The sequence below is a fragment of the Melanotaenia boesemani genome, chromosome 17 (genome assembly GCF_017639745.1).
Source record: "Melanotaenia boesemani isolate fMelBoe1 chromosome 17, fMelBoe1.pri, whole genome shotgun sequence".
Taxonomy (NCBI): Eukaryota; Metazoa; Chordata; class Actinopteri; order Atheriniformes; family Melanotaeniidae; genus Melanotaenia; species Melanotaenia boesemani.
In genome coordinates this window covers 17942270-18083887 of record NC_055698.1, presented here as the reverse complement: position 1 = coordinate 18083887, position 141618 = coordinate 17942270, and the positions used below count along the sequence as shown (strand labels likewise).

Sequence of the window (141618 nt, the reverse complement as noted above, 5' to 3'; positions counted from 1 at the left end):
CACTGAACACAGAGCACCAGGAGGCTACACGGGAGCAGTTCAGCACCTCAACAGAAGCAGGTTCAGTAGACGGCTCTCCTGCTGTGGCCGTGGTGAAGGCTGAAGTGTATGCCCCTGTCTTCATGGCAGGAGCTGGGCTCCACTACAGGGTGGAAGGAGAGGAATCGGCTCGTGTGGTCTACGAACAGAGCCCATATGAGGTGACCAACGTCAGTCACAGCTCATACATGAAAGAAGACCAACAGAGTCCACCCGACAGCCCTTATGAGGAGGAGACAGACAGGGTAAGAAAGGAAAGAATATGGACATGAAATGTACCGTTGTTTTAAAGGCACAGCTGTACCATGAAGATGGTTAAACTAGGTAAACATAGAGCTATGCAGACAAAAATGTGGCTTACTACGTGTAATTCTGGTGTAGTAAAAACAACAACTTCGATGTCAAAAAAGTCTATTGATTTCCACTAAAAAAAAAACTTAATAGACCAGCTTGTAGTGCGGCACACAGGAGCAAGCTTTCCTACAAACCACAGATTATCACAAACTGTGCACTATGAGGAGACACTTTGACAATCCCATCATACGTAGTGATGAATCAGATATTAAAAAAAGGAAATAAAGCAGAGCAAATCTGAATGTGAAGAATGATAAAGACCGTTAAAAGCTTCCTAACCTGACAAACACCCTTTGAATGGTCATTTTGTCTGTTCATTGTTGGTTCTGAACTCTATTCATTAAAAATGGCTGCTGCTTTTTGTGTTTTTGCTCATTTGCTGCATTGTTTTACCAGTTCCTCTCAATTGGAATAAACTTTCATAATTTCCTCTTTCTCTTTGTTTTTTGGCTTTTTTCAACAGAAGTACCTCTCACCTTCCTCCCTAGCCACAGATGACTTCTTATTTCAACAGGATGGAGTGTAAGTCACTGCAATGAGTCAGCCCTTGTGTATCACAGTACAGTATAAGCAAAGTGTTTACGTTTAGCTACAGCCTGCACTATTAGATGTAAACAGAGTGGAAGTGATCTATCAAGGAATGCAAAAGTGAGCTTTTGCAAAGGAATTTGTCCTCTGTGGTGATGTTATCTCATGGTACTTTGTTTTTTGTGATCACATCTATCTCTTGTGTGTGTGCAGTGACAGCTTCCAGTATACGCTGGACGCCACTCGCTCGCTCCGTCAGAAGCAAGGCGAGGGACCAATGACCTACCTGAACAAAGGCCAGTTCTATGCCGTCACGCTCAACGAGCTTAGCGCCAACAAACGCCTCCGTCACCCCATTAGTAAAGTCCGGGTGAGCTGGTCATTTCCATCTTCATTTGATTATTTTACCACTATTTAAAAACAACAGATCTTTCATATCTGAATATTGCACACTGTCATATTGCCTGTTTAAAGAGTACAGAAAGCATATTTAAACAACCTCAGTACGGATTCTACGTACTGTTAAAAGGAACTAATCTTGGGAGCAGAAATACTAGCTTCCTGTATTGTTTCTTTCAAGGACATGGGTCTGTTGGTAGGATGGGGATGAAAATAAGGATAGTATGGAAACAAGTATGTGCAAGTGTTTGAGTTTATAGAAGGGTAAGACAAACCATAAAACCTGAGATACAATATATACAGCGAATAAGGACATTAAGGCTTGTAATGAACCTCAATGCTTCAGAGTAGACCAAGTCCAGAGCATGAAGGTATTACAAAGCATGTGTGTAAATGGAATCACCAAAATGCAGCACAGACATATAAAAGACAACTGCAAAATCTCTTTTTGGCCTTGAAATCTTGATTCTAAAGAAAAAGTTTCAGCTTAGTTTTAATACTACAATTATTAGCAGTTTTATTTATCCAAATGATGGATGTGAAAATGAGTAATGTGACAGGCATAGTTGGTGCTTGCTCTCTTGAGCCATGTGGGGCTTTTAAACAACCTTCTGTGAAAATAGGTTTCATTTTGGCTGGTCAACTGTGTTGTTTTAAAAGTGCTATATAAATAAAGTGGAGTTGGAATTGACTCTAATATATACTGTAACAGATATGCTTGTAACCGTATATCTGTGATAACTGGTTGGTTGATCGGCCTGGCTCTACTTACTGTACAAAGTGTGTTGCAACATTTTAAGACCATTATCTTAATAATAAGATAATATATTAGTATTTAATGCTTTTTTTTTCTTTTGCATCCTAAAATTCTGCCAAAATGAACACTAAACTGGCAGACAGACTGATTTAGTTAAGTGTTTCTTAATTAGGAACAACAAACACAGCAAGACCCATGGCCCATGGAGCAAAACACATCAGATAACCATCCAATCAGACAGTCTAAATTAACTCTGATAGAGTGCACCTTGAATGTTGATCCCTAAGCACACAACAAGATGTACAAGAAACAGTGGCAAAAATGGCAGGTCAGAGCTTTTAAGCTAAGGTAAAAAACTGACATTTTGCATTTAATTATCATCCATAGATACAGGATAATACACCTTCCCTGCCTTCAGGACCAGAGCTTTTAACCTTGTACTCTCGCCAGATTCAGATTTTCTGGCCCACATTCCAAATATGAACATCTGGCAGTCTTTATATATTTAATATGTATTGACTAATTATCTTATTTATAGATGCTGTCAAATCGAGTAGAACTATCTTCACTTGTCACAAGCAGAGTAAAATAATTAATGTGGCCAGCTGAAGTGAAACAAGTGCCAATATAGATACATTTTAATCTTTCAGCCCATATTCATTTTGACAGTATTCCTGCCTTGTTCCCTTCACAGAGCGTGATCATGGTTGTGTTCAGTGAGGATAAGAACCGCGACGAGCAACTTAAATATTGGAAGTACTGGCACTCTCGGCAGCACACAGCAAAACAGCGAGTCTTGGACATTGGTAAGACTTTTGTTGCCCATCTTTTGTAAAAAAATGCTAGATTTATGCGGTTGCAAAAGTTGGAAGTTGCTTTGTGAATAAACAAAGCATTACCAAATGGAGAGCAAACAGGCCTCCACCCAACTGTCTGCCTGTGGCTCAGCTGGCCACCATCATCCTACATCAAAAAGGAGGCTGGTCTGTCAAACACACACACACCTGAGTCTCTTAATGTCAAGGTGTTACTGGGACATGCAACGTAAATCCTCTAATCCCCCCATCATTCCCTGAGAGACTGAGCAAAATACAGATTTGTTAAAAACATGACAAGCTAAACCAGCCAGCCGTTATGTCTTAAAGTATTTCCCACGGGTATACATGTACCGATATGGAGCTGTGCAGACTTCACGTGTTGACTTTTTATCTGCCTTCAGTTTTCAGTTGATGCATTTGAATTTGAACCGACTTTCTACGCCTTGTTGACTGTATGTATGTGAGAAGCTTGTTGGCGGTTTGTATTTGACAGGCTCGGGCCTGCAGAGCAGGCAGACATTCAGAGGTATGTGGGAGATTTGTGGAAGAAGGTAGATACACACAAACATACACACACCTCTATGTAGCTTGTTGGGACAAGGAGAGGAATGTTAGCCAGAGTGTTACAGCAACTTGTGTTGGTCTATTATTTTAATCTGAATTCCTATGTTTACGTCAACCAAACCCAATCAGCCTACAATTCACATGCATCTTTATATCTGTTAGAACAGCCGAACGCGTCATGAGATAAATTTTAAAGAAAAGAAAGAGTCAATGGATGGATGGATGGATGCACTTTTTTCTTTTCTCTGAGGGGATTTACAGTGACAATGTTTAGTCAGCTTTAAACGAACTCTGGTCCGATAGGACGGTAATTTTGGAACAGTTCGAATTTGCATTAGTTGCAGAACAAAGAAGCAAAGTCTGGTCTGCTTGAAAACTGGAAGTTCACTCTGGTCTTATGCACTGACGGTGTGAATGCAAACAGTCCATCCAGTGGACAAAAAATAGGAAGTTACATTGGACAGTCAGATAACTCTGTCTCTCTTGCTCACACTGGACGTATTCTGGTAAATTTTAGAGTTTAACGCCAAACTAAAAACAGAAAACAACGTTGGTGTTGCAGTGAACGAGCTGTTTTTCTGTGTGGCCAATCAATGAGCCAGATTTTCTCCTTCTTTCTTGTTGTTAAATGTTGTTACTGCATGACATTGTTCAGGCAGTTTGGTTCACTTGAGTAAAGTGCAGTGTGAAAGCAAACCAAACCAAATGGAGGTACAAAATCTTTTAAATTTCCTGGGACAATCAAACCGAGTCCCCCAGATTTTCCTGATTTCAGTCTGTCTTTAAGGTAGTGTTGGTTGGTCCACCATATCGTTCCAGGGAGAAATATATCTCAGCTACTGGATGCAGCCAATTATTGGACCAAAATTATCAATCCTGATGTTTTTTTTTTATTATTATCTGACTCTACTGTTGTAAGAGGACGTTTATGAACCTGTTGGAATTACAACAGTTTCTGCTTTAATAAGTCAGAAATTTTGTTTTGATCTTTCTCTAACTCACAATCACAGACAAAAATTTAGATGGATGAAGATAAAAGACCAATTTAAGGATCTGATGGAATAAAGATCTAACAGATCAAAAATGAAACTGTGGAGAAAGTCATGCAGACTTATATGTGACCAAATGGATCTTGTTGTTTATTCCAAACTTTACAGGAAGCAAATTGAGGAATGCAAAGAGGGGTTAATGTTGGATCAACAGATTTTTCTGGTGAAGCTGCATTTTTAACCATTTTTACTCTGATTGGGGCAGCTTGTCTATGTCTGGTGAAAAAAAGATCACCATTACCTATGCTTGAGTCATGGCTGACAGACAGTATTAGATTTGTGAGGGACAACATGCTTCTCAATAAAGTGAACATGAAGCTTAAAAGTCATATTCTATACCAAGACTATTGGGATGTCTTACATTATTTCATTTTCACGTGTGACTAAAGTGATAACCTGAAAAGTTGCTATCTTTATTGAAATGCAAAAAGTACTTATAGTTCAGGCTGGGAAAAGTGTGTGCAAATTTGGTGTTCTTCGAATCTTTTGCTGGTAGTCAGGTGCTTCTGTTGCTTCACACACAAGCTTAAAAGTGTGGGATGTCTGGAACAGTTTTGTTGGAACATTCCTCCTCTTATCATTGTGTAAGTCTCATAAATATCTTCAGGAAATTTGCGATGTAGGTTTTTGTGGTTGAAAGAGTTTTTACAACTAATAAAATTCAAGATGGCACCTTCTTTTCTCAGGAAGGTCTGAGTGATTACTCATCGTGTTCAGTAAAGACATATGAAGTACAACTGTGTGTCATAATGTTGATTGCATTTGTTGACAATAGTGACTCAGATGTAGATCAGACCACAATTTTTAAGTAATCAAGTAGATTACTTGGTTCCACAGAAATCACAGACTCTTGCAACAGTTCCTCTTATATATAAATTATCACCTGGTTCTATATAGTCATCAGTGCGTGTGTCATGAGGAAGAGTGATATCCTTTTGAGGACGAACCACCATGCTGAGAAACCGAGTCCAGTGATGGAGGATGGCTCTCTGGGTCGAATGACATACTATCTGCCATCCTGTTAAGCTTCGTCAGCCTATAGCTGGATGTAACTCAAAGATGTCCAAATATCTGGTTTGAATAGCAGTGAAGGATGAGGGGGTGAGGCCAATGGATCGTGCCCCTGGGCTGTGTCGTTGAATGGATCATTTGAATGGGGCCATTTAATGGGGGATGTTAGCAGGGAGGCGTGTTGAAGCCTGCCCTGCAGCTTTGTGCACCTGCTGAGGAAGCAGGAAGTGTTGATGCAACAACGGTCAGGATGATGGAGGACATCACTAAAGGACCTGGGGGCTGTTCTGAGATGTGACCTGCAAATCTATAAAACTGTAGACAATGATTTGCAGACAAGTAAACATAAGGTTAGCATCTTTCAACTTCCAGTGTACGCATTTTATATCATTGACATTCAGTCCCACAACACATTTGAAACTGAGCGAAATTGTCATTGTTTGTAAACTGTTATGCTTGTAATTGGCACATTTCTGTTTTTTCTTTTGCACATTGTAAATTTTGAACATGAGCATTTGAATAGTATACCAGTGAGCGCCATGGAGTCTCTCCTACTTGTTGTCACAGGTCAGCGATAGGTAACCGATGCGGTCAGTTGGCCTATAATTCGACCCTCAGAGTGGAATTAGCCTCCTGTGTTTCCGCTTACTGCCTTTGAAGCCCAAGTTTGTTTGTTCAAGCAGATAAGGCTTTATCTTCTGAAATTGAAGTGTGCCATTTGAGTGCTTATCTTAACAAACAATAGCTACCAGCTTTTGTCTTTTATTGAGCTGCTCATTGTGTGTTTTCATGAAGGGAGGTCTGATGCTTGAGGCACATTTGTTCTACATGTGAAGTTGTGCAGGAATTAACCATGTGCTTGTTTTTTTTTTTTGTTTTGTTTTGTTTTTTTTCTAACAGCTGATTACAAGGAGAGCTTCAACACAATCGGCAATATTGAAGAAATAGCCTACAACGCTATTTCCTTCACCTGGGATGTCAATGAGGAAGCCAAGGTACAGAATGCTAATGTTACAACCTGTTTTGGTTTTTTGTTTTTTTTGTGTGTGTATGTGTGTGTGTGCAGGAGTTAAATGTCATTCTAAATTTTCCCAGAAACCAGTCTACTATGTTCACTCTCACTGAAGGTGTGTTATAATTGTGAAAAAGCAGAAGGACAGGTTTTTTTTTTTTGCGCTGATTCAGGTGCAAGCAAACAATTGCACTCACTTGACAAATGAACCGGTTTTCAGATGTGATGCAAGCATCTGATCTGTATTCACTACAAACACTCAGAAGTTCACTTTAATATTGATAATAAAAGTCTCTGATGTTGCGATCAGTGCAAAACTCAGTCCTAAAAGCCGTTCCTTCTCTTCTACTATGTGTTATAAAACTAATGGGCAGTGTTGTGTACTTTTTCCATGTTTGCTCTTTGTCTCTGTGAAGCCCACTCCTTTGTGGCCACTCCTTAAATGGAGCCCCGTCAGTGTTTGAACTCCAGAGTGCCCCCAAGGGCCAACACACACTAGTCCCTGTCCCCACCCTCCGTTGTTTGTTTTGCCCTCATTTCTGTGTGAACATAAGTGACTATGTGTTTGTTTGGTGTGTGGGTTGTGTCTAACAGTGTTTATATTGCAATAGCTGCCTTTAGACAAAGACACTCTTTTGCCAGTATTTACCTTCTCTTTCTCACTATCTCACTAATTTGTCTTAATATTATAACAGTTAAGTGTGAATAAGCCTCTTGAAGCACTTAAACTACTTTTTTTTTCTTCTTTTTTTACTTTAAAACATTTTTGAATGCATCAGAACTATGCAACTACTGAAAAAGTGAAGTTTACATGTCAAATGAGGAAAATATATTGAATATCAGAACATTTCTGAAGATATGGGTGTCAGTGCAGCTACTGCATGGTGAGCAATACATATGGTTGAACAATTGTTGCCATAATACTGTACACGTATTATGAAGGTAGCCATGATGAAATCTGTTACTTGCTTGCTCGGTTGCTATGGTGATGGAGCAGGTCCTAATGAGTGTGACAGAGGGGCTGTGCACAGGAATGCTATCTGACACCCAAAGTTGCATAGACAAAAAACTCAAAAATTACCCCTCAAACTGATATTCGAAAGCTATAAGTCATATAGCAGACATTGTCCTCACTGTATGATCTAAAGGCTCGATCATGAACTGCCAAGAACCTGCTACTACTGTATGCAGCTAAATCATTCAGCTACAACTCATATACAATCAGAAAGTTATTTTAACAACCGTAAAGTAGCATATGTGGTCCCTGTTTAAGCAGCTCATGCACACAGCTAACAAACAATGCTGCTGTCCACGATAATGAAGGAAATGGAGCGGATCGCCTGCTGCGTGGTTTGGAAAGTTTCATTAATTAATTTAATCAGATAAATAAATAAATGCACAATGCTGACAAATGAATGCTATTCTTTTATGAGAAACATCAGGAACCTTATGGAAAATTTTAATGTAACCTGAAAGTGGACTTGTTTAGGGCTCCACCTTAGAATATCAACTGAGTGTCTGGTTTTATGGTGAGTCTAAACAAAGGAAGGGTAATTGGAGCACTGTTATCATACCTGTGTAAGGCTTTTGATAGAGTCAGTCATTTGATATTTCTTACAAAGCTTTTGAACTACAATTTATCAGTCAATTTAAGTGACTGTATTTAGCTTATACATCTGTTAAGTATGACGATGCAGGGATTTTAATGTATGCAGATGACTCAGTTGTATATACTGTAGATATGACTAATAGACTTAACAAGTAGTAGAACACATCTCAGACTGGCTTAAAGCTTAATGTTTTACCCCAAATATTGAGAAGACTGTCACAATGTATTTCACAAGGAAATGTAACTAAAGATTTGTGTCATTCAATAAAATGTAATAATAATAATGGTAAAATGCAATGTAAAGTCAAATACTTTGATCCAGTTAATTGTATACAGATATTTTTAAACATATACTGCACTTATATAGTTTTCCTATAATCCCTTCAATACATGAAAAAAATCTATACCTTAATTTGATTTTGAGTATCTGTTGAGCTTTAGTGCTATGTGTGTATGTTTACCTGCCATGTGTGGTTGAATTTAACTAGTGGTTACATCTGGTACAAAGCATCTCTTTGTGCATGGTCCCTAAAAGTAAACATGATTTCTAGATACACAGAAATACACAGACATTTCTGTTCAAACTGTGTACAGAAATACACAGAGAGAGAGAAATTATGCTCAAACTACATTATACAAATTAAGCTCTCTATAACATTGAGCTTTACTATCAAGTGCATTAATTCAAGAGATTTTTAAAATTTCAAGTTTAGAGATTTAAATTAAGCTTTCCCCTTAACTGCTGTAGCTCACAGTTTTTATGGTTTGAGTTAATGACCAACCACCATGGCTTTTGTTGTAGATGTAATTAACAACAAAAGCCCAAGATTGATGGTGAGTTGTGTTCTGATTCAAAGAGCAAGAAATGCAACACTTTTGTTACATATTTTCTTTTGCAAATGATGACACCAGTCAAATCAGGAAGAAAATTGCAACTTTTCCTTTATCTGTTGCTCTGCAGTTAGCTGAGTTTAATCTACTGAGATATCTGCCAAGCAGAAAGCAAACAAGTTGAAATGAATTTTGTTTGTGTTGCTTAGAAGTCTGAAAAAATTACACTTGTTAAATTTTTCTCCTAAACTGATCTTCAGTTATGGCTAGTTCGTAGTAGCTCAAAATAGTTTTTACAGACTTGCTGTAAAAGCAGACACAGTGTTGACTCAACATACGTTTCAATGGCAGCAAAGTGTAATCCCAACTGATATTTACCCAAATATACAGCAATTTGGAGAATATTCTCTATACCTAAAGAGAAAGTAGGTTTTTAGATAGATATGTTTACTTATAGTTTAAATAAAGTATGTAAATTTCTCCTCTCATTCCTTGTGCTGCATCCCTGGAAGATCTTCATCACAGTCAACTGTCTGAGTACAGACTTCTCCTCTCAGAAGGGCGTGAAGGGTCTTCCTCTGATGATCCAGATCGACACGTACAGCTATAACAACCGCAGCAACAAGCCACTCCACAGGGCCTACTCACAGATCAAGGTTTTCTGTGACAAGGTGACAAATCGCTTTTTCTTTAAAAGTCTTGCAGAGTTATCAGTGCATTACTTGTAGTTTATGTACTGCTACTGGAAAAGGTCACTCAGTCCCCTTGACTAGGAAGGCTATGACCTTTAAAGAAAAATCTATGAATTCACTCAGTAAGCAGCACCTCTCAAAATATAGCAGTAGATTTTTTATATTGTTCACATGTGGACTAGGAAATGGAAATGGAGAGATTAAACAAATAAAATCTAAACATCAACAATTAATATATAGCAAATTTGAACATTAATATGCTACTAACAGCTTTCTGGATTAGCCTCAGTTCAGTCATCTCTTGTGGTCCTTCCTGTTTAAGCTGCTGAGTGTTACTAATGGAAAGGGCTTACCTTTTATACAAAACATGTGCTAAAGAGTAAACTGCATTTTACTGCAAAATATTGAGACCTTCAGCCGCAGTGTGCACTTTAACTCCTGACATCAGCCCTCCCTCTAGTGGTCAGAGTGCAGTGATCCTCAAAGCTCACCTGAGCATACTGAACAAACACCATGAGCTCTTAGCATATTGTTTGGCTTGTAACATTTTCACAAACCAATGTCTCCTTTTTTTACTTTATTCAGGGAGCAGAGAGGAAGATAAGGGATGAGGAGAGAAAATTACTCCGTAAGAAGTCAAAAGGTTTGAGCCACAAAATAAAATTTAGCTCTTAGGTGCATGTAGCTGTTATAACTTTATCATTTCTACTGCAAACAGCTTCCCATCCAGTAAATATAAGATAAAGAGTTAATTGATAAGTTGTCTTCTTTGTTGCTTTCTGATCAGGAAAAGATGGTAGTGTTGGGGTGATAACTATTCCCAAAAAGTCAGACACCACCTACTTCAAGATCATGACAGACTTGGAGGCCCAGCCGGTACTTTTTATCCCTGATGTTCACTTTGGCAACCTGCAGAGGGCTGGACAGGTAGACCTTCTTTATATTTATATTTATATTTATCTTTATCTATATGAAGGGACTTTAAATATATATATACATATCATTTTAACATGACCAAATTTTGATTTAGGTGTTTTAATTCATGTCATTTTTATGCATTTAGTTCGACACTTCTATTGATACATACTACTTTCTTTCTAGGTGTTTACCTTCAATACAGAGGAGATTGAGAGAGAAGGGTGAGTGCATAAACAGGAAACATGAATTTACATTAGCTCATACAAATATATGGCATGCAAATAAAAGTAGATACACATACCCACCTCACACAGACGAAAGTGCATGATGACATGAAGTAAAAAAGTGCATACATTGTGGGTGTAGCAGAAAACATGTTTATATGTTTTCAGTAGCGTGCTGGTGAAGAGGATGTTCAGGCCATCAGATGAAGACCTGTGTCCGTCACCTCACAAACAGATCAAAGAGGAGACGCACAAGAGAGGTACATAATGGCGGCTCCCTCCGTTTTTTCTTTTTTTTTTTTTTATCTTGCGTATGCATGAAGAAATGATCCAGTCCAGGGACCGGAGCTGTGAAACTTCCAGAAAAGATCGTTTGACTTTTCTGGTGATTTAGTTCACTGTTTACATAAAATCAGACCTGAACAAGAGACACTTTCTTCCCAGGTCAACTCATCCTCTTACATCCAGTAATTTTCCATCATGTTTGAACGTCATTACCAAGATTTTTTTTTTTAGTATTTATAAAAGTTATATTTAAAAAGGCAATTTATCTAATAAAATCCACAAATCCACTGTGCATACTAAGATGTGACGACTACGTTTTATAATGAATCACCACCAATCGCTGTAGCATCTCTCCTAAAGAGGCACAGAGTAGTTTTTCATGAGCCTTGTAGATGCTTAAATTTCCATTTTTCTTAGCTGCATGGGCATAAAATGAGATAATCTGAGCTCATCCTTATCGAAGTGGAGAAAATTACTTTTGAGACAAGGTCCACTGATTCATACAACCTTCCACAGCTGTCATCTTTTTGTTATAGAAACATCTTATTATTCTTAATTATTACCTATGTAGGCAACGTATATAAATAAATAAAAAATAACGCCACAAGGTTTTCTACATGTTTGTTTTGCCCAAATAGAAACCCTTAATGTGACATGCTTGAAGATTCTTGAAAATCATAGCCTAACATGACAAACAGTACAAGTGATCTAAAATTGTCAGTGCTACAAGCCGAAATCAGTGAGTCACACAGACATATATCTCAGTGTTTTATTCCATAGGCATATCTTCTCCCTCTTGTCTGCAGTGCTGCTGTACGTCAGAAAGGAAACAGATGAGGTGTTCGACGCTCTGATGCTGAAGTCTCCAACACTCAGAGGCCTGATGGAGGCTGTGAGTGCTGCCTTTCTGTCCACATGTGTCAAAGGCACAGTTTACAGAGCGCATGTTCACAGGTTATTTTTGTCATTGACAGATATCTGAGAAGTATGGTGTTCCCACGGAAAGTATAGCCAAAGTGTACAAGAAAAGTAAAAAAGGGTGAGTGAGGATTCATGTTAAACATAAAGGGCTACTTTTTAGCTTTCTCAATGTGTAATGAGTGTTTTGTGTTTTATGACAGAATCCTAGTGAATATGGATGATAACATCATTGAGCATTACTCCAACGAAGACACCTTCATTCTCAGCATTGAGAGCTACGCAGACGCCTACAAGATCATACTGACAGAGATTTGACAGCTTGTCAGCAGACCTGAGAGACTGCAAGATAAGTCAAAGGAGAAGCTGTGACTACTGATAAACTGACATACGTTATTGGAGATACAACATTGGTGGAGCTTCGCCAATGTTTTAAGGTCAAAGTGGACTCCACTGATTCATCTCCAACATTTACACTATGAAGCAAGTCATATTTCCTGTGCAGGAAGATGATTTAAATAAAAAAAAGGGGCATTTTTGTGAACTGGTAGTGAACAACAGATCCATGTCCTCCAGTTTTATTGAATATTTTTTATTGTATTAAAAAAACCTTGTATGTTTTTTCTCATTCTGTACAGACATATTGTTTTCTTTTTGTTTGTTTGTTTTTGCCAAATAACAAATCAGGAGCAGCCTCATGAAGTGCCTGATGTATTTTAAGTAGCTACAACTTCAATTATTTGATCCCAAGTAACTTAGCAGCTTATTTGCATGCCAGATTTATGTTTTAATAGATGTGTTATTATTTATTAAGTTTTGCATTTCTAGAGCAACTTATCTAAGAATTTCAAGTACTTTAGTGCATTTCAGCGACTTCCCCTAAAGTCACCATACTCAAGGAGTCTTTTTTCAGCCATTAAATATTTACATGTCAACAAATAGCTTTGGTGTAACTTAGTAGAGCCTTACATGAAATGATAATGATTAATGAACATTATAAACATCTCATGGGGGAGAATTCGTACATAGCTGTAATTTACTGTGTCATATGCTTGGATGTGTTGAAAAGTTAATAAATATAAGTTTAGAAAAACTAGCATTATAATTTCCTATTGGGATTAATAAAGTATTTTTATTCATTTCATTTTCTAAGTCACGTTTTATTTTTGTTTACTTTGTTTTATTATTTTTGGGTGGTTGTGCGTGTACTACATTAGTAAATGGGAGATAACTGATTGTAGTTTTTGTGCTGCAATCGTTAAAACCTAATGCACAATGTTTGCTAGTATGAAGTACCACTTGGCTGCTAGTCAACTAAGAAGAAATATGGCACAAGCCAGTTGATGTACTTCAGAACATTTGAGAACTTTATACACTACATTACATTTGTTTTTTTCTCTGTAGAAAGAGGAGCTCAGAAAGAGTTTAATAAAATGTAGCCTTAACTGGCTAGCTTTTAGCATTAGTTGCTCTTTTAGCATTTATAAATTTTCACTTTAACATGTTGTTGTCAGTAAACTTCTACATTTTTAAAAGTATAACTTACAGAGTAACATAAATCTAAATAAGATTCTAGTTGCTGGTATAAAATTTGACACTTTTATTTTGTTTTTTATTGGGTTTATTTCCATGTGTTAGCATGTTAGCTAATAACAAACTAAAGATAATGGAAGACATTAAACTTTTACCATGAAAATCACATACTTGATTATTATCTTTAAGAATCTTTTCAATCTAATTGGAACATGTGCTTAAACTTTTGAAATTAACTACATTTTACCATGAAAATGACAAAACTGATTACTTTTTCTTTACTGTGACAATTTTACATTCTAAAAATACAGGTTTATGTGTAAATGTTGCATGACTGACTGGATAGAGGTAGTAAAAACTAAACTAATTGTAAGGTTCCCACTTGTCTGAGAGAGGACACAGATGGGAAAAAATTAAACAAAAGTGTTAAAATCTCAAAATGAACCATTATTTTTGATAAAAAAAAAAAGAAAAAGTTAACTTAAATTTTGACACAAGTCAGGCTTCCATAATTTCTAGTCCAGCAAAATTATATAAATTCCACAATTCAAAATGAATAAGATTTAAAAATAATAATAATCATTTTAAAAAAAAGTAAAAAAATCTGATTATCAAGAGGAGCCTTATACCCATGCAGCTCCATCACCCTGCAGTTTAATTTATTTTATTTTATTTTTTTTTAATCACACTCAGAGAAAAGTCAGGGAATCAAAATGATTCTAATTATTCTTTGAAAATATACAGTCATGGTCATTAAAGGTGTTTCCCCCCAGAACAACTGTTTACAATAAGTATTTCTGTCAAGACAAAAATCATTTTCTGAGCTATATTATTAAGTATTTACTAAAAGAAATAAAAATAAACTGATCATTTTCCCATTCTGTCTTTATTTTAATAACAAAATGGACATACTACACAGAACACATAATGCAAGTTAATACAAAATCTACAAAATGATAGTGACAAATTTTTTTTTTTTTTTTGTTCGACAGGTTACAACTGTACAGTATAAATGGCTACAATACTGTTTTTCTTTCATTTATCTATATTTGGCACTTGACCACAAGATGCTATTGAAATGAAATAAGGGTCGAAGTACCTGATCGCCTCACTGACGTGCAGAAGCCCAGAGAATTCATCACAACTATATATTATCATTATTATTTCCCATTTTTCACCCAAAAGTTACATTTAATCAGATGTGAAAACTACGGCATCTCATGATCTTCTCAGACTAGCATGACCAGACATTTGTAAAAGATCCAGGATGGAAGCAGTGAAGAACTTTCTGGAATTTACAGTGAGGCCTGTAATTTTTATTCACAATGAACAGCAGTTCATTATTCAGTCAGTTAAGCATCTCTTACTGTGTATCATATTCTCAAAAAACCTGTTAACCATTCCAGTAGCATTAACTCGGATGAAAGAAAAAAAGTTGCACATTGAAGAAACATTATTCCACATCTTCCCGAACCTTTTTAGATTGTTCTTGCACTTGCAATCTCTAACTGAATGTTTGCAATTTCCTTCAAAATATTTACTGGAAGAGATCAGGAGCAACTCAAATGTATTGACATTTCTTATGCAAAAAAAAAAGGGGGGAGAAAGCCTCATCAGCTAAATGTAGCAAATTATTTTCTAATCCAAATGCATAGCAATGCGTGGTCCTCTCCTTTTCTTTAAAAACATGTTTAGCATAAATATGAGTGAATATACTGTACAACTTTCTTTTATACTTATCAAGTAAAAGAAATTCAAATGTTTGTCATCACATTCCAATAATTTGTCAGTTTTAAAGTGAATCTCTTACAATGCAGTAAATCACCACAATGTTGTCACATAGTAAAAGAATATATAAGCACATACTATATTTTCATATAACATCTATTTTTTCTTATACACTTGTTAAACCATAGGTGATGAAAGAAAATCACAGCTCAGTTTACATGCCTGTCAAGTTCATGTATTTAAATATGTGTGAATGTGTGTACTTGTGGGATGTGTATGTATACATGTACATACACATACAGAACTTGGCATAAAAAGTCACTTTAAAAAGTGGTTTTAGTCTAGTCAGCATGATTCCCCTTCATTTAGTCAGTTGTGGTTCGTCTGTAACATTCTTCCAAAAATATACATAAAAAATTATATACTGGTTAAAAACTACAATTCGCCGTTCTTCTTTCTGAATAAATCTCTGAATCACACCGTAGACCGAGAACACTTGTAGCCCCAGACTCACATACTTCATTTCTTCCAGTGTTGACAAGTTACATTGCAATACTTTGTAAAGATCTGTCCATCATCACTGAACAACCCAAGTCAGTCACAAAGATAAAATAAGCACGATTCTCTTTGAACCAGGAATTATGCTTTTTTTTTTTACAAATAAAAGAAATAAAAACAGCGAACTTGGATTCGTCTGGATTATCCTCGCTGGCCGTCCTCTCAAACAGAGCAGGAACAGCTTTGATTTTAACGGGATTCAGTCCTTTTGAGTCTCATTTTTTTTAACACATGTGAGACCCATGTTTGTGTGGAACCTTTGACCAGGCATAGAGGCGCATGAAAAAATTGAACATTTGCATGCTTGCATGATTAAATTTGCACCAGGCTTCACTATTTGTCATATGTACAGCTGAAGGTCTGTGTTCATGTGCCTCTAAGGGTCAAGTTAGAGAATTAATAATTAAAAAAAAACATCTCAGGTGGGTCAGATGGGGGAGATTTTGAAAATGTGTTAATTTATCAGTGGGAAGAGTCCAGTTTCCTACTGCCCAGCACTGCTGGGATCACACTGCAGCAGTCGTACAATGGAGGGGTCGTTCTTTGCTCCTTCCACAAACTCCTCCAGGGACAGTTTACCTGAAAGATAGAGAGATAAGAGCTTTATGGACGACTGCCTTGTTTATTAGTTGCAGCAAAGTTATTTTATTAGGTCTTCCAAATACAGAGGACTTGTAGTTTTATCTTAAATCACAGTTTTGGCAATAAAGGAAGAAACTGCAATAAATTTTACCATCTCTATTTGTGTCCATCTGCCTGAAGATCTTATCTGTGCGTTTTTCAGGTGTGGACTCGTCCTCAGGCATCTTCATCACAGAAGAAACCATTTTGTAAATAGCCTGAAAAAGAAAAGGAACAACATTCACAATTTTACCAAACAACTGCAAACGCTGCACACTGCGAGGAAAAAGAGACGTCCTTGTGATCTCATCAATCAACTTGTTTCTACTGAAAGAAAAATAAAGGACTCCATTCATTTATTCTTGGCTCAGCTGTCTGATTTAACTGCAGACAAACTGGAAAAGTTCATGCCGAAATAGTGTGGATAAAAACGTTTTATAAGACTAAACAGAAGAGGGTCCCCTTTTTATATTTAATTACATTTTCAGATACTACCTTTGAATTAGTTGAAAACTGGGTGCAAGCTCTGGGTTAGTGCTAGTACCAATTTGAGATTCTCCTCTTTGTAACCATGTAGTAACAGGATTAGGTCTCAGTGAGTTTAAGAAGAACCACATCATTACGTCAGAATTGAATTCTTTTCAAATGGTGGTTTCATTTAGTTTGAACCTCGTCCTAATTGATTCTATTTACTGACCACATTTGTTGTGTCATTTTTCTGCTATACAGTGAATCTGCCTGTTGTTAAATGGTGGTCAAGCTGTTTTTTTTAAACAGAATAGTCCTCTTATATGTTGATATTTGCTTCTAGATTAGATGCTTCTCTAGAACGAATTTCAATGACAAAGACTCATTTATTTGGCTACTAAAACACAAGTAGCTAGCAAAAAAATTCTACTCTGGCTCGAAAAATCGAAATTGTTGCAGTTGAAGTTAAGACATTGCAGAAATGATTGGAAACTTTAGTCCTAAACAGCAACTGATTCCATAAAAATATTTAAATACATAGAATTGGAATTTCAAATATGAAAAGACAATCGAAAGATGAACAAAACGTAATCCTGATATCTGGTGATAAAAACAAAACATTGTTAGTTATTGTTGCACCATCTTACTTCACTATCTTAATTTTTTTTCTTACTATTCATTCAATTGACTGTCTTCATGAGACAGTTTCCTGTGCAACATGAAATACCTATAAAAGTACTTTTGGATTATCTGCACAAATAGCAGAGAATCTCATTAAATGGAGATGCGGATGAGTCTCAGTAACGCCACCTTAAATCAGTGGGGACAACTTCATTTATGCATCAATTCAAATATAAAAACAAGCAGCAAATAGTTTGGACCACAGCTTAACAAAATGAATAAAACATTTAAAAAAAATCTACTATAATACAAACTAATAGTTTAAGCTTCTAGGTGTAAGAATTTACTTATTTACATCACTTTAAAATCGGATTTGTTTTGGTCTGTTAGTCAGACAAAAAATTACCAACAGATCATTCAACAGTGAAAATAATCTTTTAGACATTGCCCTGTATTTAAGTGTTGTTGCTTGTCCAAGAATCTGTACATACAAACACCAGCTCACTTTTCACACACACTATAAATAAAGAAGTAAAACTTGGGAGAATGGGATAACACATTCTTTGGTGCTCTGCTCAATTTAGCACCATGATGTGTGACGTAACAACACGTGTGCAGGATTGCCGGGTGGCGTGTGCGTCCCTATGTGATTAACACAAGTCGGAAGGATTCATCCAATAGCGCGAGGAGTTTGAGTTAGCTGTAAGTGAAGAAGTGCACAGCTGTTAGAGGTAGTGCAGAGTCCATATGAGGTTCAAGGGATGACCGCTCCCTTCTAGACATCCACTATGTCTTTTTTAGAGACGCCTGAGAACCAGAGAGGAACTGCTGATTTCTAAAGTTACACAGTGGCTGGATTTCCTGCTGCAGGCTGCCAAATGGTGCAGAACAGAGAACCAGATGGATATATGATGTAGCAGCTGGTATGGATGGCTGAGCAAAATGTTGCATCACTGCAGGAGTAGTTTTAGGGCTAAGGAACATGATGATACCATGATGCCATGTAACTTCCAAGGGAAGACAAGGATTACATTAAGTACTCTAAAGTCTATAAGATAGAAAAGAATATAAAAGGAAGAGAAGCAAAACTAAAACAGATCACTACAGTAAACTCACCGTTACAATCTCCAACATCTCTGCCTTGCTAATGTATCCATTCCCATCCAGGTCGTACATACTGAATGCCCACTTCAGCTTCTGGTCCAGCCGGCCACGTGAGGTGACGCTGAGGGCAATGATGAACTCCCTGAAGTCTATAGTCCCGTCTCCATTGGCGTCAAATGTGCGGAACACGTGTTCAGCGAACTTGGAGGCATCACCATAGGGAAAGAAGTTGGCGTAGATCTTCTTGAACTCCTCCATGGAAAGAGCGCCGCTGGGGCAGTCTCGCAAGAAGCCCTTGTACCACTCGGTGATCTCGTGCTCGGTGAAGTCCGTGTTCTCCACCAGGTCCTGCATGACGTCGGGACGGAGCTTGCTGTTCTGCTTGCCCATGTTGGCTGTTTATGTTGAGGATGTGGCTGATGTGAGGACAGCGGTGCGTCAGACTGCTGATAAGGACAGAAAAAAGTTGTCAGTCACCTGATGAAGATGAAGAGATGGAGGGATGAAAAGGACAAAAAAGCTGCAGTTATTGTAAAAATCCTATGTTGGTTTTGAAGGCAGCTGAAAATGTTGTGGCTGATGAGACTAAGTTTGGCTGTTTATGAAGTTATTGGAGGTCAGAGTACCTCAACATTATTTGTGTTTGAGATGGTAATAATGGTGCTTTCCTCATTGAGATATTTATATACTGATATTTAAGTGCAATACAAAATGTAAACACATTTAGTTTAGTTATGTTCATCAATACTTCAGTTATCACAGAAGGAAAGTAGGATTTTCTGCTCAATTTTCCAACTTTTTTCTTTTTGGAAGATAAATTAGTTGGCTCTTAAAAGTGTTTACAAGATCTATTTTTATCTAGTTTGTTTCTATTTCATGATAAAAAAAAAGCAAGCTAGCTGAGTGAAAAACAAAGACCACCAAACCAAACCGTGTGCAGAGTGTAGAACTATTCCTGAAACACAACCACACCTGCTATTGCATGCTGATATGCCAATGCATGCATCTCTGCAGATGTAACTTCCATTTCCTGCAGGAGCTTTGAGGCTCATTTGTTCATGCACAATTTACATCCTGTGTAGTCATTTTCTAAAAACCTTTTGTGTCACTTCTGAACAGGATTATGGCCAAAACATAAGCATAGTTACAAAATGTCATTAAACAGTTTTGCCATTGTTACTAAGACTGTCTGTTGCTGCAAAGTGCATGCAGTTTTAATGATGCCATCAATTGTAAAAACCTTCTTCTATATCTTCTTTTATTTCACTCGCTTACTGACATATGTTCCATAAACAGCCAGCTATAATCCTTTAATTAACTAGAGTAAACAACAAGCTCTAGCAATATGGCAGCTACCTTCAAAGACTTCCCTGCGGCTACCAATAGCTCACTTCAATGTTGCAACAGCAGATTAGCGCCTGCTTACACACATTAAACTTTCCTGGAACAAAAGAAGTGTCATCAGGAGTTCAACGAGAGTGTAAAATAAACAAACTGGAAGTGAATCTGCCTTTAAATTACACAGAAGCAAAAGTTTGGACACCAGAAGCTATCCATTGATAAACCCGTTAAAGGGACATACTGATCTGATGCTCGGCATAAACGTAACATCAAAGCATCAGGCTTCTTCTCGAGGACCAAAACTATGAAGTTGATCTAACATATGTCCAGGATATGTTGCACAGTATCAACTTTATAGGCTGATCCAAGTTTTCAAACTCTCACTCATATTTCTAATGAAAAGCAATGCAGATGGTGCAGCCAAAGCAGGAAGGAAAGCTCTGAAAAAGGAAAACGTGGTATGAGAATATTAATCTGATCAATCCTGCTGCTACATCAATACAACATGATAATCTAGATCTGATGATGTTTGACTGTGTATTTATTAAATGAACGTGCCGCAGGTCTATTTCTGAAGCATGTGAGAAAGTTTCAGTCTTATGTTGGAAGCAGTTCTGTTATAGATGCTCCCTGTACCAAATAAAGAACAAACTAAAAGCAGTCCATGAGATTACTATAAATGCCTTGATTCAGTTTTCATCATCCATACTCTACGTTTATATGATTAAAAAAAGTTTTAATCATCCAATGATTTTAATTTGCGCAGTTTTAAAGCATTTTAAAGGATTTGTGGATATGAACTTACAGACATCTGTTTATGTAATCTACTAAGTTTGACACACTGCAAAGTCATTTTAGGAGAATACAGCAAGCAAATTATTTGTAGTTTGGGACAATTTTAATAAATAAATTAATGTTAGTTTCAAATCTTTAAAACGTTGGGAAACACACTTTTTAGATTAACCAGTCTACGTATTAGGGCTGCAACGATTAGTCGACGTTGTCGACAATAGTCATAAAAATAAATATAGTCGACAACAAATTTAGCCGTCGACTATTATCAGCAAAAAAAAAAAAAAAAAAAAAAAAAAAAACACCTTGTGTACCACGGAAGTACGTCTGCAATGCTCGAACATTTAAAGAGGAGGCCCGTCGGACTTACTTAACAACCTTATGCAAAATTTCAAAGCTGAAAGTGAAATAAGATCCATTTATAATAATTATGAGATACATAATCCGATTGGTCGACTAGTCGTTTTAATAGTCTGCGACTAATCGACCATCAGAATAGTCATTAGTTGCAACCCTACTACATATTATCGTCTGCTGACAGATGTCAGGAAATGGTAAATGCTCTGTACTTATATTGCACTTTTATCAAAAGTGCTTAACATATACGTCACATTCACCTATTCACACACACACATTCACACACTGATGGCGGAAGCTGCCATGCAAGGCGCTCAACCACGACCCATCAAGAGCAATGAGGTGGTGTCTTGCTCAGGGACACCTCGACATGAGCTCTCTGGGCCAGGATCGAACCGGCAACCCTTGGGCTACAGGATGAGCACGGCCGCCCCCTTAGATGTTTCTAACAAATGGTGCAGATGATGTTTAACTTGAGTCACACAAAGCTGTCATGGTATTGATGTTTTTTTTTTTTTTTCTTAAGAGTACTGATTCTTCAGGAGTTGGTGCTTTAAGATTTCTTATCTCAAAATCCAACCTTTGCCAAAGTATAAGTTGCCATGGCGATACAGCCCAACATGAAGTGAAGCAACTTTAAGGTTGTGTAAATCCAGACCTGAAGTTACCTGATAAGCCAATAATCCTGCTTCATCGTACAAGCCCCAGGACTGCTTAAGGATGTGCACATTAAGCTGCATTTTGCTAATTATGTTGCTAATATTAATAATGCATGTGCACCTGTTTATATCTTCACAAGCAGGATTTTTATGTGGAGTTTGGTTGAGTTTCTCATGAGAAATATCTCTGCCTAAAAGGCCTTTTCACACGAGGAAGGTTTGACATAGCAGGAATGATTATCTGTGACATTATATACAATGGTGATCTGCCTGCTATAAAAAGGCAAAATATATGGTCTAATTAGCAGGCATACTAGCCCAATTAAAAAATGTGAATAAGAAATCGCTTTTAAGAAAAGAAACATCAGAGTTTCAATTGAAAATGGGAGTTTTTGTTTTCAGGTATTAGTTATCCTGTTTTGGTTTAACTAAAAATATTACTATAACCAGGTTCACAACTTAATTCTCATTACCAAAACTCAGGTTTTTATGCAGCAGGACTTTTGCTAACAATCTGACAAGAGGTTATTCTTTCAAGCATGCACTATTTTTCAATAATGTACCGTAACATGTTTTTATGTCCTAATGAGCATTTGGTCTGGGTGGTTTATTGGTTTTGCTAGAGCAGACCAAGTAACCCTGTCAATACAGTCTGAATTGTTTTAGTTCTAATTGATTTATTTACAAAATTATATCGGCTTTTTAGAAGAATCATCTCATTATACAAATAAGCCTGGTGTCCAAACCTTCCTACTCCATGGTTTTCCTGACTATATTTACAGGAGCTGAGATATTTTACCAAGCCAAACAACCTGAGACAAAACAAACCGTTCACTTTTTCCTCCTCGTTGTTGGACACCCTGGATAGCAAATACAAACACGAACATAACAGTTTTTGAAAAGTATTTGTAGATTACTGTTACAGTGATAAAACCTTTGGGAATAAGACTGGGAACTCTGTGGTAACCAGCTGGGACCTTGCACACACGTGATTCCATTCAAACTAGAGGTGTGTATAACAAGCGTTTGCACGTATAACTTGCATACTCAGTCTGCGCAATTAAAAATGTTTCGAGTAGCAAATGCAAACAGTGGACCTTTGTGGACTTGTGAGGATGCTCAAATTTATGCTACACAAGCCACGAGGAAACCTTGTGTTAAAGAAGCCATAAGCCAACTATGTTGTTGTTGACATTTTGTTAAAAAGAAGACTAATTTTCTTCATTATATCACTTGGCATATGGCGGAATTGAGCAAAAATGCTTAAAATAACATGCATATCATTAGCTAAATGAGGTAGTGAGGACCTCAAGTCTATTTAATCTCTATAACAACTTTCAAACAGAAGTGAAACAGAGTGCTTCAAAAACATAAGATTAAAAATCAAAGAGCAGTAATATAATTTAAATTCCAATAGAAAGAAAATATCAATTTAATCTAAAAGGGACCCAAATGACTGAACAGAGACTGATTAGGTCACTTTTACAGATCCATGCCTGAAAAGAGCTTATTTACACAAGAAGTGAATAGAAGAAGTTCACTTTGTTTTACCTGTGTTGGCACACGATGAGTTAAGTAAGTTATGAATCTGACAACCACCGGAGATTGGCGAATCTCTTAATATACAAGGCTTAATAAGATAATTAGACTAAATTAGCAAATTACTTCAAAGTAATGTGGCAGCCTGAAAAATGACAATGCATTATCTTGACTTGATGGGTGAGTTACAATAAAAACATTTTTATTCTGCAAGTGGACAATACAAAATTATATTTCTATCTCATGAATGAATAAGTAATAAGAATAACCATGTGACACTGCTGTTTACCCCATAAACATGTTTACAAGAGACCAATCTTTATTGTGGTTTATTCATGTTTTTAGTCTTTTTAGGGCCTCTTCTTCTTTTGCAGAAAATCCCATTTTTTACCTTCTTTGCTCATGAAGTAGTTTTCTGTCTTCTCAGACAATGTGGTGGTCAGCTTAAATTAGCATTTTAATTGTTTGATGAATTGCAGAGGGTAACCAGGATTATTGGGACAGAGTAGCCATGACAACTGACATCTAATCACTGTTTATCATAGCGAGTGGGCCAGAGGAAAACACATTACTTTACACAGAGGTTTTTGACTTACAACGAGGTTTAATGGTTTCCTCCAAAGACTGACAGCATATTTAATTGTTTGCTTTTGGCTCCAGTTATAATCAATATTTCTCCAGCCACATTGTTTTCACATTAATAAGGAACTCAGCTCACTAAATTGTTTTGTCCAAATTATTACAAACAAGAGAGAGAAGATTAATTAGTCTTTGTCTTAAGAGCTTTCCAAACAGCAACTGGAATTAAAGGATTAATCTGCATGTTGACAGTTTAAATGTGTGTGTTTGGTTAAGATTATTTCCAATCTCAAACAAAAGACAAAATACCTATTTTTTCTTATGGAAAAACAATCAAATCTGAGGATGTCTAATATTCAATTAATTGGAAAATATATATATATATTTTTTTTTAAAACAGCAAATACTCATTTCGATTCAAATAAAACTAATTGATACTTCTAGACAACTTTAAACTCAACATTAATTATATAAATACAGATGCAGGTTTTCAAATCTGATTGTCTTGCAGTATGTTAGTAAATTAAATACACACATACACAGAATAACAGAAGGAAAATGGCTTATTGACAATTAATGCAAGTGTCTCAACCCTACAATGTACTGATATTTATATTTTCCGTATCCAGTACAAGGCAAAAAGGTTTGGATACTCTTGTTGTGGGGGTTTCAGGAGATTTAATTTCCTTCTGCAGTCTGCAGATATAAATATGATGTAAATTTATTTTCCACTCAAGAAACCTCTTCTACATCCGGAGACCTATTACAACAAACATTTCCCCCATCACATCTTTTTCTTTTGCGTTCCTGTTCTTTAGATTTATACACTCTACACTATAAAACTATATTTGTAAGCAGGGCTTACAATTTGCCTGCAATTAAAGTTAAATTTATTATTCTAATATACAATTGTTTAATGTATTGCTTCCATAAAATGAGGAGTTTTATGTCCTTTTACTTTTCCCTTTATGTCCCATTTAAATCAAATCTAATTAAAATCGAACCCAATTAAATGCTTAATTCAATTCACTTTAATTTTCATAACAACAGTTTGAGAGAATCATGTAAGGACAAACCTCATGAGGGAAACCCAGAAAATTCCCTTTGTGCCATCACTGGGCACCATGAACGCTACCCTTGCAAAAGGTTGACCATTAATCATATGTTTTGCTTCCTCTGCAGAACGTCCTAAATTAATGTAATTTAATTAAGTGTCTGCAGTCACATCAACAATCCAACATTTATCTCGGCTGTGTGTCGGGATGTACTTAAAAAGAAGATGGAATGATGGGGTAAGAGCTCAGACCTGCACTGAACATCCCATCAGCCAGTCACCCTAAACAACTTCACTATTTCTGGACCTGCAGGATCACTGTCCACAATTAACCGTTAAGGCTCTTACCTGCAGCTCCTGGCAGACTAGAGGTGGCACTGTTACATAATCGAGCCTTTGACAAGTAGAAAGGTCACATGGTTGAGACAAATTCCCTACCTGATGAGGTCAAGACAAGGCAGGGAACACTAGTTTAACCTTCTGAGCAGAGAACAGGCCCGTAGATAGAGCTTGTGTAGACAGAGTGAACCTAAGCAGTCTACTTTGTTTAGAAACCTGACCACAAGATGGGATCTATCTGCAAGGTTTTCTGACAAATTCAGATTTGGAAACATCAAACCAAACAGTACACTGCATTGAACGGCACAGGAATAACTACAAGTAATCTGAAAAGGACAAAAGTATACAAACCCAACCGCAAATTGGATCAAATCATTAAGTTTAGGCAGGTTTTTTTTGTTGTTTTTTATATTGATCAAAACTGACAAATTGTCCTGAAAACATCATTTAAATAAACAAATATAATCAAGCACTCAATGGGAGCAGGGTATGGTGTGAAGGTTTTTATCTTCTTGGCCTAAATTGTATGTATTCTGGCTTGACTTACATTACAGTACATTTCCTCAACCCGGTTTCTTAATTGTGTAAGCTGCAAGGAAATTTAATTAGTAATCAAATCAGACTATAACAAAATTTTAAGTCCAAAAGTTTCAATTCCTGTTTCTATTAAAAGTTATTTTATTGTTGTTTTTCTTTCTTACTGGGAAAATTCAGGGATAATTAAGAGTAACATTAAAAACTTAATATTGGCACAATTAAAACAATCAGCTAATTAAAATTGTGTTTTAAATTAAATTGTGTTTCAACTACAGCCTAAAAAATATTCTACAATCAGGTAAAGGAGATAAAAGTAAAATGTATAAGGTTAAAAAATAATAAAAACAAGATTTATCCAATTATCTCAACTCACAGTTCACGTCACACAGAAACAAACAGCTACTGTGTGCAGTCAATCTCTGTATTGTACTGAAGTTGCCTTGTTCTTGCTGTTTAAATTTAAGGCCCTGCACACGGCATTCATCCCAGAACATCTTGTAGTCCACTTATGTAACAGGCGCAAGTCTCCATTTATATCCTTCAGGTAAATCTTAACGCAAACAGATACAGAGTCCAACAGATAATCCAACAACAGTGGGAGTTGAAGGAGGCCGTCTGAGAGACTGAATGACTGAAAGAGATCTGACAACAGATAAGGAGTTTATGAATGATGCATTCACTATGAAATATGATGCATCTGTGACCAGGCTGCAGAGCTGAGGGCAGCCATTCTTGACCACACAGGCAAGCAGTTATTACACCTCCACGATCTGCAACCTGATATATAAGCCTGCATCAAGATTATGTCCGCTGTGATAAAATAGAAAAGAAAGCAACAAGAGAAAGCCAAATATGAGCAGCCCCAGAAGCTGCAGCTCACATCAAAATTTAATTTCAGGCAACACTAAGCAGACATATTATTGAGAGTTCTGCAATATAACCAAGCTTGTTCTTTTTGCCATTTAATTGATCTATCAGTAATTTAGTTTTGCCTCATTTATGGTCATTGGTGCAGAATAAATGTAGCCCAGCAACAAACATTTGATGGGGTTTAATTGTCCTGAAGATGCTGTTCTCTGGTGTGAAAGGAGACCATTTCTTGTACAATCCCTGAGGCGTACCACAAGATTAAGCTGACTCCTCACCCTGCTAGAGTGTTTTTTGTTTTATTTTATTGTCAACTTAAACTGCTTTCATTTTGCAAAGTGCCTCATTCCATTTGAATTGTGCATGTAGCCCGATCCCTTTAGTCCATAAATCTTAACATATTTTTCCATATAGAATAAACTGATGAAATTTAACTGAACGTTTTCTTTTTAATACATATTTTGAGACACAAAACATAATTCTAGATATGCAAAAGAATGCAGATTAGCTTTAAATACATTAAAAATACTGTCATAAAATGTCTCATTTCTGTGGCAACCTTGCAAAAATGATGGAGCAGCTTATATTTCAAAGTGACAGGAAAGCTCTGGTTAAGGTTTAAGCAGCTGGCAGGGCTGATCTTATTCATTTCACATCCTTTCTGTCTTATTTTAAATTAATTTCTTCTCTCAGAGTTGAATTTGTTGGAGAAGATTGATATTTGGTGCAACACAGCTTTGCAAACCTTATTTAACAAGCACATCCTTTGACGTTTCAATCATGACATAAGCATCAGTGGTATTTATATGCAGTTAAGTGTAATGTCGAAAGATACAGACTAGTGCACGTGCAAGTCTTTTATCTCACAACCACTTGTTTCACCTCATTTGTGATGTTTTACCTAAAGGTGCATGTGAGAAACGGAGTACACTGAAGCGGCTTTAACCCAAATTACAATTAGTCTTGTTCAGCTAGACAAGGAAAGCTCACACAGTACGTAAGAAAAAACAAACAGGATACAGATAGATTAAATGTTCATTCATGTTAAAGCCCAACACATATTTGGCTCAGATTTTACCAGCTCTAAAACTAATGACCTGCATCTGTGTCAGATCATCTATAAACAAGTCCCGGCTACCAACTATTTGCAATGAAATCACCATTAAACACAGCTGCAGCCCAACATAGCTTTGGGAGCAAACATGCTCACATTACAAGTACCATGACAAGTTGTGTTCGCTGTGGCAAGCTTTAGTAGCTTCTTGAATGTCTGGTTGCAATTCTATCCGCCATGTTATTTGGTGTAAGGTCAGAGCTGGACTACTGTTGGTCCGATGTGTACCAGAGACGGAACAGTCCTCTACAAGAGGCTCCTGTTGATGAAACAGGAATTAAAAAATTTAGGTTGGAGGAATCCCAAAAGTTTTAGAAGTTAGTAAGAGGTGAAAAAAGAAAAACTACATATATCTGACTGACTTAAATTACTACCAGCTATGCTAAAACAAACAAACAAAAAAAAACACTTCACACACCTTCACAATTCTCAATTAATTTTAACATGTGATTAAAAATAACATTTTATTTATACCTTTATATGTCATTTCAGTGAGCATTTGTGTGGAAATTTGGCAGTATTTTGTTTGCTTTCCAATATTCCACATATGATTTGCATGATTTACAGACTCATGGCACATTTTCCTCAATGATGCTCCAGACCAATAAGTTCCTTTCTCAAATGCTATCATTAAAAATAAATAAACAAATAACAGAGATAAAATGATTCCATCCTGTATTTGAGAAATCTGAGGCACCAACTTCATCATAATGCAGTACACATGAGCTCCTATTGTGAACTGGAGAGCTTTGTGCGTCAAAGCACTGCAAAAAAAAAAAAAAAAAAACCCACAATGATGACACTGAAGCCATTATAAGGCAGCAAATGAGAACAAGATTAAAAAAAAAAAGCGTCACTGATGACATCTGCAAAAGGAACAGCAGAGAGGCGAAACAGATGCAGGATTGGACAAACACTAACAGCAAATTGCTTCTGATTACATATGGAGAGTGTGTTTATGTTGCACTGAATATCTAAATCTGTTTCCCTAGAGCAGCCAGTTGGAGAGACAAATGGCTGCAGAGATGGAAATGTCAATCTGATGACTGAACACCACCCATCTCTGTCAGAGTTATGTGCTGCACAGCATGAGAGAAAAGCAACAGACCATAATCTTCTTTTTGTCTCATTTTTTTTTATCTCAATGTCTCCATTGCTTTGTTCTTCCTCAGTTTATTTTTTAACTCATACTTGCTCTTAGCCAATCACTCTCCCCATTCCCTTTCTTAAAAGTAAAAGGTCTAATTCAGTTCGAAAGAGTACTGACTGCTGCCTGGACGAGCCTAACTACAGGCCATGCTGCCATTGCGGTCGGTCTGGCCCAAAACAAACCCACGGCAACAAAAATAGAACATCTGTTCAAATTTAGCAAATGTTTGTGAGAGTTCAGCATCTTGAAATGTTTAGAGATGCTTTTAACGCCAAGGTGGCTATTATCTTGACTCCACCCTTGTGTCAACACCTCTACAGGTCTTTCAATTTTCTCGCTGTTTTATTATTAGCTTGAGATGTTAAATTGCTAAAATCAAATCAGAAGTTTGGTTTAGTTGTAGTTTTCTGTTTCATTTTTGAGACGAAGCCTCTTTTTTTCCCCTCATTACCTGCATCTTAATATTTCACCTGGTCAGTAAACCTTATATTTTTGTGGCAGCAACATTTATTTGCCCAGTCTTGTTGTCCATTCATTTTAATGCCACTACGCTCTCTGATTCCTTCATAAACATCTCAGTGGGTCGCAGAGAGGAAATTTGGCCATGATCTGTTTCCATTTACACACCACATCAAGCTAAAGACATTAAAAAAACCACAAACCACCAACCAAAAAGAAGCTAATTTGCACAGGGCCAAGTGGTACTTTTTTACAAGCAACTTTCAGAAGCAGGCTTCGGCCCGTTTAATCCTCAGACCAACTTCAGCCGCCTCATAGTCTGGTGAAAAACGAAACATGATCAAATGCTGTTAATTACTCTTGGTTTGATCTCTTGTATAAAAGGTACCTTAACTAAAGAAACAAATCACAGAAAGGTTCATCCTTAAATGCTTTGTATCATGTGCAAATCTTTTACCTTTGTGAAACAGAAAGGAACAATTTAGAGGGCGTCTTCTGTTTGTGTTTGTTTTAATTCTGCTTTCACATTATACTTTTTACACTTAAAATCCTGGTCATTTAATGTCTGTGTGTGTATATATATATATATATATATATATATATACACACACACACACACACATATAATCTTGTTAAAAATGTCCAAATTTTAAATTACATCTAACTTACTTGCAATTTATGTTGTTATTGCATCTCAACCAACCTGGGGCTAAGCATATATAGTTTACAATTGTCTTACATTTTAGAGTCAGATATTGTAGGCGTGAAATTTGCAAAGCCTCAAATCACATTAGCTGCAACTTATAATGTCTGAGGTGATACGAATATTATAAAGGCAAGATCTGGTCATAATATTTGAAAAGTCAAGCAAATGACAGCATGTATTAAAATATAATTGCACAAAAACCAGTCGACTTAGTATATGAAAACAAAGTGACTGCTGCAGCACTACTGAAAAAGAAATCACACTGTACAAAGGCATTGTCAGAAAAACAAATATTTCCACTCATTTGTCAGGGAAAAGTCCGTCTAAAGAGCTGTCTCCTCTCCTGCTTTAATCTACTGACTGACTGATGTGTATTTGCTGAAATTAGATACTCTGCCTCACTCACCCTTGTGTGGTCGCAGGACTTCTTTTTTCCACTTCCTGTTCTCACTCATTTTCAGTTTAATGTGACAACAAGCCCATCTCCTGTCTCTCTCGAGGTTTATTAAGGATAAAAAGGAGCAGCTTCATCCGATTACAAATGCAGGCAAAGCCTTATCCGCTGCTAGCATCGTGTCATGCTGCTACACAGCAAAGTTATGGAAGAAAATGTGTAAGTACTTAATAATTTTCCACGAACAGACGTGACGGCAACAGGTTAACTCCACAAGGTGACTTGTTCAACCTGTAAACTCATCTCACCTGAGCTCCCATAAAATGAAAAAGGAAAAAAAAAGTATCAGGAAGCGTGTAAACTAAGAGGGAGGGACACATTAGCCACAACTTACCTCGCTTTTAAGTTGTTGCTGAGGAATTGTTAAAAGTCTCCTTAATAGTCCATTACTTCGTGTCAAAGGGGGAGGACGGTGAAAGTTTCAGAGAAACTAACGTGATATAGCAGGAGGCACACAAGAGCTCAGTTCCCGGCTGCTCGCAGTCCAAACTCCAGCAAGCAGTTCCTGAGCCGCTGTTCAGACTCCGCTTAGCCCCGCAGCTTCTCACGGTGACGTCAAGACCGCGCGTCACGTGGTAAGATAGGAACCAATGAGAAGCAGCGTTGTCCTGGCAACAGGAGCCCAGCACATAAATGGCGATTAGTATGTAAAAATGTAGACAGAAGTTGTTGGCTTTCTGTCAAATACATCGAAATTTCTTTCTGTACTAATATGAACATTAAGCAGTGACAATATCGTGAAATAAACCTGCATTCATTCATCTTAAGAACATTAAGAAACTACTTAATTTTGACAAGATTTCCTGGCAAATACATCACTGCACACAGAAACTATTTGAAACTACTGAACTTACATTTTTTTAAAGTAAATTTTTATTTTGAAAGTAAATAACAAAAAATTATTTGCTGAGGCTTTTACATTTTTTGTCATAAAAAATGTCTTGAAGTATTATTTTAAAAATAAAAATAAAAACTGAACATATTTATTTATTGCTTTTCTGTAAGCAGAGCTGCAAAAAACAGCAAAACTGTGTGTGCATGCATGCTTCTATTTATATGTTTTTTTTTCTCTATATAGTTTTGCATCCCATCTGTGTGTCAATTTTTGAATTTTTTTCCTCCAAGACATGTATTTGCAGCCATGATCTTTGAAGGGATTCAAAATATTTACAACTGACTTTATGACTTTATTTTACATCATTTGCATTAAAAAGCTCATTCACCTTGCATGCAGGTGATGCATTTTGTTTAAGCGACTCTGTAATGAGCTTACTTATTTCTGAGTATTGCACAATGATGATGATAATGATGAGAGCTTACAGCGATAACCACCATGCATTTGCTGTGGCCCAGTACAGGTGTTCCCATGCAAGCACATTGGGAGGCATGCTTTGCCTAAGATGATTAGTGGAAGTCAAAGCCACAGGGCTTATTCAGCCACTGTTCTAAGGTGCGTTTTCTTAATGGCCTTATAAAGTACACTGAGAGCCCCTCCTTGCAGCTGACTCAGCAAAATCCAGATCACAGAGTTCACAATGATCCATTACATGCAAAAAACAAACATATAAACAATATATGCAAAGAAGAGGCATCTTTTGAGCTTCTGTGAGTTTAAATTTTATAGTTTTGCCAAAGTCTATATATTATTGTAGTATTTAACGTGTCCTTCTCTTTATCTTTCCTTCTCCTTTTCCCTTTCAAATATGGCTGTTGGTTGGAAACAGATATAAAATTAATTTATACAGATCCTGCATCTCAGTGGGAGTCCATTCAGGAGAATTGACTTGAGTCCCCTTGCAACCCCCCTGGATTACGTGGATTTAAAAGATGGATGGATGGATGGATGGATGGATGGACATTGTTGTATGTAATGTGTTAAAAGTAACCGAGCATCTGCAGCTTAGAGCCTTTAAAGATAATCTAGTACTGCATGATCATTGTTTTTGATCAAAACCCAACAAAATATGAAAAAAAATATTTACCAAGAAATCAGAAAAAGCAGTGAAAGTACCAATAAATATTTTTATTTAGCCTTTGATGTAGATTCCAAAAACCACTTCAAACTCTGGTACTTCCATTAAAGATTCAGGAGCCCCTGCAACTAATGTATGAAAAATAATGCTATAACAATATACAGCAGATCTCTGTCAGGGGCATTTTATCAACACATAACATTATTGTTCACATTTAACAGAGGTGAGAGCTCATCAGTGAGTTTGACCCTGAGGGTGAGTAGTACTGCAACCTCTGACTAATAGGTTTGCATAACATTGATCTGACTGGCTGTCAACTGAAGAGCAATCCCTAACTCAGCACTCAGCCTGACATATGCATACACACGCACTCACACTCACACAACAGTAAGACCTGGTGTGACAGGTCACAGGCCAAGTCTTTGAACTGGACAGCCACCCTTTAAATCAGCAGGCCCATGGCCCTACACGGGCTCTGTCATTAGGTAACAGCTTTAGAAGTGAAGTTAAGCAGCAGGTGCTGGTTGGAGAAGCCAATGAGGTGCAGAGTGAAGGACCAACAACCTTTCCTTGCTGATTATCTCTTACCTAACCAGACAGAGCTGACCTTGTGCTGTGCTGAACCTGTTGAGGAAGAAACATAAGTTTTGAGGTGACCTAAGCTCTTGGGCAGCTTTCCCTGGCAGAGTGTGGCGATATTGAGAAAAAAAAAGAATTAAAGATGCACTGTGAGAAACTTACACATTTAAAACATATATTCACACATGAGGGTGCATCATGTAGGTGTCTAGTAAATTCTCACATTTTCTAACTGTTTCAACTCAAGGCCAAACTGCTGATTAATATTACAATCTTATGCAAAAAAACTTTCATTTGTTCTCACCGGTGCCTCCTGAATGAACAAATAAAGCATGGTTCAGAAGACACTAGAGAGAATCAGATGATCCCCAGCAGACAAAAACCAAAACAAAACAAGCTGTGCGTCATAAACGGCAGACTAATTCTCAGGCTGACTGGATTACCCAGCAGGTGAATTTATTCTCAACCAGAACATGCTGAGTGCTGCGTGTTGAGCTACTTCAGAAGCATCAGAGTAGCACAGGTGTCAAATCTGTGTGTATTTTCTGTTGGATTTTGGCAACACAGCAGCACCTGCAGGAGGGGAAATACTCTGAAGCAATCCAAGGACAACTGAGGAGGAAAAACCCAAGGAGATCCTGAGAGACTGAAGAGAGGTGTTATCAAGTGTAACTTTTTATTGATTAGTGCACCAGGTGTCTTCTACATGCAAGCATACAAATGAATGTTCATCCCAAAGAATTTGATTCAATTAGTTGCTTAAAGGCATATATCTTTGCTAGGGCTGTGACACATTTTATTTTATTAATTTACCTCAAAAATTTTAAGTTTCAACTATATCATGAATATCACATTTAAGATTTAATTCAGAGGGTCATCCCATTCAAATTTAAATAAAGCATTCAATTACAGCCCTTCAATATGAGGAGTCATCTGGTTAATGTTCTGTTGGCCGATATGGCGAATGTATGGCGAATATAATATGTTTTACACAGCTCAGCTCGGCGATGCATGACTTCCATGCTGTTAACTTGGTGCTTAGAATATGTTCAAATGCAATATTACATTTTCTTCATTGAATGTGAGGAGGCTTAAAGACTTAACAAAGAGAAAGGCATTATTTCTGTTTTGTAAATGGCACAAGTATCAGTGTTTATTATTCCAAGAAATGCATTCATCCAGAATGGATGAGAACTTTTGGATCAATCAATGAGGTGATCAGATTTTTTTTAGTCATGGAAACAATAGTTCTGCTGGTGTTGCTATCTGGTGATATTATAAGGCACAAATCATATGTAAATGGTCATTGGTTAATGGTGGTTTTGAAAGTGGAAAACAGCTTCCTCATTTTAACAAACACATATAGTTATAGAACCAATAGTCAAAATAAACAAATGCTAGAAGAGATAACAAACACAGTGATCGAATTCAGAACTCTACCCAATAGATTTAATCCTAACGGGAGGCGACTAGAACGTCACTCCTGATGAATGGGAAGATAGAAGGCCCTCTAAATTTGACAGTCATTATTATTATTATTATTATTATTATTATTATTATTATTATTATTATTATTACTATTATTATTATTATTATTATTATTGTGTCTTATAGACATTTGGAGAAACAAGAATCCAGGGATAAAAAACACCACTTGGTTTAAACCTAATTTACCAACAAATCAAGAATCAACTATTGGTTTACCACTAATACACTTGAAGAGGTGGTTTCTGATATTCTGATTTCTACAGCTTCTTTGACTGACCATGCTTTCATTGGTATTAAAATACTATTATTTTTAAAATAAATCCTTCTCCCAAGACTGAAAGGAACAAGGATAATTCAGATCTACTGAAAAACCAGTAATATTGTACCAAGATAAGCGTAAGAAAAAAGGAGGATCTGTAACAAACAGCAGATCTCTGTAACAAATGGGAATTTTTAAAATATGAAATTAGGAAATTTTCAGTTCAGTAAAGATTTAAATACTGAAAAAGAATAGAAGAATATGAATTGTTTATTGAAACTGATCAATATTGTAAGAAGGATTATTTAAACAGTGATGATGGACAATGTTTATCATTCTTATAATACAAACTAGACGACATGTATCTTAATAAAGCTCAAGGTGCGTTTATCAGGTCGAAAGGAAAATGGATAGAGGAAGAAGAAATAAATACTAACTATTTTAGTAAATTAGAAAAATGAAGACAAGAAAACAAAGCAGTATCAAGTTTATTGATTAACAATGTTGAGTGTAAAGCTGACAAACTCATTAGTAGAGAAGTTTTTAATTTATACAGTTGTCTTTACACTTCAGCTTATTCTAATGTGGAATCATTCTTTGACAAAATACACAATTACATACTGAAAATTAATCAACCATTTAGAAAAATTTGTGAACTGGATTCAGAAATAATTGGATGCTATATTTCAACGGCTACCATCCATCAAGTCCCCAGGTTTCGGACGGGCTCACATCTGAAGTTTTTTGGAATGACCTCAGGGGGCTGCTGTTTCAGACCATTTCAAAATGCATAAAAAATCTGAACTATTACCCCCCCATGAAACAAGCATTAAAAACCCTCATCCCTAAAGATGGAAAAGATAAGCGACTGCTTGACAGTCTGTGCCCTATTACACTGCTCAGTACAGATTATAAGTTGTTATCTGGAGCTATTGCAGCAAGATTAAAAAAAAAAGCATAAATCAAATAATAGATGAAACGCAATCCGGCTTTCTATAAGGTAGATCAATCCATAATAATATGAGATTAATTTTGGACCTCGTTGATTACAGCCATGTCCTTGTAGAGAAAGGTTAAATTCTGCTCCTTAATTTTTTCAAGGCCTTCGATTCTGTAGAACACCTCTTTATATTTAAAACTTTGAGCACTTTGGTTTTGGAAACAAATTTATAAACTTGATTTATATGTTGTACAATAATATCAACAGTTATGTGGGACTTAAATATAATACTTGTCCAAGGTTCTGTGTAAAGAGGGACATAAGACAAGTCTGTAATACGACACCTTTACTTTTCGTATTGGTCGCAGAGAGGTCTGAATGCCATTGATTTTTCTATTTTGAACAGTGTTATAAAACTGAAATGGCTCCACTACTATATTTCACACAAAGATTCTCTGGTTTGTTATTTCTGATCTTTCAGCCACTTAGTGGCATTGATCTATTGCTGCGATGTTAAATTAACGAAACTCACAGGTTCATCCCAGTTCCATCAAAACAATGATTTATCAGCATGTAAACTGTTCTAATGCAGTCTTGGAGCTCTGTATTGGGGGTACCAGTTTACACAGTAAACAGTTTTATAATAAATTAACAAGAAAACACTTATTGATGCAATACTTCCAACGTCAACCTCAAAGAAACTACATTTTACAGGATTATAAGAAAAAAGAAACAATAAAGATAAAAAAAAAGGTTTCTTTTCCTACCCAATTTTACCCAAGTCAAAGGAAGTGAATTTTAAACATTTAAATGGGATTAATCCATCTAACCACTTACTGCATAATAAAATTCAACTGGGAAAACATTTCATGTACATTCTGCACTGAAACAACAGAACACATCTTCCTTCAATGTGAACCAGAGTGGATCCAGAGTTAGTTTCAGCAAAAAAAATATTCAAATACAATCAATGAACCAGTCTTTTGTGAGAGATTGAAGGTTTATAAAAGATAATAATTTTGAATTTCTGATTAATAACTTGGTTATTTTAGCTAAACATTACAGACACAGATGCAGCCTCAGATCCATAGTAGTATAAATGACATGACTGCATATGCAGATTGCATATTTCTATATTTATCAAACAAACTGATTTCTTAAAACAAGTACATGTTCTTTGATATAAAGTTTCAGTCATTGATTCAGTATATTTAATTATATAACAACCCCTCCACCATGCAACCCTCTTACTATTTCAATTACTAGTTCAATTAAAAACACTTTATTTGTCCCTAAGGGGCAGTTAGTGGCACACAAAGTAGTTATCTGTTTCACAGTATGTAGAAGAAACAACAAGAGGGCAGAAAAAACAAGTAACTGTGTAAAAAGGGCATAGAAAATTATATAAAATAAAATAAAGTAAAATAAAACAAGTATAGTAATAATAAAAATAAGTATCATACACTAAACACTGTAACAATAACATAACACACCACAATAATATAATATAATATAATATAATATAATATAATATAATATAATATAATATAATATAATATAATATAATATAATATAATATAATATAATATACATTATAGAGAGTCTGAAAATATAATCAGACAATAATAAAGTGATTTTATCAACTGTGATCAAATCAAAATATCATTGTGTGTTTTATTAATAAAATATCAATACTACCTTTTTGATGTCACAATAATCATCAGTTATGTATATTTAAGACCCTTAGTTAAAGATAAAATGACTCATCGGAATATCAAAGATGATTCAGTTAATTTCGCATTATCTCAAAATGTCAGCTCAAGTTATTTTAAAGGTACAGTCCAATTTAATCAAATCAAATCATAATCCAGTTCAGTTTAATGTACTGTAATACAGTTAGAATCAAATTAGTCCTCAGTAAATTCATTATAAATATATTTATGTAAGGCCAGTTCATAAAAAGTTCCCAAGGGAAAACAGCTTGCACTCAATTTGAGCTTTTATTCAATCCCCCACCCCAAGCATGCACAAAGTGACAGTAAATAGGAAAACTCCCTTTTAACAAGAAAAACCTCCACCAGAACCTGACTAGGGAAGGGTGGCCATCGGCCTCGACTGGCTAGGGGCTGTGAGGACAGGAAAGAGATTCAACAAGTACCATGACTTTAGGGCCAGGGATTCCTGCTAAGAAAGGAGAATAAAGATGAACAAACATTTAATAATAGACATAAACCTGAGAAACTATCAAATATCTGGTGCAAACAAACACAAAGGCAGGTTAGTATCAATCTTGTTTTATTAAATTAAAAAAGTATAAAGAACATAAGGAATTATTTTTATGACGTGTAGAAAAGAACTTAATCAAAAAAAATGAAGAATTCAAGTAAAATAGGACATAAATTCTTTGAAATAACACATTCACATATTCTAACTCTAATGATGACTACCACTACCTTAAATACAAATACATGATCTATTGTATAATGTACAAATCTCTAAAATCTCCACAAATTTTTTGGCATTTTTAAATTGTTTTATTTTTTGTCCCATGAGAAGGAACATGGAAACTAAGCTCTGCTGTGCCGACAAGCTGAGTCAGGATGGGTTAGCGGACTCACGTCAGCACTCTATAATAGTTTGCTTAAGGACTTTCACTCTCAGTATCTCTCTGCTCTGTACCATGACAACTGTGACACCAGAGGTCAGGTTTAAAACTACCTGCAGACACAGGACTGTGTGAGATGCAACATACTCTATCTTCAAAGCTTGTGTTTAAAGCCTTTTTCTTGGCCCTCCTGATGTGACACGATGAGTCATACTTCCACGACATGTGAGGAGCACTAACGACATGATCCAAAATGCTGTGTAACGAAGCAGAGAGATAATAGCCGTGCCTACCAAATGAGTCAGCACTTTACTAAAAGGCCACCTGCCATTGGATGTGGTGGCAGATGAAGGGGAGCTTGGCTGGAAGTCTGAACTGGCTTAGTGAAAGCCTAAATGACTCCTGGCCAAGTTAAGATTACAATGCTATGGACATCGTGAGCGCAAAGAAGGAGGAAGAGGACAGCTAAGGTGAAGGAATAAAAGGCAGGGAGGTATATGGAAGAGGATTGATAGAGACAGGTGATGAGAAAGAGTGAACGGACAGGGGAAAAGGAGGATGAGACACCCTTACATTAAAGGTGGAGAGATTATGCAACAGTGAAGCAGGTAAACTGCTGATCTGCAGCTGCACATGGCCATCCCCAATGCTCTGATATAGGATCACACACACAAGTACATTCAGGTAATTACATAAAGACCAGCTCCTCGTTCTTGCTGAGTGTGACCTTAACAAGTCTCTCAACTACAAATTTACATGATCAACTTCTAAGTTTTTAGATAAGTGTATGAGAATAGACAATGTTGTTACAGTGCAGTGCAAACATTTTACAGTTACACCTTTCTATCACGAGATTAGGTGCAGGCCAGTCACAGAAGTTTAATTTGCATCTGACTCGCACCTAATTTATAGACAGACATCTCAGAATGTAAGATCCAATAGCCAGTGAGAATCTCCAGAATCTGGGACTTAACTCCATCCTCCAGGACGCTCTCCCCAAAAGAGCCAAGATCATCAGGGTACCTCCAAAATTTGGGAGTGGAGAGTATGGAATAGCCTGAGTATGGAATGAGACCAGACCTCAGCCCAGTTGAACGCTTGTGAGATCAGCTTATATCAGCTTATTATTTGTGCTAGTGTGACCAACACAGCCTTGCTGGTTGACTTCCAACAAGACCCAGTTGAGGAATGGGATACCATCCAGCAAAATGTTACCAGGGCGGTGGCCAATATGTGGAGAAGGTGCTAAGCTGGTGTGGCTGTGTATTTAATAAAGTGTAAAAATGTCTTCTTTTGCTTTTCTTGTTACTGTGGGAGAGCACAATCATCCAATCCACCAAGCAACTTGAACCAAGAGTGAATAAAGACAGGAGACTATTGCAGGGGATTGTGGTAGCTTTTTGGGGGGATGCGTTACACACACGTTTAACTGTGTTGTTCATTTCACAAAAGCATGATCCTTACATGGTGAGGGATATTGGTAAAATGATGCTGAGGCTGGAACTACCAGAAATAAAGGCCCAGAGGAAGACCAAGAAGTACGTGAAGTTAGTTGGTGTAAGAGGAGAGAGTGCAGAGGACTGGGTTAGATGGCAGCAGATGATTCACTATGGTGACCCCTGCAGGGAACAGCCAAAAACATAAAGAAGAAGAAGGATATTCACTTTTAAATAAATTGTCTGATGAACACGACAACAATAACTAACAACTAAGTGAAGGGTTTGTCAGGTTTACTGTTATCAAGGTTGTTATTTCAATGAGATTTACATGAATTTATTCAACAAGACTGACATCAGAAACATAAGAGTTCTGGTTCATATAAGATTAAATTTTGTTTTGTTAAAGATGATGTTGACCAAACCTATATACAGCTGACATGGCAGATTTGTTTAAAACTAAAAGAAAGTCATATAATGGAATAGAAATTCATTTCATGTTATTCTTTATGTTAATCAGGCAAGAAGATTAAGTACCATCATATAGTTTTGCCTCATTAGGCATTTATACAACCTTTTAATGAACTAAATCTGAACTCCATGTGTGCACCTCAACTTCCTAATTTTAAATCACAAGTCAAATTGGGCATAAATAGGCTTTTTGACACAATATTTCTGTTGTCTAAAGGTTGCAAAGAGAAAACATAAGCTTACAAAAGCAGAATCAGGTGCCACATAGTTGCTGGCTTATATCTCAATGCCACCTAGTGGAGGTTTGAATATTGAGAGTGCAAAAAGAAGCTTTGTAGCTCATCCAGATTCAGTTTGCATGCTGACTAAATCGTAAATGTTTCCATTAGTGGAGTTTGTTTCTGTCAATAGCAACTGGGAATAAGTAATTTTTTAATACTAATGAACAACTTGACTCGCTCACAGTGTTTCTTGTGATCAGCTGCCTGCTTCGCTTTGCAGGTGTCACAAGCGGTTTCCTTTTATCATGTCAACTGCTTGTTTTGTGGTTTCTGCAACATTTTCCTCCCTTCCTGTTCTGCTGTCTTCTCTTTTTTTTACAACAATTTGTTATTGTTTAGATTTGCATATTGGGATGCATGTGATAAGCGTATTTTTCTTTTCTTTTGTATCTTTTCAGGATTGATTAAATATTTTATATGTTTCTTTTTTACATTTTTCTTACTAGTTTGCAACAGTTACGAATATAAGTTACATTTACCCCATCTTTCAAATCATACTGCTCTTCCAATTATTATTTTCTGCTACAGTGTGCTTATTTTCCCCTTCTGGGATTAGTAGTTTTATATACCCAACGCTGAAATTCCGGCTGAATTTGAAGGAAAGATGATGAAGTATGAGAAGAAGTGACTGGAAAAATAACTGAACCAAGTATAATCAGTGACATGTACTGTCTCTTTATGGACACTGGGGTAGTTCACGACCTTTGATCGCTCAGTTTTTTGCTCCAATCACCACCCCAGAGCTTAGCCTGTCCGGTCATTGCGCTTAATGAATTCTTTCCCTCCTCCCTACTCTATGCCTGAAGGAGTAGATGGCCCACTGTGCAGCTTTAAGACCAACTTCAAGTTAAGTTTAGTCTGTTTAATGCTCATCTAGATTCAGTGTTTCTTTAGCTCTTTTCTTGCTTGTTTGTAGTCCAGGCTCAGGAAACAACAGGACTGAGATTAAGTGTAACTGAAAAGGTGAGAGTTGCTCTGTCTTACCATGATGTAAAATGTTGATCCAGCTTAAAGTATTTATTACTTTGCCATTTGTTTATGAATTTTTTTTCTGAGTATCCATACTTTTATTCTGTATAGTTGACCTTTACGTGTGTGGTAATCATTTATTCACTAAAATCCAACAAGTGGACTTTCAAGAAATTTTTAAACAAATATATGCACATGTAGCTAAAATATAACAAATATTTTATCCCTTTTGGGTACTGTCTCTTGTACATCCAACCAACATCAGCTGCTGATTATTTACTCAATTCTGCCCACACTTTTCATGTGTTTTAATACATTTTTTAGAGAGTTAGAATATATAACAATAAATAACTATATAACTTACAGTATCAGTGACTTGTCAGCTAGAATGCGATGCCTTGGCTTTGTCCGCTGCTTGAGAAAACGGTGGGCCCCAGCACAAACATCCCGGCTTGTTAATGAGAGAAATCTGCATAGATCTGTGCATCGTCTGGAACAGAAGAAGGTATTTTATGGTTTGAATTTAAATGATAAATAGACTGGATTGAGCTTTTCTAGCTGTTTGGCCACTCACTACATGCCACATTCATCCAGTCATGCACACAGCATTCCTTGGTATACATATTTTTTGCTTTTTCTGTATACTAATACATACTATTGGCGGCAATGTGGGGTTCAGTGTCTTTCCCAGGGATAAAGTTGGGATAGCCAAGAATTCAACCACAACCTTCCATTTGGTTGACCACTGCACTTCTTCCTGCTGCTTTGTGGATGGAGAGGATGAGGAACAGTTAAATGGAAGCAAAATTCTCTTACACAAAAACTTCACAGGAAAAATTTAGTCAGAAAACAAACAAACATATGACCCCTCGATTTAAGAAATGTTGCCCTTAGAATTCAGTTTTTATGTGCATATAGGGTAATATTTTTGCAACATACAGTATGTGATCTGTATATACTGTATTTGTATATATACTTGTGTGATATATAGAAAAATGTACCTGGATGAAAGTAACAATAATGGCTGCCTGTTAAAATTTATTCTAGCATTGGAGAAAAAATGTCTTGATCAAAGTCCACTTCCACCTGTAGCTGTAGATTAATATGTTCAACCTGTGACCAGATCTGCACACATTTCACTGTTTAAAAGATCATTTTATGTATGAATAATAATCTTTGTTTTCCATCTTCATTACTGTAATAATTATTACTGGAGGTGAAAACAGTTAAAAGTATGTCTGGAGACCTGTTTGTTTAAAAGCTCTTATTCTGAAGCCTTCTAAACTCTTTAAGTACTTCCTGTTTCACGAACGGCAGGAAGTCAAAACAACAAGCACTTGTAAGTAGACTCAAGTCAGTTTCCAGGTTTTGTAGATTTTTATGCTTATTCCTCATGACTCACATGCAACCTTCAGATGTGTTCCTGGTTAATATTTAAAGAACAACCAGTAAAGATGAGCTGCTGTGATGAAATGATGTGATGAAAGGCATTCTATTCTATTCTATTCTATTCTATTCTATTCTATTCTATTCTGTGATGAAATGAGGTGTTATCAGTTAGTACATGTTCACAGAGGGATTATAAATAAATACTACAAGAAGATTTTTGGTCTTTGATGACATGTCTCTCCCTCTATGCACGTTTGCTTGTGTATTACTAGTAAATAATCAATCGTAGCTTAATTACAGTTTGGATTATATGCACACTTAAGGCCGAATATATATATATATATAGATATATATATATATATATATATATATATATATAGAGAGAGAGAGAGAGAGAGAGAGAGAGAGAGAGATCAACCAAAGCATTAAAACCACCTACTATATATTGTACAGGTCCCCTTCCTGCTACCCAAACAGTCTGACCTGTCAAGGTATGGACTTCATAAGAGTCTGTCCTGTAAAATTCATAGGTAGCCTCCATATGTTTTCCATATACATGGTCCAGTTTTGAGGCCTATATGTTCATTATAATTGCTCCAATGTATCCTGAGTCTCCATAAGATGCTCTGACCCAGCTTCTCATATCTGGTCCATGTCAAAGTTGTCCCATTCTTGTATTCTTGCTGCATATTTTTCCCGCTTCCAACACATCAACTTCAAGAACTAACCATTGACTTGCTGTCTTGTAATTGACACCCTTTGACAGATGCCTTTTTTTGAAAATAATTAGTTATTCCAGGTAACTTTCATTGGTTTTATTGTTAGCAACTTGGCAGAAGGTGAATAATTTTGTAAAGTAAAAATAAAAAGAAAGATTGATACATTTCCAGTAGGCCTGTCAGTAATTCCTGTACCTAACTCCACCAGATGATGGCAGAGAACACACCATGGGCTCTGATCTCAGAGGTGGGCGGGGAGGGTTACCTTGAAGATTGCACCAATATTATGAAACAACACTTCAACATCATCTCCAACAAAGACTTTCTACAAAACCCCGTCCTGCATGGCCCAAAAATCCAGGCCCTGTTTGTCTGGAACTGCTGTCCTGCAGCTGAGCCTTCGCTGCTGAGTTCCCTGCCATCGCTGAAAGTGGTCGCCAACGGGGGAGTGGGTATCGACCACCTGGATGTGCCGTACATCAACAGTCTTGGTGTGAAGGTGACCAACACGCCCGGCGTGGTGAGTGATGCAACTGCAGATATCGCCATGGGTTTGCTTCTGGCATCAGCACGGAAGATTGTTGAGGGTGAGATAAGATGAGCCTAAACTATAATTAACTAACTCAAGATTTTTATTTGTCATAATAAATAATCTCACAAGTAATTTTCATACTGCTTTATTATGGACAGTTTTTATGTAATGTACTTTCCAACTAAATATAACGTTTTATTTTGTCTCCTTCTAGGTCACCTAGTAGCTGTTGATCCCAAGACCACCCACATACCTCAAAGCCTGATGGGAGTTGAAGTCACAGGGTCGACTTTGGGGATTATTGGAATGGGACACATTGGATACAAAATCGCTCAGAGAAGCAAAGGCTTTGATATGAAGATCCTTTATCACAACAGAAGCAGAAGGTAAAAGCGAGGACACAATTCCCTTAAGTAGAAAAATGTCTTTCATATTATCCAGTACTGCATTCTGCAGTGATGTGTGAATTGCTAATGAAGCCAGAAATCTAAAACATATTTAACACAATGAATAATCAAAACAGTTTTTATGCAAAGCTTCTTTCTTGCTGTTGCTCAGGAGTGTTGAAGATGAGCAGGCGTTGGGGGCAATTTACTGCAAGAACATAGATGACCTGCTGAAAGAGTCGGACTTTGTCATGCTGGTAGTCAGTCTGACCTCAGAGACCACAGGCTTGATCAGCCACAGAGAGTTGTCCCTCATGAAACCCACAGCAACACTGATCAATGTCAGCAGAGGTGGGAGTAAAGCCTCCCCTGCCAATATTACTTATTCAGAAGCAGTCATTTGTTTCTCTGATGTTGTCTTGTCATATGTCTCAGGTTTGGTTGTGGACCAGGGGGCTTTAGTCAAAGCTCTGCAGTCTGGAGGAATCCGAGCAGCAGCTTTAGATGTGACCCACCCTGAACCTTTACCCAGGTACCATCTCTATGAAAACACCAACACCCATAACCTGTTTACCAGTCTGAACATACAGCTGTATGGAATGCGAAAATTAACTGTAAGTACTTGGTTTGTGTAGGGATCACCCTCTCCTCAGTCTACCCAATGTGCTGATCACTCCTCATGTCGGGACCAACACGTATACCACCACAAGAAGGATGGTGCAGCGGATGGTAGAAAATGCAGTGGCTGCTGTGAAAGGTCTTTCTGTTCCCAACGAAGTCAAACCGAAATTACTGCATTGACCTTATCTGTTGGTACTGAGGACCATACACCTGTTTTTATCTGGTTGGTTGCATCTTAGATAGTCAACATGGATGCCCCAAGCTGCAAAAAATTCACAATTGTGGCAGTTTGTCAGTAATGACAACTAAAGATATAATTGCTGACAGTAAATATGACTTTTCTAATAAAGAATTTAGTTTTACTGGATAATAAAGCAATCAAAATATTCTTGTTTCTTTCTACTGTTTTCAGATTAGTGCACCGTCTTTAATCTCTAACATCAGCTAGAAAAATTGGAAAAAAAGATTTTTAGAAAGGCAGACACTCAGCATCTGTTCTTGTAATGGTACAAAACTGCAGATGATTTATAATCGATGCATGGACCTTGTATTTATTAATTGAATATGCTACTCTTGCTGTAGCCACAAGACTTCTGTTGTAATTGTATTAATTTATTGCATTTTGCTAAATTCCAGTCCACAATTTTATTAAAATTCTCATTATGGTGCCCCATTTTTTTCATGATCAATAAATGTCATAGCTATTGTATTATGACAATGATCTCATTTATTGTCACATTTGATTTAAATGTTCATCTGATAGTTTTCCTTTAACCTCTTAAATGTCTTTCTCTAACTCTTAAAAACAAAATATAAATTATTTCTTTCTTTCTTTTCTTTCTTTTCTTTCTTTCTTTCTTTACAAGATATAGGGTAATGTGGGTTGACGATCTCTAACGCGCAACTTAATCTTTGCAGAGCTGCTATTTGACCGTTTGGTTGCCTGATTATAAAAACAAAATCAGTTATCATTTTTAACAATAGCGTAAATAGGATGCATACAGAACTAATAAATACAATTAACAACAATCGCAGTAAATATTTATTTTATATCAGTTTTTAAAATAAATTAAGAGTTATTGCTGCATTTTATTCAGGCACTTAACGAAACCCTAAATTTGTTTTAATCATCAATAATCGACAGCCAAGAAGGTCCTCAACACAACAGGCATGAAACTTTAAGTGAAAACGAAAGGTTCAAATTTTTTGTAGGTAGCTACATTTATCTATTTTACTGCACAACTGTTTATTTTTGCGTTTGTTCGCCGGACATCACCATGTTCATCTCTTCAGAAGACGCACCGCCCGTCTTAAAGAATTTCACCCTCGTCATGGTGAGTTTGTGGATTTATGCCGGTGTAATCCTTTGCAACATTTGAGTTGTTTCTATTTTGCGCTGTCCATTAATCTGATTTAGGATTTTGTTGACATTATAATATGAAAAAAAGACCAGAGTGCATGTATAAACAAAATATGAATAAACGTCAGAGACTGGATGAAAAAAGGAAACCGATGCTATCATACCTGGAAATTAAATCCTTATGTAATTAGTACGGATGCATTAACATGTACACGGCATGTTACTGTTTCTATAAGTAATTATTTTGTTATTATTAAGTAGTTTCCTCAGTAACCTCAGTACCCAACTGGTGTTAGTGGGGTAGTCTTCAGCTCACTTCAGCTTTATTTGCCAATTCACAATAACGTCATATCAGGGGCACTTAACATGCAATCAATTAATTGTCATCCAGTCTGTATTCATACAAGCCACTTCATAATAAATAATAGCTTAGTTAAGATAAATCAACAGATTTAATCGAATCTTGGTTTGGTTAACAAAACACTAACATTATAAAACAACACTACATGGAAAAAACATACATATTAGATATAATTTTATTGTCTGTGTATTAATGTAAAAGAATAAGTTTGTTGTTTGAGTCAGTTGAGCTGATTTTTTTTTTTTAATTATCTTATCTGTTGATAATCTTCATTGTGAAAAACCTGCTGATAATTTTATTTTTTGAGAAATTAACTATTTGGTTTGTTGAAATTCGGAAGATATCAGGTACATTATTGCAAAGTGCGAAATTATTATGAAAATGAAAACATTGAGTAAATATACTTGGATACATTCCTCTTCTGAGTTTGAACAATATATGGTGTAAATGGACTGCATTTTATTTGTTCAAATAAAAATGCAGTCCATTTACACATATGAGGAGCTGAAACCTTGCAAAGCGCAGCATATTTGCATAAAACTCTTTTAATCTAACTCTTGTTGTCATTTAAAATAATAAATAAATAAATAATTATTCCCTCCAGCCAGCAGTGGCTGTCGGTAATGTGGGTCAACTGGCAGTCGACCTCATTGTTTCCACTCTCAACATGAGTAGAGTGGGCTACATACACACAGACTGTCTCATCCCGATGGCAGGGAACAACCCATACACCACCTGCAAAGAGGACGCTGAGGTGCTGCACACTCCTGCAGAAGGTAGTCTCATCTGATTAGAATCTATGTGTTGTGTCTGTTCGACTAATGTCATGCAAGCCTGCTTGTACTGATCAGAAGTTAAATTTGTTTGTGTTGAAGAAACAGAGTTGTTAACAGAGGTCAAAAATGAAGACTGAGCAGGTCCTGTAATTTTGTAAAAACTGAGACCACAATGACTTTAGGTCATGTGTAATGTTTTTTTTTTTTTCTGTTTTGAAATTAAAATATATCTTTTTTAAAATGAAGTCTATCTTACCACCATCTGTCATGTATAGTTTACACTTCAGCAGAACTGAAGCTGGCAGTTCTTCAGATCAGAGCACCAATTATTCAGGTAAATCACAATTGGCTGCACCAGCATGGTTTTATTCTGCTTGTTATTTAGCTGAGATATGATTTAATCATATCGGACGGGAACGAATGTGGTACTATTCAATTAACATCTCCAACTTTGGTTTTTACGGCAGACAAAGTCCAAAAAGTTCCGTCAGCAGCTCGTGTCTTGGATCAAAGCCAGTGGCTTTTCCAGGATAGTGGTTCTGTCCAGCAGCCATGCATATCAGAGGGACGACCAGCAGCTGCAAGGGTAATCATGTCCTCACCATCTATGTATTTATCTTGCTTTAGCTATTAATAATCAGCTTGTGTATTAACAACTGCGTGCATGCATGTATGTTAGCACTCCTCTGAGGTACCTGGTCACCCCGTCTCTGCTAAAGATGAGTGCAGATGCTCTGAAGGAGCTGGGATGGAGGGAGATGGAGCAACTGCCGGCTTTTCCTGAACTAACAGACGCCAATGCAAAGCCTTGGCTCTACATACCAGGAGCAGGCATCACCAAAGGACTATACACAGACAGGTAGACAGAAAGACATGAAGCCATTGAAAACACGGAAGACATTTAGAACTAGACTGGGCTCCTTAAAACTTTTTTACTGTCCTGATAAAACTTGTTTTATTAATGTCCTGCGGAGGTTTGGCTGGTGATTCTGGGATGGGATTGTGATTACTGTTTTTAAGAACGGGAGCAGAGGAGATGTTCTTACTCTAGGTATATCACACATACTTCTTAGTCAAACTGTCATGATATTTGTCAGGGTGTTGGGGAGTATATTCATCAAATGAGTTTTGGGTTCAAGAGTATCACTGTGATTTGGACTTTCACTTTCTCCTTTAAAGCATAGATTTTGTCCAACCGCAGAGGACATGACTCTTCCTCTGGCCATCTTTTCAAGGTTATCTCTGAAGGCAATAGTTAGCTCACTGCTGTAAGCCAGCACTGAGTCAGACATAGATTCAGTTCATAACTCTTATGGCCAGGATTTTGAGGATTTGAAGGTGTCTGATGTGTTTAGGATTGGCTTTATGTGCAGATGACGTGGTCCTGCTGACTTCATCAATCGGTGCCTGTAACACTGACTTGGATTGGTTAAAGTCAGCTGTAGTGGTTTGGTTTAGAATTACAACCCCTAAGCTGGTCTGGAAGGTATGTTGCCTGCTGTGGGTTATGGATGAGTTGTTGCGTCGAGGGCTGGAAGATAAAGCATTTAGAGAAAGGAGCAGTAGATTGGTGCTGTGCCTGCTGTGATGTACCTGTACCTGCACATATGTGGTAGAAAATAGAAAGATGTATCTAGCTTCTCTAATGTTAAGTAAAAAATAGTTGCAGCTCCCTTCTCTGCAAAATTAGTAACAGTTCTGTCATTTTTATTTACAACTCCACAGATTTAGTCTCACTCATCTCAATTGTTCATTCTGTGTGAACCAAATATTTGCATGTGTGATAGTTCAACGTGTTCCACATTTTTTGTCATAATTCTTAAAGCTTTGTTCAGAATTGTATCTTGCTCAGTTACATCTACAGGATATGGGTGTTTTCTACCTTTATGTAGGGCTAACATACTTTACATTCATGATGAGATCACAAGGAAAGAACAAAATGCACTTCTGTCTTCTCATTGAAGAAACGTTTATTATCAGATGCTTCTTTGTGTCTGATCACATGTGCTGGGATGTGTGTTTAGTTGCAAAGAGGATCTCCCGCTAGCGGTGCTGCTGCTCTTCTGCTCAGAAGGCGACAACATCCCAGATGCCTTCACCCTCGTCAACCATCTCAACGACTGGCTCCATCTGCTGGACAACCAGGTGAGTAAAAGCCCTGAATAACCACTTTCCTGTAAACTTAGACTTAAGAGAACTGTGTTATGTTAAGGCTGATGAGGTGCAGTTGAGAGTTTAAAGTTACAAATATGTGCTCCCATTTCAGAGCCAAGAGCCTAACAGCAAGTGGAAGATTCCTGCTTCCTGGAATCTCCTGTTTGGAAGTGGCATCCCTCCTGCACTGTTCTGATTCACATTTCTGTTGTTTTTTTTATTTTATTTTGATGCTATAAATAGTTTGTGATACATACAATTTAAAAAATACTTTAAAGCAACAAATGTTCAGTCTAAATAAAAACTTATATTCAGACAGCTTCATGTTGAATTAACCAGGTCAGGATATGAAATGTGGTCGTATAAGCCCCTCACAATAACAATCTCCATTCTTCCTGTTTTTCACATTTATCTTCACATGTGCCATGATTACAGGAATTGACCTCCTAAACAAGCACTTCTGATGTACTATATTATAGTATTTGAATATTTTCCAATAAAAGATTGTCATGGGAATTCACATGTCCTCATCTCAAAGAGTTTGTTTCACTCACTGGATACTGCCTCCACCCACTTAACTGAAAACGCTTGGCCAGGCGCCATCCTGTATTCCTGGTAGTCCAGCCTCTGAGTAATATGATTCCCCTCTACAACTCGCACTGTGGTAACGGCAGGACAACTCTCTTATTCAGTTACTAAGCTGATTGCCAAGTTCATGGTTTTCCCCTTCAGTCTGCATCATTGTTTTGGCTAGTTTCTGCGTAGGCTGGTTGTGGGAAAGGAATGTGCTGACGGCATTTAAAAAAAACAAAAAAAAAAAACATGGAGCAATAACATAGTTTAGCACTTTATATACTAAAATGCACAAACCCTTAATTAAAAATCATTTTACTCAAGTGTCAATCTATTGCCTTTATTCTCAATAGAATATAAACAAATCAGAAGGTTAAACTGAGACATATTAGATATTAGCTCATTTTGAATTTGATGGCAGCAACCCATCTTAAAAAAGTTGGAACAGGAGGATGTTTACTATTGTGTAGCATCCCCCCCCTTCTTTCAAAAGCTGTCTGGGAAATGAGGACACCAGAGACCTGTTCCAGAAAGCAGGTTCAACTAACTGAATCTAGCTCTGATACCTGTATTCGCCATGGCAACTGCTGACAAAAAGCATGCTAGTTATTTCACTCTATTGGAGCAAGAGGTTCTTGTGCAAGAGTATGAGAAATGCAAAAAATCTTTCCAAAAAAAGGGAACAGGAGAAAGAAGCAGCACAGGAGAAAATTACTCCCAGTGTCAGTTTGGAAGCTGGAATCTTAGTCTACTGATTTGATATTTAACTTTATTAAAACTGTATCATGTGGGTTGAAATACCGGTGGATATAATAAAGTATTGAGTTTTATTTAGGTTCAGTTCCACTGGGGAAAAACATACGCAGATGCAACTAAACTAAAATATAAAAACATCTCTCAGAAAGGAATATTGTATATTGTTGTAGGCCATGATTTTTATCTCTTATGTTTCTTTTTCACACTGGCTAACATACAAAGTAAATATTCAGTGGCTATTCCTACATCCAGTAATTTAAACCTAAACAAATGCTGCTTTAACACAAGTCTTTTTTCCTCTCATCTAATATCCTGATAAATATTTCAGGTCAGTATTTTTATCTTGAGGTACTAATAACAAGCTGCTGGATGGTTCCCCGTTCCTCTCTGGTCTGCAGGACATAAGAGTCCATGGTTTTCATATTGATTTTAAACTTTTGACTCATTTGACCACAGAATACTTCCCCATTTTGGCTCAGGACATTTGGTACAGAGAAGATGGCAGCATTTCTGGACCGTGTTCACATAGAGGTTCTTTTTATGACAGAGCTTTAAATTGCATTTGTGGATTGTGCAACAAACTGTGCTCATTTGGTCGGTGATTCATAGAAGTGTTCCTGAGCCCATGCAGTGACGTCCAGTAGAGAATCATGCCCGTTTTAAATTCAGTACTATTTGAGGGACAAAGATCATGAGCTTCCAGTTTTGGCTTTCAGCTTTGAGATTATTCCTGATTCTCGGACGTGATCTTCCGTCTTACAATGTGCCAACTCCTCTTCCAGGATTTCATTGCCCCTGTTCCAACTTTCTATTTATGCAGCATTCCAAAAGAAAGGGAAAAGGTGCAGCTAATGATGAATCACCTAACAGGTTAAGTAAGAAAAACAAATACACTTTCATATGTAAACTAGGTGATACTGGTTTTATTGGAGACAAGAAGGAAACTTAAGACAAATTCATTTCAAAAGGAGAACAAGTTTAAGAGCTGTCTGCTGTATTCAGATCTGTAACATAAGCTCTTTGTTTTTACAAGCAAAAAATATGTCTTTTATTCACATCTTTTTTAAAAATAGTACTATGTACATCATGGAAACATTTCATGCCACTGTAATAATTGTGGGAGGAAGCAGTGTTTGTCATGATACCAACCCCACGTCACCTGAAAAACTTCCAAGTAAAGTTTTCTTTTTTATAAAAAATAGAACATTTTTATTTTTGCCTCTGAAAAATGTTTTCCAAAAATACACATATGAACAGCATTTGAAATTGGCAATGCATAGCCCCTATTTTCAGTCATGTCACAAATTTCATGAATGCAAATAAGCACAAAAAACAGGGAAAGCTGCAAGGAAAAAAAAAAAGATCTTTAATGCTGTGCTAACAGTGGCTGCGGGGTGGTCTGGGGGTAAAGCGCTGGTGTGTTTGTCTTCAGAGAATGTCAAAGTGTCATCTGTAAACAGTTCAGAGAGGATGAGAAGAATCTGGAAAGCTGAGGAGGGGCTCGGAGGCAACTGCTGCTAACAAAAGGGAAGAATGATGAGGTGTGCAGTGCTAAAAAAATGCACTTTGGCCAGGCAGCAAAAAAAGAAAAAAAAAATAGACAAAAAAAAAAAAAAGCAACGAAGAGGTGAGGAAGATTGGGTTGGAGTTGTGGAGGAAGAACAGAGAGGTCAGAGTGAGCTGAAGTTCCCTGCCGGTGCTGGCTTTGTGCCGGAGCTGTAGTCATGTAGCTGCTGGTGGAGACGATTAGCAGTCACTGGTTTTCACCCTGTCATAAGACACAAAATTGAGCAGAATTCAAACAACTTTTCTCCTCTCTGTAGAAGCTTTGGTATGATTAAAAACAAACAATAACAACTCATGCCAAGATCCAGTAACTTGGTCAAGGATTCAACATGAATTGCAAAAGGAAATGAAAAGTGGCCAAAAGGAGCTTCAGGAAATATCTTGAAACATTGATCATATAAAGTCAGATAATCAATGCAGCAAAAGCAGCTGAAATTATTAAAAAGCAACAAGTCACAGCGTCTTCAGAGGATCTTAGTTGTAAGCAGAAATAACTCCATTCAGCACTGCAGAGCATTCAAGAACATCACTGGATCCGATCATGTCGCATAAAGCAAGCTCTGTCTCCAAGGAGTTTGGATTACTTACGTAGTTATGACAGCTGTGGTGTGCAAATCGATACTGAAATATTCATTGAAAATTTAGTAATTTGGGGTACATATCTAGTTTATCCTTCAAAGAAAAACAGTTAAAATTACCTATCGGGATGTAGTTTAAATGATGCCCATAATTTTCCTAGACAAAATTCAAACATTTAAACTCAAGATTGTAACAACCAAACCAAACCTAAGAGGAAAGGCACCATGCCAAGATTCTGGACAAAGTTGAAGTCCTCATATCAGAAAGGTTAAACCACCAAAAGTAACATGCAACAAACCTTAGAGAAACCAACTTGATGTGATGGGTCGAAAGCATTTCATTACACATTTATTACTGAGCAACTTCATAAGTGACAATCATGACTCCATGTGCTGTCTCAGAGATCTCATTTGCATACAAAAGTCAAAACTACTTTTACTTACAATGCAGTGGGCTTTGACTATCAGCTCCTTATTGTGTACTGTCTTTCATTACTGAACACACAGATCAACTCTGCCACCAAATTTGAATATGATGCACAACATAAATTTGCATTTTGCATCGTTTCAGCTGCACCTGACATTTCAGTTTCAAAGAAGTGTTCACACGTACACACGCCATGCTAGAGTGCAGTCACAATTAACACAACTCCAAACCACAAGAGCCAAGCAAATCACAAGATCAGAAGCCCAACAGAAACAAAACACTGCAGACAGCAAGTACACACACACACACACACACACCTCCAGGTACAAGAGTGGGCGTTCTTTCTTTTTTTTTTTTTTTTCTAAAGCGGTAGGCAAACTTCTTCCTCTAAATGTGCTCTTCGTGGTTGTTGTTGTTGTCTCAGAGGGGGGTAAAGATAGGCTACTCCCCACCAGACAGGTCAGCTCTTGTCATGTGCAGCAAATACACCCCAAACTGTCCAGAAAAACCACAACAGCAGAGTGAGACCTAATCAGAAAGGGTGCACTTTCGACCGTATTGCTGAAATGACACTGACATAATCACACAACAAAGGAAGGTTTCTCAGAAATGACTTGGAAGGTGCACTGTCATCAGAGAGAAGTGCTTTATCAGGTCTGTCGGCCTTTAAAGCAACAGAGGAAAGAAGTCATTTAGCTAGACTTTGTCACACTACATGCCAGAGAATGATGGGAGGAGAGTGGAAAGGAAATAAAAAAGCAAAAGAAAAAAAGAGTCTGCATTGCTTCGGTATTCAAAGGTTGAATTAAGCACTAAAAAAGCCTGTACTGACTTCCTTCTGTCAGTGGGTTTAAAAGAAATCTTGCTTAAAAAAGGTTTTCTTTAACATCTCTTTAAAAGGCATTGTACAGGAAAAAGGTTTTTTCATCCATTTAAAGGATTATAAAAGAGAAAATGGTGCTGCAATTTTTGAACATGTATATTTTTACACATATACACCCCCCCCAAAAAAGTTGAGACTTTATGGAACATGTGGAAAGCAGTGTATTCTGCATTTAATTTATAGAAATTACAAACCTCTGTCATCTACTTAACTTGTTAGTAAGTAAACATCCACTTCGAGGCCAATTTAGGGACAGAAATTAAAATAATAAATAAAATTATGTTGTTTTAAAAAGGAGAATCGTGATTTGTTACAAAAGCAGTAGCTATGAAAGACTGGAATCTCCAGATTGCCAACATATAAGAGAAAATCATTGAACTGTTGTTCTCAAAGAAAATTCAGAAGGGATTTAGATATTTCTCTCTCTACAGTCCATAACATCATTAAACCATTCAGGAAACCTGGAGAAACTATGAGAAGTGTGTAAATGGCAAAGTTGCAAGACTGAGTCGGACACCTTTGATTTCCGACCCTTCGCAAGTCACTGCATTAAGAACCCTTAGAAGCCTATCTAATCAATAATAATAGATGTAACCAGAACAAGGGATTCCTTTGGGAAAACTTTGTCAAGAACTACAATATGAAGCTATATTTACAAATGCCATTTAAACTTTACTGTGCTTATGTTAACATTGTGCTGAGAGGCTGATGAATTTTTGGACTTGAAGGCAGGCAGGATGGACTATCTCAGAGCTGCAGTTTGTGTCTTGCTGAAAACAATCAGTATTCCAAATAGACCATACAAAACAACATTCTGCTTGAAGTGAGGAATTTGTGGAGGATTTTGAAAAGAAAAAAAAAAAAACACGTAAAACAGTTCATTGGTATCGTCAATGCCGTAACATCAACGTTACAAAGTGGTAAAATCTTTACTGGCCCAACTTTGGTGTGGAAAGTGTTGCAGGGCTGAAACAAAACAGATGTATATTAAAGGATGTCCCTTGTTTATGTTAAAGTAAACCTAAAAACTGCTGGGTTTTTTTAAAAGTTGTAGTTTCCATACTGTCTTGACTTTTTCAGATTTGGGTTTGCAGCTTTATTTTTTTGAACAAACAGAAAAGTGTCTGTGTTAACCAGTATCTACATATAGCATATCTACTACACTTAGTGTGAAGAAGTAATAATACCACGCTGCATGCAGCTTCATGATTTGTCTAAGAAAGAAATGGTTGTAACCCAAAGATTTAAATCACCTTTTCCTCTTCCTCTCTGAGTCATTTGACCTGGACTTGCTTTGGGATGTTTTGGCTGTGCCGGATTTGGAAATGCTGTCTTCTCTGCGTCGTTTGCTGTGCAAAAAGAAGAAAAATTGTTAAACAGCTTTCTTGCTAATAACTACAGATGACGTAGTTTGTGTTTACAATGGTGCAGGCCATATTCAGATAATTCTGACAAATAGCTGATCAAGTTTTTAAGATTACTTAAATTTGATTAATTTGTCTAATTAAAAATCCTGGATGTTAAAACTTTTTAATTTCAAGCTGACTGTAAAAGTAGTTAGCTGCTGGCCTATCCAAATCATCAGCTAAAAACGACCTCTGGCCAATAATCATTGTGCGTTTCGTTTCTTCAACTCACTGTACTGACTGTGCTGTGCTGCCATCCTGCTCCTGTTCCTTGCAGGGAGACTGTGTAGGTACTTTGCCATCCTGTCTGTATTCTCCTCCCTCCTCGTGCTGACCTCCTCGTTGGCTGCCATTGTATCGCTCCACCGGACACCTGGCTTGAGGCTGAGCCGAGGGCGGAGACTCTGAAGACGGCGCCTGATCTTCTTTGGATAATTCGCGCCATTGGTTCTATGCAGGGAGAGGAAAAGGAAAGATAAACAGAGAAATAAAAGTTTCTCCAGATATAATAATACAAAAAAATAATTAAAAAACATTGAAAATTCGTGTTTTGCCAAAGAGGTCACTCAGAATGCTTTTTTAGTTTTGTTTTATGGAAACAGTCTATAATTGGTAACAGTCAAATCATTTGATAAAATCATGTTCCAGTGGAGGTTCTGCTGTGATAAAGATGGTAAAAGAAGATTATGTCAGAAAAAATAAAACATAGAAGAATCATGTTTCAAAGTTTCAATCTGACCTAAAAACCATTTTACGGTGTATAAAACCGTGTCTGGTACTTAAAGTGGAAGGCTAATAATTTTATTATGTTTCATATCGGAGACTGTTTCAATAACAGATCAGTCACACAAAGAGAATGTCAAAGCTCATGTGAATGCAGATTTTGTTTACACATGCCACCAAGATTAATGATAAAGTTATCTACATAAATCATGAAGTAAATAAGTATAAATCTGGATTAATATGCTACCTGTACAGAGGAGTCTCCCATGATGAACTTGCCTCCTTCAAGGACAGCCATGTAGGAGAAGCGTAGCTGGTCAGGAGTTTGGATCAGGCCCATGCGGTACTTCCTCATGTTCAACAGGATGCTTTTAATGTCCACTGAAGAAGTGTCTTTCCGCTTCTCCATCTCCAAAAGAAATAAAAACTATTTTGCTAAACAATCAAGAAAATCTTTTTTTTTTTTGGTATGATTTCATAATGCCCCGTGTTGTTTTGCATTTTTTTAAATGGAAGAAACCTTTAACGCAGATGGAGTCAGGATATCAGTATAAGTCAGTAGAGTTTTATTTTTTTTAAAGCCACAATCACTACATAAATGTACGAATTCAGCTTAGGTAACATGCTTTTTTTGTGAATTTTACTGTTTTCAAGCATGTGTTTTAATCTTGTCACAGATTTGGTGCAGTCATCAGGCACTTAGGGCAGAAATGTTTGGGTGTACAACACAAGCATAAAGGTAGGTCTGTGTTCAGCTGCACATGACGTGCATGTGATTTCCACAATGTGAATCTGAGGCATGCTCAGACACACTTGTAATCTTAATGTTTATGCTGGCTGAAAATTTTGGCAGTTTTCAAGAGGCACTAATATTTTCTTTTTTCCATATTTATCCAGGTGTGAAAACACTAACAACAAATTCCATGAACCATGTAATTAATATATTTTCAAACTGTACAGGAAGTCATGGCTACTAGAGACTGAAAGTAAACTGAAACAAATATCATGTACTGTCCTTGCGTAATAGGCTAAATTCTCTGTCTGAATATCAGCCCTTGGTTGTACACAACCACATAGAAAGGTTTAAAAAGAAAACATTATAAAGACATCAGATAGATAAAGAAGCAGCACTTACGAGGACTAGGCATGTGTCAACTAATGAAAACGTCCCTGAGCGTCCAATTCCAGCACTGCAGTGTACCACAGCTGGTCCATGATCCACCCCCAATGCTCCAGACTCCCGTACCTTAAAAAGGAAGTTTAGGAAGGATGCTGGGGACTCAGGAACACCAAAATCAGGCCACGTGGTATAATGGAAATGGTAAATCTCCCTCTTCTCCCCTGTCTGTGACAGCAAACAAAACAGGCTGCATTAGAAGCATGAAAATGATAAAACTCATTAGCATTAACTCTGACAAGGCTGATATTTATCATAATGTGTGATTACGGGAGGTTACTTCAGATGTGTTTAACTGGTGTACAAGGTAAATATTTCAGTAGTTGGTTTCAAGTATTGATATTTAATAAACCAGCCTCTGGAAAAGTCCTTGAAGGGCACTTAAAGGCAAGTATGAACTTAATTAATTTTCATGCTTGCTATATTATAATGTTGATATTCAACTTTTTTTTTTTTTTTAATTTAATATTGTTTATCTTGAATACTAAAATTACCAATTGCATGCATGTGTAGGATGATATAACTCTGCATGAAAATGCCATCCAAACTACTCTTATCTATGCCAAAAAATTGTGTTTTCGCTATTAAGAATCTTTAGATCAAAAAGGGTCATGTCATCTTGGTGTGTCACCCTCAGGTTACAGCAGTTCAGTGGGAATTTTCCATGTTTTAAATAATGAAGTAGCCTACATTAAGATTCTGCATCTCCAATACTCTGGTGGTGTAGTAAGACTTGGTGTCTTCTGACAACAATGTGACCAAGAAATGTGTGTCTCTAAAGGCCATCTCTCTCTCCTCGGCTGTGGGCCAGTACTGGGCGCACTTTTCCTGTCACAAAAAAATTAAAAGAGACAAAAAATTAAAAAAGATATTTCAAAGAAAATGAACATCCATCCAAGATATACCCAACGAGAAGCAGATGCTTGTCAGTCTGATCCCTGATAAGCTGTAATGATGTGGAGGATACAAGTCCTTTATTTTATCATGTTTTTGTCTTCTCTAGTTACCAAATACCTGCACACTGATTTAGTAACACAAAAACCATTTTGAATTAAATTAGGTTAATAGGTGCTGTGCTGAAGGTACAACCATTTTAACATTTGATAGAGAATAGATAAAAAGGTCACGTCTACAGCCAACATTTCACCAATTTGCTTAGAAACAGTAACAAAACTGGTCAGGATAAGTTTGTAAAGCTGCTGAAAAACCGTAGATGTGGCCAACATAAAAGAGTCTTGTGAGGTTAAAAATATCTGTTCACTAGGTGCTCTTTATCTTCCATTTCTGAGAAAAAGTTAGCGAGTGAATCTCACGAAACAGCAAGATCCATTCCAGCTGCTTTACTGAGAAACAGGGAGGTCACAGCTGGTCTGGCTGAAAGAGTTTTAGAGTGCCTGTTTAATCTTCACATAACAGAATTACTGGAACTACAGGGGTTTGGAGGTTGGGTGTCAACCCAGATCCTGTACTTCAGTGAAAATGTTGTTAAAACACCAAATTCTAGTTATGCTGCCTGGAGACGGAGAGCACATTTATAGTAAGATAATTAAATTAGGATTTTATGCATTTTTGTAATGCTTCAGTGATTCAGGTAGTATAAAACAGTGTCTAATCAAAAACTAGCTTTTACAAAACAGTCTTTGTAGGGTGCCAAAATAAGTGATGAGTGATAATGTTTCAGTCAGCATGTACAATGTAAAATGAGCTTTTCCAAAACCAAAATATTAGCTGTACCAGTGAGGCTGTGTGGCAGTTAAGTTAGAGAAACACACTTTAGTTGCCTCAAATCTGATTGATTTGTTTCCATGAAAACAGAAGCAAACAAACAGTGCAGATCTCTGCCAAGACACTTTTTTATTTTATTTTTTTGCCACTGATTGTGGGTATTATTTTTAAGCTCTAATGGCAAAATTATCCCTATCTACCTGTAGTAAAGAAATTCCTGGATTCAGGCGTAATTCAGGTAATAAATGGTTGAGCTGTGAATGGCTTAGATTTGCGTGGCTTTGTCCGGTCATGCCTTGATTATGAAATAACAGGTTTATCACCACAAGAAAAACATGTTGGAATGCAGGTAGACAACAAATACTGTATATAAAAGAGGATATTAAGATGGTGACTTGCAGTATTAAAGTGTATCATAAGGATATGAGCGCAGCTGGATTCTGAACAAAGACTAAGTGGGCTATCCCTCTGCAGACAAAGTAGCTTTGTGCGGGTCAGTCCCTGACTGAGAACTAATGATTTTATCATCTGATGTGTCTGCTGTGATGTGAAGTGATACAGTTTTGTTCCAGCCTTCATTGTACAAAAGCGTCTACACAGCTTAATATAAATGTCTGAACTTCACACTGAACCATTTATGGGTCTGTGTCTTTAGATTTTTGTGCTAAGTATGAACATTGCACTACATACCTGTGCAATACAAAGCAAGTCAACACCTTTCTCTCTCACTGACCAAAAGGGGGGTGTGACTTTCATCATTAATACTGTTCCTGAGGTCATGGGGGTCTTTCAGTGCAAAACATTAACCACATGTAGACACAAACCCCTTAAAAGATCAAGATAAATTCCATAACTTGTATTTTCTTTCTTTAAAATTAATATACTAAACTTTTTTAGGTGTGTAGCTGTGAATAAAGTGGTCTATGTATGACTAGCTGTTCTGTGGTCTTTTTATATCTCTGCATTCCTCTACATGTGGGTGTGTTAGACAACAGACAAATGAAACATATGCCAGACATGATGTCCTTTTTCTTTGTCTTTTTTCTCTCTCTCTCTCTCTCTTTCATGTGTGTTTACCGATCCTTTCTCTATGACCCTGTTGAGCATGATGACTGCTTTGGTCTTCTGCTCCCAGATCATAAGCCACAAGTGGCCACAGGTGTTCCTGAGCGGCCCCTGTGAACAGAATACACAAAAACACTGATCAGTTGTGCAGCATGGGAAGGGGGGAGAGTCAGAGGGAAGTCCCTTACAATGCAATTCTGTGTAATCACTCTCTCCTTAGTAATAACTAGATCTGCTGGACAAATGAGCTAAGCAACAAACAGAGGACGGTCTCCATTATTGTGCTAATGCAACAGAGATTTACTGAAAAGGTCATGACAACTAAAGGTTATGATGCAGTTGAGATAATTGCATTTTGAAGGATGAATAGCTTAAAATGTCAAATGCCACTTTAATGACAAAGAAAAACTAATGTGTACAAAAGTGAAGACTAAAAAATCCCAAGTACACAACAAAATGAGGTAACACAAATAATGATTACTATAAAACATGATAAAGGACTCCATTTTCTTTGCATATATTAAAAGACTAACCACAAAATATTTTTTTAAAAAATCCAACAAATTCAAAAATTTCTGACTGCATATTACCGCTGTTAACAGGCTCTGAAACACCTTCGCAAACCACAGATGACTCATTTCAGAAAAAGCAGCACACACTTATGTTGAAAACATCTAAACTTACTGGTACAAATCCAGTGGAAGTTATTAAGAGATGAATTTATTGATCGTGGGCCTCAGATATTTTAGCAACACATCTCAAAAATGTCTACAAGCTGTCCAATCCTTTATTGTCAAATTATTTTAAAAGGCTATAAACAAACTACAATAAAAGTCTTATGAAACTGAACTGAGAAAAGCTATGTGGCTTCAAATTGGCAAGATAGGAATCAGTCCACAGTGAGAAATATGACTTGGTGTGAGACAAGAGAAAACATTTTTAGATTAGTTTAAAAAAATTTATGTTTTGATTTCTGTTCATGAACAATTTTGATGACTTTAGCTTTATAAATGGCTTTATCCCAGCCTATGAAACCAGTAATGTTTTTTAATCTTAGCTCCAGGTTCTTTGACTTCCAGCTTAACATTTCCAAATACATAATACACCGCAACATCACCATCACCAGCTGCTGGTGAACGGCTGGTGATGGTGAATTTACTTTTCTGAAAATCGCAACGTAAAACGAATTCAGTGCAAGTTGGTTTGAATCACATTCGCCCCTGGACCAATTAAATTATTTATGGGATATTTTGAGAGATTTACTCTGCTATGCTGTTTTTTTTTATGTCCTAATGAACTGACAATGTAACATAAATCCTAAATGAAATGTAATTCATGGGACAATGTCCAACACAACTAAGTGTGGGCCTGAGGCCACAGGTGTGTCACTGACCTGCCCTGCAAGCATTTGGTTTATTGAGGTTGAGGTCAAGGATGGGATGTTTACCCACAATGCATGCGAGACATTAGGATCACATGAATCAAGGTGCAAACAGTGGTGAAACCACCAGGTCAGGTCAGAGCTGGACTGCATTTGACTGATTGTACCATAGGTTGCTGCTTCTCTTTAGTAATGGTCATTTCAATGTCAACTAAAAGGTTTCCTTTACTCACAACTTCTTTGTCCAAAATACATTGACACATAAGTCACATTGATGCTACTTGATTATAGCTTTCATTTATTACCCCTAAACTGTCAGGAACATTGAGCTAAAGCAATGCTGTCTTAATTTGGGTATTGTGAATTCAATGATGGTAAAAAAAATCTAATATAATTTGACTGTCTTTGGTTTAATAATAGAGTAGATGATGTTTTATTTTCTTAATGTTCTAAAGAAATTGTGGAGAATATGACTGTGCTGTTAACATCAGATTTCCAAATACTCGATTGATCAATATGATTCAATAATAATATTGCATATTACTAAAAGAAATAAAGTTTTACAGAGCCCCCATGATTTTTCTTAAAACCTTAAGGTTAATCATTTACTATGCTAATGAATTGGCTTAGGTCATAAATAAATTATTTAGATCAACCAAACAAGCATTTATCAATTATCCACTGACACAATCCAACACAAAGTATGCAAAACAAACTCTTCATAAAATTAGCTAGTACATTTCTATTAGGAGAGCAAACTTAATAACTAAATAGCCAGTGAAGTATTTGAGTAATTTTTGCAACATTGTTTACAAACATCATCATTATTATATGGGTTTATGGTTTCTAGTGGAAATTAACTTGCCTGAGTTAATATGTAACTCCTCTGGGCTTCCTCCATCACTACCAGACTTGCATTGATGTAATCATTTTCTGTGTTCTCCAGCTTCACTCGACTGTGATCAACTGCAGGCAGCGTTGTAGAGAAAATTATTGGGAGGATGGATTGTGCACCGACAGATAAAAGTTAGAAGAAACATCACAGTGTGAATATGGACTTTATGTAAATGTTTACCCACATGGACTGACGTCTCTGTATCTGTTTCTGTTGCGATTCTCCGGATACTTTGCAACTTTGTAGGAGCACTCATGAGACTGATTCCTGATTTCCTAGGAGACAGAAAGAGGGTTTAGGACATATATTATCAGACCTATGGGGTTTCAGCTCCACCATTTGTGTACCTGCATTCTTAAAAATTAGCAGAATGCATCTATAAATATTATTACATATCATCACAGTTTTACTTCCATGTTTCACTGTTGCACCATCCCATTTACTGGCACTCTTAGCTAGGCACATGCCCTACATAGTGGAGCCAGTCTGAGCTAAGGATATTCATCTTAGTCTTTTATGAATGAAGAGTGTCCTTGAAATGTTCTTTGGGATTCTTTTGTTGTCCTTTAGCTAATTTAATCTTGCAAATTTCCAACTAAATAGCAAGCGACTATATGTTGTTTGTTTTTTTGTTTTTCTTGTCAGACACAATCAATAGAGGCTGGTAGTAACGTCTTTCAGACAGTCTGAGCGGCCACAGATTTCTGATAACTGAGTCCTACTGGTAAATCCTATTCCCGGTATGAAAAAAATTGGTGAGTTACATTTCTGTTAGTGGAGGTGTCAGTGGGATCTTGTGAGGTCAGTAAGCAGTGGTCATGGTTCCTTCTGTATCTCTTAATTAGCATTGTAATGGTTCCCCTTTTTTTTTTGTTTGTCGTTGATCTGCCAGGATCAGTTTCTGTCTTTGTGAGAACTCATTCTCTGTGTGAGTTAATACGCATATATAAGGAGTAGAGAGGCCCCAAAATCTTACACGTTTACAGGCTGTAGTGTAAAAAGGTTCATACAATTAGGCTAAATGGAATCCCAGTGAAACACAAAATTTATTGCTTTCAGTTTCTATTTTAGGTCCTTTATTTTCAAATTTTTTATCAGCTGGGTATTTGTTTTAAATAATCTGTCAACTTAGAAAATGTATAAGCTGCAGTGTTTCCTCTACCATTATATTAGGAGGCTCCTTCATTACATTTGTGAACATGCAAATGAAGCTAATTTTAATTAATTTTTTTGACATATAGACCATATTAGACCAGGTCCTGATCAAGAACTACAATAGAATTTCTACATCGTGCACTACATGCATGTCCTATATCTTTTAATATTTTGATTAATATTAGAGATGTGACGTTCATGAACGAATCGATTCTTTTGAATGACTTTTTTTTTTTTTTTTTTACTTATCTTGCTTTTAATCATTTTAATGTAATTTATTATTTTATTGTGATTATGTGTTGATGCCTTTCACTATTCTAAATATCTGTAATATCTTTGTTTTATGTAAAGCACTTTGAATTGTCCTGTACATGAAATGTGCTATATAAATAAACTGCCTTGCCTTAAATGACCGATGGGAACCGATTCACAGCTGTGAGCCGTTCATTTGTGAGCCATTCTTTTTATATACAAATTTTTGACACTGCCTTCATCAAATCAAATCAAATCTAACTTTATAAAGCGCTTTTCATGCCATAGGCAACACAAAGTTCTTTACATGATTAAAAGCATAAGAATAAAAACAATGAAATCTTTCACACAGTCACACGCACACACATATACACACACACACCAAGCCCAATCCCCCCCTTCCAGCTAAAAATGACTGAATGAATAAGTAAATGAATAAATAAGTAAATAAGAAGTAGTACAGTTGAGTAAAATGAAAATAAAATGAATAACGTGTGACATAGAAGTCTGATATCCAACACGCTCCATTCATGTGACGCATCTATGGGCAGAGAGTATTGTTTGGAAACAAATACTGTGAGTTCTATCCAAAACATTTACTAGAATTTGAGCTGAATGCTCAGGTTTATCCTTTTTTAATCTATATTTTTCCTATAATTTTTTAATCTTGTATAGTAGATTTTATATAGGTACATATTTTGATTGTTTGTCATTCTTATATATTGTGAAATTTTGTAAGATATTGTGAGAACGAGCCAGTCTTTTGAATGGCTCTTTGAAAGGAACGGCTCCTCAAGATCCGGCTCCCTCCAAAGAGCCATAAATCCCATCTCTAATTAATATCACTTTACTTTAGCTCTTGAAGATTCAGTCAGTTTTCTACAGTCAACCAGAACATTATTAAATACGCATTTGACTAGGTTAATTCTAAGGTTGAAGAACAGCAGTTCAATCCAGGATAAAGGTTTCACAAAACAGAAATTATTGTAGTTGTTAATCAGAACCTGGTCTAATGTGGTCTAGATGCCAAAAAAAAAGACATAAAATTAACCTCATTTGCGTTTTCACACATAAAATTAAAGTTTCATAAATCAGAAACTGTGTTTTAATGAATATATATACTGTGTAGAATATTTCAGTCCAGATTCGAAGAGTCTAAGTATTGTAGTTTTTTATTTGAACCTGTCTAAGGTGGTCTAAACGCCAAAAAAGTAAATAAAAAAATAGCCTCATTTGCATTTTCCCAAGTACAAATTAATGTTTTACAAATCACAGACTGTGTTTACTTGAATCTAGATGCTATGTCGATTATTTCAGTCCGTTTGAAGAGTCAAAATGCTGTAGTTTTTGTTCGGGATTTGGTCTAATGTGGTCTAGATACAAAAAAAAAATCATAAAATGGACCGTTTGCACTTTCACAAATATAATAAAAGATTCACAAATCAGAAACTGTGTTTTAATAGATCCGCACACTGTGTACAATATTTCAGTCCTGATTTGAATAGTGTCAATATTTTAGTTTCTGACCTGGTCTAGCGTGGTCTAGAAACCCACAAAAAATCAGCGGAATCGCCCTTTACACATATGGCGAATCGGAAGCTACGAATCGGAAGCTAAATTCAGCGTCGTAGGAAATTAGCTGTCAAAATTGTGAAAAACAAAGTTACTTTCAGCAATGCAGAAAGCATTGTTGATTAACTACCGCTGAAATCTTGTAAATCGGAATGTAACAGAGAAAAAAATAATGTAGCTACTCGGAGCTTAAACTATAGGCACAAGCTTATAAACTGTGATTAAGCTTAGTGTCATAAGCTTAAGGTAACATTACGTTATCATAATAGTGTTACAATGAGTTCTGGCAAACAGATGTCAATCCATACAACTAACAGAAAGATGATAAGTCAAAATAGGCAACAACGTGGTGAACTCTGTGTTGGAGAAATTGCTAGCCAACTAAATGAAATGCCCGCTAGAAGTACAAACCGTGCTAGCATTATGCTATCAATGCTAAAAGACTTACTGAGTACAGTTTTTGCCACCGGCCTTCTGAATCTATTTCTTCAAACTCCTGGTCCATTCTCACAGTGGCAACACCGGTCTGCTCCATAAGAAGTTATGTTTATTGGGTATCCGACTATCTACCTCATTACTTTTTTAGGTCACACGAGCTTCAACTCAAAGACTTATTACTTCCCTGAGCTAGCGAGCTGTTGCCGATTGTTTGCCCGTTATCTCTCTACTGCAGTTGTCGTCCGGACGTGTGCGCATGCGTCATTAAGGGTCATTCAGTAGCTGTCAAATGAAATGAATGAAAAATACTTTATTAATCCCTAAGAAAAATTGCAGTGTTACAGTAATTTTTTTCTCTCTTTATTTTCTTGTTCTTTATTATTACTATTATTACTATTAAATACAAACAATTACCTAGAAGAAGATATTGTCTTGGAGATGTCTGCTGGCAGAAATTATCTCTGGTACCTTTCTGTGTTGCTTTGGACTTGACAAAGCAGAAAATGTTACACTGCACACACACTGTTGTTTTTTCCCTGTAGTGATGATAAACTCGATCCTTTTAACTGAATCGAGTTAAATGAGTCACTCACCAAAGTGAATCAGATCATAAGTTATTTGAGTCACTGATTCAGTTACCCAAAAGAGTGCATAAAAATCTACATCTGCACCCATGATTCCCATTTTGACGATTCATACCGCTAAAATGGATGACAGAAACATGGAAAATATTCAATTTCATTGTGGAACAAAAAAAAAGGAGTGAAAGATCAACAGATCTCAAATGTCAAATGTGTACTTTTCTTTCTCTCACTCACATAAAATTAAATATAAATGAAGAAAATTATAATGCTTTAACAGTACAACTCACATAACCTCACACATGAAAGATAAGTATGGGTAAGACTTTAAATATGGTAGCAGCAAAACAGAATGGGACTGTGGTGGAGACAATGTTTTTGTTAGAAATTGAATGAGCTACGGATTGTTTAGCATTTTGATGGTCAAAATGCTCAAAGTAAAAAAAGAAAACCCTTCTTCTTTGAAACTAGTAGACAATGTACATGTCAAAAGCTTTGCGATCATATTAAAACTGTCCATCATGAAAATCATGTGAGGGCTCACTTTATCCAGTGTCCATGTATGTAGCTAGTGATTCATTCATGCTAGGAGTCAGTGCCAGGATATTACAAGCTAGTATGATTTGTTGCTCTCAGGCAGGGAGTGAGTGAGTGAGTGAGTTGCTTTTGAGTCAAGCGATGCTACATGAACAAGGGAGGGATTCTCCTGTGTTGTGAGTGAGAACGGGCTACTGTGAGCTGAGTACTGAGCGTTTTTCCTTCATTCACCGCTCATAGCAGGGAGGGAAGTAGTGATGGTCCAACAAGAAAATGATAAAGTTAGGAAACACGAGCTGTTGCTTTTCCCAGTTACATTAATTAGCTTGATGTATTTTGACAAGTGCAGTTAGAATAGCAGTAACACAATAGTGAAATATTGTTTGGTCTCTTCAGTTAGCTCTGCAGTTAGCTAGCTAGCGGTAGCAGGAATGAGTCATTGAATGAGTCAGTGGGGATGATTCTCGAGTATTGAACGATTTGTTCATGACTCGCACAGTACTACTTCACTGTGTTGTGTTAAGGATGGGAATAATGATCCATTATGTTCAGCAGCGTGTGCAGCGTTCTTTCTGGGACAATTAGCTCCAGCAGGCCCAGAGTTAACCCCAACACAGAACCAGCTTTCTTGATCAGTTTGTTCAGCTTTTTAAAGTCTCTGGTTGCTGCCCCAACAGATGGTTGCAAAGCTGACTGCACTGTCCACAACATATTTACAGAAGATACATAGATATCTTTAATAATATATCTTCTATCTATATGTAGATGTAGAAGATAAATCAAATACCGCAAATATATTCAGTAAACAAATGAGATGTGAAATGACAGTTACTTTAACATCTCTGATCAAAGTATACCTAAATTATGTTGAGTAGACACTCAGTGTGCCAAAGGAGCCAGGGGACCATAATCTTATTTTTGAAAAATATATTGAACCATACCACTGGGTCATTTTAAATAAAGTAGATAAGAAACACAACACAGCTAAAATAAATAAATAAATAAAAGTTTAACCTTTTATTCAGTTCTTCTTTTCTTAATTAAGCTACGTCAATGATTAAAGAAATATCTTGAGAAGGAAGCACACACAAGTAAACTGCTTAAATAAATTAATCAAATAAACCTTTGCATGTTAGTGTTAACACTTTGGTATTTTTGGTCGTAATGCTATGGCAACAGGTAGATTAAAACTAAGTTTATAATTTGTCCTAAATCAGGTGAATAAAGGGAATAGTGGTTGAATGGGAAGAAAATACTCTTTAGTGGCCACAAGGTGGCAGCGTTTCCCCTGCAAGATTAACATCCTTGCGTGTCAAGACGTGGGTTGTAACAAGGAAAAAAGTTTCCGTTTTAAATATTTTTTAAAAAATAAAAGCACACCTGATTCTGCAGTTGATGGATACATGGCAAAAAACTTAGTTTAAGCAAACATTTACAGCTTTTGCTTATCACTTATTTCTCAAAGACAATGTGAGTTATAACAAAAATATAGATATCAATGTTAAAAGGATCTCATTAAAAACATCTCTCAGGTGGTTTTTATTATGAAAGTTTTTTTTAATTCACACAGGAAGTAAGCTTGTTATTTTAATCTTTACTTGATAACAATAGTCAGACTCGGGGAATGTACCTTGGCTGAAGTTTTGTGTTACACATTCTTTCCAATGGCTTTCTGTGAAATGGAGGCTACAGTTTATACTTCTGCAGTTAAGTAATATGAATCCATGAAAAATACAACGGTAAGTGTTTAAAAGAATGAGCTGTAATGTCGGAACTAGCTAACTTTAGTTAATAGCACACACATCAGAACTTCCTACTCTTCGAGGCTGTTCGGGAGCTAGCTTCGTTAGCTTGAAAATCTTCCACATTAAACTCAAGTAAGGTTCGCCAGATGTGGTCCGATGATATTAAATATAATTTTGTTGCCCTTAGGAGCAACTCAGGTAAACGACGCAGTCAATTTAGTTGTTTAATACAAGTCACACACTACAGTACAGCTGGTATGCAGCAGTAACTACTCTCGGAGATTAAAGTTAGTCACTAGCTTCCTGCTACAAATCTGGTCTCGTAGCTAGCAGGCTAACAGTGGTTAGCCAGCTGGAAAGTGTAAACAATATTTTACCCTTCCTGTTCACAACTGTTTATATCAAATACGTTGCGCTTTCCTTGTCTGGTGAGTGGGCTAACTGTTGTCATTGCTCGTAAAACAAGTTGCTTCTTGACTTAGTATTCATTTCGATACTTTTCTGGTCCCACGGGTTAGGTTATGAAAGACGTGACCAAACATTTATTTTAGCCTAATTAGCCAGTTTATCAAGACTTGTACAAAACAGTTTTTTTAAATGTATTTTTCTGAACCGATAAGTGAAAGCCTGTATATATCACTTGTTTCTTATTTTTGTCCATAAATTGGTGAATGGAAACACTCCTTAAAAATGTACTTGTGTTTTCATGTTGTAACAATGTTTAAATGAGTAGTTAATCGTTTTCCAATCTTTCATCATTATGTATTATAAATTAATTTAACTCATCCCCATTTGCCCTTTCAGAATTAAATAATCCTTTTAACATAATTTAAGATGACAAAGATCCTTTTGCATCTTTAGAACTGTGTTCATCTGCATCAACTTGTGAAAAACAAATAAACATTTGGTTCAAATAAATATATGTGCCACATTTCTATCACTGTTACCATAAAACCACCATATTTTTAAGTGGCATTTAAATTCTAAGAATAAGAAACAAAATTTAACTGAGCACATACTGACATTAATAAAAATTGAGTTACAAAGCCAAACAAAAAAAGTTGACATGAGAACATTTAGACTTTATGCCAAATGGAAAGAAGAGTTTGCAGAGAAGGTAGTTTGTCAGATTCAGCAAAAAAGTACTACTAAAACTATTAATGACATTAAACGGTCACAGCCAGTGACACTGAAAATTGTAAGTTTCATTCAGATGAACAGTTAGAGCATCCCTAGTATTTTGTGATGTGAAACCTAAACTATGTATTATCTGCTATTATCTTCAGGTTTTGTGTTATTCTAATGATAAATCCAAAGATAATTTAAAAATAAATGTGTCAAGATTACAAATACTATAAAACATGGTGTAACCTCACCTTACTCCTCAAGTTATTTTTCATTGTATTTATATTAGGGGAGTAACAGTACATGTATCCATATTCAGATTTTCGGTATGGAACGTTTGGTTCGGAACAGAGGCATCCGAGTTCCCACACGGAAGAGTAACTGCCTTGTATTATGCTAGCAGATGTTATAGCTGTGTCACAATTCAGGGTCTACACACTATTTATACATATACACATACATATATACTAAAAAACTAAGGTGATTGTCTTTGGAGCCAAGAAAAACTGTTTACGGTCACCACAGAGCTTCACTCTGTACACCTAAAAACCACCAACCAAAAATCTGGGTGTATTGATGGACTCAGACCTAAACTTTGAAAACACATTAAGGGAATCACAAAGTCAGCTTACTGTCACCTTAAGAATATATCAAGGGTAAAAGATCTGATGTCTCAGCGAGACCTAGAAGAGCTAGTTCAAGCTTTTATCTTTAGTCGGCTTGATTATTGTAACAGTGTTTTTACAAGTCTACCTAAAAAATCAATTAGACACCTGCAGCGTATTCAGAACTCTGCTGCTTGAGTCCTCACTAAGACCAAGAAAGTGGACCACATCAGTCCAGCTCTGAGGTCTTTACACTGGCTGCCAGTCTTTCAGAAGACAGACTAAAGTTCTGCTGCTGGTCTGAATGGTTTAGGACCAAAATAGATCAGTGACCTCTTGACCCAGTATGAACCTACCTGACCCCTCAGGTCATCTGGATCCAGTTTCTTACCAGCTCCCAGAGTCAGAACCAAGCTGCATTCAGCTTCTTTGCTTCACATATCTGCAACAAACTCCCAGAAAGCCTCAGATCAGCTGCAACACTGTTTGTTTAAATCCAAGTTAAAGTAGCCTTTGCTACAGGTTTCAGTTTTCTTTCATTTTAAATGTCATTAAACATGTCCCTGTTTACACTAAAGTTAAGCAGTTTTATGATTTGCATTTGTTCCCTTACTGTACTGAAAAAGAACCGAACCGTGACCTTAAAAGCAAGGTACATTCTGAACCGTAATTGGGCGTACTGTTACACCCCTAATTTGTATGTATCCATTGCTATAATTTGAAAATTTTTATACATGGGGAAGATATAAACAGCTGGGCTCTAAATACTTTGTATTTCAATTTCTGTCTGAAGTGTTCAAAAAGTGTACAAAAAATGCATTTCTTACATAACCCTTCAAACTTTTCAACTAAATCAATTCAAAGATGGTTAAATTAGCTTCAGCTGCACAGTGGGCCCCAACATTGCTGGTAATTTATGAATAGCTGGGACTTTCAGTCCTTCATCAGAGCACAAATGGAACTGTCTCCCCTATCATGCTACCCATCTGCTTCCTGCTCCCCTGCTGTTTGGGGTGAAAAGCTTTTTGCAGAAAGGAGGATGGTCAAGATGCTGAAAGTTGAACAGTTGGACCTGCCAAATGGCTGCTATTCTGCTCTTAAGTGAATTTTAATTCTGTATAAAGGTAAATTTAGTTGGAAGTGGTGGTGAATGTTTGCCTGAAATCCTTAAGATTGGCCCTTCTGGCAACAGTAAGTCTTCACAAAGTTAGCAATTACCCTGTGTAGCTTAAAGAGGGACTTTGCTTCCCTGTTGCATTGCAGATGCATTAACACAGGTGGGCAAAAATTGATTGATGTAACTAATCTACAGTTAGTTTAACCCAGTTTTATTTCCATTTAGTTTTACTCTGTTAAGATAGGATTAGAAATACAATGCCTGAATGGTTAACCAACCGTCCGTGGAACAAATCTGGATAGCTTCACCAGTTATGTTAAGTCCTCCTTGATAAGATGAGAAATTATCTTAAAGTAGAGCTTCATCATTTCAGTGAACATAGAGGATTTGCTGAGTTTATGCCCTTCTTGTTTAAGATGTTTTGTTTTTAACCTTATATAGAGAAGTTTTTCGTCATGTTGATAATTGTTCTGACTCTTGAACACATAAAGCAGGGCAAAGTAATATGGACTGCACAGTATATATTAGGATGAAACCTTCACATGCTACACTCTTAATTTTAGAGTATTGATGTCCCATTTCAGTAAATATGAAGAAAGTATTTAATCAGTCCAAGCACAAAATACTGGGTGCCTTTGTTCTGGAAGTTAATCTAGGGAGGTTATCCATTACAGTGTTGGGTAAATGTGTACACAAAAATGATAAATTGTGTCATTTACAGAGAATTTGGCTCACATGCGTGCACTTGCACATTGGTTTTGGTTCTTCAAAGACCAGTCTAGCTTTTCTGCAGTGGGCTCAGACTCTGACATTGTTTGTTTGTTTTTTTAAGAGGAAGAGAAAGGGTACTTTATTGACCATTTACAGAAAAGAAAGTGAAACATCTTCAGAGGAGATTGAAGTTGTTTAGATAAGAAGTTGAGAAGTCAAGAAGTATTTTAATCATCTGAAAAAGTCTGTTGTGCAGGATTCTCTGATCAAACATTACTACCTGCTGCTGAAGCCTCAAGAAGAGGAACTGTATGCATAGGACAACTCATTGTTGCAACAGCAAGCTGATCTTGAAATATTACAAGGGCTCCTAGAATAACTTTGTCAGTCTGTTAGCAACCTTGTTGAAACCTCATTGTTATCCATTTGTGTTGTACAAAGATTGTTTGCTTATTTGTTAATTGTCTACATGGTTGATATATAGAAATGAATAGCAATTTGATGTTAATGAGAAATTATTTTTATAGTTTAGAGAATTTTGTATTTATTGCATTAACATTGCAAACGAAGCTCTTGTCTGACTATAGTGGCCTAGATGTTGTGGAAAAGTACCTTGCCCTGTTGACTGTGAGTCATACTGTTTAGTAAATAGTGCTGAGAAGAATGTTGATACATTCTCTCCAGTATCGGCCGTTCCCACTTTCTGTTGTGTATCAAACATTAGTATTATAGTTTGCATGTCAGACAGTATGCTGACTAAAGAGTCTACAGAGTTATTCAGAGGTCCAACAGACAGAAAGTTGTCCTATACCTGATGAATACTGTAACCTTTCCTCATGCTTTCAGATAAATGTCCAGTGTCATACATGGTTATTGCAGTCTGTTAATGTGTGATGTAAACAAAGTTATGTAAAAACACAGTTTTTCATCAAGTTTCTGGGCTGTCTCTTGGTCCAAAGCTATAAAAACTGAGTGTATTGTCATGATCAGGAAATCTGTCCTCGAGCTGGAATGTCAACGGAAATTAGCCTACGTGATGAACACAGCAGAAAAATGCTTTTAGTTTGTCATTTCCAGTCTTGGAAGTTGATCATTGTATGTGAGAGTAAGCATTTGCCCCAAACTGGTACAAAAAGATCATATCTTGTCTTTTTGCTAAATTTGGACTTCAGAATCTAAAAACACAACAGGAAATCTCACTTACTCCCATTCTTCTGACTACTCAAAAGCCAACAATGTCAAATATACCCTCCTACAATTTAATGTATCGCTCAAGATTAAAATCAAAAGAAAAGATTGAGATGGAGCTCTAGATGATCATTTCCAGAAAATGAGATGTGGTTAGAAATGTGATGGACTAGATAGTGGTCAACTCTCTCAGAAAACAGAAGTACATTAATGAATTTAGTCAGAGGAAATGACAGAACTGAGGTGGCAATTCAACTTCTGTTAAATTGAAAAGGATAATTGTGAAATTTGTCTACATTGCAGAGACATTAAATGAGTCTAATGGTTGTTTGAGAAAAAAATGACTGTAGATGTTGGCGAAGAAATATTTTTTTTTTCAGTCATGGACACTTACAAATGTTAAATCATGACTTCTCATGGATTGTTTACTATGTTTACATCATTGTCGCTGACAGTCATTTGGGATCTTGAGGTCCTTTAACCGACCCACATATGGCCACATGTTTTCTGTCTGTTCTCACTTAATGGGAAAAGTGAGAATTTTGGCTTTCGCTTAAAAATGTCAGGGTGGTGAGAAATCAACGCACATGCATGCCGATATATCAGCATAGGAATGGTTTGCTTGCCAAAGCACTGACACATTTATTGTGTAAGAAAAAATGTTCAGAATGTGTCTGCTGACAGTGGGGTAAAAAAAATACATCTATATGTTTAGATAAGATTAGAAGACATATTACAAAAATGGTTTGTCCTGGTGTCTTACATCTCTAGAACTCAGCTCATCACCAGAGTAGTTGCAGCTGATGAGTTTTCAGTGAATATAACACAAAGGGCGTGTTCATCCTAGCCTGGCCTTATTTAGGCGACGATACTTAGGTTTACCTTGGAACTCAAGTTTTTATTTATATTTTTTGGATTTGTTGTTTCAGTTGGATATGACCATGTTTTTTTTATGGATAATAAATAGTTCTTTGAAACTGAAGAAAATATTTAGAACAGACAGTCGATATACAAGTGTGAAGTCACAGCTTTAACATGAAATGTTCATTACAGTTTGGTTGTGAAGCTAATTGTCTATTTAAAATTACAGGCAAGGGAAACCTGTTTTTATTTTGTTGCAATGAAGAAGCCAAAGTGTTGCTGCACTGTTGATTTAACCACTTCTTAAAACCATCACTGCTAAACTTCCAAGTGACTTGATTGATTACTACTTTTCCTTCTATTTTAAAACACAAATTAGAGAGGGACTCAAAAAAAAATTTACTTATTGACCTTACATTGACTTGTCTCTCCTGGTTTATACCATCCAGCAGTGGTAATCTTAATACGGCAAAATATAAGCTGATGCAAACTTTGTGATTTCCTTCAAGAGTTTCCAGAGGATTGAAACCCTTTATTCTGCCGCAGTAGCCTTCTTACCCCAGGCTTGTCTTAGGAATCGGGACGGCGTCCCAGTGTGTGAACTGCATTTGTATGCGATTGCCCCTGAGCCACAGAACTGAAATACATGCATGTGTGTGTACTCACACAACCACATGCAGTGACCTCAGTCAAATGGAAAGTCCCACTCATTCTTGCTACACAGCAGAGGCAGGAGTTTCCATTTTAATTACGCCACTGGAGTGTAATTTCACATTGACATGTGGTTGGTTTAAAATTGCTTCTCTCTTGTTAAAATTTCCTCTTGCTCACATGAACTGTTATGTTCATCCAACGTGTCACAGTCCTTTGTTATAATGTGGAATTATAGTGTTATGGCATTACTTTAGCTAATTGTTAGGCCATGACAATGAAAGTTATCATCACGGTCACCAGTCTTATAATTATGGATGCTTTTTTCACTCTTACTTCTATTGGCCCATGACAGTTCAGTGGTATTATACTCAAGGTTAAATATGGAAATGTGGCTATTATAAGGTCAATTTGCAAGAAGTTAATGATGCCTTACACATTCATTTACAGAGCCACCAAGTAAAACACATTCTTCTTTAGGAGCTACATTTTTTGTGTTATGTATTTTTAGTGCAGTTCAACTGTTATTAAATTAAGTATGTTTATGAAAAGTCAACAATCTGCTGGTCTTTCAGAGATGTAGTAATTACTTTTTTTTGTTAACATGGACTCTTAAATCAATAAAATCATAAAGATTTGATAAAACAAAAATGTTATCTTGCAAGGCAAATAATTAATTCCTGATAAGTAAGCATACATCTAAACCATAGTCTAACAGCAAAGATATCTAGAGCTTGGATATTTAATCTTAAAAGATTGAAGCAGGTGATAGATGCTTGTGCTTGTAATACTTTCTCTGGTAATGATTTATAATGTTAGACACTAATTGTAAAATCTTGTCCAACTGGGCATGTTAAGGGAACTGATTGATTGCAAAGGACAATGCTTAACAGTACGGTCACTCATTAACTAACAGCAAATCCTTTATGAGGTTTTGGCTTTCTTATGAGAGCCTTTTTTTTGTAGCCATTTTGTATGAAGACAAATGCTAATGTAGGTCTTTTCTCATTAAACACTCACTGTTTTATAATATGGTAAAGGCACATTGTTTAAAGACTTCTTTTATTTATAAGCCTATTAACATATACCTTTTTAAGCCAGCACTGATGTACTTTTGTTAAGCATTGTGTCATGTGAAAGTGATAGGCCAGGGAGGCAGGTTTAGTGGCACAATGGGCCCATCTTGTGTCTGCTTGCATACATCAAACTGGTATTGCTAAAACTGCCACTAAGGGCTGGGATATACTTGCTGTTAGCGATGCGTCTGTGTACGTATCGTGGCTGCCACGTGTTCCTAGCATTCGTTTGGCACGCAGGCCACTAACATTGACGCAAGGTAACATGTTGCGTGCGTGAGTTGCAGTATTGACTTAAACGCTAGAGGCGCTCATGCAAACAAGAGCATGAACACGACAGGTTCGAGGTAAACACAATGGCAGAAAGTTTTGAAGACTGTCTCTCGTACTTTGTCCGCAACAATGCAGGGCTGGACAGCATGTGTGAATTACACAAAGAAACAGCAACTAGCTGATGCTGGCTTTTTTTTTCTTTTGCCAATAATATGTAACCTATATGTCTGTGGTATATTTCTTCATAGCAAATGGTTATGTTAAAACTGTGCTCAGAAAAGAAGATCTTTTCTGCAGAATATAGACTTGTGTATCTCAAATAAGCAGTTGAGATGGATTGCAATCCACATTTGGTATCAGGAGTGCATCCAATGTGTGTGTGAAAACAGTCTGACTTACATTTCAGTTCTTTGTAAAATCAATTGCTGCTCAACAGGAAAAAAAGAAAAAAAATGTAGCTGAAGAGGTTTTTAAAGGCAACAACAAACAGAAGCATCTCTGAATGTTGTCAAACTAGGATGCATTCATTCATTTTCCCCTGGAGCTCCATGCTCAAGACATTTACTATACTTGCTAAGTTTGAATGATGCATAGAAAGAGTCCAGTGTATTATATTTTTTGACCTAGATGTCGCTTTATAAGTAAGAGGAAATAGTTAGCATTTCAGTGCAGTCGTGGCACTAAACTGAATGTGGCTTGGGGCAGGAGGTACAGCTGAAAGCCCATTTTCACTATTCTCCAACACTAAGGTATGTAGTAAAGGCTGTTTTCTGCTTACATGTCATCATGAGGGTAGACAAACCCCAGCCAGTCAGACTGAGGTTTGCAGGATTTATGCCTCATTGCCTCATGCAGTGGCTTGTTAATTAGTCACCTTTTGGCTCCCTGTGGAAATTTCCTGAAATTACTCTCCACTGGCATATACACACTAACACTAAGTTTGGAGCATATATTTTTATTGTGAATATCATTTGCAGTTATAGTTCTGTCGAGGACACATCAAAACCATTGAGGACAAACTAGCACAGTGTCATAACTGGAAGAGCAGCCACACTGTGTTGAACCAAAACATTAGGACAGTATGGTGTGTCATGGTAAGGTCATGTCTAGTAGACATTATTCTAAAATAGTAGAAATATGTAATCATTACCTACAGTCATTCTTGAGAGATGATAAAAAAATACTTGGTCAAATAAACCTAGTAGTTTCACTATTTAAACTGGGTTATACAGTGTATGTTATCTGGAAAGGTTACCTCAGTAAATAGACATCTTGCAGATTACATGGTTTTATGGTTAAAGTCTCTTAGTCTGTAGTTGTAAGCTGTCTGGAAAATGCTTGTTATTGTTGCAAAAACTAATAAAACACAGGATTAAATGCCAATATTGCACTGGAAATGAAACAGGAAATTCATATGAATAAATTTTACTCATCAATTGAGCTCTTAAGAAATCGGTCAAAAGCAGAAATATTTACAGAGATCATGTCAATTCTTAAGAAGAAATGTCTAGAAGTGCAAGCCCATTCAGCACCACAGCCACTAACTCCTGCTGCTTAAAAGTCGTGCTATGTCTTTTGCGTCGGTACAAAAGCTTGAAAAATCACTTCAGCGTGTTTGCTTCAGGGTAGTATAACTCTTTGACATAAACCCTCCACATCCATGACAAATGTACTTGTGCTTTCACAGCTGATGAGTTGTGCCTAAAGAAATGTTCATACAGTGTAAACGAGCAGTGGAATCACTTAGGCTAGGTGCGGCTGCTCTTGAGACACATTGACACAGCTGTGGCCACATCTGAGTTCTCTGGTAAAAACACAGGATTTTGTATTGTTTTGCCAACACTTGACTAATACACACTGGGAAGAGCATTCTGTTGTACACACTCAGCTGCACAGAGGACACGCCTGAAGAAATGCCTGCAGCCTGCCAGAAAACTCTTTAATTGTTAAATGGTTATAACACAGAGGGAAGCAAAGCACTGCACTGATAGGTGGCTTGTAAATGTTCTCACGACTTTATTGTCACATTTTCTAGTTGATTGTTTTTGGGTTTTTTTTCCCGTCCTGAGGGTAAAAAAAATACCTTCCAAATGCCTGTTTTTGCTGCAGAACATTAAAAGTTAATGCATTCACATTTAGCACAGCACCTGATACCTTGTTCTCTTTTCTTTCTCCCAGATTTGTGTTCAGCAAAACCTCTGCATCTCAGCCTCAACAGAAAACTTCAACCACTGTAATCATTTTCTAGAAAAGACCACACAGCTGACTTGCAGATCTCCTTTACCAAGTTCTAGCTGCCATGTCCTAGCTAACAGAAGTGGAGCTCCTTTTCTTGACTGGTCCCTTGAACCCTAGTCCTTCTTTTTGTCCTCCTAGTGTCCCCCTTCTCCGCTATTGATGTGGTGATTTCTGGTTGTAGCACCAGTGGCGTCCCTTCTGGCGTGATGAGCAGCCCGCCTCAGCAGCATCATGGCAGCACAGGCTCAGAACGAGACCTTCATTCTGTTGCCTCCTCTGTTAGCCTTCCTTCAGTTAGAAAAACTCCGAAGAAGCGCCGTCTGTCCCTCCACACACTCTTTGGGCGACGATGCAGGCCTGACCGCGACCCCAAGCGCAAGTCGAGGACCCTGCCGCCTGGATCAGGGATGGATGGCGTTATCAGCCTTGAAAATGTGCAGTCAGAGATTAGCCATGACAAAACTTCAACACAGACTCCATTGGACATAGCATCAACTTCATCAGTGACGGGGTCTTCGTCAGAGCTGCTCGAATGCCCTCTGTGCCTCCTGCGGCATGCTCGAGAGCGCTTCCCAGACATCATGACCTGTCACCACCGCTCCTGTGCAGATTGCCTGCGACAGTATCTCCGCATCGAGATCTCCGAGTCCCGCGTCAACATCAGTTGCCCTGAGTGCTCAGAGCGCTTCAATCCACATGATATCCAAATGATCCTGGGAGACCGAGGCCTCATGGAGAAGTATGAGGAGTTCATGCTGAGGAGGTGGCTGGTGGCTGAGCCTGACTGCCGCTGGTGCCCTGCCCCTGACTGCGGGTAAGAACAGACTCTGAGGTATTATATAGCTTCCACAGTGAATAACATGAGTACAGCTTGCTCTTTACTTAACATTTGCAGTGAAGGTGATATTCTTTAAAAAGGCTTCTCGTCTCCTAGACACAAACTTTGCATTTAATATGTAAATTTATCAAGACCAAACTAATTGGACTATTTCAGACAGTTTGCGACAAGTCAGGCTTGTGAGATTATTCCTGAAGCAGTATTATTTTATTCATGTCCAAAATCTTGTTTTCAGTTACCCAGCATGTGCTTAAAGCACAGTACCTCAGATAAAAAGCAGAGCACATGTCCAAAAATAACCTAGTGAAGAACTACATCAAGGAGACATCTAGGCTGTAATCTGGCCCTGCGAAGTTTTATTCCAGCCTCTGCACTGATGACTGAGATAAAAATATCTCATAGCTGCAATAGACTTGTTTAATTTTGTCAGCTTAATGAGTCAGCTGAAAAAGATGTGAGCTCAGAGTGTGTGATCATGCCATTGTTGATCTCTGCCATTGTCAGAAGGTTGCTCAGACCCAACAATAAACGAACCTAAGTTAATTGAATAGACATGAAAGTTGCCTGTTTATTATATTAATATCTCTTAATTATAATTATCATCATTACTCATTTTTTTTAACACTACCTGTGTAACTAAATTAAGTATAGGTTACTTTTTAACATGGAAACCATCATATGTGACCAAAAGGAAGAAACATAATTAAAGATCAAACTCTGCAAGCCTCCTTTAACCTCTTGATAAAAAACATGTTTTAAAAGCACCTTTGTCTCTTTCAGTTAATGTTTTTTTTTCCTGTTTGTGTGATGTAGACACTGCAGGGTTAAGGTCAGTTCAGGGTTTTGTATGTTTGCAGCCAGTAGGGATTTAACAGTTTGCTCACAAGGGCCTGAACTGTGACTAACACTGTGCTCTCCCTGCTCCTCCAGTCACCTGGCTTCACCTGTTATACAAGGCACACTGCATACTTCTAATGCTCACCTACAGTTGCAGCAGTCTTGCTGGCTAGACTGTTTTTAAATAGCAACAATTATCCATCCATCGAGGGTTAGTTCATTAAGTTCACAGCATTGAAATTACAGCTCCATAACCTGAACTCAGAAATGATTTTACCCTTCTCTCTGTCATGGCTTTGTTGAATCAACACTGCTGACCCTTGTCTCTTGGAATAATGGCTCTTTCATGAGATTGTTGCAGCTTTGCTGGCTCTCAACTTCCAAATAGCCCAGCTTTGGCTCACTTCCACAATCTCCACTGGTTAATGTTCTCTCTCACTTTATTGTTGTATAATTATGCTTGGGAGCAATAAGGCTTTGTTGGGCAGCTCAGTGGTTAGGTCTGTCAAATATAAGAATCCTCTTTACGTGTTATATGAAGGCATTAGTTATCTGTATGCAAGGTAATGTTTGACTGACTTTACAGGGATATCTGGTTAAAACCACTTGTTTCAGTGTTGATATGGAGCTATGATAGACGCATGCACTAAAACTTGTAACATCATATTTGAATGTGTGAAAACAAATCTACATGTTTGCATGAACAGATCAAATTTACTAGTAAAAATCTTTTAAGTGTGGATCAGTTCTGCAAGTCTAAAAATACAAGGCAGTTTTACAAGTGTCCTGCTTTTAACACACCCAACTGAATACCCAATGTTGTTACTCAGTTTGAGACACCAATCAGATTTTAGCTAATTGCTAACTAGTTATGAAGACTGAGGAGATGAACCCTCTGTGTCTGCAACCTAACTTTATACAATGTGGAAAGTTACATCTATGGCCTTTAGGCAGATGGCTTTCGGTCAGTGATTAGATAAATCTGATTGCTATGTTCAGGCACATAGATTTGATTAGTACTTGTACTATTTGCACACATTCAAATATGCTAGGACATGTTACAAAACGTCTACGAACACAGAGCTTCTGTTGAGTAGAAACTAAGCTATCAATAAAAATACATGACTTAGCATCCCGAACCCTTTATTCCCTTATATTTGAGTGTTAAATATTATTTGGCAAGAACATTTATCACAAAGAACATTTACTTTTCCTGTGTTTTGCACAAACGTGGCTGGTCTAGTGGCTCTCTGATCCTCCCTGTCTGCAGTGTGGCTCCTCCTCTCCCTTTCCTATTGTTCCGTGAATCATGATGGCTGTGATCAGCTGATTGGCTTTTCTGTTGCAAGTACCATCTCTCTTGTTGCGTTTATCGTTGAGAAGGTGGAAACTAGCGGCACATTTATCTACCAAAGTATTGTTTTTGGCAGGACCCTTCTCTAACAAAGTAGCCTAATGGATATGTGGTTGAAAGGATTTATAATACAGATATGGAGGAGCTTGTCTAGAAAAGTTTTGATGGGAGGCCAGGCAGGGGCACTGACCAAGAAATGAGGGGCACAAATGAGATCTCTTTTTAGGTCTAAATTTAATGAAATATTGAACTCAATATTACTACTAAAGGGATCACCTAATGTAAAGAATGTGAAGAAAAACTTGTCAAACAGCCAGTGATATATAAAATTTTTTTATCAACAGTTTACTTTGGGTGATGCTGCAGGATTCATCACTGCTGCACAAACACACTTCAGTGATACAAGGAAAAACGTGTTTTTAGCCAGATCATCAGTTTTATCAGTTTGTTGTTGTTTTTTTTTTATTTTTATTTTTTTTATCAATATTGACTCTTCAGTTGTCACATCTAGGGGTTTAATAACAGATATTATCACCATAGAGACGGTTGGTGAGGGGATGCTGGGTGAATTCTGCATTATGATCTAGAACAGGGGTAGCCAACGTCGGTCCTCGAGGGCACCAATCCGGCAGGTTTTCCAGATTTCCCTGCTCCAGCACACCTGACTCAAATTAAATGGATCCAACAGCCTATAAGGATCTCCACAATGACTCGTTAGTTTAAGTCAGGTGTGTTGGAGCACGGAAATCTGGAAAACCTGCCGGATTGGTGCCCTCGAGGACCGACGTTGGCTACCCCTGATCTAGAACATGGTAGAGATGATACAGAACAACATAAAGAAATGCATGTGGTATTTACTGACCGTCGGACATCTGATGTTTACCCAAGGGAAGGTCAGTTTACACTAAATATTTGTAAGCATCGGCTCTTTCTGTTGATGCAATACAGTAAAAACCGGCATATTCCAAGCATAGTTGTGAATGGTGATTAATCATGATCAATTATTTATAAAATAAAAATAATTATGAAAACTAATTGCAAATTAATTAATTTGTAAGTTGTGATTAATCTAAAAAAATATTGAATCATTTGACAACCCTAATTTATTTGTCAGATAGCAATATGGAAAGTATACCTACACAGATTAAGGAAAATGAAACTTATGGGTGGGACAGTAGCATCACAGATGCAACTGTACTGCATGCAGGGATAGAGTCTGTGTGGGCTTCCTAACACAAATGACTATTTTTGTTTCAGTTCTGCTTCTTCCAGTCTTGTCCTTCCCATTGATTAGTTGAGCAGGGATGCCTTTAATGTGTGCCCTTTTGTAAAGGAAAGATCACAGCAATACCTCAGCTATGTCTAGTATTCAAATTGTGTAACACTACTCCTTCTTTGGGCAGCTGCCTGTCATTCACCTGCAGACTTGTTCTTACGCCAAAATTCCCCCATTTATGCTCACAAGCTTAGGTTATAAATACAAGTTCATTTATTTATCTACACATTATTGCATTGTGCTATGATGTCTTTGCTTTTCAGCCATTTGTTGTCTGGCTCTTGCATGGTTTTCATTATTTTACACTCAAAACCAAGTAAGGAATGGGTAATTAAGTAATTAAGGCATTTTCTTTTAAGTTAAAAGATGACCTTCCAATTATCATTATAACAACATGAGTGTTTTGGTTAAACAGCAGCAATAAAAACTGAGCCCGAATTAAGTTGTGACTCTGAAATGAGTGGGAGGACACAGAGAACTGATGATGCCAGAAAGTCCATTAGGAAATTTCCCATCTAGTTTTCACAATTCACACAATTTACCATCAGTTTGCCTCACTGAGGTGTTAATATAGACTGTCAGGAAAATGTCTAGACTGGCTTTTTTGAAGACATATGTGTTGACATACAACCACCACTGCTGTGTTTGCGGTATTTAATGCTGATTTGGTGTTTGTTTCTTTCACCAGACTCTAAAGCAAAGTAATAACCCCCATCTCAACAAATGACTTTACCCAAATATTGCCAAAAAACATTCTAGTTCCACTTTTCCATGGCTGGTATGTTAATTTAGTGTGAGTCCCTGCTGACTCTTCTCTCTTTCTCATTTGCAAATGGAGTCACAGTTGTTTCTCTGGTATCAGCTGATGTTAGCATGTCGACTGGATTAACTACTTAGTCAAAATCTTGTATGAAATAAGGATACAGCTGTGTGTTTCACCCGACAGCTGACAGCAACAGCTGATGACACAGCTTCTGCTTACTTAGTGTGAATATTTCTTCTGGGAATTTGTCCCGAACTGAATAAGCAGCTTGTTTTCGGTTGTGCAGAGTCGTAAATATTGGATGTGATTCCAGTATTACAGAAAAACAGATCCAGGGTGTCATGTGGGCTGGTGGCTGTCACATGCAGCCTTTATGCTACTCACATGTGTGACTAAAGACATGTTACACATTGTACAGTTTAAACATCAGAAGATTTGTTCCAAATGTTCTTTTGTTAACTATTACATGAAATGACAAATGGCTGCTACAACCCACGGTTTTAACTTATCACACGTTCAGTGCTTTCTAAGGTGTTCTTTTCAGCACAAGTCATCAGTGTTTCAGAAACATACCATTTGTAAATAAACAAGTAAGAGGAAACTGTTACTAACATTCACATTTTGATCAATTAAATATGAAAACAGCTTATTCAAAGTACTTAAAATGACACTTTATTTTTAAGTCTGTTTAATTTTGGCCAATTGCATTTAATTAAAATGCAATTAAACTTTTTTCTAGACATTAATAGAGCTTGAGTTTACAACATTATTATCTGTGTCTATTATTTGATTCGATTGTCCACTAAAAATAAAACTTTTGGCTGTATTTTTTCCTCTCATAGTTATGCAGTAATTGCATTTGGCTGTGCCAGCTGCCCAAAGATTACTTGTGGCCGTGAGGGGTGCGGGACAGAATTCTGCTACCACTGCAAACAGCTGTGGCATCCCAACCAGACATGTGACACTGCACGTCAGCAAAGAGCCCAGAACCTCCGGCTGAGAAGTTTCAGGTCATCGTCTCTCAGCTACAGCCAAGAGAGTGGGGCTGCTGGTGAGATGAAGTTAGATGCTTCTACACAAATGCACCTGACCTGTTCTTCATGTTTACACCGTCAGCACACCCATGAAATTTTAACCTCACTACAGCATCAGTACAGAAATCCACACTATGATATATTTTTTCTATATGTCATATTTTAAGTAGTAAAATATTTCCTTCTGCCAATCTAATCAAGGTGATGACATCAAACCATGCCCTCGCTGCTCTGCCTACATTGTCAAGATGAATGATGGAAGCTGTAATCACATGACCTGCGCCGTCTGCGGCTGTGAGTTTTGTTGGCTCTGCATGAAGGAGATCTCTGACCTACACTATTTAAGGTAAGGTGAACACACAAATGAGCAGAGGGATACGACAAGTTTGATGTTGCGTTTAAGGTTTTTGTTTTCAGTAAGTTTCACTTTCCAATTCAGTATCCCAGCAGTCACTGTTATATTAATGGACATTTTACTTGTCAGCATAAAGAAAAATAACACCTGAGTTTGCCTGAATTTGTAATTGTTGAACCTATGCATTTATAATTTACATGCTGGAGGCAAAATTATGCTAGTTTCATGAGTTGTCCACTAGAACACGGGTGTTAATTTTTTTTATTTTTAAATCAACACCCGTGTTTTCATTGGGTACTAAAGATGTGATGTCACCCTTTTGGATATTCAGGCATATTTCATTTCATTTCATTCATTCATTCATAATCTAGTTGAAAAATTAAAATAAGAGTCCATATGAGTGTCTTTGTACTGTTTTAAAATTATCCCCATATTTAACAGCATGCCAGAGAACCGTAACCTGACCAAGAATACAGTGGTCATGTTACTGGTGTAAACAGGAAGCAGAGGACTACGGTTGTTGTGTAATCATAATAGACACAAGATTGAAGCACTGTTACAGTGAAACACCTGGAGTGCCTGATAACATCCATTTGGGTTGAAAAGTTTAGTTTTTGTTACACTGAGTCATGCACACACATGCACATTTGGCCTTTTTTTGTTAAACAGGCCACTTAATCTGCTCTGTCCTCTCAGTCCATCAGGCTGCACCTTCTGGGGGAAGAAGCCATGGAGCAGGAAGAAGAAGATTCTGTGGCAGCTTGGCACATTGGTGGGTGCCCCCGTGGGTATCGCGCTCATTGCTGGCATCGCCATCCCGGCAATGATCATTGGCATCCCAGTCTATGTGGGCAGAAAGGTGAGCGCTTTCATCAGGAAACTGGTAATAAATAAACGGCAGAAGTACCAACTCTAAACACTGTTTAAGATGTGATGATTCTTACTTATTCAAAGACGTTTCCTTCTGTCTAGTATGTCAGAATTACGATGTAGTAATATTTTACTGGTTAATCTTTCAGACAATAAACAACTGTACAGCATCCATCTACAGCTGAAAATTTGTAATGAATAGTTAATACAAAAACCAGCTGATGAGAAACAGTTTTTCCTATTTTTCCTCTTCAATAAGAGAATGTATTTTACAAAACTATGGATAGAAAGCCTTCTGTGTTTGATGCTTTGTTGCACCACACACTAAACTTTGTCTTTGCAATTTGTCTCATCAGATACATAATCGCTATGAAGGCAAGGACATCTCCAAACACAAGAGGAACTTGGTAATTGCTGGCGGTGTGACTCTGTCTGTGATTGTATCTCCTGTGGTTGCTGCAGTCACTGTCGGTAAGACAATTTTTTTTCTTCTAATCTGCCTTTTCTGCACCACCTATAACTTGACTTAATTGTTAAATATTTAAGTGGGTTTCCAATAGTAAATTTATTTATACATCCTGAATGACATTGTTGCCTTACTTGTTTCTTTTGTCATTTAGGTATTGGTGTTCCCATCATGCTTGCTTATGTCTACGGAGTTGTCCCAATATCTCTGTGCCGGAGCGGAGGTTGTGGAGTGTCTGCTGGCAATGGCAAAGGGGTGCGAATTGAGTTTGATGATGAAAATGACAACATAGGTAGTGGGGCAGCAGCCACAGGTAAGAAACTCCTAATTGAAAAGTCATCTTAAACAAAACAGGAACATTTTGTCACACTTTTCCACCAAATAAAATACTTGAAACTGGTAGAACCACAAACCAAAAGAGTTCAGCACATAGCAATGCTTTACATGTTAAGTAAATTTTTCTATGTGTGATTATCTGAACTCTGTGTGATTATCTGAACTCCCCTTTCTTGTATTTTAGTCTTGGTCTGTGTATGAATATAAATAATAATATTGATCTTTAATTCTAACGACTTCATCTCGTCATTTAGTAGAAAATGCCAGTTAATTTGCTTCCATCTCATGAATGCTAACTCTTCTGTCATAAATTGATTTTTAAAGAAGCTCCTCTGCTTTTACCTGCTTACGCCACTGAGCAGGAGTCGCACAAGATTCCTGGAATGTGTTTATGCACATTATGACCATAAAAGAGCGTTTGGTATGTAGAATGGTAGCTGTATCTGCCTTTGTTCTAAATGTTGTTAAGCATTCATGAGTTGCTGCAAAGGTTTGTGGCTGACAAAGAATACTATTTGTAATATTTGGGTGTGTGTAATTGCGTGAAAAGAATTTTGTGTGACGTAGAGTTTGCTTTGCTTTCCCTGGAGGTTTTGAAGGAAGAAGACTGATTTATGACACATTTATAACACTAAGCATTATAATTAGCAATCTGAATTATAGCAAACAAGCTGACATTTCTGGGAAAATAAAGTGTGAGACGTGATTACACCTAAAGTTTGTTAAGTCTATGTTCCAAGAAACATTGAACTCTTGATATTTCTGCCTGCTTAATCGTTCTTTCTTTGCCTCTAACCCATCTACATCTCACCATATTCCTTTATTTCAGCTTTTGCCAGCAAAACATTTTGTTCCACAAAGTTATCCACAATGTAGAGATACCGTACCTGTTTCTCAGGAAGTCGCTCTCTTGACTTATGTTGTCAATCAAACCATTTCTTCTTTTTTTATCAGACACCACGTCGGTGGCAGAGACACGACTTAACAATCCAAGCCTCGGAGATGGAGCGAGTGTTGGGGGCCTGACTGGTTTGAGCCTCAGTGTCAGTGGGAGCCACATGGAGCGCTGTGGTGTGAGCTCCACTCAGCGGGACAATATGAGTGATAATGCCAGCACAACAGCCCTCGCTGGGACCAGTATCACTGGCAGCCTGTATGGCAGCTGCTACAACCGGTAACAGATTCTATCTTTGCTTTCTTATAAATCTTATTAGTTTAAGCTGTAGCAGAAATATGGTTTGGATTGCTAAAATAAACACAACCACAATTTGGAACAGCATAAATGGTTCAGTGGAACTGGCAAAAGTGCTTGTTTTCGTACATAAAGAGTGTTGTGTTTGAACATGGACAGTGGTGACTAAGACTTACTGTTGTCTTGGGAAATACATTATAAATTGTCATTTTATTGCAGATATCAAAACTAGTAAACTAGACGTGTGAAGATAATAGGTTTCATTCCTCTGCTAGAAAATATATGACAGCTGTTTGGTTTGACTCTTTCTCAGGATGGAAGTGCAGGCTGATGTCCAGAAGGAGCGTTGCAGTCTAAGTGGGGAGTCGGCCACTGTCAGTCTGGGGACGATTAGTGACAACGCGAGCACTAAAGCCATGGCAGGCTCCATCCTCAATGCCTACATGCCTTTAGAAAGGTCAGAATACAGCAGCAGATTTAAGCTGTTTTGTTTTACATTTTACCAAATGGCTTGCTTTTGTTTGAAAAACTCATTGTGTGCTTCAAGTATTCATTACACTTCAAGAAAATTATGTTCTCATTAATGAATATTTTAAATGAGCACAAGGAAAAAGTCTTTAATTCAGGGTTATTATTATCAAAAGGAATCTAGTTTGGATAAATATGAAAGGTCTAACTTGTTTTTTTGTTTTTATCAAGTTTGATATTGTATTAATATTTTGCAGAGACAACAGCCTGGAGGTGCAAGCAGACGTGGAGTCCAAACAGGACAAAGTGAGGCACGGCAGCGCCAGCAGCAGCCAGGATGAAGCCAGTTGCAGCAGCAGCTCGGCCGGCGTGAAAGGAGCCAGTGGTGGCATGTGCCCATGCTCATGTCCCTCTGCCTGCTGCTGTGGTCTGCACGGTAATCACTGCTGTCCCTCATCCCCTTGGTCTAATGACCCTTCAACTTCAGGGGGAAAAAAATGCAAAAGCAAGCTTTGGAAAAGTGCCAGCATTGGCAAAGGAGAAACAAAAATGAGTGACACACCACGAGATATGGACGCTCAGCTACAGGAGCAACGCAGCACTAACTCCTCTGAGTTTGATTCTCCATCCCTGAGCGGCAGCTTGCCCTCCGTGGCCGACTCGCACTGTAGCCACTTCTCATCAGAGCTCAGCTGCTCAGACCCTGAAACCTCAAAACCAGTTCACACGACATGCTCTCCGCTGATGGACTCCCATCCTCATCATCCCGCTGTCACACCCATGCCAGAGGTGGAGCATGACCGCTTAGAGCAATTCTCACCTCAGAGTAGCCACGCAGCCTTTACGCACCGCCTGCTGTCTTCATCCCCACCTGCTTCACCAAGAGAGGGAAGCAGTGGAACGTTTCTATACATCAGCGAGGAGAGCATCGGTGATGTCACAGAGCCAGAGAAGGACGTGACAGAGACCACCAGAAATTCATCTGCTGCACAGTCTGTTAACCAAACAAAGAAGCGCTGTATACAAACAGACATCTAAAGCAATTCTTGTCCCTCTGCTGTCATCACTGCAATTTGCGATAACCTTATCACCTAATCTCAACCTTGTCATGCAGCATGAGGCCACAGATCTATGTCAAAGTTAAGGCATGAATGTTAAGGTGGAAGTAACTGAGAGTTTGTGGATAAATAGGAGCACAGTTAAGTCAAAGAATATTAAGACCTCTGGTTTTGTGACAGAAATGAGATTTCAGTCAGTTGCTAAAGTGTCAACTACGGCAAGCCTGTGGCAAGTAGAGCTGAATGTACATGGAAAGGTAGAAAGCAGGTTTTCTGTGTGGTGAGATGCTGCAGATCTGTGATAATCTGTTAAGTCTAGATAGTTCCCCTAGACATGTTTGATGTCCCCAGATCAGATCAGCTTTTCCTGTTTTCCTGATGATCAGCAGACCTGTTCAAGCTGCTTTAGAGAAATTTAACCGAGCTGCTATAATAAAAACCTAAACCTATGAACCTTCTATACATAAAATCTGGTTTTCCTCTGGTTTTGCATTAATCAGAGAAGATGAAGTCACTGTGGTCCACCACTGTGCCGGCATTCTTTGACTTTTAAAGGTTTGTTGGAGTATGAGAGGGACCATTTCAAACTGTTTTATTTTACATAATCAGACATAAAAAAAATTATGTTTGCTTTTGTTTAATATGTGAGTCCTATTTTTGTTTGCTTACTTTTATTTTCCATTTTGGGAAAGTTGGCTTGAATATTGAAGCCCCGTGTTGGGTCCAACCTTTTTAATGAACTCAGATGGGAACTGTGTTGACAAATATGTCATCCTCGTTTAAATGCTGTGGGTTTAAGCCAGCCACCTTCGTGAAGTAATTCTTCACAAGTCCCCATCGACACTGGTAAATAATGAGTGCAGAAGTCATCACAGGTTTTAGTATACATTAGTCACCTCTTATTTAATCATAGCTAGTGAATTACAGAAAAAAGGGAATTTATAGTTCATTAAATTACAAGTACAAAAAAAGCAAAAGTCCACAAACTTCTTTTTTTATTTAATGTTATTACTTTTATCATTATTGCTGTTTTTTTCCCCTCAAAATACATGACTCGTCTAATAATTGGTTACTTAAAATATCCAACGGTATTTTCAGTAATGGGGGGGGAAAAGCTTTCAACTAACAATACAACACAAGCAGATGTGTGCTATCAGGAGACATCAGCTGTAGTTGAAAATGTTTTTTGTGCAATGAGAAGCTTCTTTTGTATCTGAGCTCACTCGTTTTATTCAATGATTAGTAGAGACCGTACAGTATGTTAAATCTTTGATTCTCACCAGTTATTTCCAAATGTTTTTGATTTAGAACTTTATATATATTTTAACTACAGGCTGTTTCTTAATTTCTTGTAAATGACTGATGCAGATATTTTGTTTTTTGTTTTTTTTTTATATAATTGAACCAACAGTGCCTTTTTGGGAAACTTCCTGTTTTGGGAAACTTCCTGTATTGTTCTTTCTATTCTTTTTATTTCTTCAATGTGTCTTTATGTGATGAATATAAAAATCATGAAAGATTAAAATATATTTGCCTCAGTAAATATCAATCAATACTTACCCCTCCATTAGCCACATTTGCAGGTTTAGCCTATCAAAAAACTATCAGGTCACTGCTGTTGACAGTTGACTGTTAGTTGAGCTGAAGACATATTTTATTGTTCAAGAAAGTCACTGAAAAACATTTAACTCGACCAAATTAAACCAAAACTTTTATGCTTTCATATTCTTTCCCTGAAGTAGCCAAAGTCTGTGGAGTTTTTTTTGCAGAATAATTGGAAAATATTGGCAATAAATCAATTTTTATCCAAAGTGGAGTTTCAGACACTAAATTTAACTACAGATTGCTGTGCTTTGACATCAGCCAGCTGAGCTCCGCACGCTGTTTGAGAAAAGAGCTAGTCATCACAAACTATGGTGTCAAAACGGTTTTGTTGCACCTCAGAAACCTCCCGTTTAGGATTTTCTCTGTTTTTTTTATGCACCTACTATTTAAATCCCTTGTTATTTAAAGAGTAGTGCCAGATCTGTTTTCTAATTTGATCAAAAGAGGCATATGCTATTTGAAAACATATATTTCCTAAGTATCTGCTTCAGAATGTTCATGTAAATGCATATCCTTCTACAAATAAAAATACTTAATCAAGCTTATTATGTCTGTACTTTGGCATCAGATAATTGTTGGGATCAAATTTGTGCTGTCATAAGCAATTAATGTTGAAATAATTGTGAAACAGGTAATATAGAAAGAGATTAAATACATATTAAAGCATTCATGTAGTTTATTTTCACTTGCAATCAGCCTATTTACATACAGTACATGCTTACGTTCCAAGAAGAAATACAAACATTGCTGAAAAGAGTTCAGCTTTATAGCAGGTTTGTTCATTTAGACAAGCTTAGATGTTGATTTTGAGCAAAAAAATAGATTCTTTAAAAAACAAACAAGCGAAAGTCGTGGCACATCTTTTCATACAAAGATCTACATTTTCTGTCCTCTGGTTGCGTTGACATGAGACTTTTCTAGTACAAGTGTTATTTTATAGATAGACCTCATCTGTTTAAATATCACAAACCTCAATCTAACATCTGAGTGACACCATTGATGATATAAGGAGCTGACATTTAAGTACATTCTGTCTGACCTCATGACATTTGCTTTAATGGAACTAAAACACCTGTGCACCCACTTTGTAAAGTTGGTTGTGTAAGATGCTTTTTAAATGTCAGGTTAGGCTTGTTCTGAAATGGGAGATGCTCAGTGGAGAGGAAAAGTCATCTGAATTGGAACATCGTAGCTGGTATTGTTGTTGCCTTGTGAGTCTGACATCATTGTAAAAATATGGAAACACTTTGCACTCATTCTAATCTTGGACATGTTTACTGTGTGTCCCTGTGGGTAGATTTTGTTAACAGCATAAGTGCAAAACCACTTAACATGTGTACAGTAGATTATCATTTCTGCATCATGTCAAGCTCTTGGTTGTGTTATGTTGGGTATCATTAACACACCAAGTTAAAAAAGTATCTCACAAAAGGATCACACCTGCCACAACGTTCATTAACATGGAGATGCTTTGATCCATGAGTACTCAGTACACATACATGGCATAAAATTTTGATGTCAGTTACACAGCCATAGGTTTTAAGGATGCATCTTGCATGAAAACTGCAGACACTCCCAAAGACAAAGTCTCACAGGTAGACTCACAAGCTGAAAATGATTCCAGCCACACTATCATGAGTGTTTTCTTGTTTAATATGATGCTATACCAACTTTTATGAAAGCAAAATAAAAATGGTTTAACTGGTTCCGTGTTGCAGCTAGAAGGGCACAGAGAAGAGGGCATATACTGTGCACCTATTCATAATAATATAATAATTTATATTATTATAGACATAATCATCTTGATGATGCAAAAACTGAACCTGAGAGCTACAGTAAGTCTTACTGTGCATGGCTGAGTAATCTGTAACCAAAACTTGAGAAGCTGCAGCACATCTATCTAAACCAGAGGTGAAAGTGTACCCAGTAAATCATTCAGTCACCATCTTAAACTCAGCTTACAACCTACTGTTATTTTCTCCAAGTAGCTTACATTGTGCATGTTGTGGGTTTATCTTCACAAATCATGTCAGCAGTGATAAATGCCTCAAACTCAAATTGCTGGAACCTTAGAAGCATTCTGCTAATGTATAAAAATTGAGTTTTTTTTTATTAAAGTCTTTCTGTGCCATGTGCAGCCTGCCTCTTTAACACACAACACATGTGAGTTACATCAGTTTTTGTATGTTGTTAATTTGAAGCTCGGCAAACCACCTTGGAGCCAAACATCTTCAAAACAAATCAACAGAAAACCTTTAATCTTGGCGTATTTCATCCAAACTATGGTAGAAATCTCAATAAGGCACACATTACACTCTCTTTCAATCCTCATTTTCCTTCGGCTCACGACAGCACTCTGCAGCCTGTCACAGAAATCTGTATTTACATTATATTACATTGTTATGGGAATTATTAATAGTGCAAGCAGGTCACAAGTACCTTGACATTAGCCTTTTCAAATAAAGCTTACTGTTATGTAACGTTGTGTACTCAGGAGTCGTGGTGTGGTTTGCACACACTGCAATGGGAGCAGAGATGAAAAGCTGGTCATCCATGGTGACCGTCTCAGGAGTCGAAGGCTGTAATCTCCATTTTTACACAGCTGGTGGATGTAAAAATTCAGCTACAGTGGCATGCAAGAAGTTGGTCAAACTTTCTGTTAATGTGAATAGGGAGTAAAAGATAAACTGATTTCCTAAAGGTCAAAGATTTCTGTCATATTTAGGCAGGATTGCTGGTATTTCCTCATTAGTTTCCAAATGAGAGAAAAAGAAGGGTTTGGACATCCTGCATGCTCAGCCTTTAGTCATACCCTCTTTGGGGAAAAAACAGTATGTTAGCACTTTTCTTGAGCCCAGGCCTTAAGTTCTTGCTTTGGAAATTTTTTAAATGTTCTTCCTACAATTTGCTGCAGATTACTTCTTGTTCTGTGTGATTCATAAACCATCTTGTCTGCATTGCTCTTCTGACGTCTATCCCCAGAATATTGATTATGTATAGGTGAAAGACTTTGAGGCTAAATCTTTAGCTTCCACTCATATTGGTAGATAAGAGCAGCTTTTGGGTTGTGATGCATTGTTAGGATTATTATCCCACTGCTCACCTTATGTTTTTTTTTTGTTTATTTGTTTTTTTTTTTGCAGTCTTCTGTATTTTCCCTGACAGTTTATGTTTATTTACTGTTCTATCAATTCCACATCCATTTTACAGGAAAATGTTTTGTTCAAATAAAAAAAAGAGCTACCTGAACGAGGTTTGCTATCATCTAATAAACTTCTTCTGCTTTAAGCGTGTCAGCTATTTAAGTTTCAAGAACACTGTCTGCTAATTGTTGGGAAAACATTCTAGGCTTGGATTATAAGCTTTGAAATGTGTCATTCGCGGCCTTTCAGATCATTTAACTATGCACAGTCTGCAGCTCAGACTCAGGTCTCAGACTTTGGTAAGGGGTACTGAAGAGCTCAAATCTCTTGCATGGTTTTGCTCGTTTCACCACTAAAATATTGAATGTTGACTTTGATGAAGTTGTTGAAAATAATCTTTAACTTTACTCCATTTGGAGAACAGTTTATTCTCCACAAACTTAACTATTCACAGAGACAGAACATTTGACTAAAGGTGTCCAAACTTAAGCATGCTACTGTACGCATCCACACCTGTCTCCGTCTGTGCACCACAAAGAGCCATCACGCCTGGAGGACGAGATCAAAATTTATTTCCTTTGTTTTATTTATTATACTGAATGGAAATTGACTTAAAAGTTCTTATATTTAAATGAGCCTGCACTAAAACAGTGCAGCTGTAGGAAGTGTGTGATCAATAAATGTTTGTCCTCTTACTCTTGCTGTGTCCATCAGACTTTGCCTCAGCAAGCCCGTCACCACCTCAAGCTCCTGCTCGGCCTCCCGGACGTTGGGATCCAGCTGGAGGACCTCCTGTAGGTCACTGCTGGCCGAGAGGTAATCCTGGATTGTGATCAGACACAGAAAAATAAAATCAGTGAACAAATACACAAATTAGTCCAACCCAACATCTGTGATGGGGCGTGTTGGACACCTGTAAACCCTTAAAGGCCAGCGCTCGTCTGTAGAAAGCTTTCTTGTTGGCTGGATCCAGCTGCAGTGCAGAGTCACAGTCCTGTTTGGCCTCTTCGAAGCGATTCAGCTTCAGGAAACAAATGGCTCTGGAAGGGAGAACATTTGCAATTTTGTAGTTTTTATTGCAATGCCGGAAAATACATCTTAAAACAACTCGTGAATGAATTACTGTCTGCTGCAGGAGAGCTGAAGGGATCTTTTAGTGTACTGGCAGCTTTTAGAGTTTAGCAGTGAGAAATCATGCAGAGATTGGTGCAGACAGACGTAAGGGTGTGCGTAACAGTGTTAAAATGTACATTATTTTAACTAAAAGTCAAAATAAATTTAATAGCTACAATTACCTCTTCCTCCAGTTCTTATGGAAATTTGTTATTTTATAATAATACTGACAAATATTTGTGTGACATGCAGAATATGTAATCTAACATGCTGGACTTGACATAATATGTAATCATATGATGCCCCCTACTGTTTGTCCTATAATAATGACACTGAAAGAGAATTTCTGCTAATTTAATCTCAGAATCAGGCCCTTAATCCGTGTGTCAAAGCTGATGGTGTAATGCACATAAATAAATCAACTAAAATTAGCTGCTGGAATAAAATTTAATGGGAAGGTAATAAATCCTTTAAGGCCCAAAGTGTCCCATTCAGATGGTTTTAGACAAAAAACTAGTCAGATACTCAGATCTTTGGATATTTAGGTCTGAGTGGTACTATAATATCTCTAAAGCACACAGTGCATCTTTTTCAGTTGAGCTGCTGCAAAGATAAAATAGTCTCGGTGTGTAATCAGGTTGTTTCATTCCTACCTGTTTGTGTGGAGACCACATTCATCAGGTTTTAAGGAGAGACATTCACTGTACTTCCCCAGAGCCTCCTGGAAGAGACTTTTCTTCACCAGATCATTGCCTTCCTGTTTGAGTAATGTGAAGCGGGCTTCTTTTCTTCTCACTGTTGACAGAAAAACATTATTTACCCCCCAAAGTAAAACAAGATCAATACTGAAACACAAGAACAAAACAATATAAGTATTTTTTTTACACACACACCAAAAGCAGCTTTTCAAGAAGCCTCTGCATCTGCTCAGCAGACTGTTTCAGCCCTTATCAGTAAAGACATCTGACCAGAGGAGATGAGTCAAATCCTTATTAGTTTTCTATCTGCTGTGCTCAGAAAGCTGTTATCTGTTGACTTCTAGGAAGCACACACAGAGGCACTTAAACATCTCCACAGACCCCGACACACACACACACACACACAATCCTTTATCAAAAGACAAAATTCTTCATGCATTCTTTAAATACACTCCTGTAGAGAGAAAAAAGAACAATCACAAGTCACCTCTGTTAATACTTGGTTGCTTTGCAAATAGGAATTAGGTTTAGAATTTTCCAAATATGTAAACATTTTTATAAGCAAGTTTTCTTTTGGTTGAATGATCTGTGTGTGTATGACACACAACAGTCTGCAACAAAGAGGTCTGAATGCTTTCTTTCGACTGTACAAAATGTTAATTCCTCCTCATTAGTACAACAAACACATCTGCAAATCTTAGAAGAGAATTTAATAGACACTAATCCAAATAACTCCTTTTAAATCATTAAAAATATATCTAACAATCTGTAACATAATCTGAATTTTATAGATGATTTTTATATTTATATATGTTTATGGACAATAAATATTTATGAAAAAAATCTAATAAATACACAGAAAGTAGGCTGCTTTTGGGCTTTAGGGGACCAGAAATACAGCTTTGTGCAACAGTTAGTGCATATAAATAGAAATTCTACATTAATATTTTAGCACCTTCCTGCAGCTCTGAGTGATATTTTTAGGCAACCTAATAGTGCACTAGATTTGATATGCATTTGCATTTGTGATGAGATTGTAGGTATAATTTTATACCCATGATCCTGTTTATCCATATTCAACAGTGGACTTCTGCTCATGTGTCAGCTACAACACCATCGTGTTTCCCAACAGTCATACGGGACCTTTGTGTTTCTTCCCAGCAAGGTGGAGATTAATCATTTTCTTGTTCTTCAACTAATCTCTGATGCACAGCTGCCTTTACTGAAATCTCTTAAAGACATGTCAGACAGTAGAAAATCCAAAGTGTGCACATCTTGAAATCCTTATAAAGCCCTCTGCCATCTGCACACATCATTGGCTTAGTTGGCTGATTCTCAAATAAAGTCTAATGCTAATTTAACTTGTGGTTAAAGTATAACTGCAAGTGAGAGTAGAATACTACAAATTAACTCAAGTTTTCCTTTACACTGTTTTAGGACTTGTTTTTTGTTTTGTTTTGTTTCTTGCTTATTTTAACACACAGTTAAAAGTTGTGTTTATACATAGCTTATGGGTATTTCCTGTGATTTAGTAAGGATTGCTATTAAATTTTGAATCAATATTTCAGACATTTGATTGGATACCTAGAGAAGACTTAATACTAAATGCCATTTTAATATCCATATTAGAAAAGAAAGAAAGAAATACATACATGAAAAGAACTTAGTTGCCACCTCTGTAGCAATTATATTATACAGTGCATATATATATATATATATATATATATATATATATATATATATATATATATATATATATATATATATATAATAACAAACCAAACCAAAGTTTTCTTTTTTTTCTATATATGTGTGTTTATATTAAGTTTATAAACAAGATGTAATAGATTACTGTTTACATCAGGGATCTCCAGCTCTGTTCCTTTAGGGCCAAAGTCCTGCATGTTTCCCTGCCTCGACACACCAGTCTTCACACACAGTGGCAGTCAAAATATGAGACAAACATTAGATTTAATGGGACAGTGTGTCCAAACTTTTGATCATTACTGTTTATATTTTTTTATGCGATGTGTGCATAGAAAGCAAAATGTTTATAATTATAATTATAATCTCATATAGCTGTCAGACCTCACAGCGTGCTTTTAAATATATTTGTATTCAGGTTCCTGTCTGGGCTGTGTGATCAGTCTGAGCCAAGAGGAAACCTAACCTGGATTGTTCCATTACAGCAGCACTATGGTCTGGATCGGCTTCCCTCTGCATTATTGATGATCCACAGTAACCCCCCACCCCCACGCCACCCCACACACGCACATACAGTCAGCTGGATGTTTTCAGTACTGTTCAGTTTTCACACACTGCTTCTGAGCCCTGCTTTCTGATCCTGTAACTCAAAGGCTTCTTTTCACTGTGCTGTGTGAATGTTAACACAGTTCACTAGACAATATTTGAAATGATAAACCTTTTATATTGAGAGAGAGAGAGAGAGAGAGAGAGAGAGAGAGAGAGAGAGAGAGAGAGAGAGAGAGAGAGAGAACATATATATATATATATATATATATATATATATATATATATATATATATATGTGTGTGTATATATTTAGCGGGAAATGTAAGGTCCTTAACACTCTTTTTACAAGTTTATACAAAGCTGAAAGGAAGTGATGTCATTCACCTTCCTCCTGTGCAGCCCTGGCGGCTCGTGCCTGTGCCATCTCAATGCTGATTGGTTTCTCTCTGTGTTGCTGCTGAACAGACAGAGGGACGGCGGGGATTTCTGGCAGCTTCTCTCTCCAGTCAGGCCCATCCTGCTCAATCAGCATCTTGGTGATCCTGGCAGAAGACAATTACATTCGCTGGATTGATGCTGCAACTGCTGCAGAGGCTTCTGGGATCAACTCTGATGATAAGTAAACCTTAGCAGGAGTAGGTGAGCAAAGAGTCCAAGAAAAACATACAAAGTGGCATGTGCTTGCAGTTTGTGAGAGATGCTATGGGAAGTACAGGTGTTAGTCCCTGAAAGTGCATTTGAGCTAACACAAGATTAAACCTTTTAACAGATCTTACTAACGTTAAACATCCTAACTTGATGTAACAAGAAACTCAGAATTGCAGCTGGTAAGGCATTCTAGAGAGCCTTTAGATGAAGTGTTATAGTGTCTATTTAACAAGTTTTGTACCCATCAATATATAACAGATCACAAATTCGATCATCCAGAGGTAATGGAAACACCTGTGATAGTGGAACACAGCTGAGTGAGTGATTTAAAAGATGAGTCCTTCTATTCTAAATTAGCAAAAGTGTTTTTTTATATTGTGGAAATTGTTTGTATTTGTAAAGATTTTTTTTTTCAAATTTGACATATAGAGCTAAATTATATAGTATAATTAATGACTCATCTTGCACCAACATGAGATAAAATTTGAGCTAAGCATACATGATCCAGTACAATAAAATTAAACAGAATTAAATTTTAACTTTTAAAATAATCCATCCAAAAATACAGTGGGGATTTTTGGCTTCAACACTTTATGAAGTGGTTTAGAACAAGAAAAATATTTAACCTTATTCTATACTCATTTAAAGTTTAGAAGCTTTGATTTTGTGTGTTAATTGTTAACTTTTTTGTTTGAGATTTTACTTTAAAATACAATACAAATAACAAAAAAAGGTCTGGCAATTGGCTTTTCACTGAAGGCAAAATAACTAATAAATTGGAAAACTTTGTTTATACTGCACAGAGCATACATTTGGTTGCATGAAAGTACAAACTAGTTTCTAACTTTGGAACATTTATTACATTTTGCTTGGTGAAAATTATATTTGTACAATATTTACATTGTAGTTCAGTACAAATTTCAACCCAAAATGCCAAAATCTACTCCTTTTTGAGGCTTACAAAGAATCCTAAAGAAAATAATGAAATTCAACTCAAAAGATCAGTTTTAAAAAAATTAAGATTTCAAAGTTTGCAAAATCTATTGAACTTTCAGGTTTCATAATATGTTCGTTACAGTTTTATTTTCAAGATCTAACAGAAAAGATTAATCCCTTTAACGTTTAGAAAACATGTTAGTTTTACTTGCTATAACCCCCCCCCCCCCAGTCTGCTGATTTCTAAGCTGATTGTTTAAAATTGTGGTGTTCAAGACAGCTGTTCGCTCTGTTTGACTAATGCATGCCAAGTTTTAACTTATCCCCCAGGCCGGAATTATTAAGAAAACAAAGAAAAGCTTGGACTACAAACCGGGCCTTTAAGAAGCAGTGTCTTTTGTGGGGATAAATAGATTTGAGCTTTGGCTTTGCAACTTTGAAAACCTTTGGAAGAATGAAAAAAAAGAAAAATCTGATTAAATTATGTTGATGTTTTCATTTAAACTCTGTCTCACATCAACTCTGCGGGAATTATCTATCTCTGTGGTGCAGACTTTTGGTTTCAGTAAGTAAAATGATCGTCTTCTGACCCTGAAACGTCCTTCTAATTCTGTAGTTTCCCATGATTTGATTTTGTGTTCAGCTGACCTGTGGACACTGTCGTGAGCCGCCTGTGTGCCAGTGTCAATCTGCAACACTGTCTTATAATCCACATAGGCCTTCCTGTAGCGCTCCAGTGACTCATAAGCCATAGCTCTGCGCAACAGGGGCTTCAGGGAGTACGGCTGCAGCTCCAAAGCCCTAAGAGGATCAGAAAGAAGAGAGAGGATCAAACCATTTTCATGTCCACACTGTGTTACAGGTGTAACTAGATAGTAACAAGTAAATATGTTTACACTGAGTTTTTAGCCAAAGGATTGTTGCCTTTTCCTTACCCAGAAATTAGATTTAAAACAGGATTTTGCATCCAAAACTGCACCACAAACTATTTGACTGGTTAACTGAGTGTCAGTCCACAGGAGTACTGCAGAGAAACTACATTTACTGCATCAGTTTTGATCCTGTTTTGTACACTGTTATGGAGTGTGTGGAGTCCTCCTTTAAACGTGACAAAAAATAAATAAATAAATATATGCACAGATAAACACAGAGCTGACACCTGTCACGTACTTGGTGCAGTCCTGTATGCAGTCGTTGCTGTTTCCGTCCTTCAGGTAGCAGGCAGCTCTGTTGGAGTAGAGAATACACAGATCTTCTGGACTATCCACGCCTGCAGAGGGAAAACCGTAACAACTCATCTGACAGACCAGACTCTGAATAACACTCATGTCATCTTTGATCTAAAAAAAAAAACAGGTCTAAATCCAAGCTAGCACTGCAGATGAACAACAGTTTTTTTTTTCTTTTTATCAAGTAACAACACTAATGATGTTGAACTTAGTCTGAAGTGCTGCACAGTTCAATACAACCCATGCAGCACAATTTCAACTGTCCAAAACCGCTGACGGATGAATGGCAGGCAGATAAATGAGACTATTAACAGTCTCTTTGGCTGAGTCATTTTCTCATTTCTGTTTTGTGTCTCCAGTGCAGCTTTACAACCACTAACAGAACATCAGTCCTGCACACCGTCTCAATGTCTCAAATTCACATTTACACATTCAAAAAAATCGTAAGACATCAATGCTTTCATTTAAGTGTCCATTAACTCTGCAATAATAGATTGTAATCATTTTACATCCCTCTAAAATGCTGCAGACATAAAAAAAAACTCTTGCCAATCATGAAGAGTAAAGTTGGCTAAGTGCTCTTTAAGGTGCAGCATGACATTCAGCCTTACCTAAGAGCCCCGATGCACATGACTTTTCTACGGCCTCTGGCATTGTCTTGTGCCAACACTACTCTGCATTCACAAGTCACCTGTCAGACCTCATGCCTCAGCTGCAGACTCTGAATGTTACACTAAAAACTTGATTGAGCTACACTTTCTCTGTATATAAATGCAAGGTGATAAGGAACACAAGCAGTGACATAATGCATGCGTAATTACAATGGGATACTGAGGATTATAGAGCCAAATGACACTGAGTCAACTCATATCTGATACCCTTTAGAGGGTTACACACAGAGGCTACGAGAGGCTTTCTGTCTTATTTCTGTGCTTCCCATCTGCTGCTGTTAGTGGCCCCATCAGAACTGAGTTTAAACACTTTCTTCTAACTCTACAGTAGAAAGAAGAGACTTTTCATGAAGAGTAACACAAACTAGATAAGCTAAAGTTAAAAAAAAATGTTTAAACTATCATTTAAAGTGATTTGAGTTTTCCTAAGAAAAACAAAAAACTATTTAAATATTTCCTGCTTCTAAAATGTGAACATTTAGTTGTTTTATAAGTATTTGAGAGCATTTTAAGTATAAGTATTTGGGATTTCCATAATTACAGGAGCTGATCAAGAACTGTTGCAGACACCTTATTTAATGTACCTATGCACACGCACTGGATCTTTGCACATTTCAGTTTCACAAAGCATTAGCTCGTTTTACCACAAATAAGAAATAAAACCAATGAATGAAAACAAGTTCATTTTGGGATCATATCAGACTGAACAAACTGTTCAGATCTTTCTCACCTGCCTCAGAACATCCATCAATGGCCTGAGTGTACTTCTCCAAGGCGTCTCCAAACTGGCCATGTTTAAAGAGGTGGTTCCCTTCATTCTTGAGTCGTGCCAGGTGAGGAGGCAGAGCCCCAGCTGGGGCATCCAGGTAACTCGTGTCCACTGCAGGGCTGCCCTGCTCCTTTTGTCCACCAGCGGGACTGTTTTCTTGGTGTGTGCCATTGGCCATCATCTCCTTCCCTGGGGCTTTGTGATTCTGGAGCTTTTCCCCGCTGCCTCCTCCCGCAGTTCTCGTTCTACTCCCTGTTGTGCTGGCCTGACCCGATCTCCCCGCCACTCCTCCGCTGCCCGGGGGTTTCTCCTGTGCGTTCCCCATAGCTGCACTCCCACTGCAGTGCGCTCAAACTCTTCCTTCCTCCCGGCTTCTCCTATTTTCAGAGCTGCAGTTTCATCTGTGTCTTCCTGGCTGAGGGATTTCTGCGGGACACACCTCCAGCCTGAAACGTCAGAGATGACGTCAGTGAGGGGGAAGTGCCACTGCGGTGCAGTGCTGCTGCTGCAGCGGACACAAGTGATGGGAAACCCTCAGTTTCGTCTTCAAAGCAGAGAACTGCGGTGGACACACGATTAAAGACAAAAAAAAAAAAGAAAAAAAAGGGCTTTTAATCTGTTCTATGCTATGATATGTTAAATACTTTTACTCCCCCTTTATTACAGAGCACAGCACCATGTGACAGTAAAGAATATTATCAAATGAATGATGGCTTAATTTGAATAAAAAGATCAAACCCATTTTATAGATATAAAGACTTCATAAGCTGAAATAAGTACTAATAATGACAATTATCCTTTAATCGGGTCTGGCTTGAATGGTTTCACAATTTTATCACTAAAAACAACTACTTTCTTTCATGATAAATACTGTTTAAAACTCTGTGAGGTGAATTTAAGGTTACTGCCTGCAGTCTCGTCTTTCAGTAAAACTAAAAGATCTGACTTTGACTAAATAAAATATGTTAATCTCACCAGGCTTTTTTTTTTTAAACTGACTTGAAAGTGTGACTTGCAACTACATGAAAATATAGACAATGAAGATCTGTTAGATTAAATAATCTATGAAAGTGAGTTAAAGAATAAATTAAACCAACATTTTTTGGTCACTTTCTCTGATATGAAAAGAAGTTTCTTAGCATGTTTTCTAAAAAAAAAAAAGAAAACTTGTTAGCAAAACATGTTGGTTGAGAGCATGAACTTATAAAAAAAACCTTTGGAAAATTCAATTTCTTTTTAATAAAATGAAAACATAAACCATTATGATTTAGCTGTAGTTTTGGCTCTTTTTTTGTTTCTTGAACAAAGAAAAGTTTGCTGGTAGAAACCATGTATAGTACATGTACATAGCACATCCGAAGCAGAGACTGATGACTTTAACCTACTAGAAGCAACTTCTAAATAAATGAACGGGGTGAGATGCAGATGCCAGCCGTGTTTCAGTGTTTCATTTCCATCACCAACTAACTTGTTTTATTTAATCTGAATACCAAATTTTGTCAGTGAATGAATTAATTATTCCTTTACTTGTGTTCATGCAAAAAGGTTGATTGTTCATACACACATATAATAATGAACAGACATGTACTATCAGGAAAAGACAAAAAATACTAAAGTGGCATAAAACTGAAATGAAAGTAAGCATGCATGGTTATAGTGTGCAGTGATAAGATTTTTATTAGATTTTTATTGTTTGTTTTAGGGCTTAATGGAGTTGGATGTCATGATAAATCTGGGGTAAAAACCGTTTTTGAGCCTGTTTATGTGTGATTTGAGGGTCCAGTAATGTCTCCAAGTAGGCAGTTTAAACAAGGAGTGTCCACAGTGGGACTGGTCTGCCAAAATACTCTGAAGTTTCTCCTCTAAGAAGGGGCAGCGAGCAGCACGTGATTTGCTGTGCAGTGAAGATGACCCTCTGAAGGATTTTCCCATCTGCCGTAGTAAGCTGAGTAGATGGAGAGGAAACTATTGGGTCTTCTTAACATGTGCTATGCTAGTTGTCCTCTATGAGAAGTCATCATCCGCATACACACCCATGAACTTGAAATCACAGACCCATTTATACAGATAAGAGCATCTGTTTTCATCTAGTCCGCATGACCAGTTCTTTTGTTTTATCTGTGTTCAGGACCAGGTTGTTCTGTTGACACCATGCCCACTGATTATGTAAACTGGTCTTAAAAATGTATTTGCTGCTGGTTTTAATTTAGATAATACTTTTTCTTTTTGAATATATTTTCTTGCAATTGTACATTAACACTGATGATGTTGATGACATTGATGATGCATTTCCCACTGTTGTGTTATCTCACTTGCAGCTTCTTAAAGATAAGTTTCAACATTTGTGTAGGAAAATGTACAAGCACTGATAAATTTGTGTTACTGTAGTCTTGTAGCATTTACTGTTCACAGATGATAAAAAAAAGGAGAAAAACAAAAAAGTTTTAATAAAAAAAAACTTTCATGTGTCAGCCTTTGAAAAGAAAAAAAAAAAAAGAAAACAAAAATCTGATGAGATGAAAATGACAAACTGCAATCTGAAGCCAGGCTTCAATGTCTGTTTATTTACATGGCCAAACACTATAAAAATAGTAAACAACAAAAGTCAAATCTGCTTCTCTCCTCCTCTTCATCGGGCATCAAAAACAACCACTGAAGTTAAAGAGTCAAGGAAATGAACTTTTCACTGTAATACACCTCTCATATGTTAGATTTATGATGAAACACACAAAGGAGGAAAAAAGGATACATCTCTTTGTTCTCTTCTTGTACATGATTCTGTAGCCACACTCTCTGCATCTGATAGGATCACGGGCCTTGATTTCATTTTCAGTGTGACATTCTGCAACAAAAGTCATAAATAGTTGTGCCATATCATTCAGTGTTGTCTGAGAAGACGTGTATACATCGCACAATAAAAACATCCATCATGATGTCATGTCTTCAACAGTGGGCTGTTGTTTGTACTTTCATTCATCTCAGTATTTCTACTCAACTTTACAACTTACTTGATTTAGTTATTTAAAAAAAGAACCCAGCAATAATAATAATAATAATGACTTGTGATACAGGGATTTTGTAAAACAGCTAAATGCAAATACAGAAATTCCAATAATCCACTTATGTATCATTAAAAATTCAAATATAAACTTAGCATAAAAAGTAAAGAAATGTGTGGTTGGCTGATTATTTCTGCCTTTTAAAAAAAAGCTTGGGTCATCAAGGAGTAACTCCAGAATTTGAAAGTGGAGATGACTGAATGGGCCGAGTCCAGACCTGAAGCCCGCTGAACACTTGAGGGATCAACTTGGGCGTGCTATACGTCCTAGAAGGACCAACACAACCATTCTGGTTGACCTTCAACAACTGGTTGATGAATGGGATCCATCACACAGCAAAGTGACCAGCACAAGGAAGAGGTGTCAAGATGTTGTGACTTGAAGACTTGAAACACACCACTGAGGTTCCTGACCATTTAAAATTACCCCCCCCCCCCCCATATATACACACACACACACACATATATATATATATATATATATATATATATATATATATATATATATATATATACTTTTTGTGCTAAGTTTAAGCATATCCATAAGCTTACATCCTTGGCACTTCATATTTACTGATTAAAAAATAAATAAAACACAAAGAGATAAACAATCTCAAAGCATGACTTCATGTACTTTACTGAGTTTTGATCTGAAATAAACATATTCACAGTTCTACTAAAGGATAAGTTATTCTAAAACAGCAATTATTTATTCTGTAAAAAGGTAAAAACTAGTAGCTGCAGTAGTATTGGCAGTGACAGTACACTACATGAAAAAAATAGCCTCTAAGCAGGTTTAGACAAAACATTTGTGATACGTTATTATACCTCCACAAATGTAGATCATAGGCTGTTGTTTGGGCGGCTGTAGATCTTTCTGTGAATCCATCTTATCCTAAAAAAGAGAGAAAAAAACTCCTAGCATCACATCTCAACCAGTATCATTACAGCGTGCTAACAGAAAAAGCATGGTGCTGCCGAAAAGATCAGCCTAAATTAACACATTTGTAGTTTAGTGAGCAAAAAAGCATTTAGTGTGTTAATGCAACCGTATAAAAGAGCAAATCTGCTAGTTTTTCTTCAAAAACCAAATGTTTAGAATAAGGCATCTCACCGTTTTATTACGCTAGCTGTTACCTGTTTACCCTCTTTTCATATTCCACACGATTTCCTGTCTGCGCATGCGTGACGTCCACCTCACAACAAAGAGGTTTATGATTGGCCGGAAGATTCACCAACCCAATTTTACCACACACTAATAAAAATTTTAACTTAGAAAAATTCTATTTATACATCAGATTGGTGTATTTAATTGCTGCAGATGATTCTTAGTTTCTGTGTTTGTATGAACTTTTCGTTTTGATTTCGCACTCCGTACCAACAGAGGGCGCTGTAGAACAGTTGTAACTACACGAGGAATCCGTCATCTGACCACCGCTCCAGCTGGCCCTCTACTAGTTTTTGACAACAACGACTCTGCCGACAATGTTCACTTGACCATTGGTTACAAAACGTCCATAACTCATTCTTAGTCTTTTGTGTTTTTCATTTTTAGTTTTGTGCATCATGGAGACGGCTGCGCCCAAAAGGTTTGTCTATATTCTATTGCTTTAAAGTCTGCTTATAACCTCTTAAATAGGCTAAAAGGCTAATGTAGACGGTATCTCAGCTGTCGTCCAGCTAGCTTATGCTAAGCTAATTTAGTTAGCTCCCCTGTTTTTCTCTCAAACTTTTCACTCCGGCTAAGGATAATTAGTTCACCCTTTAAACCCAAATACTGTGTTAAAACCACTAAGCAGTTTCGGGTCCGTGACATTGTCTAGTTGCTGTTACTGTTATCATTTTGGAAGAACTTCATTTTCGTTTTTTGGACAAGACATACCAGTTAACTAAAACAGTCACACCTCTATGAAAGTTTAGGGAGCTGATGTTTAGTGACTTGGTCTTGGTGGGTCTAGATTCACTAAAAGGCTTTTCAGGAAAACATCGTTGTTCATTTTACTCCGGGAAGTATCCTTATATATAGCACATTGGTTTTCCTGATGAATAAAATCTGCCACATAAATAAATTTGTCCTTGGCCTAGCGATGGAGATCAGCGATGTGTGACTAATCAAAGTCTTTTAAAAGCTGTATTTCAGTTATTTTAAAGTGACGAGATTTTTCTAATCAATTATGGCCTAGATTAATGATTTATGTGTAAAACTGTGAATACTACTTATTGAACTGCTTAAGGTATTTAACCAATAATCAAGAACTCGGACGTGATCAGTTGTTTTACAGTTTTCAATATATCAGCCGTATATTAAAGTATTTTTGTTTGTAAAATACATTGCTGATCAAAAGTACCTCAATATTTTGTTTAGATTTGTTCAACTATTGTCTGTTTTGACAAAATAACTACTTCAATCTGTGGAATTTCTTTAATACTTTTATGTCTTAGCCCAAAGTAATAATACACAATCACAAAATATTACATTACACAAACAGTAACATATAGGGTCAAAATCTAAAAAAGGCTACGAATTTTGCCTCTTATTTCCTTAAAATGCACAGATATTCTGTTAAAGTTGTCCATAGTTGCTCATTTATGTAAGAACCTATTGTTAACTTCTGGAAAGTACAGTAATTCTAACCACAGAAGTTGTTGTGGCACAATCTGTTTTCACATGTTGTTTGTAGTGTTAGTATCTCTGTCTTTGTAATAATCAGATTTTACTCATAAGTTATAATTTTGGCTTGTGATTACTATGAAAACAAAATAACTGCAAAAATATATCTGCAGATATATGTGTAGTGTTCTATTGTACAATGTTTCTATTGTTCTGACTTGTGTTATAAATTTATTATACACCTGTTTACAATTGTGGCTCTAACCTGCCTTTTAAACTCAGTCCCACTCTGTTTAGGGTATTTAAAGTTCATATTTTTAGGTTTAAAATAAACAAAAATGCTAATTAGTACAGTAAAATTAGGGATTTTTCAGGGTTGGAGTTTATGTAGTAAATATCTGTGATTTTACAGATTTTTACTGTGTATTAAACAGAATTATCATGACTGAGTTTCTGTATGATTTGTTTAATCTTGCAGTAGGCTGAAAAAACTGAGTGAGGACAGTTTGACCAAACAACCAGAAGAAGTGTTTGATGTTCTTGAGAAACTAGGCGAAGGGTAAGAAGAATACATTTTCTTTAACTTTAACCAACTTTCATTGTCACAGCTGACTGTTCTGTGCTTCTGTTCATTTCTATAGTCAGTTATAAATCTCGATTAATTGCAAAAATGAACTTTTTTGTGTGTTTAGCTCTTATGGCAGCGTCTTTAAAGCCATCCATAAGGAGTCAGGACAGGTGGTGGCCATCAAACAGGTTCCTGTGGAGTCTGATCTGCAGGAAATAATCAAGGAGATTTCCATTATGCAGCAGTGTGACAGGTGAGAAGATGGTATTTTCTTTAAACCTCCATTTCAGTATGAACAAAGACATCAGTTTTGTTCAAATAACTGTTTGTTTATCAGGCAAATATCTCATAAACTTTCTGTTGGCTTTGTCTGGGGGATGATATCTCAATTGTGTTGTCATTGTTCAGGAATAAAACTTTCATTTGTTTTTGAGACCTAATATGTTATGTGTTTCATCCTACTTCCAGTCCATATGTAGTGAAATACTATGGCAGCTACTTCAAGAACACAGACCTGTGGATTGTCATGGAGTATTGTGGAGCCGGCTCTGTCTCTGACATCATCAGACTGCGCAACAAGACGGTGTGTTTGCGCTGAGTTAAAGTTGTGTGTGTATGGCAGGCTCTTATTTTATATTGCTGATCTGTTGTTTACCCGTTTTATTAATATTTTTAAAGGGCTCAGAAGAAGTAAACAATTTAAATTATTAACAATTGGCAGCAACTTGCTTTATAATTCTCAGTGCATTATTCGGTGTTGGAATGTTTAATTATTTGATTTCTCTCACACCTCAGTTGACCGAAGATGAGATTGCCACCATCCTAAAGTCAACACTGAAGGGTCTTGAATACCTTCACTTCATGAGGAAGATCCATCGTGACATCAAGGCAGGAAACATCCTTCTCAACACTGAGGGACATGCCAAACTGGCAGACTTCGGAGTTGCAGGACAATTAACGGTAAAACTATAACAGATGCTGGTATAAGTGAACTGATCAAGATGCATTTGTTAAATAAAATAAAGACGTAAGATGAATTAATTGCTGTCATTAAACATGTTGTTGTGCTATGAGTTCTAGATTTATTCTAGCAAAATGTTTTTTTCCCCTTTCTTAAGGACACGATGGCAAAGAGAAACACAGTGATTGGCACCCCATTCTGGATGGCCCCGGAGGTGATCCAGGAGATCGGCTACAACTGTGTAGCAGACATTTGGTCTCTGGGCATCACATCCATAGAGATGGCAGAGGGCAAACCCCCTTATGCTGATATTCATCCCATGAGGGTGGGTGTCACTGTGTTTATTTTTTTAGAAATGGGGGCATGTAAAGTTGTCAGGCGTAAAGTAAAGACTAAAAAAAATCAGTTAATGTTAATCCTTCTTGTCCACTATAAATTATTTCCTACAGGCTATCTTTATGATTCCCACCAACCCACCTCCTACATTCAGGAAGCCTGAGCTTTGGTCAGATGATTTCACAGACTTTGTCAAGAAGTGTTTGGTTAAGAACCCCGAACAGAGAGCAACCGCCACGCAGCTCCTACAGGTTGGAGGAATAACAAAAATGACCACTCACACAAACATGTATAAATAAATGTGTCACGTACAATTTTGACTGACGTGTTAATTAAACCAAAATGTAATAAATCCCTCTATTTTATTGAGAACAAATAGAATTTAGTACATGTTTTTCTCCTCATCCAGCATCCATTCATCAGCCAAGCAAAGCCAGTTACAATCCTGAGAGACCTGATAACTGAAGCCATGGAGATGAAAGCCAAGAGGCAGCAGGAGCAGCAGCGAGAGCTGGAGGAGGAGGATGACAACTCGGTGTGCATATTAAAATATTAACACTGAAGTTCTACTAAAAGAATCCAACAGACGGCTTGACATTAAACTGCATGTCTGTTTTGTGTCACCCAGGAGGAGGAAACTGAAGTGGACTCTCACACTATGGTGAAGTCAGGCTCAGAGGGGGCCGGCACCATGCGGGCTACCAGCACTATGAGTGATGGGGCTCAGACCATGATTGAGCATGGGAGCACCATGCTGGAGTCAGACCTGGGCACTATGGTCATCAACAGTGATGATGAAGAAGAGGAGGAAGACCAGGGATCGATGAGAAGTGAGCACGCGTGTTAATTAAAAGTTTGGAATTGGACGTTGTTAACCGTTTCCGTTCTTGTTTGGTGGCACATTTTCAGCAAGAGTCAGTTTTTACTTTGAAGCTGACAGATGAGTAAATCAATAATTATCTAAAACCAACTCAGTGGAGCGATGACTTGTGTCTTACTTATTAAACCAACTTGGAAGCTTCATTAACACAGTTATATCTGGCTCTACAGCATGAAAACAGCTTTTTACTTCTCGATGATGCTAGGCTGAATGATTTTCTTAGACCAGAAAAGAAACGTCCCCCGCAGAGTTCACCACAAAGAGGAAGAAGCACAAAAAGCCACGAGCATGCTCTTATCAACACTGGTTGTGACTATTTATACAACAAATGTGCTTTCTAACATCAATCTCTACTTTACTCACTCCATTATGAAGATTTTTTATTTTCTCTATGACCTCTGACTTTTTAATACACATAAGAATAGCTTACATTTGATGTTGTCACACATTTTTGACACTGCTATCTCAGTGTGTGCAGACTGCTGCAACAGGTAGATATGTGTCTGCAAACCTGTATAGACATAATACAGTACCAGTCTGCAAAACTAAGAAACAAAGTTCTGCTGTAAACGGCGTGTTTGGTTGTAAATGGTTAGCTAAGAGTTATCTGGCTGTCAGAATTTGGTTGTTTACATTTAGACAGATTGTTTAGAAAGTTAGAAGTCACAATGCCTCATGCACATTAGTTGCTCTTTGTCACTCTTCCTAAAATAGGTGTGGTCAGCAGAAGCTCGCTTCAGTTTTATAGTTGTGATTGTCTGTATCTACATTAAATATAGACGCCTTAATTGGGGGCATGCTTACTACCAAGATGATAATGAAAATACTTTGCTATCGGTTTGTCCCCTGAGACATGAAACTACAGCCTTGTCCTCCTTCACAGGACACGCCACCCCCCAGCAGCCCATACGTCCATCATTCATGGATTATTTTGACAAGCAGGATTCCAACAAGGCAGCCCAGCAGCAGGAGAACTACAACCACAACCAGCCACAGGAGCAGCCCGGTTACCACATCCAGTCTAAAAACGTCTTCCCTGACAACTGGAAGGTTCCCCAGGATGGAGACTTTGACTTTGTGAGTATCTGGGTGGGGCCATTCATAGTGAAAACTTAAAGCAAAGAAGGACTCTGTGATTTTAAAGGCTAGAGAAAACAGAATTTGTATTCTCAGTGGCTGTGTTTACATGAGAGCTTTAATTCCACTTTAATTCAGAATAAAAATGAAATCCTCTTTTCTGTAAACGCCTAATTCTTAATGAAAATGGCCATTCTGAATTAAACCTAAATCCAGAGTAAGTGGCTGGTTTATTCTGATTTTAAATCCGAATTGAGTTAGTCCTAGATCATTCTGCTATAAATTAATTCTGGTCATTCTGTGCATGCTTGTTCCCTTGTCCTGTCGCGGTGATGGTACAGTCCTCTACCTCCCTTCCCCTCTGCTGACCAAAGTGAAGTAGTGTGCTAGTGTTGAGCTATGATTAATCTCTTTCCAACTGTTGTCTTTGTGTTTGTTATTTGTGTTTTGCCACCCAGTTGAAGAATCTGGATTTTGAGGAGCTGCAGTTGCGCCTGAGTGCCTTAGATCCCATGATGGAGCGGGAAATTGAGGAGCTCAGGCAGCGTTACACAGCCAAAAGACAGCCTATCCTGGATGCAATGGATGCTAAGAAGAGACGACAGCAGAACTTCTGAGTGTTGTTTCTCCTCCCCTGGTCTAGTTTTCCCAGAAGCCAGCACTAAACGTATGTCTCAGTGACTCAGGGGAAATAAAGATGACCATAATGTTTTCATTGGATGCCCTGTTCTAACAGTTAATTCCCCTCTGAATGAAGTTGAAACTTTTTTTTTTTTCTTCAATGACATCCATTAGACTCTTGGAATTCACTCCCACCAGCTTTTGTTAGTTGTTTTTGCTCTACAGTTCCTGTGTAGTTGTTTTCTTATGAGCAATGCTCAGGACTGTAGCCAAAAAGAGAAGCAACCCGAGACCATTAGACATCCGAAAGTCACAAAAAGGAATTTCCTCTTTTCTCTGTGACATGCCCGTCATGTCATGCACCCTCTGAAAATTAGCATCTACACATAAGGAAACCCTCTGCAGCAGAGTCTTTCTTTTTTCTTTTTATCAGACTTTTTTATGTTGTGTGTAAATAAAATCTAGAGCCTAGTATAAAAATACCTGCATCAAAAGCTGTGGTTCATCCATGACCAAAGACAATCAAAATTATGTTGGTAAGGAAGTAGAGAATGCCTTAAAATATTTTAAATTTAGTTTTAGTGAGAAGCAATGTGATAAAAGAGCCAAGTCATTGGATGTTTGAATCCATTTCTTCACAAGGAGACGAGCCCGAGAAGAGTGGTTGAAGCCGACAATGAATAACAGATCATGCATGTTTTCACTTCTTTGTGGACCACAAGAATTTAAATTGTATCTCATCAGTCTTTATCTTCTTTTATTTAAATTGTTTGCTCAAGTATGTTGTTTTGGCTTTGTTATATGCAGCCACTGCACTGTCTACAGTAACTGACACCATGTATCTTAGTGCCTCTTGACTCTTCAATCCCACACTGCTCTTGGACCTTCATGCATTTAAAATCTGAGTCTTCGAGAACCAAGTGATCCGTTATTTAGGATATAATTAAGACAGATTTGACAGACTCAATTTTTTTAAATATTTCACATTATGAGGAATGGATTTGAAATTGGAGGGACTTTTAAAACCTTTCCACTCTCTGACATCCTCTCCATAAAGCAGTAGAAGAAACTGGAGTTCAGGGAAGTAGGCAGTCCTGAATTCTAAGAGTTTATTTGCTGTAATAATAAAGCTAAAAAAAAAGAAATTACCTTAGTAAGATCATTTAAAATAAACAGCCGCGTCATCGGACGCCATCCATTTTTTTTATTACAGTAAAAGCTTCTTCCAGTTGTTGCTTATGTGTTATTTTAGCAATGATGCATGAAAGTGCTTTATCATTTTTGTTTCGTGTGATGCTATCAATGAAGGAATCAAAGCGTACTGCACCTTGTGGGTGCTGGGACACAAGCTCATTTTTAAAAGCTAAAACAAAAAGGATCACACACAAGTGTTTGTCTTGTTTCTTTTGTACAAATGAGGGTTATTTCTGCGCTGGAGCTCCATAATGTCAGTACCAGCACATGTAATGGTCAGTAAGTAGAAATCTGTTAAGAAATGCAGATTTCTTTGCTGTTGTCTTGCCACTTTAATAACTGAATTCAAGGCAATTTATTGATATTAATACTGACTTTTATGTGATTGTTCTTTCCTCTTAAATATCAAAATAATGTAAAAAAAAAAATCATTGAACGGTTCATTGGAAATTAATAGATTAGCAGGAGCTGTTATGGCTTCTGTGTTTCTGTTGGTGTGGATTGTTTTGATCATTTTCATGCTAACATCGACTCTGAATGAATTAATTCTGTCTTAATATCAAATACATGTAGAGCATGTGTGCACATTGCTGTTACATATGAATGTGATTTGCCAGTTTTAATAAAACAGACCTGTTACATTGTCTTACTGCTTCATCTGATGAGCAGTGAGGCAGAAATGAGCTGACGTCACCAACCTGAATCCAGATTTCAATCAGTACTAAGCTGCTTGTGAATTGTAATGTCTGGTTGTTTTTTGTTATACTTTGTTTTATTTTTCTACTAAATGTGAACCAGATCTTTGGATGGAGATCTAATAAATATTTGCATCTGCAACTTGGGTTAAAAAATTCACCTTTTATTTATTAAATGTGTTGTTTTTTTTCTTTTTGTCACATTGATTTCAATCTGGTCGCTGATGTGGCTGTTAATTCATTTGCCCCTTGGCCCAGCTGATGTGTTGACCCCTCAGTCATCAGACTAAGCATGTTTGCTATGTAGAGGAATGCTGTTGTATTGACTGCACCAGGAAGAGGACTGGTAATACCGATGGATTATTTTGATTTAGCTTTTAATAAAAACTTTGCTCTGTTCAATTAAAAAAAGGTGATAAGGAAAATTATATTGCTTAGCACTGGCCATAAAATGTACCATTCTGAAATACCATTTTGTAATATCTTTATATGATTTGTCTTCCTTTACTTTTACTTTATTGTGACTTAAGGGTGTAGAGTGGAATGTAAGCAGTCATGTTTAAACCACTTAATTTATGTTTTTGTTTGTAATACTTACTATAAAACTTATAAAGTTTTTAAAAATGTAAAAAATAATAAAGGTTACTTACAGTTAACCAGAACTGTTTATTATCTTATCTTTGACTCTACAAAGGAAGCCTTAAACCATGAATGTTTAAGGTTGGTGCAGTAAAAAGCAAGACACCTGTTGTACCGTAATTCGCCTACTCTATGCGCAATGAATTTCTGCTAAACTCTATTTCTTCGCTAGAAACGCACTTGTTGCGCGTTTGGTGTCTATATTACGGTAAATGTTTTACTGCTGCAAGTGTTCTTGTACAGCTACTTGATTCACCCAAAGCTCATTTGAAGTGAACTCAGAAAATAAGAACAACCGCAAACATGTCTGCACTCAACAAAAAGATCATTCACACCACATCAGCTCCGGCTGCCATCGGTCCATACAGGTAAGCCAACTTTGATATCAGGAACATGCATAATTTGACGTCCGTTTATAGCAGCGTGTTACTGCGGGAACATGAATGAATGAACGAAGGAACGAATGAAAAGGACCGTCTGATGTTTGATCAGGGGCGGACTTTTCCGTTCAGTGAACTTACCTGCTTGACTTTGCTCCCTAAAAGTTGAACTTTGAGGGAACAGAGGAAGCATAGCAGAGCAGAAAAATCTCAGAAACACACAGGAGACTTTAAAATGGAATCAGTTAATCGGAAAATCATTCACACAACAAAGGCTCCCGTTAGACAGGGAATATACAGGTAAGGATTTATGCCCTCCTTATTGGATCTATATAAAGTAGCGAGGAAAAAAATTAATACGTTTGTTTTTGTAGTCATTTGATTAAATTTTTTTAAATAACAGAAGTGATTCAGAGTCACAAATAAGTTTGACAAATGTTATTTTAGTTTAATTCAGGCTGTACAGGATAAACTGAGGGGTGTTCCTGCTCTGGCCAATCCACTGTCAGTGGGTGGAGTGATTACAGACTAAATGAACTCTTTGTATTCAAAGAAGCTGTCTTGCTATTTCAGTTTATGATTGGTGCTTATCTGATTTTGTCATAAGCTGGTTTCTCACATTTCTTGCTTTAACTCCTGTGCAGTTAACCACATGTTGATGGTCCCGTTTTCCCAGCTCTTCCTCATTGTCAAGCCTTGATGATGTTGGAAACTCTCAAATAAAGTTTCTTCTAAAGTCTTTACTTGAACAAATGCACAAAAGACAAAAGTATAGGTAGTTTTACTGAACAATCAATTATCAAAACCTCTTTTGATGTGCCAATTTTGTGCATTCTAACAAAAAACAAACACCCTCTTTTGTTTCTAAGAATTTACATCAGCACAGCAGTAATAGATTATTATTATTATTATTATTATCATTATTGTAGTAGTTTTTCCTAAAAGGTCAAAATTTCAGATTGAAAGATGGTATATTCTCTTTTTGTACAACTGTAAATGCTATGTATGTAAATATTCTCTGCTCAAATGTTGCTTTCTTCACATTAATTTAAAGTGTCTAAATTTCTGTTTTCATGTGTTTTTACCCTCGTCATCCTCAGCCAGGCGGTGGTGGTGGACAGAACCATGTATATCTCAGGCCAGGTGGGACTGGATGTGGCCTCTGGTCAGCTGGTGGATGGGGGAGTGAAAGCTCAGGCCAACAAGGTGACATTAAAAACACAAAAAAACAGTAGTCCGAGTTTGGAAAAAGAAATTAAAATTATAAAATTAAACCTTATCATTAATTCTTTGCTCTTCTTCATCAGGCTCTGGCCAATATGGGGGAGATCCTTAAATCTGCTGGCTGTGATTACAATAATGGTGAAAGTTCACTGCTATTGGGCTGTTCAGCCACTTGGCTTCTTATATCCCTTACATATTTAAGCATATTTGGTCCAAATTCCCTAACTCTTTTCTTCTTTTATTTCAGTGGTGAAAACCACTGTGCTGCTCAAGGATATAAACGACTTCAACTGCGTCAATGAGGTCTACAAGCAATGTAAGCCACAACTGGATTGTTTTGTTGCAAGCTCCAAAAAGGAAAAAGTGTGACATTTAGATCACATCAGTCATCAGTGTTTACACCGTGCAGCGTAGTGTTCCTTTGAACTACAGATTAGTTAATAATTAAAAGCGCTCCAGTTAACCACACTGTAACGAAAAGGATGAAAAGTTACTTTATCACGCATGGTGATGACACTACAGTTTATTTTGAGCCATTTGCACACACTTCACACTATTTAGCTGTTACAAATGCTCATCAGAGGACCCAACTGTATTTATCTGCAGGTGAAAATAGCTCCAAACAAAATCTTACTCTGTGTCTGTTCATGTAGGCTTTGATTTAAAAAAAAGGAATTTTTTTACTTAAATTTTAAAGTTTTTAAAAACTAGTACAGCTGACTAAAGATAAAAGAATTATAGCAAGGGCTGCATAATGGGCAGCATTTTGGTATGTTATTCAGTGCACAGAACAGCTCCCACCTAGTGATTCAAAGCAGATTTAACTGGAAAATAAGTCTCATTATTCAGAACATATACAGTATCATGCTCCATCATAGTTCTTTCTCAAAATCCAACCACTGAAACACTGTGAAATGTTAATAACAGCACAATTCAATAATGTGTCATTCATTTATGCCACCAAGTGCTTGTTTATTTAGCATGAATCTTTTGTTGCGTAATTTCAGGAAAAATCCTATTTTTCAGTTTCAGCATCTGGTAGTTTCTTTTTTAAAATGACTTACGTTGCATATCTTTTTTTATTTACATTTTGACACCATGCCTTACGAGGAGACATGGCTGTATATGAAGCAGCCACACGGGGGCAGTTTTTAGCCACTACGAAGCTAATATAAGTCGTCTGGCTACTAAACAAATCACTTTACCTTATTTATCCTAATACAGGCCTTATTGTGGTGCTCCGAAATGTAAGATACTTTTGGGTAGTAACACAGTATTGCTTTGTGTTACTCTGGAGGTAACTGTGCAGAGGTAGGAAATATGTTATTAAGTGTGTGGGTAAGTATCCTTGAGCAAAGCCCATAGGTCCCACCCCAATTCCTGTCCCTGCCCCTTCACCTCTGTTTTTCATTCCTGTAGTTAGAGTAGGTGAGTATTTTTTTTTCTGATCAAGGAGTAACGATCATTTAACTATCCAAATGGCCCCAAATACCCCAACTGAAGGGTGAGATGAACACTACTGCTCGCTGCCCCGAAAGGAAAGGGGCACCTTACTCCTGCTAAATGAAGGGTATAAGCAGTGGGTCTGACCTTTGGAAGGAAAGCCTGTGTTACTGTAAAGGAAGGAGGAACTAAAACAAATAAAGCATATATATATTTTTTTTAAAGCATCAGTCTAATTTAGTTTACATATTCCAGCATATATGGAGCATTTAATGTGCTTAATTGCAACCATAACCATAATATCTTTAAAGTATGACCTTCTCAGTTTTGTACCAAATCTATCAATAAATTTTAATTAAAAGACTAGATCAACTTATTCATATTCTGATCAAAAAGCAACTGTCAGGTTCAGCAGTCAGCTGACGCATCAGCCCTTCCTCTGCTGTGAGTTTGGGCTTTTCCTCCTGGATCAACAACAGTCAGGTGTAATGGAAGCTGCAGAGTCCAGTGGTTTGTAAGTGGACACCACTGCGCAGGCACACAGATGTAACCCAACCTTTCCAAGCAAGCATTGCTGCTCCGGGCATCGACTCCAGCTACAAGCCTGAGCTCCCACTTCCCTCCAGGCGTTACTCAACCCAATAAACCAGGGTCAGAGAGTTTCCCTAACCCTGGTGAGAGGAAGAGGACAACATCTGTTCAACTGGTAGTTTAATAAATATAAATATCACCTGTAACAGTGAAAAACAGTGACACATGTAAAATTATGAGCTCATTTTAGACAGCTTTGACCTCTTATTGGAAAACCCATGCTTTAAAACACGTTGAGATTAATAAAGTCCTTTTTTTAATTTTATAAAAGGTCTTTTAAGCCATTATTGTTGGCTTTCTTTGTCAGTGTTAACAAATCCTTATTTTATCAACAAGCAATGAGCCATCAGTGTTTGACTTCACCTGTTTTGTTAAATAATCCTAAACTAGCTACATTTCCTTTTATTATTCCCATATAATGCAGTCTTTAAATCCCTGTCCTGACTCAAACAGGTTAAATACCCAGAACTCCCCATCAAAGAAAGCCTCTTGGAAAATATTTGGTTGCTTTCTCTTCAAGCACTTGGTACATATTCATTTGAATCTTGCTGTTTTTGAATTATTATACTCAAAACGTTTTTCCCTCCAGTTTTCAGCAGTAACTTCCCTGCAAGAGCTGCCTACCAGGTCGCTGCTCTCCCTAGAGTAAGTAAAAACAAAACCTCAGCGCACTCGTTCATCAATGCTGTTCATTTTCCATCCACCAGCTATTCATCACTAGCAGAGCCGACATAAATGCTGCACTATTTCTCATATTGTAGGTCCATAAAGTAGTCTACATAGAGTAATGTCAAGTTTAAGTAAGGGTCAGGTGATGTTGTTATGGTTTAAATTTCTGTCACATTTTCTTTGATGTGACAGAAATGTTTGTATGAGATCATTTTTTAATGCATCATTTTTCACATTACCCCCGTTCCCATGTCCTCAATGTCTCATCCTTCTTTCCTCAGGGTGGACTGGTGGAAATCGAGGCAGTCGCCGTTCTCGGACCTCTCTCCGACTCCTGACTAGCTGACCACATCACAAACAAGCTGTAGCTTAAGCATCAAATGTCCTTGTAGTTGTACTGTTGAGGTGTCATTGTACTCCCAGATAAGACGGTGGCTCTCTGACTGCACTGCTGAACAATATTTACAAGCTACTTTAAAACTTTTATCCTCTAGAACAGACTTAATGCTTTGTGGCTTGTAAATAGTTTTACATCTAATCAGTCTTACATTAAGCTAAATTTAACAGTGAAGCAAGACTGTGTCTTAACAACTGGTTTAACATATTTTGGTAACGTTCAAGACTGGAGCCGTTTCTGCTCTATCTTCTAGTTTCTTCCAGATAAACAGCTGCTCCAAACTCACTAATAAACTGCTTATTCACCTTAAAAATTCACACTGGCATTCATCCATAAGAAAGGCCATCTAATAGATTTAAATTTTAAGGCTGCATCTTTTTTTCTTTTTTTTGTTTTACAGTTCACAGCTTATTACAATCATGACACATCAGAAATGTATGAATTAAATCAACTGGACAGCACTTATTACGCCTTCAGTGGAGTAGCTTCATTACAAACATGGTCCTGAAATCAAAGCCTGCTACCTAAAAAGGAGATCATTCATTAGTCAAATAAACTTTGGCTTTGGTTTTCACTGAAATATGGTTTTGTGGTAAAGCAGAACAGATTCTTACAGTATCTTAAAGTCAGACAGTTGTGGTGTTAATACAAATTTCTATACAGATAATAAATAGAATTATCATGTAAATTAAACTCTTAAATTATGTTCTCTGAAAATGAAGATTCGCTAAGTGCTATTGAGCTTCATCTATTTACAATAGAAAATGAAGCCGTACACTATTAAGAAGGAGAAAAAGGCACAGTGGTGACTGAGGACCCTGACTGAAAGTGGTCATCACAGGGTCAGCATCTTGGCAACAAGGTGATGTCTTTCACACATACACACACATTTGGGCAAACTTTCACTCATGCATAAAGACAGGGTACAACTCTTCCACCAAATTCATCTATGAAGTCAAGCTAGTCACGGTTCACTCGCTGGGAGCTGGAAACAGAAAGAGGGGAAAGATGTTGGCGGGGCATAAATATTGTCCTGTGGATGATGTGGTGATAAAATACAGCTGTGCTCACCTGGTGCTTCTTCTGCTTTGGGCTCCGAGTCAGTCGCTGCTGTGGCCTCTATAGAGACAGAATCGTACATGTGAGGAAAACTAATCATTTCGGCTACACACACACACACACACACATCCATGGGGAGAACATGCAAACTCCACACAAAAGGATCCCTGTTTGAACCCTTCTAACTCACCTTCCTTTTTAGGTAAATAAAACCTGAATCATTTGTTTTGTGGATACTGAACTTGATCTAAAGTAAAGAGGGGTTGACTTACAGTGTTGACTCGGTATGCAAACACAGGTGTTTCTGCTGAATCACTCTATTTTGTTTTCTTTTCGCGTGTCACATTGTTGTTGGTACCTCAGTGGCGGTAGCACCAATAGTTTTGTAGTGCACTGAACTCCCTGTTAGCTGCCTGCTCATGAGTTTAACATTATCCATTATCACATGGAGCAGCATATATGTGATGTGAACCCCACACATCGTATCACCATATTTTAAGACACACTATTATGTTGTTTTCATTTGCATCAAAGTTCCCTTCCAAAAGAAGCTTTTTAACAGTAAATCTGTGAAATCTCAACATAATTTATTCAATTTCCTGCTTCATATCTAAGACTTGTGACAAAGTTTACAACAAATGACTCTTAAAACCTACTCCTAACTGACTCAAAGGTGGATGAGCTGCTCTGTGCATTCAGCTTAGTGACACTTGACCCCACTGTCTCCACTGGCTGTGAAATGGATGACATTGTGAAAGCCCTATATGTGTCGGCATGCTCTAGTTTCCTTTTACAGGCTCAGTTTGCACTTTAATGATACCACGGTGACAACAAAGTGACAACACACACACACTGCATGCGAAACAGGGCTGTGGTCAAGCTTGAACTGAGGATGAGTCAAGTTGAATGCCAAAGGGGGTCAAGATCAAATGAGAAAACATGAGGAATTTGTTACATTAGGTGAATATTCTAGAGAAAAACTACTTTGATGTGACTACACCAACTCAGTGATCAAAATCCATGTTCCACAATCTCTGGTTATGTAAAGTTGTCTGTGTTTGCCAGAGCATATTTGTTGAACTGTTACTTGATTAGATACTTGGCCAGTTGGAGCAGCCGTGTTTAGGTGGGTCTCTAATCTGTGGCTGCTACTCTTTTTTCATTATCTTGCAGTCTGAAGGCTGTAAGAAGGAGCAAGGCTGCAGAGGAGCTTTGTGTTCGTTCATAAGTGTTCTTGAAATTCCCAAAGTATTCTCCCAAAATACCAACCACTAAAAACAGAAACTCAATAAAAGTCTGGAAAAGCAAAAACATTTACCATCTTTTAAATCTTTACAAAAGTAATCCCAGTAGTAAGCTATTAAACAAGTCTAACCCGGCTCCTGATTGCCAGCATGATGCATCCCTTCATATATGGATCTTCTTCAGGTATTAAAATAGTGACCAACTACTGTCTGATGCAAAAATGATGCAGTGAGAATTTTACTATATTGTTTACTCTAACCTATATGAAACTTATACTTTTTGTCCCCCTTCTGGGTAGAGCTTAGCTTAGTTCCCATATCTGAATTCCAGAAATCCTCCCCACTTCTCTACTACAGGTACTACACTCACTATATGTACATACACAGCAATATTCCCACTATTCGCATTATTCTAAATAACATGTGGTCACAATGATTATGTTTACGTGAGTTGCCAATAAGATATCATATTTATTTTTTTTACCTGTTCCAGAACATAGCTGTATGCCCTTATGTTCTTCTATGCCATTGCAATATTTACACTTATAAAAATCCTTGATTATACTCAAATCTTTTTAAACATAGAGAATTACTCTAGTTTTGCATCTCACTCTAAAAGTGTACCTTTTTAAAAAAAAAAAAAATCACAGCCTTTCTGCGCTGCAACACAATTTTTTGTAGTATTTCTTACCAAGATTCCCTTTGACAGAAACAATCAGCCCTATTTAAGAAAAAAAGGCCAAAACAAGCAATTGAATTCTTATAAAATAAACCAATACGCAATGTAAAGCAGCAGAGTGCTCAACCAAATGCAGAGTACCTCAACAGGAAGTTACATTGCATTTAAGGTGTACAACATAATGTAAGATCGGCATACTCCTCATAGCTTCGTTTGTTTATTGCTTACTCCACATATGACCTAATTTGGGTTAAAATTTGATTGCAAAACTATACTGAATCATTGTTGTACATGTAAACATACCCAATGGCATCTATTGTTATTACAATACAGAGCCTTAATATGAATTAATTTCATTCTTGTTGCTAATGTGCACCATGCTTTTGGTTTACTTCTGATCCAATAAAACTCTGTATAATCTCCCTTTATGCTCAGAGTCATAACATAACCTTGCCAACTATTGCATATCTCCTTACCAGCCTGTATTATTACACTGGAAGACACTATGCAAATGATAAAGGGGAAAGTTAAGAGCTGATCTTATGGACCTTTTGGCTGAGTGTAATTTGCAACATGAAGCACAAACCCGACAAATATGCTGCACAGCACAGTGTTTGCAGCTTACCGTGAAGCACCTCTATGTACAGATCATTAGGAGGCTTCACGATCACTTCACAAACATGGAGTGCTGTCTAGAAATTTACAGCAGACATTATGTGTGTACTCACTAATGCTGTAAATGATGCTGTAGAGGTTCTTCAAAGGCACACTGTATATTTAGTTTTAAATGTTTACACTTACATGCATCCTGACTATATTTGACAAACAAAATATAATATCTAATATCTTTTTCCTTTATAAAGCATTGCTACTTCAGTGGTGAGTTGATTCTGACCCAGCGGCTTAAAAAATAATAAGGAGCAGCTACTAGGCCTGAAATGTTACTAAAATAATGTCATTTTGTTGAGGCTGCAGCTTCATCAGGAGATAGATCTTTATCAACCATCTATTCATGCACAACTGTCTCATCCCAACCTCAGTGAAAAGACTTTTCTATGAGTTCAAACAAGCGTTGCATTAAATAAAATTGCAGTCATTGTTTTTTGATCCAGTAAACTAAACACAATCTAAACATAAAACATGGAAGCAGATGCTTTCAAACAAACAAAATAATTTGAGGTGTGACTTAGAAACACATTCCTGTGGCCACCCCGGTGTGTTCATTAAAAGCCAGGGTCATGTCTGTGTGTTTTGGATACCGACTGGTTACTGCCATTGCATAGGGACTGGGGAGGGGTCTGGGGAAAGGCAAAAGGGTCATTATGCACCTGGGCAAAATGTGGCATTACACTGCTCAGGTTACTGCTGGCTAGTGGAAAAAAATGCACATTCTTTGTCTTTTCATCACTGGTACACTGTGTGCATCGTGGTGATCTTTTTCACCAATTCCAAGAGCAACTCTCCAAACTTGACGGTTCTAGGAGAACAAAGAAGAACTTTCACATCTTTATCTGCTTTATAACTGTGAAGCCAGTCTGATCTTTGTCAAAAGGCTGTCACTAGTCACTCTGTTGAGGGATATTTGCATGCAGCATAATTTGCTTTGAAAATAAAGGATGCAAGTAAAGCAACTTCTTTAGGGCAAGAGTTCAGCTGAAAACTCATTTGTTTTAGAGACAGAGTAAGGCGATTTATATTAAAAGAGTCAGAACAATTAAAACCAAATCCACAGTTGGGGTGTTTTTCTGCAGCCCAATCAACCAAAATATATGTTGCTTGTTAATTTGAGATCTACTTTTGTTTTGTGAATAAGGCTCTAATAATTCCCCAAATATCTCAGTGTTTCTGCTTTTTCTGACTTTAACACACCTTGCTCTGGAGCTGCAGCTTCTGAGGAACTGGCTGCTGTTTCAGCAGGGCTGTCTGCTGCTGGTGCATCTGCTGGTGCTTCTGCCTCTGCCGGGGGGCTGGCTGCTGAAGGAGGAGACCCCTCCTCTGCTGGTGGGCTTGCAAAGGTGTTATCTGCAGATGCGGCAGCTACAGCCGGCTCTCCGTCCAGCTTAGCATCACTGCCTTCAGCAGGTGTCTGGTCTGGAATAGTTTCACTGTCCTCAGCTATGTTTCCATTCTCACTGGCCACCCCTGTTAGAAATGTACATGAGCACATTACTAACACATTACAGCAGTTTACAGGCAATACATAAAACAAAAATTTTAAAAAATGTGGCACAACCAGAATCAAGAGAGAAGATTTAGTTTAATTTCTCAAGCTGTGGTGTACTGGATTGTTTATACCACATAAAGTTATGCAAAAGTCTCCCATTTAAACCCATGGATATTTCACAAGTCAGACTCAAAGTCAGTGGCTGAACTTTGAGTCATGGTGGTTACTTGGTGACTACATGCCCACACAAACATGAAAACAGATCAACAAGCATTTCAGCTTTGTTCTTTCCTTCCGGGTGCTTAATGTTCCTGTTTCCTGAAGGAAGACTACAGATATGATTTAATCTAAAACCAGAGGAACGAATTAAATTATGAGCAGTCCTCATTACCTTAAAACACAGACTGGACCTTTTTATTTATTACATTTTGATGATGAAAAAATATAAACTGCATGAATTTATGGTGCATTGACATGTTTATATTTAAAAATAATTACCAATATATTGCTTACGGCTACATTTGAGGCTAATGTGAAGATGGGAGTCTGCAGAGTATATAAAACTAAACCCTGTGACCACTAGACCATTTTCAAGAGTGACAAGGATGTGTGAAAATCCCAGTAAAGCTAAAACATATTTTATCAATTTCTCCTCCAGTTGTCTGAAAAAAATATGAGCTGCTGATGTATTTTTGGATAGAAAGCACAAAAATAGGCTTAAAAGAGACCTCCATTTACACATTAATAGAACCATAAAGAGTTAATCTTTCTAAGAATTTTTGTTAAGAAACATTAACAGCCTAAGCAACACAGTTCACAGCTCTACGAGCAGGTTGCTGTGTTTCACTTCCCTCTACATTCTTTTTGAGAGAAGAATTTGCATTGCAGTTATTTGCATGGAAGTCTTAACTATGAAATAAAAATAGTTTTGGAGCTACTTTCAGTTATTCTGAAAGCAGAGGCGATGTCATTAAGGCTGTAAAGACCCAAATCTAACAAATTTCTATCTGACCTCTAAGACAATGATAACAAGAAGACAGGAATGCTGTTCAGTGTCATTCAGCTGATAAACTGAGTGTCTGAAGCTCCGTCACCATCAGCCAACAAGAAACCTTTAGGAGGATATCGCTTTTTCTGCCAGGGATCGGAGACAAAAGCTTTTCTTTTTAATTTTTTTATGGTTACTTGTTTCATTCTATCTTTTTGACAATACTAAGCTGGCATGTTGGTGTGCACTTTAATAAAACTGGCTCCGAGGTGGTCCAACTTAGTGAATCTTTCACTTTCTTACTATGCGAGCAGTGTTGAGCTGGTTATGCTCCAAAGTTACACTTAATTAATTCAAACAGAAACTTTTCCCTCACATTTATATTTTAACAAGATCAATTGAATGAGGTTTTTTTTTTTTATCATGAAACATGTGCTGGTTTGCACTACAATTAGGCCATCTCTGACCCCACTACAACAAATACGTGTCCAAAGCAGCTTCTCCATTTCCTATTGAAATTGTAGACTGTCACTAAATCTGCTTTCATGTCCCTCTCAGGGAGGACAGAGCCAGAAACCACTGTTAAATAATGACAATAAACTTTCTAATCCTGTCACCACGGATATGTGAGTCATTAAAAGTGAAGAGAATCGTGCACCTTGGGGAATACACTGGCAGAAATTTGCATTCAGACTTGTGATGTCCTTATCCTATTTTCAACTGAATTAGATATATGATGCAACTCTATATGGAAACAGCAGACTTCTAACATGACACCACTGCCATTGTGGAGGCTATTTTAAGCATTGGTTAAATTAACTCTAAGAAATCCTTATATTACTACGTTTGATTAATAGGAGAAAATAATTTTAGAGAGAAAAAATGTTTGTTTGCTTTTTAAGCTATTAATGGAACCACAGGATTTATTCCTGGGTGAGAAATTATTCCAGTAACGTCATGACAGCATATCACCTGAAAGTAATTGATTATGGAGGCTAGTTTGGCCAGGTAATTTATACTTGTATTAAGTGCCTTCTGCAGCTCCCCCACTTTCAGAACATTTTATCACGTGAGCATTTTGAGAACACTGTTTTTTGTTTGTTTTGCAAGCGTGGTGTTTTGTATTGCCTCACCGGTGGTGCTGGCTCCGTTGCTCTCATCAGGTTTTGCACTGGGTCGAGTCGTATCTACCGCTGAAGTCTGAGAGCTGGTGGAGCATCCCATCCTTCCTGGCCTGAGTTCATAGAGGAATGAATGAGTTCACAGGGAAGAAGTGCGGAGGGCTGTCGTGCTGATGACGACGCACGCTGGAAGAGACACAAAAGTTACTCGTCAAATTCCTCCGGTCACAGGCGGAGTTGCGTCTACTTCCTTAAAGAAATAGGTTGATCCTACAGGCGCTGTAGAGTTTCTAAATGGCTGGGCGGGCATGTACGTGACACCTTTTTGTGTGTATGTGTGTACTGTTACTTACTTGGGCTGTTTCCATGAGGATGAGCGGGGATAGAAATTCATTATTCAGTCAGGGTGCCACCTGTGGAGGCGGCGAAAGTGAACAGTTTAATCGAAATGCACTCGAGCAAAGGTGTTTTTTTTCAGTGAACTGAACCAGCCCCTGTAAAAACTATAGGCTAGCTTTGAACTTTTTTTTTTTTCTTTTTAAAGCTACTTTTAGAGCCTGTGGAAAAATATCATGATGTCTTTTCCTTTCATACAAAATATTTAAAATGGACAGTTCTTCAGGCTTTCTGACATTTAACATAACTGTCAAAAACCAACCCCTTGCTATTTAACACCAAAAAGAAAAAAGTATACAAAGGCCCCTAACTTGAAGGGTGGAATTGTGTTTTCCTGACACATAACTCAGCTTAGCCAAGTAACCTATTTTAAATTGTATTCTTAGGTACTTTGTGAAAAGCGGTTAGTGATAAAGACACCAATTGTTCTCATTCCTCATCATGTGCATATTTTATTGACATAAAATAGTGTTTTTGCACTAACACTGATTTCCAAAGGACTATTTGTGCATCTCTGCAGAGTCCTCATCCACTTTTAAAAGCAAGCTAAAGACTCAGTTGTTTAAGGAGCATTTCCCCACTTAGCTTAACTCTTCTACTCAACAGAATAAATTAGAAAGATTTGTCCATATTATCCACAACAGAAACATTTTATCTTTTAATACACTCTCATCACAATAGGAGACAACAGCAACAGATTCTTGGAATATCAACAACTCAAATCCATAATACACACAAAATTCCCCCTTCACCAAACAGACCTGGAACTTCCTCCAATGGTAGCAGATTTTATGGACCTCTGTACCCCAAAATTACTTTAAAAAAAATGGGAGATAAATTTATCCATCAATCCTAGTCAACCATTTTGGCTACAAATACGTTTTAATGCTTTTAATATGACAAACAGCCCAAATTTACAACTCATGCAATACAAAGTCCTCCATAGAACGCATTACACGGGACAAAGGATGTTCAAGATGGGTCTTAATCACTCAGATAACTGCACATAGTGCACAGGTAACACAGCAGATGATTACTTACACGCTTTATGGCTTTGTGCACCAGTCCAGAAGTTCTGGAATAAGGTTTGTGAGGATTTATCAACATGGGTTAGATGTAACATTCCTGCATGTCCTTAACTTTTACTGGGTGACCTAAGTGACATCAATATAGACACTAACAAAGTACACATGGTCCTCACGGCCTTATGTATCGCAAAGAAAACTATTCTAGTGAACTGGAAGTCTAAAGACAATCTAAATATTAACCAGTACAGAAATCTCCTGTTGGATCACATCTGCATCGGCATCCATTAAACATCAATCAGTTAACTCTCAGTCTCCGTGGAGCCTGCTGATTAGTCACATCACATAGTGGGAAGGGGTGCTGAGGTCTAGTCATTCCATGGGGGTTGGGGGCGGGGCTGGCTGGGGGGTCTTGGGGGTCCATCGGCCTTGGCTGTTTCTCTGGGTCGGTGGTCGAGAGGGTCATTAGGTGGGAGACTGTGTGTCTGACCGGATCCAGGGCCTTGGTGGCCTGGGAGGTGGTGCTCCCTGGGGGCGGGCCGGGAGGCAACTGGGGATCCGGGGCTGTTGGGGGACTGGCCTGGGGCTGGGTGGCCGGGTTGCTGTGGTGGGGGCTGGGTGGGGGGAATGGGTAAGGGAAGGGGTAAAGAGGGTTTTTTTGGGGGAGAGTAAAGTGGATATGGGGGGGGGGGGGGGGGGGGGGGGCCTGCAGACATGTTTTTGTCCCTGGGGCCTTGGTGTTGGGTTGGCGTGGCCCACGGTGGTTTTGCCTGGGGCGAACGGACCCCGTCGGGTTCCTGGGCGGGGCTCTGCTGGGGGAAATGGGTGGCCCTTGAACCTGTGAGGTGCCTGCCCTCCATACGGCCCGCACCCGGCGCCCGCTGGGCCTGCTCACCATCACCCTGGGCTACCCGGTGCCCCTGCCCCATCGTGCCGGGGGGCTCTGGTCTGGGGCCCCCTCTGCTCTGGTCTGAGTGGGCTGCTGCTCTGTCTGCTTTGGCTGTCCTGGGCTTGGTGCTCCGAGATCCCGCTTCCCCCATCCCCTGCTGATGCTTCGGGGTGCAGCGTGATCACAACCCCCTTGCAAGCACACATTTCTTCCTTGTTGCATGGCCACACACCAATTTCACACATGCATGCTCACAAATGTGCTCGTCTCTCCATCCGCTTCTGACTAGATGTTGCTGATGTTTGTGTGCAGGTATGTTTGATGACTATTGTGGTTTTTCATATCATCATTATCCTATTTTAATTTATGTATCATGTAGTACTGTGGTAGTTTACATTGTTTTTTGTGATGTGTTTTAGGCAGACTAGACAACTGTTATTTCCACATTTTAATCCTGTCCTTTTCTCCCTTTTTTTCTCTCTTCCTCTATCTCCCTGTCAAGTTCGGCAATGACATATAAAGACTAAAGAAAATAAGATTACGATAAAAATAATAAAAATATCAAGGGCAGCCATGTATAAACCATGTCTCACCTTGGTAGGGCAAATCTGTCAAGCAAAATATGGCACACAGGCCACCGTTCTGTATGTTAGGATGCTGGACAGGACAGGGTAAAAAAAAAAAAAAAAAAAAGAAGGATTTTTCCAGCTCTTTGGCTCAACCAAGTACTGAATAAGCTGTGCGCACTTAAGCCCAAGATGAAATTTTGTGATGAATTCGTGATCTTGTATTTAAACAAAATGACTTACACAAAAAAAATGTCCCACCTTGTTTGAACTCTTGCTTGTGTTATTCTTACTCTCAAATGTAAGTTGCTTTGGATAAAAGCATCTGCTAAATGACTATAGAATAGAATAGAATGTAGAATAGGTATTTGCGCAGCAGTGATAAAAGTCCTACAACAGCATCACCCAAAGTAAACACCTGTTAATAAAATAGATCATTGGCTGTTTGTTTGACAAGTTTTTCTTAGCTTTTTTCCTGGTCAGCGCCCCCATCAGAACTTTTCTAGACCCACCTCTGCGTAGCTGAAATATAAATCGTTTCTACAGCTACATCCTTTCGTCGGCCACTGTGTTAGAGAAGGTCCTGTCACATATTTACTTTGGGGTTAATGTGTGACGCTGTGAACCAACCATGAACCACTAGTTTCCTCCTTCTCAGCTGAACAATAAACAAACGCCAGAGGGAAAAGCAGATCATCTGATCATGACAGCCGTCGCTGCACAGGGACGTTCAGAGATCCACTAGAGCAGACACGGTGCAAAATGCTGCTGGGCTGTCGCAAGTTTTAAAAACAATGCAGGAAAAGTGCATACATGGAACCCTCTCACCGGGAAAAGAGTGTTTGTTAAAACACTGCCATTCTCCAGATATCTGTGTATATATATATATATATATATATATATATATACATAAATACATATCTATCTTTTTTTTCGTCTTCTTCTTCTTTCGACTTTTTCCTCACAGGGGTCGCCACAGCGAATAATCCGCTCCCATCTGACCTGGTTTTGAAGTTGTAGAATGTATGTGTACATACATTTGGCACATGTTTTACGCTGGATGCCCTTCCTGACACAACCCTCTACGTTTATCCGGGCTTGGGACCGGCCCTCAGAGAGTACTGGCTAGTGCTCCCCTTGGGGCTGCAGATGGGTATTGAACCCAGGAACACATACTTTCAAAGCATGCGCTCCACACACACAATCACACACACACACATATATATGTATTGACTAAGTTTGACATGAATCCCGCTGCCATGGGGTTGTTGATGCTAGAGAGGCACTGAAGGACTGCAGAGAGATTCTCTAGGACAGCTTTTACAGAACGTTTGAGTTTGAGAGTTGCACAAGTTCAGATGGCTGTAACCTCGGATGTTGAATGTCTCTCATTTTGTGATGGGTCACAAGAGACACACTGAAAAATGAGTACACACTCTCTAAAAGACCAAATAAATCCTGGGCCTCTGGTACTGCCTGGCACGTGTGACACAGTACTAAGTTGAGTTGATGTGCATAGCAGTGCACATAAGTGGCCTGGGGATGATTTGCTCAGAATTTGGCCTGGACACCTCCAATTGTGCGACTCATTACTCCTGCATCATCATATGTCTGTGCAACATGCAGAACATGCTCAGTGCCATTGTGAACTAGCTGCTCTTCAACTGTAGAAGCTATGCATTCAGCATCAAAGCCCGTTAGTTCTGTTATGGCCAGCAGACACTCTTTTATTCTGCCTTCAGTGACATATCGGACACATATCAACAACTGCTCAGTGTTTCCATCTCTGGCTTCATCTGCAACAACTGAGAATGTTTCAGCATATTTTAACTCACTGACAAAACTTGCTGTCACCTCCTTAGCACAGCACTTGGTTATCTTATTTTAAGGTGAAGGGGATAAATATGTGCTATGTGATGGAGCTGAGTATGACTGCAGGAATAGATGAAACTCTTTCAAGAGTTTGATGCAGTCCAGAAAGTTTCCCTGATTTTGGCTCAAGACTCCTTCATCATGACCACAGAATGGAATATTTTGTTTAGCCAAAAACTGCGTGACAGCCACAATATGGGTCACTCTTTCAGTTTCACTTGCTGCATTTAATTGTTCAACAAAATTATCATGAGCAGCACTGGTTTTAAAGCCATGCCACGAAAGCATGTTTGCTTTATGGGCAGGTGCTCTTTCATGCTCTCTACATATATCAATAGCTTTTTCCAGTTTCTAAGGCCAGTATTTATAAATGTGTCATGCATCATGTTTTCAACAAAAACAAAAGGTATCATCTCTAGATCTGGAACGTTTCAACCATGGAAAGCTTTCAAACTAGTTTGGATTAAATGATTGCTTTTTAATCCAAAGTTGTGCTGGGGGTACTAAGACAGTCTGGCTTGATTTGTGCCACAGTGCTTTTCATCCAGATCATTAATATTACCATCAACACTGACAGTTTTTTCTCTTGCCCCTGAAGCCATGAATTGTGTTGTTGCTGCCACTGGACTCTCGCTCTTGTCTCTTGCTTAACTCTCTCCCTTCTGCTTCTGTTTCTTTTCTCTGCCTGGTCATCGTGCTCTTGCTCTCTTTCTTTCTCTACTATTCTGCTCATCTTTCTCTGCTACATCTACAAAACAGAGTTTATTGAACAATGGTGTCTCTTAATTCAGATACTTGTTAAAGAGCTACGACCCACTTCACCCCATTATCTTCTTGCAAATCTTCCTAAATATTTTCTTAAGTTGTACTTTAGAAGTTTTTTTTTTCCTCCGTCAGATGTGTTCTTATAGCGCAGAATTGTCCGTATCTTTCCTCTTAGATTGGCGAATGTCAATCTTTTGTAGGCCCTACTTTGCAGGTAAACGCCCCAAAAATGCCCATAAAAGGTCAGGATTTCCGGGCCGTGTGCAAACAGACAGCGGCGAGACAGATGAGGAAAAATAACATAATTACAAAAAGATGAATGAAATAATAAAGATGTGCAATGAAGCCTGATTTTCATAGATGTTTAAAGTGTTTACTTGATTATAAATAATCACGCGGTGAGCTTCAAATAATATAAAAAACTGCTTTATATACAAATCATCACTAATGATCATGAATTACTCCTGAACCCGGACAGCATTCTGGTCCATGAACTTATCACAACGAACATCTTCGCCATGCAGTGGCTCAAAGAGAAAGCGAAACACTGTAGAATAACATTTCATTACAAAGTCTACTGCAGCCTACGATCTACTATCTACAGTGAAGCAGATTTCCTCCTCCTGCGGTTCATGGAGTGAGTGGCGCATTTGATGAATCTTTCAGGTAAGTCTGATAGGTGTTATTAACCAGGAAATAACCTTGAATTTCTAAAAAAAAAAAAAAAGTGAATCATTATATAAAAATTACAGTTGTATTAAATTTTGATTATTAAACACCACATTCAGCAGGTGGGTCTGGAAGTCACAGGTGACTCGAACATTTATGGAGTGATATTCTTGTAGTAAAGGGAACGGATCTGCCGTATGTGCAGTCTTAGCACAGATGCTGTTAGAGAGACCACAGAATTAGATCCGTCTCGACTGCGACTTGTTCTTAAATTAATAAAATGGATGATAAAAACGATTTAATTTTTCCTTTAGGGAATTTCTAACATTAATGTCTGCAATATTGGTGTTTATCTTAGATAACAAGCTTTGTACTTCAAACGTTTTCTGTTTAAAAATCTGACAAAAACATGACTGTTGTTGTATTATTGTATTTTAATGAACAGAATAGCAGAAAACAACGCGAATGCTCATTTTGTTTAAACGTGTCACCTTTCAGATGTTCGTAGAGTTCTCCTGAGTATTCGTAGGATTTGTTCTTAGTTAAGAACAAATCCATGATAAAAAAGATTTTGGTGAATGCCACAGTTTTTATAAAATGTTCGTAAGTAGATTTAGGAACAGATTTGAACGGTTGGTGAATGAGGCTCGATTGTCTTGTCCAATTTTTGGACGCATTGAATTTGATGCGTGCTGCAACTGGAAGCCAGTGAAGAGCAATTAGAAGCGGAGTGACATGAGATCTTTTGGGCTAATTGAAGACTAGATGTGCTGCTGCGTTCGGGATCATCTGCAGAGGTTTAACTGAGCATGCCGGTAGGCCAGCCAGTAAGGAGTTGCAGTAGTTAATGCATGAAATGACCAGAGCCTAGACCAGGAGCTGTGCCGTGTGTTCAGTCAGGTAGGGTCTGATCCTCCTGATGTTGTAGAGAGCAAATCAGCAAGAACGGGCAATCGAGGCAACATGGTCCTTAAAGATCAGCTAGTTGTCTACCATGACACCAAGATTCCTGGTAGAAGACGTAGGCACAAGCGTAATAGAGTCAAGCTGCAATCTGTGGCGGTAAGGAAGGATTGGCTGGAAAGACCATAAGCCCAGTCTTGGACAGATTTAGCTGACGATGGCGATCCTTCATCCATGCGGAGATATCAGCAAGGCATGCTGATATTCGCATTGAGACGGTTGTGTCGTCAGGTGGGAAAGAAAGGAAAAGCTGAGTGTCATCTGCATAGCAGTGGTAGGAGAAACCATGAGAGCTAATGACGGCACAGAGTGAGGAGGTGTACAGTGAAAAGAGAAGTGGGCCAAGCACCAAGCCCTGAGGCACCCCTGTTGTCAGCCTATGTGATCTGGACATTCCCCCTTGCCAAGATACTTTGAAGGATCTTCCTGTGAGGTAGGACATAAACCACAAGAGGACAGTTCCTGAGATGCCAAGCTCTGAGAGTCTGAAGAGGAGGATCTGATGGTTAACCATGTCAAAGGCAGCAGACAGGTCCAGCAGTATAAGGACTGAGGATTGACCAGCGGATCTGGCAACCCGTAGGGAATCAGTAACTGACAGGGAGCAGTTTCAGTAGAGTGGCCTTGCCTATAGCCAGATTGATATGGATCAACAGGTTGTTGTCTTGGAGGAACTGTGAGACCCGATTGAAGACAGAATGCTCTAGTAGTTTAGACATGAATGGAAGCAGTGAGACCGGCAGGTAGTTTTCAACCTGGGCTGGGTTGAGTGTGGGTTTCTTCGGCAGCGGGGTAACCCGAGCTTGCTTGAAGGGAGAGGGAAAGACACCGGATTTAAGAAAGAAGTTGATAATATGGGTTACTGCAGATCTGATTGTAGGTAAAATGCTCTGCAGGATGTCAGAGGGAACAGGATCAAGAGGACAAGTCGTGGGTTTTGAGTTGACTAGAAGTTTAGAGACTTCGTCCTCATTTAGAGAGCGGAAGGAGCAGAGTGTGGCACCGGTAGCTGGTTAGGTAACACTGAGTTGGCAGGCTCAGTAAATTGGTTACTGATGGTAGCAACCTCTTCAGTGAAGTAGGAAGCAGACATTTCGGCAGTCAGCACAGTTGGAGGCTGGGCAGGTGGTGGAGATAGAAGAGAGTTAAACACCATGAACAGTTGTCGTGTGTTGGGAGCATTGCGGATTTTGTTCTGATAAAAGGCTATCTTGGCCGCCTTTAGGCTGGATGTGAAAATTTCAAGTTTTTGCTGCTGCTCTTTTGATTTGCGCCACTTTCTTTCTGCAGCCCTGAGTCTGGCTCTGTGCGCCCTTAGAACCTCTGTGAACCATGGACTGGGAGGATTTTGTCTAGCTGGTTTTAACACCAGAGGACAGAGTTTGTCCAGAGAGGAGGCGAGAGAGGAGCAGAGTGTTTCTGTAGCCTCATTAACAGACAGTAAGGAGAAGTCTGAGTGGGAAGCGAGGGTAGTGTAAACCTCATCAGACAGCTGTGTAGGTCTGACGGATCTCAAGTTTCTGCGGTAGGACAACATTTTTGGAGCCGCTTGAGTGACATGAGGAAGGACGACAGGAAGCCAGGAAGTGGTCTGAGAGATGCAGTGGGGTGACGGACAGGTTGGCTGTGGAGCAGTTTCTGGTCAGCGCCAAGTCAAGAGTATTGCCAGCTTTGTGTGTTGGAGGAGTCTTTACCAGTTTGAGATTGAAAGAGTAGATGACAACCAGAAAGTCAGTTGCCTGTGGTTTGCCAGTGTGAATGTCCATGACAATTAGTGGTGTGCCATCATCAGGAATGTCAGAGAGAATCATGTCCATTTCAGAGACAAACTCATCTATACTGCCACCCGGAGGGCGATAGATAACCAGAATGTATGCAGTGATGGGTGTAGAGACCTTTACTGCGTGATACTCAAGTGATGAGCAGTTAGCCATAGGACGGAGAGAGATAAAGTTCCACTTTTTAGAAATAAGAATGTCCGTTCCACCTCCTTCAGCTGAGCGAGGTGTTTGGATAAATTCTTCACTGAAAAAAATGCAGCTGGCGTAGCTGTGTTTTCTAGACGGATCAATCGAATCAGATCATAGATAATATGGAAACAAGTTATAGCATAATTCTGAAAAAATGCAATAACTTGTAAATGCAGTCAATGTCACTCTGATCTCTCTCACCCGAATTTGGGTTTTTACCCCCCCCCCCCCCCACCACCACCACCAAAAGAAAATGCTTGTATGTCTATCTCCAGTAAAATAAAAATAAAATAAAATAATGAAACGGATCTGGTTTCAAACTTTAACTTATTGATCATTTTGTACATTAAATTTGTTATATGGTAGACTTCTTCTATCAGAAAAAAAAAAAACATACAGTGACCACTAGGGTTGCCACCTTTCAGAAATGAAAATAAGGGACACCCACCACAGCTCTTCTGGGCAATGACCACCACACCCAACTCCCGTGGGGTGGGGCGCTTCTAGCAGTGGTAGGTTTTATTTTGTACCAGTGTTTTAAGTAAAGGGGTGATCAAGAAAGCTACTAGTTGCACTTAAAGGTCCCATATTATACATTTTTTCAACAATTTCATATAATAGTAATAGATTTTCTGCGTGCCATTATACCGGGACACAGACCTCACTTACCTAATGAAACTTGAACAGGTTTTATGACAGACGGTATATCCAGCTATGAGATTTACACACTTAAACTATCCAGATATTTGTCATGATAATAGGGTTATTTTACTTATTGATTTCTGCAAATCATTTGATAATATTAAACTACAATTTAAATTTTAAACGCTAGAACATTTTGGGACACGCTTAGGCCCCAATTCATTTTGGAGAAGAATAAGAAGTGCAGAAGAATAATAACGAAGGCCTTCGCTCTGCTTTCAGTGCTCGGGTATAATAAAATAAAAAAGAAAGAAAGAAAAATTACAATATTCTGCGCTGTAACCATTTGCGTAGGCTCACCGAAAGATACCAGCGCAATGCACCCTGGGATTACCTTTCTCTCCAAGGCCATATTTGTCAGGTCTCCAAGGAGAAGCTGGACACAAGCGCAGGTATGAGGAAAGTAGACTTTAATATAGTCTAGAGAGCGAGTACTAACTTAGTAGAATTCACAGATGCAATAGAATAACACACAATGCAACAGTCAGGGAATAAGGCTTATATAGGATGATGACCAGGTGAAACAGATGATTGGGATTTGATGCAGGTGTGTCCAAGATGTCTGACGCTGAGGGATTGTGGGTGATGTAGTTTGTGACCAGTGATCAGTACTCCGGAGAAGTGGAGCGCAGCCGAGAGGAGGGAGCAGGCATGAGAATATTGTAGTTAGTCGAAACGTTATTATTTTATGGACATATTTTTTCTTTCAGAATTTAAAGCCTAACTTTACTCCTCTCTTGTCCCTCGTTTTTTCAAAGGTTGGTCGATTCGGATTAAATCTCCAAAATGGTGGCTCCAAAGAAAATGGTGAGTCGGGGTAGCTCAAGCCGGGACGCACTCACTGTTTCAGAGCCAGTCTGCTGGTTCATGTGGAGGCCTGCTAGCTAGCATTTTATTTTGACACATAAAGATTTACGTTAAATTATCGCTGCCTGTGTTTATGAAATGCCCAAACCCGCAATTGTCTGTCTATTGGCGTCCATTCAGCCGTTTTCTTAATGTCGGTTAAACTGTGTATCTGGAAAACAATTTGTTAACCGGTAAAAATCCCAAATTTATTAGATAAATGTAGACTATATGTTTTTCAAAACTTTCTGGTGACCCCCTGAAATTATCTCGCGACCCCCATGGGGGTCCCGACCCCCATTTTGAAAACAACTGGAATAGCAGACCGCTTAGAACTCACCGGAGCTAGTATTTTAATCAGTCTGCCTTATTTGATTTTACATATTAGTTAAAGATAACTGTCTTCTGTCCCTGCTACTGTTAGGCCTTTATCACCTCACTGCTGGTTTACTCCTGTGTGCCATTATACCGGGGCACAGACCTCATTTACGTAATGAAACTCGAACAGGTTTTATGACAGACAGTATATCCAGCTAGGGTTATACTTACTTGATCTTACACTATGCAGTCATGATAATAGTGTTAATTTGCTTATTGATTTCTGGAAATAATTTGATAATGCTGAACTACAATTTAAAATTTAAACACTAGAAAGTTTTGGGACACATTTAGGCCCCAAATCATTTCGAAGAAGAATAAGTGCATAAGAATAATAGCAAATAATTATGGAATACCTTAGATTTAAACAATGTAGTAATGAGTTTGTTAATCCACTCTTTTTTCATTGAATTAACTTGTCCGTCTGCAATTTCTGTTAAACTTGGTTTCAGAAGAGAATATTGCAAACCATTGTGTAAGACAATAAGCAGGGGGTACAGGAATGGTTTGCAACCCTTGATGAATTCTATTTTAGGAAAATAAAAAATAAATTTAGTGAAAAAATGTTGATAAATATTTCCATTTATGTTCAAAAAGTCCATTACAAAGACAATGCCTCTTTCATACCAATTCTGTTTAAATATTGGCTTCCTATTAATGGTTATCACTATATTATTCCATAAAGTGAAAGCACAGGGACAAAAGTTGTGAAAATGTGTGAAAAAAAGAGCTTTTAACAAATTAATTTTAATGATACCTACTAATGACTCAAAATCTAATGCTGTAATACTTCATTTTTCAAATTCTTTTACCAAATGGCTTTTTTATGTATGATGAATTTTGTTCTTCCATAAAAAGTAATAATAATAATAATAATAATAATAATTTGCCTTTCTTATATTAGTGTCTGAAATGTATAGTAGCTACCACTGATTTGGTTGACACCCAGTGGCAGGGACCACTCATTACAGTGGTCCGGACCATGGTCTGGATCAGACCACTATTTTCGTAACAACACCCTCTCCCTCTGCCATTATACCGGGGCACAGACCTCATTTACCTAATGAAACTCGAATAGGTTTTATGACAGATGGTATATTCAGACTTACACTTGACCTTAAACTATCCAGATATTTGTCATGATGATAGTATTATTTTGCTTATTGATTTCTGCAAACCATTTGATAATTTTGAACTACAATTTAAATTTAAATTAAGAAAGTTTTGGGACATGATTAGGCCCCAAATCATTTCGAAGAAGAATAAGAAGTGCATAAAATAATAACGAAGATTAAACGCTTGCATTTCAATAGCTTAATTAATAAAATAATGAAAATAACAATTTTCTGCGCAGTAAACATGTGCGCAGGCTCACTGACATTTACCAGCGCAATGCACCCTGGGATTTCCTTTCTCTTCGAGGCCATATTGTAGTTAACTCACAGTAAGAAGAGCTCTCTTATTTAATGGACATTTTCTTTTAATTCTTTCAGAATTTAAAGCCTAACTATACTCGTCTCTTGTCTCTCATTTTTCCGTAGGTTGGCCGGTTCGGATTAAACCGCAAAAATGGTGGCAGCAAAGAAAACGGTGAGTGGCGTTAGCTCAGGCCGGGAAGCACACGCTGTTTCAGCCAGTCTGCTGCTTCACGTGGAGGCCTGCTAGCTAGCAATGTAGTTGTCCACGTTAACGATTTAGTTCCATGCGACACATAAAGATTTACGTTGAATTACTGCTGCCTGTGTTTGAAATGCCAAAAGCGATTGTCTGTCTATTGGCGTCCATTGGGTCGTTTTCCTAATGTAGGTTAAACTGTGTGTCTGGAAAACAATTTGTTACCGGGCTGTAAAGCTAATGCTAAGTTGTACAACTTTATGGGTCCAGGCCACTGTAATGAGTGGTCCCCAATAACGCTTTTCTCAAATATATTATACACTAAAGAGGTGCTCATTTTCTTGTTATCTTCTATAAACGTTACGCCAAGGGTTATTGCTGATGTGGGTGTCTGTCCTCTCTAGAAAAAGTCCATGGAGTCCATCAACTCTCGTCTCCAGCTGGTGATGAAGAGTGGAAAGTATGTCCTGGGTTACAAGCAGTCCCAGAAAATGATTCGTCAAGGAAAAGCCAAGCTGGTCATCCTGGCCAACAACTGCCCTGCCCTTAGGTAATTGAATATTGTAAAGTGACATTTGAAGCTTGTGTGTGGTAATCAGTGTTGGTAATAACGGCGTTTAAAATAACGGCGTTACGTAACGCCGTTATTTTTTCACTAACGGAGTAATCTAACTAATTATTTTCCCCATATTTGTAACGCCGTTATAGTTATTGTACAGTAAAGGCAGTGCGTTACAATAAACTGACTGAACTGCAAAATCAGAACACGCTTCGGCTCCACAACAAGGCTGTTGGTTGGGACTGGGAGAGCTCCGGTTGGATGAACTGGAGCGAGATAAGCAAAATGATTGGCTGATGTCATTGTCAGTTAAAGCAGGCATGTTTCACGGCAGCTAATCAGAGCCAGTGCTTTAACAAACAAACCCGGACGGGCTTAATTTTCTTAAACAAACCTCGAGGAAAAGCAGCAGAGATGGCGAGTGTGGAGCAGTCAGGTGAAAAAATATCATTTTCAAGATGGAAATATAAGCACTATTTTAAATTAATTGACGTAAAAGGCAAAAACGTCCATGTGAGGTGTGCATTGTGTTCCGGAGGGAAAACTTTGTCGACATCCAATAGTTACTTTCCCTGGTAACTAGTTACTTTTATTATCAAGTAATTTTTTAACTAACTCAGTTACTTTTTTGAAAAAGTAGTGAGTAACTATAACTAATTACTTTTATAAAGTAACGTTCCCAACACTGGTGGTAATACGGAATAGTTTCTTTCCACCAGGTCCCCA

At 37.6% G+C, this 141618-nt stretch overlaps 12 protein-coding genes across 29 annotated transcripts in view; 7 read left to right on the top strand and 5 right to left on the bottom strand.

The window, feature by feature from the left end:
• The window catches only part of grhl2b (grainyhead-like transcription factor 2b), a 17459-nt gene extending 4307 nt beyond the window's left edge, over positions 1-13152 (top strand). For 3 of the 4 annotated variants that reach the window (XM_041967342.1, XM_041967344.1, XM_041967340.1), the window contains 13 exons: positions 1-284; positions 857-915; positions 1135-1291; positions 2772-2883; positions 6420-6514; positions 9484-9642; positions 10249-10306; positions 10451-10590; positions 10765-10802; positions 10974-11065; positions 11897-11982; positions 12065-12129; positions 12212-13152. The exon at positions 1-284 is cut by the window's left edge and continues 92 nt beyond it. In XM_041967342.1, coding sequence (XP_041823276.1) covers positions 1-284; positions 857-915; positions 1135-1291; positions 2772-2883; positions 6420-6514; positions 9484-9642; positions 10249-10306; positions 10451-10590; positions 10765-10802; positions 10974-11065; positions 11897-11982; positions 12065-12129; positions 12212-12326 — 1460 coding nt within the window. In that variant the 3' untranslated portion in view covers positions 12327-13152. The remainder of the gene's footprint in view (positions 285-856; positions 916-1134; positions 1292-2771; positions 2884-6419; positions 6515-9483; positions 9643-10248; positions 10307-10450; positions 10591-10764; positions 10803-10973; positions 11066-11896; positions 11983-12064; positions 12130-12211) is intronic. The other variant, XM_041967341.1, reaches the window with a different exon arrangement.
• Positions 13153-14408: 1256 nt separating this feature from the next.
• On the bottom strand, positions 14409-31115 carry ncaldb (neurocalcin delta b). 2 transcript variants are annotated; one of them, XM_041967170.1, is made up of 4 exons: positions 30923-31115; positions 18654-19087; positions 16561-16666; positions 14409-16406 (listed from the first exon to the last, which is right to left on the bottom strand). In XM_041967170.1, the coding sequence occupies exons 2-4, from the start codon at positions 19029-19031 to the stop codon at positions 16312-16314; spliced, it is 579 nt and encodes a 192-aa protein (XP_041823104.1). In that variant the 5' UTR covers positions 19032-19087; positions 30923-31115; the 3' UTR covers positions 14409-16311. The 2 variants fall into 2 exon arrangements, with proteins under 2 accessions (XP_041823104.1, XP_041823105.1); XM_041967171.1 differs by having other exon boundaries at positions 18654-19084.
• Positions 31116-41374: 10259 nt separating this feature from the next.
• On the top strand, positions 41375-45938 carry zgc:136493 (uncharacterized protein LOC692276 homolog). Of its 6 annotated transcripts, none has more exons than XM_041967231.1 (7): positions 41375-41583; positions 41977-42094; positions 43906-44284; positions 44444-44615; positions 44788-44966; positions 45051-45147; positions 45251-45938. In XM_041967231.1, the coding sequence occupies exons 2-7, from the start codon at positions 41978-41980 to the stop codon at positions 45414-45416; spliced, it is 1110 nt and encodes a 369-aa protein (XP_041823165.1). In that variant the 5' UTR covers positions 41375-41583; position 41977; the 3' UTR covers positions 45417-45938. The 6 variants fall into 6 exon arrangements, with proteins under 6 accessions (XP_041823165.1, XP_041823164.1, XP_041823163.1 ...); XM_041967230.1 differs by having other exon boundaries at positions 41973-42094; XM_041967229.1 differs by having other exon boundaries at positions 41956-42094.
• Positions 45939-46378: 440 nt separating this feature from the next.
• On the top strand, positions 46379-50407 carry psmg2 (proteasome (prosome, macropain) assembly chaperone 2). Its single transcript, XM_041967402.1, has 7 exons — positions 46379-46570; positions 47562-47733; positions 48009-48067; positions 48201-48319; positions 48413-48592; positions 49758-49878; positions 50000-50407. The coding sequence occupies exons 1-7, from the start codon at positions 46514-46516 to the stop codon at positions 50081-50083; spliced, it is 792 nt and encodes a 263-aa protein (XP_041823336.1). The 5' UTR covers positions 46379-46513; the 3' UTR covers positions 50084-50407.
• Positions 50408-52115: 1708 nt separating this feature from the next.
• Positions 52116-66706, bottom strand: ptpn2b (protein tyrosine phosphatase non-receptor type 2b). Of its 6 annotated transcripts, none has more exons than XM_042012355.1 (10): positions 66470-66705; positions 63227-63317; positions 63013-63113; positions 60779-60877; positions 58667-58804; positions 57935-58144; positions 57047-57208; positions 56309-56526; positions 55924-56019; positions 52116-52984 (listed from the first exon to the last, which is right to left on the bottom strand). In XM_042012355.1, the coding sequence occupies exons 1-10, from the start codon at positions 66554-66556 to the stop codon at positions 52963-52965; spliced, it is 1224 nt and encodes a 407-aa protein (XP_041868289.1). In that variant the 5' UTR covers positions 66557-66705; the 3' UTR covers positions 52116-52962. The 6 variants fall into 6 exon arrangements, with proteins under 6 accessions (XP_041868289.1, XP_041868291.1, XP_041868290.1 ...); XM_042012357.1 differs by having other exon boundaries at positions 56318-56526; XM_042012356.1 differs by lacking the exon at positions 52116-52984 and adding an exon at positions 54081-54282 and having other exon boundaries at positions 56318-56526; positions 66470-66706.
• Positions 66707-69193: 2487 nt separating this feature from the next.
• LOC121657030 (E3 ubiquitin-protein ligase RNF19A-like) lies at positions 69194-92164 on the top strand. The gene is made up of 10 exons (XM_042012384.1): positions 69194-69316; positions 79108-79981; positions 85078-85286; positions 85471-85615; positions 86321-86483; positions 86851-86965; positions 87115-87273; positions 88251-88470; positions 88802-88945; positions 89214-92164. Exons 2-10 carry the CDS (start codon positions 79374-79376, stop codon positions 89992-89994), a joined length of 2544 nt encoding a protein of 847 aa, XP_041868318.1. The 5' UTR covers positions 69194-69316; positions 79108-79373; the 3' UTR covers positions 89995-92164.
• A 2518-nt stretch (positions 92165-94682) lies between these two features.
• spag1a (sperm associated antigen 1a) lies at positions 94683-103462 on the bottom strand. The gene is made up of 8 exons (XM_042012386.1): positions 103041-103462; positions 101581-101680; positions 101059-101211; positions 99211-99368; positions 96529-96670; positions 95676-95802; positions 95459-95584; positions 94683-95311 (listed from the first exon to the last, which is right to left on the bottom strand). Exons 1-8 carry the CDS (start codon positions 103402-103404, stop codon positions 95306-95308), a joined length of 1176 nt encoding a protein of 391 aa, XP_041868320.1. The 5' UTR covers positions 103405-103462; the 3' UTR covers positions 94683-95305.
• Positions 103463-105623: 2161 nt separating this feature from the next.
• polr2k (RNA polymerase II, I and III subunit K) lies at positions 105624-107331 on the bottom strand. The gene is made up of 4 exons (XM_042012393.1): positions 107252-107331; positions 106966-107032; positions 105829-105921; positions 105624-105731 (listed from the first exon to the last, which is right to left on the bottom strand). The coding sequence occupies exons 2-4, from the start codon at positions 107024-107026 to the stop codon at positions 105709-105711; spliced, it is 177 nt and encodes a 58-aa protein (XP_041868327.1). The 5' UTR covers positions 107027-107032; positions 107252-107331; the 3' UTR covers positions 105624-105708.
• A 226-nt stretch (positions 107332-107557) lies between these two features.
• On the top strand, positions 107558-115736 carry stk3 (serine/threonine kinase 3 (STE20 homolog, yeast)). The gene is made up of 11 exons (XM_042012385.1): positions 107558-107726; positions 109227-109307; positions 109441-109569; positions 109785-109899; positions 110112-110276; positions 110435-110602; positions 110727-110864; positions 111023-111148; positions 111242-111443; positions 112377-112570; positions 113029-115736. Exons 1-11 carry the CDS (start codon positions 107704-107706, stop codon positions 113185-113187), a joined length of 1500 nt encoding a protein of 499 aa, XP_041868319.1. The 5' UTR covers positions 107558-107703; the 3' UTR covers positions 113188-115736.
• Positions 115737-115932: 196 nt separating this feature from the next.
• rida (reactive intermediate imine deaminase A homolog) lies at positions 115933-120736 on the top strand. Of its 2 annotated transcripts, none has more exons than XM_042012390.1 (6): positions 115933-116087; positions 117200-117305; positions 117407-117461; positions 117571-117639; positions 119947-120002; positions 120308-120736. In XM_042012390.1, exons 1-6 carry the CDS (start codon positions 116023-116025, stop codon positions 120362-120364), a joined length of 408 nt encoding a protein of 135 aa, XP_041868324.1. In that variant the 5' UTR covers positions 115933-116022; the 3' UTR covers positions 120365-120736. The 2 variants fall into 2 exon arrangements, with proteins under 2 accessions (XP_041868324.1, XP_041868325.1); XM_042012391.1 differs by lacking the exon at positions 115933-116087 and adding an exon at positions 116256-116399.
• si:dkey-284p5.3 (uncharacterized protein LOC557830 homolog) lies at positions 119916-131140 on the bottom strand. Of its 3 annotated transcripts, none has more exons than XM_042012387.1 (5): positions 131067-131140; positions 127691-127864; positions 125275-125547; positions 121495-121542; positions 119916-121408 (listed from the first exon to the last, which is right to left on the bottom strand). In XM_042012387.1, exons 2-5 carry the CDS (start codon positions 127779-127781, stop codon positions 121395-121397), a joined length of 426 nt encoding a protein of 141 aa, XP_041868321.1. In that variant the 5' UTR covers positions 127782-127864; positions 131067-131140; the 3' UTR covers positions 119916-121394. The 3 variants fall into 3 exon arrangements, with proteins under 3 accessions (XP_041868321.1, XP_041868323.1, XP_041868322.1); XM_042012389.1 differs by lacking the exon at positions 131067-131140 and adding an exon at positions 127953-128137; XM_042012388.1 differs by lacking the exon at positions 131067-131140 and having other exon boundaries at positions 127691-127942.
• Positions 131141-140093: 8953 nt separating this feature from the next.
• The window catches only part of rpl30 (ribosomal protein L30), a 4539-nt gene continuing 3014 nt past the window's right edge, over positions 140094-141618 (top strand). The window contains exons 1-3 of the mRNA XM_042012392.1: positions 140094-140163; positions 140261-140309; positions 140738-140883. Of these exons, the coding sequence (XP_041868326.1) occupies positions 140289-140309; positions 140738-140883 (167 nt within the window). The 5' untranslated portion in view covers positions 140094-140163; positions 140261-140288. The remainder of the gene's footprint in view (positions 140164-140260; positions 140310-140737; positions 140884-141618) is intronic.

Excerpts from the sequence above, each read along its gene's own strand:
- si:dkey-284p5.3 (XM_042012387.1), bottom strand. The coding sequence starts at position 127,781 with ATGGGATGCTCCACCAGCTCTCAGACTTCAGCGGTAGATACGACTCGA. Across the intron at positions 125,548-127,690 it reads CAACGGAGCCAGCACCACCG|GGGTGGCCAGTGAGAATGGA; the intron begins GTGAGGCAATAC and ends CATTTCTAACAG. Across the intron at positions 121,543-125,274 it reads AGCTGCAGCTCCAGAGCAAG|AGGCCACAGCAGCGACTGAC; the intron begins GTGTGTTAAAGT and ends CTGTCTCTATAG.
- LOC121657030 (XM_042012384.1), top strand. The coding sequence starts at position 79,374 with ATGAGCAGCCCGCCTCAGCAGCATCATGGCAGCACAGGCTCAGAACGA. Across the intron at positions 85,287-85,470 it reads CCAAGAGAGTGGGGCTGCTG|GTGATGACATCAAACCATGC; the intron begins GTGAGATGAAGT and ends AATCTAATCAAG. Across the intron at positions 86,484-86,850 it reads CAGTCTATGTGGGCAGAAAG|ATACATAATCGCTATGAAGG; the intron begins GTGAGCGCTTTC and ends TTGTCTCATCAG.
- rida (XM_042012390.1), top strand. The coding sequence starts at position 116,023 with ATGTCTGCACTCAACAAAAAGATCATTCACACCACATCAGCTCCGGCT. Across the intron at positions 117,462-117,570 it reads TGGCTGTGATTACAATAATG|TGGTGAAAACCACTGTGCTG; the intron begins GTGAAAGTTCAC and ends CTTTTATTTCAG. Across the intron at positions 117,640-119,946 it reads CAATGAGGTCTACAAGCAAT|TTTTCAGCAGTAACTTCCCT; the intron begins GTAAGCCACAAC and ends TTTTCCCTCCAG.
- spag1a (XM_042012386.1), bottom strand. The coding sequence starts at position 103,404 with ATGGGGAACGCACAGGAGAAACCCCCGGGCAGCGGAGGAGTGGCGGGG. Across the intron at positions 96,671-99,210 it reads CAGGGCTGCACAGGAGGAAG|TGAGAAGAAAAGAAGCCCGC; the intron begins GTGAATGACATC and ends TTCTGTCAACAG. Across the intron at positions 95,803-96,528 it reads TGTGGTCTCCACACAAACAG|AGCCATTTGTTTCCTGAAGC; the intron begins GTAGGAATGAAA and ends TCTCCCTTCCAG.
- psmg2 (XM_041967402.1), top strand. The coding sequence starts at position 46,514 with ATGTTCATCTCTTCAGAAGACGCACCGCCCGTCTTAAAGAATTTCACC. Across the intron at positions 48,068-48,200 it reads TCAGAGCACCAATTATTCAG|ACAAAGTCCAAAAAGTTCCG; the intron begins GTAAATCACAAT and ends TTTTTACGGCAG. Across the intron at positions 49,879-49,999 it reads TCCATCTGCTGGACAACCAG|AGCCAAGAGCCTAACAGCAA; the intron begins GTGAGTAAAAGC and ends CTCCCATTTCAG.
- zgc:136493 (XM_041967231.1), top strand. The coding sequence starts at position 41,978 with ATGCGATGCCTTGGCTTTGTCCGCTGCTTGAGAAAACGGTGGGCCCCA. Across the intron at positions 44,967-45,050 it reads ACTGATCAATGTCAGCAGAG|GTTTGGTTGTGGACCAGGGG; the intron begins GTGGGAGTAAAG and ends CATATGTCTCAG. Across the intron at positions 45,148-45,250 it reads CACCCTGAACCTTTACCCAG|GGATCACCCTCTCCTCAGTC; the intron begins GTACCATCTCTA and ends TGGTTTGTGTAG.
- ptpn2b (XM_042012352.1), bottom strand. The coding sequence starts at position 66,556 with ATGGAGCAGACCGGTGTTGCCACTGTGAGAATGGACCAGGAGTTTGAA. Across the intron at positions 63,318-66,469 it reads GGTGGCAAAAACTGTACTCA|GAAATCAGGAATCAGTCTCA; the intron begins GTAAGTCTTTTA and ends TCTGTCTCCTAG. Across the intron at positions 56,527-57,046 it reads TGGGAGACTCCTCTGTACAG|AACCAATGGCGCGAATTATC; the intron begins GTAGCATATTAA and ends CTCCCTGCATAG.
- ncaldb (XM_041967170.1), bottom strand. The coding sequence starts at position 19,031 with ATGGGCAAGCAGAACAGCAAGCTCCGTCCCGACGTCATGCAGGACCTG. Across the intron at positions 16,667-18,653 it reads AGATGTTGGAGATTGTAACG|GCTATTTACAAAATGGTTTC; the intron begins GTGAGTTTACTG and ends TTTCTTTTTCAG. Across the intron at positions 16,407-16,560 it reads GATGGACACAAATAGAGATG|GTAAACTGTCCCTGGAGGAG; the intron begins GTAAAATTTATT and ends TCTATCTTTCAG.
- polr2k (XM_042012393.1), bottom strand. The coding sequence starts at position 107,026 with ATGGATTCACAGAAAGATCTACAGCCGCCCAAACAACAGCCTATGATC. Across the intron at positions 105,922-106,965 it reads TATGATCTACATTTGTGGAG|AATGTCACACTGAAAATGAA; the intron begins GTATAATAACGT and ends CTTTTGTTGCAG. Across the intron at positions 105,732-105,828 it reads CAAGAAGAGAACAAAGAGAT|TGGTTGTTTTTGATGCCCGA; the intron begins GTATCCTTTTTT and ends CTTTAACTTCAG.
- stk3 (XM_042012385.1), top strand. The coding sequence starts at position 107,704 with ATGGAGACGGCTGCGCCCAAAAG. Across the intron at positions 110,603-110,726 it reads CTGATATTCATCCCATGAGG|GCTATCTTTATGATTCCCAC; the intron begins GTGGGTGTCACT and ends TATTTCCTACAG. Across the intron at positions 111,149-111,241 it reads AGGAGGAGGATGACAACTCG|GAGGAGGAAACTGAAGTGGA; the intron begins GTGTGCATATTA and ends TGTGTCACCCAG.